Source organism: Coturnix japonica, chromosome 4, assembly GCF_054131305.1.
Source record: "Coturnix japonica strain WE chromosome 4, WE-NBRP24, whole genome shotgun sequence".
NCBI lineage: Eukaryota > Metazoa > Chordata > Aves > Galliformes > Phasianidae > Coturnix > Coturnix japonica.
Window position 1 is genome coordinate 70,093,995 of NC_140666.1, and position 138,506 is coordinate 70,232,500.

A 138,506-nucleotide genomic window follows, 5' to 3' on the forward strand; every position below is an offset into this window, starting at 1 on the left:
CCCGCCTGTTAGAGAGCCCATGTGCCTGTTCAGAGTTTTGAGGAAAGCTGTTTCCCAACAAGGGGCACCCCACAGGGCCCAGAGCTCAGTTTGGCTCAGCTGTGGGAGGCTTCACACCTTGTTACCCCCACACAGCCCACTCCCTTCATGTCCAAACAGCTCCAGCCCTCAATTGGAGTCAGTGGGGCTGCAGGCACCCTAACAAGAGGAAAGGACACACTGCCCCAGTTCTCTCCCTGCTGTAGGCCATGGAAGACAGAGTTGTTTCCTTCACTAGGAGACAGGGGCAGTGCCAAGTAACACTGAGCTACTGGAACTGCAGCTGATACCTGAGCAGTTAACTTGGGGCTGCTTATTTGAATTTACCTTTAACTAGATACTGAATCTATCAACTTTACACAACCCTATTGCCCTAGTCACCTGTGGGAGCTGCAGGATCAGGGTGGAATGTGGAGGCCACAGCACGGTCTCCCACAGCAGTGGCCAGTGCCAGGTAATGAAGCTTATCCCCTCAATGTCTCATTTCCAAGTAGAAGCACAGCTCCTCTCCTGCTTATTTCCATTCTCTCTTTTGCATTACAGTACAATATTTTCTTTAAAGCGCAGGCGATCAAGGAGTGGGCTGGAAAACAAAGACTTACCATTGATTTTCTTAAGTAAAACAGCAATTCCTATTACACTGGCCTTTATTTAGAGGCTTTTGGCTGCTACAAGAAATCGATTTACCCTACTTGTCAAAAAATCAGAACCTGGAGCCACCCTGCTCCCATGTGCCCCACATGGAACAGGGTACGGCCCAGGGGTCGGTCACACATAGATGGGGCTGCTGCCCTTCTCAGCAAGCCCAGCTCCACTAAACAAACACCATAGGAGCAGAGAGCGATGACCACAGCACGCAGCCGAACCCTGCGATGGCAGAAGGATGATTTCCCACCGCCGCGACTTAAATAGAACTAAGGTGTTCTGTAATTTTGCTTCCCAAAGCCAGAGGGCTTATTGTAATCCTGATAAATTACAGCAGCAAAAGCAGGGGAGAAGTGGGACAGGAGAAGGGAAATGTTAATGCAGAATATCAAATTGCCTCGCCGAAAAGAATGGGGAGAGCGAGCGGTTTGTTATCGTTTATTTTTCACCAACGTATCACTCAGCTTCAGCCGTCTCCATCTCCCCAGATCTCCTCCATTTCTCAGAGCCGTCTCTCGATGGCATCTCATTCTCAAGCTGTCTCTCAGCGGCATTTCATTATATCCCAACTGCCCTGGAAGGCTCCGGGCGGGCAGAGGGACGGGCGCAGCTCGGGGCAGCACTTTGCACCGAGAGAACGGGTTCGGGAGGGGGGTGGAAAAGGCACGCAGCAAATAACGCTAAACGCGATTAATCTCCCAGATTCATGGAAATCTGACACGCATGAATTACGGCAGAGCCGCTTTTTATTCCGCCACGAAGCGCTTTTTGCATAATGAGAAAGAAAATGTCCTCTGCTCCCTAATCAACTCTGACGGGTCCCGCACTCCCAACACTTTTATCCCCGCAGCGGGCACTCGGGCTCCCGGCCCGGGGGCCACAAAGTTTAGCGGCGGCTCCTCGGCTCCGCGCCGTGCCGGGCGGTCGCTCCGCTCCGCGCCTCCTCTCGGCTCCCGCCGCTCACCTGCCCCCGCCGGCGGCGAGCGGGGCGGCGGCGGCCCCGCCAGGACCCGCCTCCCCGCCCCGTTGCCATTAGCAGAGATTACCCCAAACACTCGGCGGTCGCCGCCCGTCTCCCTCCAGGCATTGGCGCGGCCGCCTGTCAATCAGGCCGGCGCCCCGCCGCGCCGGGGCTCCGCCGTGCCACAGAGACGGAGCCGCGGCGGCGGCGGCCACAGCCCCGGAGCGGGGCTACGCCGGGCCGGGGGAGGAGGAAGCGGGAGGATGGAGGAGGAGATGCAGCCGGCGGAGGAGGGGCCCAGCACCCCCAAAATCTACAAGCAGCGGGGTCCCTACAGCGTCCTCAAGACCTTCCCCGGCAAGCGGGCGGCGCTGGCCAAGCGCTACGAGAGAGCCGGCATGGTGGAGGTGCCCCGCGGGCGGGCGGCGGGGCAGCCCTTCCCTCCGGCCGCCGAGCCGCTGCCCTACGCGCACGGCCCGTTCCCCGCCCGCCCCGCCGCCGCCGCCGCCCAGGGCCACCCCCGCCCGCCGCCGCCGGCCCCCAGCTCCTCGGGCCGCTACGGCCCCTGCCCCGCGGGCGGCGGCGCGGAGCTGAGCGCAGGTACCGCAACTCCGCGCCTCCCCGCGCAACTTCGCGGGGCACTTGGCGGCGGGGCAGCGCGGGGTTGGGCCGCCCGACGCGTCCCGGCGCTCCCGGGAAAGTTGCGGGCGGAGCGGGGCCGGCAGCGCCGGGGATGGGGGCGGCCGCGGGGCGAGGGCTGAGGAGGGGGCGGCGCGGCTCTCGGCGCTTCCCGTCGGGGTTCTCCGGCTCGGCTCGGTGGGAGCCCCTGTCCGCCGCTTTGGGGTGGGGGTCCGGCTGGGATCGGGGCGGGGGGCGTAACGGGGGCGATAGATGGGCCGCTTCCCCGCGCCGCTTTCGCGGAGCGACGTTTGGAACGGAGCTGAAAATATATTTTTTTCTTGCGAGGTGTAAGATAGCGAGATGCTGAACGCGTATCTTTCTTCAGGCGATGGCTCGGAGTTAAAAACCACGTAGATCTTGATATGCAACCTAAATTTGGCATCAGGAAATGGGAAATTGCATCTTTAAGCAGAGTACAATCAAAAATGAATTACAATAAATCCTATATAATTGCATAGGTCATTCTCTTTAATGAGATTTTATTAACCTGACTGTCAAGCTTTTGAGTCAGGCAGATATTTTATCTTCTTCAACTGATAAAAGTGTCAGCTATAAACCACCATATAAATATTCATAAATCTACACATCTGTGGCAGCCTATCAGCATCATTCTTTTGGACATTAAAAGCATTCTAATTACTTTCTGTCTAGCAGAGCTGAAATGCTGCCTGTTATAGTATGTGCTTGGCAGGCATGATTGCTTTTGTTTGCCATCACAAATAGCAGCATCCTATTTTATATACTGATGGTCCAGAATACATTCAGGGTTTGACTGAGCAGGATGAATATTATGAAGCACCATCTGGTTTTGATAACGTCGGGTATATTAACTCATCTGTTAATTTTTGACACATCATTGATTTATTTATTTAGAAGAATTGGATCCTGTTTTGCTGTGTTGCTGTTTGCCTTTGTAACAAATGCGATGACATTTCTTTACCAAACAGAGAGATGTGCTGGTTAATAGAATATATGGCTGTGTGCTGAGGCCTGCGTTCACTCCAAAGCTGCCATGCGTGGGATGGATTTATCACCTCTTGTAACAAATAATTCATGTACTTTAACAAAAAAGTTTAATAGACGAGTGTGAAAATTCTCTGCTTTGACACACAGTCCTGTAATCCATAGCAGGAGGTCACACTGGATTTTTTTTTCTTGAAACTTCCCGTTATTTAGGTGCCCAAATGCTGTTATTTCAGCATATTTGTGGTCCTCAATCAAAACACTGCTGATAAATGTGACACCTGCATTTCTTCACAGAGGCAGATCATGCCACAGACATTTGGCTGCCTGGTAGGTGAGGCCATGTTTGTGGCTGAGCTCTCTAGGCTTTAGTGAGCAGAAGTTTGGACTTCCTCCTACCTCTGTGGCTGTGTGAACCAGAAGCCTGAGTGAGTTAGGAGTTTGTCACTGATCTGTGTCTGTGCAGAAGAGGATGACTGAGGAGTGGCTGCTTGTGCTCTGAGGGTCTTTGCAGACCTCGTCACCTTCACATCAGGCTCACTTTGGGTTCCCAATCATCCCCCGGCGTACCTTTCTAACAGCTGAGGCTGAACTATGAAGCATCAGAAAAAGCAGGAGAAAGCAAACCCCAGACTTGCTACAGTGTGCAGGAGGGGTGTTCCATATGGGTCGTCACCACAGTCTGAGCTGTGTGCTGTTGTTGTTCTACACAACAACTGTGGCTCTGTGGGAGCCATAGTGGCTAGGCTGGTCTCTTTTCAGTAGTGCGTGGGGACAGGACTAGGGGTAATGGGATGAAACTACAGCATTGGAAGTTCCGCACGAATGTGCAGAAGAACTTCTTTACGGTGAGGGTGACGGAGCACTGGAACAGGCTGCCCAGGGGAGGTGGTGAAATCTCCTTCTCTGGAGATACTCAAGACCCGCCTGGACGCCTACCTGTGTGACATGGTGTAGGGAGCCTGCTTTGGCAAGGGGGTTGTACTTGATCTCTAGAGGCCCCTTCCAACCCCCACAATTCTGTGATTCTGTGATACACAGGGCAGGCTGTCCCTACCCCTGCCTTACAGGGTTTTCCACCTTAGATTATCTGCAGCATTTTGCAGGTGCTTACTGGGATGAACTGGGAGAGGGCTGCAGTTCTACAGAAACACCCATTTCAGGGGTTTCCCACTTTCTGTTGGCATTTCACATGTGTGGATAACAGAACATAAACTGTTTGGTAAGGTGCCATTCCTGGTATTGTCTTACTCTGGTCTGGCAGCTTAAAACACTTGATACAGCTGGTTCTTAATCTTTAGGCATGGTGTTTCTGGCACTTAGAGACTCAGAGCACTGAGTCTAATTTTGAGAGTGGGCACCTATAACACAGCCAAAGGGGAAGAGTAAGGATACTTCCATGTTTTCAAGCATATCCCAGTGTTCAGAGCTCCTGCCAGGAGTAAACAGTGTCTAATTTGGACTAAGAGACTGCCCTGGCCCAGGCTCCAAAACAACAGCAGGCAGAGGGCTGTGGGAAGGATGAAGAGTGGGGATTCTCCATCCTGCCTCATCACGAGGGAAGGTCCAGCTTGAGAAATGTCATCTTACTGTGAGAGATGGGGAGCTGTGCTGCAAACACAACCCTCCCCTTTTCTCCAGTGAGCAGTGCTTGCTATGACTGCTGCAGTGTAAGCCACACAAGTACATTCCAAATGTGGGCGGACACCTGTTTTCTCCTTCTCTTTTTATTAGTTTAGTATCTTGAATATTTTCCTGGTATGGAAATGATGCATATCTTTTATTTTTGTTATTAAACAGTATGAAGGACTCCAAGCGAAACTCCTTTTCCATAGGAAAGCATGACATAGACCTCACAGTGTGCTTTGAAATTTAAGAAGGGTGTAAGTGAAAAGCCAGAAAGACAAGCAGAGCTGTCATAGAGGCAATAGAGTAGTTCAGTGCTAAGGATCTGGCATGTTTAACAAGACTATTTAAGCAGTTTCTATCGTGTCTAGAATATATGTGCATTTATATAGGTATATATTTGAATAGAGAAGGTGAAGAGCATCAATTTGGCCTTAAGCGAGAAGTTGGAAATACTTACGTGGAGTAGATAGATCGTTTCTGCTGGAGTTCCTCAGTGATCTTCATGCAGAATGCCCACAAAAGCATCTCTTAGTCAGGGTGTCATGTGCTCCTGGTTTTGACCCAGGCCTTTGCAGCGATGTTCTTATCTAAACGTGTAATGAAAAGATTTGTATACAAGGACAAACCCATTTGGGGATTCAGAGCTGCTACCCCAGGATCTTAAGTTAAATACAGTTATTCAACAGATCAAGAGAGAAAAGTCTGAAACACTGCAAAGTGATGAGTGAGATTATTGAGACTGGACCTTCAGATCAAATACAAATGGGTACATTCCCCACAGGTGAGAGGCATTCTGACCCCCTCAGTAGCTCAGTAAAGACATCCTTTTTACCACCCACCTGAGGTCACAAAGGAAACCATGGAAAAGCCAACACCTGAATGCAGATCTGTTGAGACCCAGCACAGTGTCCTGTTAATAGAGCTGTCTGGTCTAAGTATTGAAAAGATTCTCAGGCGTAGAAAAATCTGATGATGTACCCACCGACCTTTCTGGACAGCTTTTCTAATGCACTGCTGTAGGTCATCAGGTTGAGTTTCATGTGTTTGCTCAAAAAACAGCAACATTAAAGATCATCTGTATCAATGAGGAAAAAGAAGAAAAAGAAGTGAAAATGAAGAACTGTATCCAGGAGTTGGTCCCTCGTTTGCCACGTGATGTTATCTTCTGGTTGCTTGCATTCTCAAAGGAAATAGTCCATTTAGAACTGCTTACACTTCTGGTGAGTTAATCATCTCCTGTTAGCGCTTTATGGGCCTAATGTGGCAAGTCCACCTCCAGGCAGAAGTGGAGCTGAAGTCAATAGAAGTTCTGTAAGACTGAAGACTGCAGGCTCTGACACATTAGAATTACATGGTTGGTGAGCATCGTAATAAGGAAGAGGAGTGTCACAATGCAGTTTCAGTAAGTAGTTTACACTATTTCAGTCTGCTGCAGTCATTTCAGCAGAATCCTTCTTTCCTAGAAAACACATACATTACATTAAATCAGTTAAGAATCATAGATCTGTGATTATTCGGTAGTACTCGCATAAAAACAATTTTTGGTCATTTATTACTGATTAGACGCTGCATGCTGCTTGCGTTTCTAATTACAGTCACCCTGTAAAAACTGGAATACCAAGCTCTACAATAAATGCTAAATAGGCAGCATTTGTTTTTATTATTATTTTTCCCATCACAAGGAATAACTGTGGTTGCCATTCTCGCTCAGGGTTGTTCAGACTGTGGGTACGTGTAGTATTAGTGGTGTACTTTGCAGTGGTACATGCATGGAGCCAGGGATGTGTGCTGAGGGCATCCCTCACTGTCACTGCCCTGTGGTACTGGCAGGAAGCATTTGCAAAGCTTTGTGCTCACGTTTTGTAATAGCCTCGCCATGTCACAGCTTTCATTTTTACATCCTTGGGTATGGGTTAAAGCTAAGAAAAAAAGACAGTAATTGCTGTTATTGTGTCTTTGTAGTAGATCTGATACTGAACTGGAGATTAAATCAATGCTGTCATTTCTGTATAAAATTTCAGCTACGTTTTAAGCCATTATCACAGCGAATGCGTTAACGCATTCATTTTTACATCAGAACTAATCACTAATTTTATCTTTACTGATGGTAGTATTTATTAAAGTGTTCTTCAGATCTGGTGTTTGAAATGGCAGGTTACTCCTGGCCGTGTTTTAGCAGAAGCCATAATACTAGAATAGCATCTCCTATGCTAATCTAATCCCTTTTCAGTTGTTTCATACATTTTTTCGTCCCCTTGCAAGAAAGATATGCAAAAAAAAAAAACAACTGAGTAACTGTTTTGTCAACAGGGACCATAATGATTAAAATACAAACAGTAAATATGACTTCAGGTCTGGAATCGGATTATGGGATTAAAATGAATGAAAAACTGCTCTGTAGTAGGATTGCAAAGTTCCAATCAATATCCTTTCAGATTTTTAAAGGGAAAAATATGTGAAGTAAAGACATAAGGCAAAGAAAAGCACAAGTGGAGAGCGTCAGTGGTATTTTAGTTTCACAGTTTCCTTTCTTTTCTGTAGGTGCCAGTTAGAAAGCTGCAGTGTCACCAGGACACCTTGCTTTTGGAAGTGACAGTGGGTTTAGAGGCTGCTGAGCACCCAAGCATTTTTGATGACAGGAAGATGTGTCAGAGGGATCTGTCCTGCTTGATCCGAGCTCAGAGTGAGGGTGTGATGCGAGTTGCTGGCACAGATCGTGGGGCTGCTCAGTGCTGTCTCAGAGCCCCCAATACTTCACGTGCTGATGTGGTCTTGTCTTGTTCCCAGCCATCTCAGGGCACTGCTCGGCATGTTCCCTTCTGTCTTCCTCATGCCTCTCTCCTTACCTGTGAGTCTTTGGGAGATGACATCCTTGGGTTGTGTGCCAGTAAGGTCTACTCCATCTGTACTTAAGACTCACAGCATTTGTATGCTGCCTCAGTTCTTTCCTCCTTATTGACAGCTGGAGGATGGTAAAAATCCAAATTAGCGTCATTTCAGGTATTCTGCAGGACAGCTGTACTAACCTCAGGATGATGTAATCTTCCACCAGCAAACAAAACTGCAGGGTCATGGAAAAGTACTGTGAAAACCATCTCTTAAAGGACTGAATTCCCAAAGTTTCTGGTCTTTACGTGTTACCAGTGTGATGAGGCTGTGTTTTTCATCTCTAGTGACAAGGTTAAGCTAAATGAAGGTTTGGGGTGCTTAGTTCCATGCATCTGTAGCAGGTTGCCTTTTCAAAAGTGAATGCGTTTGTCACTTACTAAAAGTCAAGCCTGTCTGAGAAGAGCTCTCCAAACTTGGCAGCACTTAAATCTACCACTTCTTTTTTTTCTTTCCTGCAAAATGTTAGTTACATCTTTCAGATGCCTAAAGGAACTCAGCTATAAGCTATAAAGAATATTTTTAAAGACATTGTTATCAGGGAAATGTAGCAGGTCATACCATAAATCAGAGCCAGACACGTTGGCTATTTGCATGTAGTGCAGACACTGTTATAGCAGCTTGACTCTGCACACACACATCCTGCAGAGGTAACCCATCCCATAGTGGTGTTGTATTTTGCTTCTCCTATCGCTAGAGGCAGGTCCAGGCATTTGTGGCATGGCATGTTTCCTTGCTTCCAGAAACTGCTCAGCCCCTTTTATCTGCTGTGAGATAGCGGCATGACCACAACTTTGTGAGCAGTCACAACAGAAAGCATTGCTCCTCTGGCCAGAGCAGCTTTCTCTGATGCTTTTCCTTGGTTTAAAAGGTTTTTGTGTGTATTGCTCTCAAATAATTTCTGGACCTCTTTGGAAGCTAAAGCAAAAGGAGCCATTAAAGACCATGTAATTGGAGTGGGTCTCATGAAGTGGCCTAGGCCCAGTGTCTGGTAAGTGAGGCAAAAGCAAAAGGTAGAAAAACTGAAGCTTGGAAGCCTTGTTGGAGAGGAGCAGGGTGTAGGAGGAGGATGCAGCACAAAGTCCTTCAGACAGGTACAGGCAGTGCTCACCAATGGCTTGAAATCTGCCTCAAAAGAAAATACTCCTGTGAACTTTTGTTGTGGCAAATTGAATGGAATTAATATTTTTTTCCCCCATTTCCCTGTCTTAATCTCTCTGAAAGAACATGACACTAAGCGGTGACTATCATCGCAGTGCATTTCTGATTAACAGCAAGGGCACAAGAGCACTCTGAAAATAGAAGCAAAGTCAGGATTGTTTTAAATCACAGTGTTGCAGAAGTATTAAAGCAGAAGCCGTAATTTTAATATGTTCAGAAATAAAATGCATGCTACTGTGAATGGTTGCATACATTCATCTCACTGCTGCTGCCTGGCATAACTCTTTGCGTTAGGTTTCTGTGATTCATCTTTTCTTTTGTTTCAGAGAGTCGAATGATTCTGGATGCCTTTGCCCAACAGTGCAGCCGGGTTCTAAGTCTTTTAAATTGTGGTGGAAAACTACTGGACAACAATCACTCACAGTCCATGATTTCTTGTATAAAGCAGGAAAACCCAAATTATAGTGAAAGACAAGAGCAATGTCAGCTTGGGAAAATGGTCCATAGTCAGACGTCAGACATTTTAGACATAGAGATGCAGTATATGCAAAAGAAACAACAAACCTCAGCCTTTCTGAGAGTTTTTACTGATTCTCTTCAGAACTATTTGCTTTCTGGGAGCTTCCCTTCTCAGAACACCTCGTCAGTAAATGATTTTAGCCATTTGGCAGATGTGGATCCGCTTTCAACCTCTCCAGTACACACTTTAGGTGGATGGACATCTCCAGCAACTTCTGAATCTCATGGTCACCCATCGTCTTCTACGCTTCCGGAGGAAGAGGAGGAGGAGGAAGAAGAAGGTTACTGCCCTCGGTGTCAAGAGCTTGAACAGGAGGTAATTTCACTGCAACAAGAAAATGAGGAGCTCCGTAGAAAACTGGAGAGCATTCCAGGTAAACAATCCCCAGCTATATAATATTTTCAGTCAGTGATAGAAGTAGTTGAGGTGATAAATTGTTTTACGTTCTAGTTGGTTTTTTTCAAGTTTGCAGTCATCATTATAAAACACTGGCATTTGTCTCTATCCTAAATTTCTATAGCTGTGCCTACTGAAAAATTATCTGCTGTTACTTATCTGTGTGAATTGTGAATTCTAAACTGATGAGCAGCATTCAAGATGGGATATACTTGTAATTCCAAATGCAAAGCATCAGGTGGTTTATCATGATCATTTCAAATATATGCTTTTATACCTAATTGTCTGTGTTCCCTAAGTAATGCTGCAGCTTATAGATCTAATTCCCCCTGGGGGCTCCTGATTTGGTTACTTAAAGAAGCTGTTCAAAGTTTTATCCTTATTTTTAACAAAATGGGTTCAGCTTTTGTCTTGAATGGCATCTCTTAAGCTGCTCTTTGTTTTTCAAGAGGTGTAGATATGTCTCCTCCCATTCACCTTCCAATAAAACCCAGAGAATGAAAGACTTAGCAACTTGTCCATTACAACACTGGAGGAAAGAAAGCAGACAGAATAACCCTATCCAGTATAAGTCCTGTCTGTGAAAACCTTTTCGTTCCTTTTAAACTTAAGACTTCTCACTGTTAAGATGCACTGAGATACTTGAAGAGTGGGACCAGGTGAGAACAAAGTAAAGTATCTTAAACCAACATCCTCTAAACGTGAACCACAAACAGAAATGCACCTCGGGTAACACTTAAAGCAAATCAGGAGTTATCCAAGAAAATAAATGTACGACACACTTCTTTTCCAGCACGTCTCTAAATGCTACATTGGTACAGCTTTGCTTACTAAACTTTGCAGTGCTGGGAGTAGATGCATGCGAAGTTTGTTAAGCAAATCCCTAAGTAGCAGGTATGTACAGATAATTCAGCATGGTCTGCAAGAGAGAAAATACTCCAGAGCTGCTAACAGCGCAGAAAGGAAAAAGGCAACAACCAAATGCATCCTGAATACTTAGTTTCAAAATCTGAGCAAGAAAGCGATCAAGAAAGGTGCTTTTGTTTTCATCATTCTCCCCAGTTACTGGTGATATATTACTAATTATTTGCTTTCCTTTACGTATTGTCCCTCAGTGGTACCAGCAAATTGCATAATCAACATTGTTCAGAGCAGGGGAAACTCAATGTTTAGAATACTTCCTCATACCCCTCCCAAAACCTGGAGTCACTGTAACTGATTTGCTCTTGCTGGATTTAGTAGTGGTGGTTTGTACATCACATGGAAACACTGTGTGATGGAGATGCGTGAACTTTAGCTCCTGCTGAATTCTAGTTTTAGAAACATAAGGTCAGAAATGATAGTTAGAATCTATAATTTGACCTGTGGCTTTCAGTCAGTGACCTGTATTGAACCCACTTTTTTTTTACTTTAACTAAAGCATAACATAGATGCAATGGAAGTAACGTCCCAGAAAGCCACCAGTGCTGACTTGTAGACTACACAGGCTCTGCCTGTTTCCTCAATGACTGACGCCAGCAGTTACACACATGGGTGACAGTGTATGCCTCATTCCCTGCCTGGCTATCTGAGATCAGCTTCCATCCAGACTTGTATGCTTTGCTCCGCTAAATCAAATGCTGTGTACCACCAAGTGCTTTTTCCAGATGAAGGTGTTTAGAAATTGAAAGCTGGCTTAATTTCCATCTTTAGATAAACTAAGCAGACAGAGCTGTTTAAAGCTACCAGCATGTATTGGATCCTCCTTTGTACCTCTTTTCTCCCTTCTGCTCATTTCTTTAAAGTTTGAGCACTGGAAGTGTGTACAATATGCTCATATCTGCCTGACTGAAGGAGGAATAGTCTCTTTGTTCCCCTGAAACAGCTCCCAGAAGGTAGCTTCTCCTTCTGAGTGCATTTCTTCCTACACATACCCACTCTGTCTTTGGCTGCATTAATTTACTATGTGATCCAGGTTGCTTTGGATACGCTACTTTTCCCACTATTTGCTAGTTCACAATTTTTTGAGTTATCCATAGTATTTTTGATTGTTTTTAAATTAACTTCCTGATCCTGGTTAGAACTGATGAATGTTACTGAGACTGCTATCAGTCCCTGTAGAACCTTGCTAGAAACACATTTATTCAGGGTGATTCCCCCAGTGACAAACACTAGACATGTCAGCAGCAGTTTCTTAATGAAAGTGTGTTATAGTCTACTGATGTTGTATGTTGCTGCTTTTGCAGTCAGGTAGCACATGGTAGTTAAATGCCCTTCAGGAGCCTAGGTATATTATATCTGTTCAAACAAACTTTTTCAATCAAACCTTAGTAAAGAACAGCAGTCAGGTTAGTCTGATGGGATCCGCATTCCACAGGACCATTTTGACTGGCATTCATTTTATTCATGCTCTTTGGTTCTTTGTCAGTCAAATCCCATTGCATTTTCCTGTGCCAGGATTAATGCCAGGCCAAGCAAGCAGTGTTCACGTGGGTCATCACGGTTACCCTTCATCTCACTTCAAAAGTGAGGAATGTTATGGAGACAGTCTTTCTCACCCTCCATCAATACTGAAACACCTTGTTAGTGGTGTGTCAGAGGGAGCAGAAAAAACTAAAATAAATGTGCAAGGATGTATGACTTCACCAGCCAATATAATACAATCATCAAGTCACCTGATGTTGTCTGGGTGGCATATAAGTATAAGGCTTGAAGTGTTGGAGGGAACATCAAGAGCCACACAAAGTCCTGTGTGACTTTGCTGCATGCTAGGCCAAGGTCTGGGCTCCCTGACAGTCCCACAGCTGCCCCAGGTGACTTTAAGCAAGTCAAGATTGTGTCTGATTATTTCTGCCTCACATGCTGGTTGTGCTCCAGCCAGGTTCTGCTACCACAGCAGCTGACAGAAATTGCCCCATAACTTGAAGTGCCCATCTCTGTATGTAAGCAGGGACAGTGCCCAGAGCTGATCAAGGCATTTCTGGCTGTTTTCTGAGGCACACAGACCCTTCTGAAAGTGTGATGTCTCAGTGGTGCTGGTTCCACCTGCCACTTTAGCGCCATCTTGGAGCACAAGCCTCCTTCCTCGCTCCTTTGTGCACCTCACTCTGGTGTTCATCAGGCTAAGCAGGGCCATGCATGCAGAGAAAATCCTCTGTAAGGGCAACCAACATAGCATGGAGGCAGCTGGGTTAGTAAGGAAGTGACAGTACCATGCCACCCAGTTGCTGAAGGAGAGCCATGCTGGCTTTGTGTGGGCCCTGTCAGGAGCTCCTGCTGCTGTGCCTGGGGTGCAATGAGGGCTGCCCAGTGCCTGCAGCACAGGAGCTGAGGCTGATGCTAGCAGCAGTATAAACAAGATAAAAGCACTAGCCTGACCCTTCTGTTCTATAACTGTGAATGAATCACTTCATCCCTTTCCTGAAATACTTAACTTTTCTTTTTTTCACGTTCCATATGCAAAGGGCCTTTCAAAATCCCTGAGAGTTTGCATGCTAATAATACCTGCCCTGCACAACTGACTGGAGATCTGCAGAGCACTATTTGCATTGCATGCAGAAAGACAGCCAGGAAGTGTCTCTTCAGTGGAGGCAACCACTTCTGGTTTTTAACAAGTATTATAGAAAACAGTATCTTGGACACCGAATCACAGAATCACAGAATCACAGAATCACAGAATTACCCGGGTTGGAAGGGACCTCAAGGATCATGTAGTTCCAACCCCCCTGCCTAGCAGGGCCACCAAACATACACATTTACTAGATCAGGTTGCCCAGGGCCCCGTCCAACCTGGTCTTGAACACCTCCAAGGACGGGGCATCCACAACCTCACTGGGCAGCCTGTTCCAGGACCTAACCACCCTTCTAGTAAAGAACTTTCCCCTAACATCCAACCTAAATCTTCCCTCCTTCAACTTAAAACCATTTCCCCTAGTCCTGCTATTATCAGCCCTTTCGAAGAGTTTACTCCCCTCCTGGGAGTAAGTTCCCTTCAGGTATTGAAAGGCTGCAATGAGGTCACCTCGCAACCTTCTCTTCTCCAGGCTGAACAAACCCAACTCCCTCAGCCTGTCCTCATAGGGGAGGTGCTCCAGCCCCCTGATCATCTTTGTGGCCCTCCTCTGGACCCTTTCCAAAATCTCCATATCTTTTTTGTACTGAGGGCTCCACACCTGGACACAGTACTCCAGATGGGGCCTCACAAGAGCAGAGTAGAGAGGGACGATCACCTCCCTATCCCTGCTGACCACCCCTCTCCTGATGGAGCCCAGGATCCCATTTGCTTTCCGGGCTGCCAGAGCGCACTGCTGGCTCATGTTAAGTTTCTCATCTATCAGGACCCCTAGGTCTTTTTCAGCCGAGCTGCTCTCAAGGACAACTCCTCCCAGCCTGTACAGGTGCCTGGGGTTCTTCCGGCCCAAGTGCAAAACCTTGCACTTTGCCGTGTTGAACCTCATTAGGTTCACCCGAGCCCAGCTTTCCAGCCTGTCAAGAAATAAGATTTATCTCTTCCCAGCACTCTTCCCTGTAGCCCTGTTGCTATAGGTGCCCTCTGGTGTTCTCTTACCCATAACTTTGGAGAACAGAACAGTTTTAGAAGGATTATGTAATTCCTGGAGGAAGTTTGGCAAATTTGCCATTCAAGGTTCTGGGACCATAAAGAGCAGAGCAAGTCCATTAGTATGAGGGAGAAAATGTGGCCTAGTCTCCTTCCTCTGTATTAAAGTTATCAGGGCTGCGATCCATTCCCAGATGTAAAATCAAAGATTTATTTGTGAAACTGCATGTAAGACCTGGGCCTAGCCCATATGTTAGGTAAGATTATTATGCAGTTCTCTTTCACTGTTAGCAGGGTTTTCTCATGGCTTTCTGCCTAAAAGGGAGGAGAGAGATATTTCTGCGTGTTTGAGGCAAAGGCGTGGGGTCATGTGTGAGGGTTTGCCTCCTGGTGCTCTTGCTTTGCTGCACAGTTTCAGTCAAACCAGCCTGAAAGTAGCAGAAAGGCACAAGGAAGTAAGAGAAAGTGATGACTGTAGTAATTACTTCTACCTCATTGGCCCGGCAGCTGAAGGAGGAAGAACAGGGGTGAACAAAACCCTCAAATGTAGAGGTGATTAGATAAGGAGAAGATGCTGGTGCTAGCTGAAAGTAGCCAAAGCAAAGCAGGGTTTGCAGATAAAGTTAATGTCGGTGTAATTGAAAAAGTCAGACAAGTTTTCCTGAACATTTTGTGTGCCCAGGGCTTGACTCTTTTTCCCTAAGTCGAATGATCTAATAAAAGACACTACATTCCCCTGGAAATCCTGTCTCTTTTATACTTTCAGAACATCACATTTCCAAAGAGCCTACTGCAGCAATAGCAGAGATAAAGCAGCCATCAAGGGTTGTGATGAACGCTTTTTCATGTCTCTTTTTGTTGTTCTTTTTTCTTGATGTTCGTGCTTAACCAGTTCCATGGTTTCCCTTGATGCTTGGGATATTTTGGTCTGATCTCTGGCCTGTTCAGCTTCAAAGTGTTAGGTTCCCTAAGCCTACAAGCCTTGACTGCAGCTGTCACCAGCTTTAGTGGGACTCTTTTGTAAGAGGGCCTGCTTGAATCCTCCTGCAATATGGCTCTGCTTTCAGCTTCAGTGTGCAGCTAGCTCACCCTACCAATCTGAGCTTAAAAACCATTAAGTGTTGCACACCAGGGCTTTATTATGGCTTTTTGTCCTGTTCACTGTTAGGTTTGCCCTGTGAAAACCCATGAGAAGCTGTGTAGGCAGGCTTTCTTGCAGATTTGCAGAGAGATTCAGTTGACCTTTGGTTGAATCCTTAGAGTTGGAAGGGGCCTTTAATGGTCATCTAGTCCAGCTCCCCTGAAATGAACAGGCACATCCACAGCTCTAACAGGTTGCTCAGAGGTCCATCCAGCCGGGCCATGAAAGTCTTCAGCGACGGGTCTTCCACCACCTCTCTGGGCAACCTGTTCCAGTGCATCACTACAATCATTCTTCCCTTCTCCAGGCTCTCCAGGCTGAGCAGCCCACACTCTCTCAGCCTGTCCTCAGAGAGGACGTGTTCCATCCCTTGGATCATTTCTGGGGCTCTCCTCTGGATGCACTCCAACAGGTCAGTTTCTCTCCTGTATGGAGGACTCCACATGTGGATGCAGTATTCCAGGTGAGGCCTCACCAGCGCAGAGTAGAGGGGCAGGATCACCTCGCTCACCCTACTGTCTGTGCTTCTTTTGAAGCAGCCCAGAATAGGGTTGGCTTTCTGGGCTGTGAGGGCACACTGCTGGCTTATGTCTGGCTTGCCATTCACCAGTACCCCCACATCCCTCTTGGCAGAGCTGTGTTCAATAATTTCATCCCCCAGCTTGTCTGGGTTTGTGTTTTTATTGAGGTCAGACCTTAGTATTTGTGTGACACACTTTGCAGTTCCTGCTTCCTGGAAGTTCTTGATTTCACTGTTACTTTTTAGCAGCATTAATGCGTATGGTGTTTAATAGGAGAGGTCTCTGTCCTGCAGACCTTGCAACTGTGGCTGAGGCTTGAGGGGGAATAGGCAACTTCTATTAAGTCTGGAGAGGAAAGGAGCAGAGGCAGAAATAAAAGCCGTGGGAGGTTGGGAAGCAACACATTCTTCTTTCCTGAAAGAAATGTTTTTGCAAAAGAAAATTAAGAGAAATAAAATACCTTTTCAGATTCAGGTTTACAGAAGTAACATTGTTTTCCACTCCACCTGGAAAGCACAAGAGAGATTTTAGAAGAGGATATTTGCTGTTTCTTTTTCCTTCCTCCTCTGCCTTAAGCAGTGGTGATGGGCCTCTTCAGCCATCTTTAATGCTCTTGTGCACATGACGTTGATTCTTCAGCTCTCAGCTTTCTGCTGTCTGCTCTCACTAAAAAAGAGCTGCTTTTATTTTGTCACCCAAATACAAAAACCCAAATTTGCCAGGACTTGATTGCTGAGATCTGCAGCTCATTACTAACTCCCATCTCCCGTTGCCTCTCGCTCTTTCAAATTCAGCACACCCCAGTTTCTCTTCACAGGTTATCTACACAGCTTTCAGCTCACTATTGAAATAGATGTGCATATAGGCTGAAATGATACAAGCTGTGTTATGCTGCACACTTGTGCAAATCTCAGAGAGGGAAGGGTCTCAGTTAATGTTGTAAGAAATTCACCTTTTCAGCAGGTCCCATATCATATGTCACATCTTTTTGACAGTCAAGCGTCAATTTAGAAATGCGCTGAAATGAACTTCAAGTGAAGAATGGCTCAAGGTCAAGCAAAGAAGGACATGTTGCAGTGACGAGCAAGTCTTAATGAACAGCTGTCAGTCTGAGTGGGATGGATGTGCATGCACATGCTTCCCAATTCTGGGGTGCTGAAATCCATGCTCTGTTCTGTGAGGCACAGGGAGAGATGTTAGCTAGTATCAGCTTCAGACCACTACGTCTCATTAAGGAACAGAATAACCAGGTTTCTTGCCACCTGCTTACTTGGGGGATCAGAGCCCCACCTACATGTGTTGCAGTAGAGGCCGTGTTTTGGAGGAGCTAAATGAGAGCCCTTGTTTAGACAGGTCAGAGCACAGGTGATCATGAGTCGATGTTTATAATGAGAATGAGTGCAGACCAAACCAATGCTACCAATATTCTTGGCGCTTTATGAAAAGCTGGCTTCACAAAACCAAAGAATATTGTCGGAGCTGAGGGCAAAAAAGAAAGAGTGGGTGATAATTGGGAAATACTAAAAGCGTTTTATTGAAGGCCCCCAAGGTCTATATAGGAGGTGGAGATTCCTGTTAGTTACAGAAACAATAACCTTAGAGGGACAGCAAAGACACAGTTAGAAACGTAACAAATGGATTAAAGGAGAAGTAGTAAATAAAAGCCAGGGATGAGAAACAGTAGAAAATGAATAACTAAAAAAGGCATCTGGAGCCTTCTGTGAGGGAGTTGTTCTTTCCCTGGCAGATTAGGAAGGTTACTGTTTGGCTTAGCAAAGAGAATGATGAGAAGCAACATGGCTGCTGACTGTAAGTGCATAACAGGGAACAAGCAGTTGTCGTCCAGAAGTTTGAGGAAGCACAACAGGAGAAAAAGAACATTGCAGACCTGAAATAAGGTGTGCATTTTTAATGGAGAAGTAGTAGGGGCCAAAAAATAACCAGCCAAGGGTAGACCCTGCATAGCTGGGATACCTTGAATCTTTCTGCTTTTTACCAGCTCACACCTTCTGCAGGGATGGTGGGGCCTGAGAAACTTTTTGTAGCCAGTGTAGTTGGTGGCTGATACAGCCAACTGTTTATTAGAAAATAGGCTATTCCACAGAGAAAGCTTTGACAAGGGATGCCAAAGGAACATTTGTTACAGCATTCGGAAACAAAGTTTGCTGCATGGAATAACAATGAGGTCTGTAACTTTGATCAATTAACATTGAAGCTCTGCCACCTCTGAGCGTGTCCTGCTTAGTCTCTGCTCCGCATCTCAGCGTGGCCAGCTTTCCCAACATACTGAATTCTCCTACCACCTCCTCACCATTGAGCTTGCACAGAGATCTCATTCCTTCATCATTCCCTGCAGGCCCGGTTGCTGTGCTGCTGTCTTTCCTGAGTCACACAGAAAGTAAGGACCATGGAAACTTCTTCCTAAAGGGCAGGAAAATTATTGCCTCCCCTCAGGCTTTCCACTAAATCAGATCAAGCATTATTTCTACATTAGCATCTTTCACTTTGGTTACAGTAAGCACAGATCCCTGTTAGTAATGCCACTGACGTTACCTGATACATGCAGAAGCATGCAGAGAACTGGCTGTCCAGGTGACGATCCTGTTAACTCTCTAGAGACCACATCAAGGCAAAATAAACAGTGAATAAGTGAGCAGGTTTATATCTTTATTCATACTCGCAGGGAACCACAGGCCCAACTAAAGTTATGTTTACCGCGGAGTTCGGAGGAAAGAATTCCTCTTGTCTCTCAGCAAAGAGTATGTGTAAAGCTCAGAGAAGGGCATGGAACCAAAACTGAACCTTTGTCTCTGGGGCCTCGCGCTGTCCTCTTTGAGGCTTCCTTTTGGGTTTAGTGAAATGGCGACCTGAGAAGCCTGAATCACGAGCAGCATGTGATGTTTGAAAGGCGAGGGTTACTTGTGCCAACAGCAAGCTGTGTGACGCATGAGGATTTTATGGGTTAAAAGTGCTCAGAGTCCTTCAGTTACCAGAACAAGACAAAAATCATAGTTTTTATGCTTCAAAATTTATAATTTATCTACTTCAGCCAGCTTTTAGCACCTTTATGTTTCTCACCAGCAGTGTGAAAGCATTTTGTCAGCAGGGTGTGGTTAGAGCTGTACTTGTACCAAGGACACAACAGGTTGAATACTTGCCTGCTGTCTTCTTACTTGTGCCCCATTCATTTGGAAGAATGTGGAAGGATGCTTCGTGATGCCTGGAGATCACTGAAACTCTGGGGTAGAACCGATGCTTTGGTGACTGTGCTCAATGAAATTGCTAAGCAAAAAGGAGCACATCCAATGACAGGAGCAGGATTTTTCTCACATACTTCAGGTTTCCCAGCTATTACTCAGCTGTCCTCCAGGTATCTTTTCTTTCCAGCGATGGTGTGGTCACCCACAATATCCCTTTGCATGGTTCTTGTAACCTCCCAGAAGATCCCAGGTATCTGAGAGGGAGGTTTTGCTGACCCTATCACACAGGTTCTGAAGTTTCCTGGAACAAATCTTCATGATCCTTGTGCTTCATCCTTAGTCAGCTATTTAAACACACAGTAACCTGTGCATGGGCATCCCCAGTTCAAACTTAGACTAAATTTTGGACACATCAGACAGCAAACAGAGGCAAAAGCGATGTGTTTTAAGTAGGGCACAGTTTCCATTTGTCTACTAGAATACCTCCAGCCTCGTGGCAATCAGTCAAATCATTAAAAGGAGCTTTCTCCTCTACAGCAGCCTATGATGTCCTCAGTCAGCATTTAATTTTCTTCAGGGACTTGGACAGCACTGTTTTGTTGAGCTCTTTAGGCAAGCAGCAGTCACCTGGCACAGGACCGCGGGGACTTGGTTGTGCTGAACAAAATGTAAGGAAAGGATCTTCAAATACCATCTCATCCTTTAGCTTATCCACAGGGACAAAAAGACATATATAACTTCTTTCTCCATAACCTTTCCCGTATATAAAAATGAGGAAGAAAAGCCAAATCTTTTCTTTCTGTGCCCTCTGAAGAATATCCAGTGTACCACCTGTGGTTAGCACGTTTTTCTCCTTTTTTCCACCCAAGAACTTACTATACTGTTATTTTTTTATTGCTACGATAGGCTGAAACTCAGCTGTCATTACAAGGTTACCAAACAGGTTGGTGAGACTATTAAGCTTAACTGCCATTCTGACTTTTTCAGAATTGAAGCATTTTCCAAGGCCATCTGATGACTTACTTTAAAAGGCTCTTTTTTTTTTTTCCCCCTACAAAAAAGTACACACTCTCTTCCTCATACACTTACTTCAGCAGTGTCACTGCGTAGCACCTACATTGCTGCTCTAGAAATAAGCAGTGAGGTCACCAAAGATATTAAACAGTTCAAGTCACTGGAAGTGCTGACTTTTGTCCAATACATAAGTTCACAGCTTCGTGGCAAAGTACTTATCTGTTATATCAAATGATGTAGGAGAGTCTTTACAGATACGTCAGCATGAGGTGAAACGATCTGGTAGGAGTTTGTTATCCATGTAAGGGACTCTGCATGGCTTCTGTGTGCAGACCGCTGAGTATGACACTGCTTCTCACAGGGCCTTGGCAGGGGCTTGTTATTACCTACTGGAAGTGCCCAGGGAAGAGTGCAAAACACCGGAGGAAGGCTACTGTAAATCCTGCCTTCGTATAATGTTGGTGATTTGAGTTGCTTGCTTTCTGATTGCCTACAGCTTGAGACAAAGCCCCAGATGCCAGCTGTAAAGGCTGAGAACTAAGAAATAAATAAGGAGGAACACTGAGATTTCTTTTTCTGGATAAAAATCCAGCTGAAGCTAAGAACATCTCTGAATACTTTACTGAAACAAGCCACACAGAATGTGAGGCTGATACCTTTAAAATGATGCTTATTTAGTCTTGGAGGAGTCGGTTTTAATGTTGGGTTAATATCTGTTTAAGTCTCTTACGGTGTTTCAGGCTCAGGAGAAAAGCACTGTATCACAAAAATACTCCAGAGTTAATCAGGGATGTGGCAGCATCTGCTTAAGTGAGACCTGTAATTGAATCATCCCTAATTAACCTATCACCTCAGCAGAAGGGAATAGGATGTTGGTACAACTACTGCAATGGATGAGGGCAGTGGGGATGGGAAGGGGGAAGGACGAGGGAAAGACAAATGAAGCAATTTGCCTAACACCTAGTTTTATAACAAAAAAAATTGGAAGGAGGAAGGGAGAAGAAATTAAAGTATATGAATCATTAAATCTGTTTGGTGTAGTTAAGCATGCTGTGCTTTTAGAAACATTAGGGCATATTTATGTGTTAATCAATGCGTGATTTGGGTCCAAGGAATGTTTTCTTGTTTGTAAAGTTTGGGCTGTTTACCATGTTTACAGATATTTTTCCTATCATTACTGCTGACCTAATTTGCATTTCTAATAATTGTCATTTCAAACTAGAGAAAGCCTAGTTTACAAACTAGCAGGCGGAAAATAGAATGAGTGTCAGAGATCTCCACATAGGAAATAATAATACAGCGTCAGCTGTGTATTTATTGAATGAAACGACAACACAAATCAAAGTGAGCAATATTTCCTATTTGAAATAAATCTCACAGAAGCACACAAATCCTGAGGAACACTGCTTGATTTAATATTGTTTTCCTGTTTAGTGCTAGCTGACTAATATACAGTAATTGCCATTTGTTTCGTGCAGTGCCCTGCCAGACTGTTTTAGATTACTTGAAGACTGTACTTCAGCATCACAACCAACTTATGGTGCCACAGCCAACAGACCATCCGACTGAGGTAGTATACAGTGAAGACAAGCTACTTATTTTTGTGTTTGAAAATTCATTGAAAACCCGTAAGAAAATAAATTAGAAGCTGCTGGAAGAATACATGTCATAGTAAAATACATAAAATCTTATACTGAACTGTCATTCTCGGTACAGTAAACCCCAAAATGTAAGAGCATCATCACTAGTGCATCTGCATCCATCCCACTTGGGTAATTTTCTCTCCCCCTTCCCTTGGGAATGTGATTGCTGGACTTCAGGTGGACTTCAGGCTGGGGCTGGTCTGGTGAAAGCTGTAGCTGGAAGCAGGGAGCCTGGTGAATCCCCCCCTCCTTCTCCCAGCCAAGTGGGTGCTACTGGTTGGCCGAACACAGGAGGCACTGCCAGCCAGGAGAGAGAGATGGAGGAAGTGGAGAGTTTGTGGCCAACAAGTGCTTTGTAAAGAAAGAAAGTGGGGCTGCCTCCAGCTTCCCACAGTCTCCCATTGTCTAATGCAACCCTGAGCTGGTTTAAGCTAAACTACAAATGACTTCCTTCCCTTTGCCACCAGAGCCAGTGTCTGACTTCAGGAAGTGTTCAGAGCACCCTTTCTTTTCAGAAAGGATCCCAAACAAAATGTTACACATTGGCTATTTTGTGCTTAATGCAAAGTTTGGGGATTGTTGTACTTATATGCCTTTTGAAGGCGCTTCAGTGAGAAAGCAGAGAATTGACGTCCTCCCCTTAGACCCCCATAGACGTGGGTATCAGCTCTGGTGATCTCGTTAATCTTGTTCCAGTGTATTTCTATTCAGGCATGTAAAAAGTGTCTATGTTTCGGGATCTTTCTATGCATGCTTGTATTTATATAGCACATACATGTCACTACATGTCATTCACACGAGCAAAATCACAGTAGGGAAGACATAGGTCCAGTTTGATCCAGTCCTCCTATTGATCCTTATATAAATTATATGTCGTGCAAGTCTCACAGAGTCCAGTTGAGCACAGTTTTGCTGAAGATGCTTTGCAGCAGTTCAGACTTTACATTAGATTGCTTCTCTCTTCAGTTTTACCCTGTACAAATAACTATACATATATATTTGTATATCATTGGATGTTATCGCTTCAACATATTCCACTGTTTCATTTTTCCTTTTTAACTAAATTCTTCCAGCACTGTAAAAATGAGGCTGTTCTGTAGTGCCCACATGGAATCACTTGTCATGATGTGACAGAATTTTTTATTCAATTAAACACTTAGATGCTAATCTTTTATTCATAAGTTTAATCATGTACAAATAAAAGCATGAACACATTTGTACTTTAGTTCATCCTTCAGGATCTGCTTATTTCATTTCTGGAAGATTTTCTGTTTGTTTTAGTTTAATGACTGCCGGATGCATCAAACTGCGTCATATCATATATTTACCACGAATATTTTGCCCAGAAGTGCCTTACCCTGGTAGCAAGTAATGAAAGTGTATCTGTAGCAGAAACACAGTAATTGTTCAACAGAATATCATAACATTGTATCATGCCTTTGGTGAGGAACAAGGAAAAATATCCTAAATTTCAGTGGGAATAAGAGAGAAGTATAATAAAATTCGGGCTGAGGAAATTACGCCAAATTTATTACCTTCTCCACAGTTAATAGTAATGGGAACTCTCATGAAATTTAGATGCAAGGCCTTCCTGCGCTATATTTAAAAACCCACATTTCCATTAGAGCGATGCATTTAAACAGAAAGGTGGCTTTTAGGATAACTCGCTGCTTAGCAGTGCACCCCTGAGCATCCATCCCTAACACATGTGAGTGAGCCTGGAGCATAAGGCTGTGCAGGGACTGCCTTGCCTAAAAGCAGGGCAGTGCCCAGAGTCGGCTGCACTGGTATCAGTAAGAAAGGTTTTTGCTTCACTGTATTTTATCTTAATAGGAAAAAAAAAGGAAGTTTCAGGGATCTATAGTCTATAGAAAAGGAATGTGGAGCAAGCCCCTGGACAAAAAAGTGCCAACATTAGGGTTACGTGTGCATTACATCTGAGGGAACAAGCCAAGGAAATATTAGTGTCAGCTCCAACTGTGTTGGGATATTTGGCCATCAGAACAACAAGGCCCATCTCCTCCTTTATGTTTTGGCTTCCATTGCCGAGTTTTGGATTTGCCCATGGGTGCTTTTGCAGTGGTTTACACAAAGCCATTTAGGTGTGCAGTGAGGCAAATACATGGCATGCCATCATGTAGGTGATGCTCCTCAAGGTGTTTCATACACTGGGAGGTGACGAAGTCTTAAGATGTACCAACAGGCTCTTCAGTGACCCCTCCACAGTCTCCACTGCTTTCAGCCTTGTGCTTACTTATCAAACTATCAAATAATTAAAAGCAGATCTCAAGGAAAGACTTCAAAGATGCTCTCAAGCTGCCCTCAGCACGCTTTTATAGCCATATGAAAAGAGACAAGAGCAGTTCTTAAAAGAGTTTTCATATATCAAAGATGTGAAAGCAGGAAGGGTAACTTTGCAGCAGTTGACCACAAGTGTAGCACGCAGGTGTAAGAAACACTTTAATAAAGTGTTGTTATTGCAGGCATCACTGTACAAGTGTCTAGGAGGGCATGGTGTTATTTGCATGGTTTATTTCCTTATTGATTTTGTATATTAACAGTACCATCATACATTAATTGACGAATCCCAAAGTGTAGCGTTTTATAGGAGACAAGAATGAAAGCAACACAGTTGAGGTACATTTGACTAAAGAGGGTTTATAATGGGTGTGGATTACAGGAATCCCCATAATTAGTCCCTCGGCATTCATTTAATGTTGGAATATTAAAGCACACAAATTACGAAGGTTAAAAGCAAAATTTCTTTCCAGCTGACACGGTGGCATTCCTGTAAAGCTGTAATTTGAGTTAATATGGCATTCATTAATAGTAATGAAGCTTTTAGTTTTCATAGTTGCTTTCTTTATTTTCTTTATGTTTTTTTTCACAGCAACGTAACTGCTGTCAGGTTTCAGGTGTGCGCTACAGAAGTGATAAGTTTATTGTAAAAATAGACCAAAAGAGCCACCTCTGAAGAAAACCGTCGGCTGCTGTGAAGCGATCCATTTGATCATGCTCTTCAAAGCCCCTTTCTATGCATTTTAACAGATTAAGAAGAAAGGTTATATTTAAATAGTATATCCAGTGCTGGTTCTCAGCACTTTTTGACCTACTTGCTGAAGTGCGAATTATCAGTAGCCATCTCTTAGATGTGTTCCTTTCACCTTGCCAAGCTGCAGTTATAAAAAATGGAGATGTAATTGAACAGGTACTCAGTAAGAGCAATGATGTGTTCACCTCAGTGTGCGTTTCTCTGTCAGTATCCCAGCTGTTTAAGAAGCGTGTGTTTTTATTGCAGCTGACGCTATTTGCCTTGTAAAATAAACAGTGGAAATATTTCCTTTTTTCAGGGGAGCAAGCAGTTGCTGAACAACTATCCCGTCTACATCACTAGTAAACAGTGGGATGAGGCTGTAAATTCATCAAAGAAAGATGGACGGCGGCTCCTTCGATATCTCATCAGATTTGTTTTCACAACCGATGAGCTTAAGTACTCATGCGGCCTTGGGAAAAGGAAAAGGTCAGTGCAGTCAGGAGAGACAGGTCCTGAAAGACGTCCTCTGGATCCAGTAAAAGTAACATGTCTCAGAGGTACTGCATCCTTTCGCTCAGTGTCCACCATATGTGATCTCATTTCACCGCATTGGCTCTGGCTCAGTAGAAGCATTTGGCTGACAGTTGCGCATCTAGAAAGGGTTTCAAAGACAAGTGAGAAGCAGCCAGAAACCCTTGTTTTTTAATACATACATATGCGTATGTATGTATTAGATTTATGTGTATAGATATTTGAACGGGAAAAAAAGCAGAGCTGCTTACTTAAGTGAGGAGACAGATAAGTCAGTGAGTGCATGACACCATGTGAAACTGCAAAGGAATATCAGGCAGTCCTGTTTGCCCTCTTTTATAGTAAAACAGCTGCATTCTTTGATGCTGATACACAATAAAGTTTAACCAAAGGAATATTTTAAGCCAAACATGTGTTTAGCAAATGGCACTCAAAGTCAGTGAACGGCCTTTGAGTCAAAACCTTACTAAGATTCAAAATAGGTTTGGTCTTTCAGTAGGGCCAACAACATCTGCAGGTTAGATAGATAAATACAGGTATGCACAAATGCATTATCAAGGATTTAACTTCTTTGAAATACTGATGTAACATTTACTGTAAAAGTTAGGGAACCCCCACATTTGCCCTCAAAGACTTTTCCAAGCAGTTCACAACAGCAAACAGTGACGATATTGGACTATACAGAAAAAGGACCTAGATTTAGAAGAACATTATGTTGCGGCATTTCATACTTGGGTTTCCTGAAATGTTAAGACCTGTTGTTGTGCTTTGTAACGAAACATACAAAGCAGGGCCTTTTAATGTTCTGCCTTAAAAATATGTATTTTTGTAGTACTGGTGCCTGCATTTCTTAAGTGCATCTGCTTATCATTTATTTAATGAACTTTACGTATAGCGTTCTATGAGCACATGCCTTAAATTTAGACTGAGCTGACTTCAGGAATGTTTCACTCATCAATGTGGTGTAAACTGATACATTTTCAGCAGCCAACAGTAATATTTTTTAGTCACATGACAGCAACCCCAACTCGTTACACGTAAGATGGAGCCTCTTCCCATTTGGTTTAGAGGAATTCAGCAAGGCCAAGCAAATCATAAATTTAGTTGTAGCACATTGATGTAACCAGGTAAAGAACTCAGTTTTTATACACAGCCAAATTAGACAAAGATGTTCTGCTATGAAAGAACCTGTTAACCTGTTATATGATACTCTGTCAGTCCTTACATAAACTCCATGAGTGCTCAATAGAAGGGCAAGGCCATTGCACAGCATGCAACAATGGAGTTTGGAGCTGGATTCAGGGTCTTAGAACTTCTCCTGGAAACTGAGGGCAGAAGGGCTGAATACTATTTGCTAAATGGATTTACATTTCATCTAACGATTTGTGCACAAACTGAGAGCTAATGCCCTTTTCTTCTTCTTTCTCCCCCGCCTCTTCCCACTAGGACTAACAGTAATTCCACCTGTAGATGAATTTAAATGTATGGCTAATTGCCTCTTTGGGCACTAAGCAGACCAAATGTGGAAGCATTCTTTGGGAGAAAGAGAAAGGCCAATTGCCTTAATTTTCAGAAGACTGAACAGGAAGTGAAAATGTTCAGTGTAGTTAAGAAAACCAAATAGACAGTCATCCCTTTTGACTTCCAAGTGTGTGTGGGAACATTATGACTTTCCACATTGCCAAGAGTCAGCTACTGATTCCTACCTATTTGCAAGCTCAAATAACACGTGTCTGACTAATTTCCAGCATATCACACCATGGCCAGAAGAGGAAACTGCTATTCTCTGCACTCAGGGTAGATTAAACATCTGTAAACATTTTCAGTGTATTCCTACAACAGCCCATTGTCTGGAACCAGCTTTCCAGCAGCCCGGCATGCCTAAGTTATAAGACTAATCCTTTACATAGTGATCATTTCTTTGAGAAAAGAAGTATGTTTGTGAAGTCTCATGTGAACATAACTAGGAATTACCGTTGCCTGTGTGGATGTTCAGGGAAATGAACTTAAATCCTAGATAGCTATCACTTCTTCAGACACGCTGCTGGAAGAGCTATGCAAAAATCACATCCTAATTGTCCAACCAATGAGATATTCTGCAGGCACAGCAACTCATGTAGGAGCACAGCGTTACCTAGTCTCAAGACATTGTGGCAGTAATAAAGTTACCTTACTCCACTTACTGTGCGCTGTTGGCTTGTCAACAGAAGAAAATGGAATTTAAAAATATCCTAGGAAATGCAGCACTGCATGAGGGAATAACTAATGTTACAGAATAAATAAGAAGCTTGGTTTCCATAAAAGATACAATATATCCAATACATCTAATGAGGTTCCCTCACATTTAAAATTGGACTTAGATGTTTCATAGTCCAAATAACACCTATTGGAGATCTGTCTAGCAGCTCTAATTCCAGAATCGGTAAGGCACCTTCTGCAAGTGTAGTTATTGGACATCAAAGAATCTGGAAAGAAATGTTAAAAGCTAATCATCACACACCAACAGCTGTCTACAGAAGCAGTGGCAGCTTAAACAGCCAAATTAGATGCAGTACAGTTCACTTTCCCACACATTGATAACTATTGCATGGCTCCCTAATTTAGCCCCTTTTATCTCATTTAGCTATTTCTAAGGCTAGTTTAGTCTCTGGAAAAACAAGTGTCAGATACGAAAAGATGAAAAGAGCAGGACTTAAAAGGAAAGAAACTCCAAGTAGCACCAAACTGAAATGCCAGCAGTCACGTTTTAGAGCAGGTTGCAGCAGCCTGCTGGTGTTCCAGCGGCCAGCAGAGGGAGATGATGAAGGTCCTTGAAAGTAACCACACACACACAACAGTTTTCAAGTGAAACACATCCCAGTTTTAACTTCTTTTACATTTATTGCAGGCACTGAATCATAAATGTCACTTAGAATTAATGCTTTTTCTTTCTACAAGAGAGGATTTTATCTTCAGGTCTCATCAGGTAGAAGAGCAGACATACATGTAGAGAAGCACACTTGTAGAGAAGTACGGGAGGTCCAGCTGGCATTATCATGGCATTTCCCATAAGGCTTTACTTCTGCTTAAGTAGAACAGTGATGCCCCGTTTCTTATTTCCCATGGGCTTTTGATGTCTGGGTGATAGCAGGTGCTGCCAAGACAAGCTGTTTTTTGTATTCTTACTTGTTTTCCTGCAGAGTTCATTAGAATGCATTGTACTTCCAACCCTGACTGGTGGATGCCATCCGAAGAGCAGATCAACAAGGTCTTCAGTGACGCGGTAGGACACGCTCGTCAGGGGCGTGCAGTGGGGACTTTCCTTCACAATGGGAACTCATATTACGAAGGGACTGACCATCCAGGGTCACAGGATGAAGTCTTCAATAGAGGTATGCAAGATGGATCTGGTGATTGACAGCAGTGAGTGGAAACTCACACAACAGTAGCAAGCGGTTAATTTAGAAGAGACTATTTGTTAAGCATACTTACCCTGAAGTCATTTAAGAGTCCAAAGCATGTTTGAACACATACTGCATACATCTCAACTTCTCCATTCTATCATATCCTCATTTAAGAAAACAACAAAAGTCAGTTTCAGAATCTGCCCTATGGGATTTCTCAGTGCCTATTATTTGCAAGCCCTTTGTAGCACCCCAAGGGGAAACTGCAGTTTGCTTCATCTAGTTCTAGAGAAAAAATCTCTTCAATATTACAAAGATTTCTAAAGAAACAAAAGCTGCCATTTTGTTTGCGTATTTCTAACAGGCCCAGATCTGGACCTTCAGACATAACAACCAGATACTATTTGCTTTTCCTGTGCAGGAGATGTAAGAACACATCTCCATGCTTGTGACAGTAAAAGAAGTGGTCACTTATTTCATAATCAGAAAGTAGCACAATTACAAATGCTACCTTAAAATACCACATAAGATGGAAAATTCGGGGACCTCCTTTAGCCAACTATGCCAGGAAATTAAGCTTCTTGCATCAAACAGCACCAGTCGTCAACCACAGAGTCCTTCAATGGCCCAGAACAATAACAGGCACTTCTAATAGATAAAATTTTCTTTGTGTGTTGGATAGAGACTATTTTCATTTAGATTTCTAGGGAATTAGACTTGATTGTGACAGTTTTCATCAAAAAAAGAAAAGATGGCAAAAAACAAATTGCCTTTTCAGAAGACGGGTTTTGCTTTGTCTGTTGCTATTCTGAAGCTACGTTATGTAGCTTTAGAGGTTTTTAATTGTCTTTCCTTGTTTTTGCTTTAATTTGTGTTTCATATCCATTCCTCAAAATAGATGAGGCAAAGTGCTGGTCTCAACAGTCAGATGTTCAGTGGTGCATTCAGGGAGGAGCTGAGTTAGAAAATCCTAATTCAGCATTGCTTTGTAAGAGAAGTAAGCCTGGGATCCTGACTAAGAGCTGTAAAAAAGGATATGTTCTAGAGGAGAAGCCAATTCACAACAGAGTACAATATGGGAAGCAGATGCTGATATAAAGGAAAAACAATCTGTCCTTTTCAAGACATTTAATTTCAAAGGCTTGGGAGTCCCACGTCCCTCCAAATTGATGCACTCCAGAAATACGTAATGCCAAAGAAACAATCCCCTTCCCTTTCAGCTTCAGGGTGTTTCCATCTCCATACCCTGGTCAGTCGCCCAGGCTGCTGCTGGCGTTGGTCAGTGCCTGGCCCAGCCTCCTTGAGGTGATGTTTCCCAACAGACGGGGATGGGGAACTGGTTTTTGGAAAGAAAATCCAAATTTTGATCACCTTTAGTGCTACCTCATCAGTGTTATTTCTCCTGAACGTGTTTCTCATACTGCCCAGCTTTCCCACCCTCCTTGCTCAAACCATTGGAGAAGCTACTAATTCCTCCTTCCACCCTTTTCTCTTTCCCAACCTTCTCCCATGCGCCAGGGCAGGGCAGGGAACACACAGCCCATTCCCATAAGGGCCTTAAAGGGCTCTCTGCAGTGCAGTGCAGTGCAGTCATAACCCCAGCCTATCTGGAAACAAGGGCCTGGGGCAGTCCCACTAATAGCAGCTCACCCACACCACCATTTTGTCCTGGCATCAGCCTCCTCGTCACCCGCCGTTGTGAGCGGCCTGCAGGCTTCTGTGTGCACCCTGCTCAGCCAGGATATGCTTTAGGCCCTTAAATGTCCCAATACCTCTTGACTTATTTTAACATTGGTACTTCTGAAAAGGGGGCTGGTAGGCGCTCATCTGATGCAGACGATCCCATTTATTTTCTAACATGAACAGCAGTTCAGTCACGCTGCACCTTACCACAGGCTGAGGGGTTTGGGGGCAGCATCTCTCATGTCAGGCAGAGGTGACTTGCTTGGACCAGTCAATGAGGTGCTGTGGCTGAGGGGAGAGAAACTCAGTGTATAGAAACGTCACAGTACAGATATCCTATAGTAGCTTTTCTGTGTTGAACTTACACGTTTTTTAAGAGAACTATTATAGAAGATGTTACATTGCTCAGATGGTGTAAGTCTTGCTGGTGTATGTTCTATGTGGTGACACTTGCCAGATCTACTTGGTAAAACATGTCAGAGCGTGCGAGTCAGCATTATACTGTATATTTGTCCACGGCAATATGTACCATGCTGTATTTTTGTAAACATTGTGATGGCTCCTTTCAAATGTTTGAACATATGAGATTAACAATACAGACGCTTCATTTTTAACAGTCTCAGGACAGAATTACTGGACTGGACAGACCTCTCTCACTTAGTAGCCTGAAGATTCTCCTGGAATACCTTGTAAGTCTAGCTTTACTTTTAGTGTAAAAAGCATAGCCAGTGTCCTGGTACCACTCACAGTCCTGCGCTCTCATACTGTGCAAAACACCCAAATGTATAGTTTTGACCCAAAAGCCACGTAAGCACTGGAAACAGCTTTCATTTATGAGCAAAACCTTTCCCTCTGCTGCTTGCGTGCAGTTACCAGTGCATGACTAGCAGCCACAGACCACTGTCAGAAGATGGGAGCTTATCTTTTTTTGGGTTTAGTCTTGTTTTGCCATCTCCCTTGTTTTAACTGCTTTTGTGGCCACTCGACTCCTGACCCACCCATCTCATTTAAAAATCCACCACCTCTCACTCCAATGACCCAAGCCACGAGGCGTTATAAATTTACACACCTCAAAGCATCGATGTAGCCACAAGATGTTAGATATAACGCTCTGGAACCTGAAATAACAGATGGCTGTAAGCACTCGCACAGCGAGACACCAGGATTGACGCGCCGTGCTTTGCACACCAGCACATCCCTTCTGTGCTGGCTGCTGGCGGCAGGAGGCTGCTATTCGTCATGTCACTCCCGCACGTCCCAGGAGGATAGATCCTTGTCTTATCCCTCCGTGCTCTTTAATCTTACTGTCATTTATGTATCTGCCTTCTCTCAAACTTTGTGTAGCAGCACCGCACGCCCATCTGTGCCAACATGCCTTCGCTATATTTTCTATGACAAATATTTGTGGAGAAACTGTGATTAAAAAACCATCAATCCTGATATTTTTATTGTTATGGTGTAGTTAATTCTATGAATACTTTCTAACGATGATTGTACTGTGTAGAGTAAGTACAGGTTAGGGATAGGCCTTTACCAGATACTGTACAAAACAAAGTGCATAGTGTAATATAGACTAGTAAGGTTTTTGTGACAATTTCTATAGGATGTGTGAATTGTTTTCTATGTGGCAACACACATTTCTTTTGAAAAATATAAAAAACTTAGAGAATTTTTTAAACAGTCGATATTTTTTAATTATAAAGACATTTGTTACCTGCAGTTTACTATTTCAGGCGTTAATCCTAATTTGAATATTGGTTTTATTACTACATACCTCCAGCTCCATTTGTTCTGTTGCATAACAATGCACAATAAAAGTTGGTCTCTGGTTAACTTTCTTGTCTCGCTCTATACACACCACAGTGACGGTGGGCACCATTGGAGGGGTCTGGAGTGCAGCCTTATGAGGAGAAGCTGAGGGAGCTGGGATTGTTCAGCCTGGAGGAGACTCAGGAGAGACCTCATTGCTCTCTATAACTACCTGAAGGGAGGTTGCTGGGGGTTGGCCTCTTGGGTAACTGGTGATAGGACTAGAAGGAATGGCATCAAGCTGTGCCAGGGGAGGTTCAGGCTGGACGTTAGGAAATACTGCTTCTCTGAAAGAGTGGTCAGGCAATGGAACGGGCTGCCCTGGGAGGTGGTGGAGTCACCAACCCTGGAGGTGTTCAAGGAACGTTTGGATGTTGTGTTGAGGGCCATGGATTAGTGGGAACTATTGGTGATGGGTGGACGGTTGGACTGGATGATGTTGTAGGTCTTTTCCAACCTTGGTGATTCTGTGAAACATCCAAGGTAGCTTTGCTTTCCCATCCACAGCATCAGAAGACAGTTGCAGGAGACATTTAGGATTAATTTTTTCAAGTAATGAATCTGAGGAGCAGAATGGGTCAAGGTCCACAAGCATCACATAAGCATAGCTAAAAGAGGCAGCAATGTCCCTTGCAAAGTACTCAGTGAATTGCAGATTGCTTGTCAGCTCAAGAATCTAAGAGGAACTAATGCGGGAGAGGTAAGCGCCACTTCCCCTACTTTTCTCTCTGTTCCTCCTTATCCCTTACACAGCGAGTTAGATTCAGTACAAAACCATCAAAACTGATAGAGCAGTTGTTTAAATAACATGCTCACTTAACCATTGCTGAACATTTACTACCAAAGCGAACTAAGATATCAGCACAGCGGATGAAGGGGAGGCTTACTTTGTAAGATCTCTTACTGAAGTCCTCCATAAAATATTAGGAGTGATTCTTGAACAGAACTGTTAAGATAAAACCAGAGGGACCCACTTTGACTTGTAACCAACCACCTAACACAGTTATTTATAAACAGCCTTTCAACAAATGCCCCAAATGGCCAATAAAGGATTACTTCAGGATTACTGCCATTTCCCAGCTCAGACTTTGTGCCATTTGGTTCATTAAAAATAGAACAGAACAAAATAAACAAAGAAAACCAATCACACCCCACCCCACTGGCAGTGGAACCACCACTCAGAAATAATGTTGTCTAGCATGGGAAATGAGTTTGCAACACAGTCATTCACAATCTGAACACCACACATTAAGGTACAGCAGAACCTTGAGAGATCCAGCCAGTGAAGAAGAAAGTATTAACAAATACAGCTTGGCTACTCCAGGCAGGTTACTGGTATATGGAATGCATGCTCTTAGTATTGAAAGGCAGTTTGAATAACCAGTACAGATAGATGGATATAACTTTACTTTTGCATCCGTAACTGCACTTTTAATTCAGAAATGTGGCAAATCACCATCAACCGCCTTAAGCCAGTCACTGTTACTGACCACCTTCAAAACTATACATGAAATTGCTTCAATTAACGGAACACAACCTTTACCTGCTATGGAACATTTTACTGAATAACTACAGCTTCCAGACATTTTACAAGGTGTACCAAATTCAGTCATAATTACATGAGAAAACATATGCGGATAAATACTTCAATATCTACACCTCACAAATCAAACTGACTTCTCCCTACTAATACGAAGTAACCAAGAGAGAATGGAATAGCCAACACACCAGCAGGCATCAGAAGGGCGCAGAAGGGGGATAGAGAACAATTTTGATTAAGAGGCTGCATGGAAAAACATGTTTCAATTATGAGGCTGCCCTTTGAAAGTTCTACCACCAGTGAATATCCTCACTGTTGGTTTCCTCACTTTCTGGCAGTTCTGGCAATACCCAACACACCTCCCAAACGCTACAGGTATATTTCAGACACTTCATCTCGCGTCCTTTTTCAGTGTCTTTACTTGGAAGAGAAGCTTACAAAAGGCTTTGTATTTACATCATTTACACAACGTTGCATAATTTTGTTCTTCTGCCTTCAGATTTGAAGCAGCTGATCACAACCTCAAAATGCTTTAAATACAATCTAAGGTTAAGTCGCAAAAAATCAGGCTTAGCTTACATTAGTGTGGAGTTGTATTTCACTGTTCCAGCAGACACCTTGTCCCCATAACAGCGCTATGAACACTGATAATGCGGAAGTATGACCAGTCTTACCCTTCGTGTGACACCAAGTTTTCTATGACTATATGAGTTTTCACTACTGGGGGGCAGGTGAGGAGGGAGGGGGACTGAAATCAGCCACCTCTCTTCACATTGCTCATTAACTGAGAATTTAATTGTGGGATTAAAACTCTTTGCAGGTAGCCCATATCTCACTGTCGTACTGCCACGTTTGCTTCTTTTTCTAAGGAAAAGTCGGCTAAAATGATAACCAAATTCTCAAGGAAAACATGTATCAGCATCCAGCCAACTTCGACTTAAAATACATTACGATCACTGAGTATATTGGAATACTAAGACAGTCCTCCTCAAATAGCACAGATTTCACAGTCGTGAGACACACCACAACAAATGAGCAAACTCCAAAGCAGAGGGCAGCAGTGCTTTGAACGCAGCTTATAAAACTAAAACCTGTAAAGCCTGCCAACAAAAATAAATCACTTAGAAGACTAAACATTTATTGATCACAATACTACAATATAACTTCGTTGTTAGCTAAATCCTCGCTCCTTCAATACTGCTTAAAAGCCATCCAAAAGAGTCACCATGGAGTTGTATTTCTGACAAGGAGAAAAGTCTGCTCCTCCACACTTGACAAGTTTTCTTCAGTTCCATCATGTAAATGGATTAATGAACATTTCCCAGCCGAACACTAAGCTAAAAGGAAATGAAGCACCGGACTCACATCCCTCAAACTTTTACTTTTCTTCAAAGTAGTAAAAACAGCAAAACTTTTAAAAACAGACTGCAAATCATTATTATAAACACACATGAACATAACAACCTGGAATCATCTTACCTTTCCCATCTGACAAGCCCAATCGATCCATGTTTTCACCCAACAAGACACATAAGCTTATAAGAACTGCCAAAACTCCTCTGCTTTTTTGTGGTACACCACCATCCAGATCCGTTTTAGATAATGGAAACAGATCCTCAATCTATGCAACCACGATCTACCCAAACCATTCAAGCACTACTTTCTTAAATTTAACATACCGTACCCATATATTCAATAATACAACTGGGAGACAAAGACGTGTAGATTCTTCTTGCAATGCAAACACAAGATGTGGATGTGGGCATATTTCTGACTCAGATAAAGAAATCCAGTCTAAAGATGCCAGCAACAGAGATCATTTACATCACACTGACTGCCTCCTATAACCTCTCCACAGAAAGATTTTCCCAGTTTTAGTCCTCTTGAGGTTTTTAACATTTCTGGAATAACAATTTAAGTGTTTATTCAAATTCAAAATCCACAGAGAGATTCTAGTAAGTAGGAAAGAGGTGATGCATTTATCTGATTCCAGTGCTCTTCATGAATAAGACTAACACGAGCAGAGTGCATAATGAGTTGAGATGAAGTTCACGCCATAGAGTGAGGAGAAAGGTAAATGATTTATAATGTGCTAAAGTAAGTGGTATTTACTTGATATGGTACATCTGCAAAATTACCTTTAAAATCTTTCTCTAAACATGTTTCAAATCATCAGGCTTCTATATACTAACAGGTGCTACAGTGGGAGCAAACAGGTAAATGGTGCCTCCCGGATTAGCCATAAGAAGCTAATGAAGAAGCCACTGAGGAAGAGGAATTAAGGGACAGGGATACCTTTACCTACAGCTACTGTAGGTACATCTCCAGTACCTGTACTGATAGTACTGAAGATAGTACTGTACTGTACTATCCTCAGATAAGCTCTGGAATGTTCTCCTGCATAAAATGACCAGCAAGCAAAGCATTTCTCAGTTGCAAAAGGGTATGCCAGTATAAATTCTTCTAATTCACTGCTAAATGGTAATTAATATGAAAAAGAAATAAAAGCTTTTAGGCAAATCTGGACTTACTGACTTCCATGACTGCAATGCTTGTAGCTTAATATTAATAAATTGATTTTTGAGGACCTGCTTCCTATCAGCATCTCTCCTGTCAGGCAATCCATCGTTGCTCAGGAACAGAATCAGTAGGAAGCTCTTAATACCACCTCTCACCCATGAAGAATTCCTGTTTTGCTGAAATATTTTAAAGTGCATAAAGGATTTTCCTCAGCTATTTATACGTAGTCATTTCACTTACATTTCCATTTGCATGATCGCTGCCTCTATTAAACAGCTGCTTCTTGAAGAATCTGGTATGACTTGGGGGCCCACTGCAGAAAGCCTTTAAGCTGATTTTGTATAGTGCTAGAATCGTGGATTTCAAAGTTGTAAAGGCTAGGCACTTATTATCGCATTATCTCATGATTGTTGAGGACCACTGATACAATTCTTCCCCTTTCTCAGACAAGCATGGCCTTAAAAAACAAACCAACCAACCACAAAGTACGTAGTTTAGAATTCAGATAATGGAAAATACCTACAAGTAAATAAATAAAAAATACAATCTCTTCAAGTGTTTAATTATAAATATTTCTGATACATTTTTCAACTATTATTACTGCCAAATACATTTCTTACATCTTCTAAGCAATGACCACTTCTGGCAATACTGCTTATTAAAAGTATAAAAAGCCAAAAATGCCAGGTAACTTTCATTAAACACTACTGCGTCTCCCAGATTACATCTGAAGATATTTACAAAACAATAATAATAATAACTGAAGAAGGTGGGGGGGAAAAAGAAAAGAATGGAATTTAAACAGAGGAAATTCACTGAAACCTCTCAATTTTTTCTTCACGGTAACCCAGCATCCTCTGGCTGATCACATACAGCTGAATCCAACAAGGAGAAAAACCCGATTTTTTTTATCCCTGAAGTGCTGTTGGTAATCAAAACAGTGGCAAAAAGGTTTCCAGGTCACGGTAATTGAGAGAAGGTCAGCGCCTGTTTGAAGGAATTTATCTCATAGGAAAGAAAAACTGTGGAACAATCACACAGCTGAAAAATAACTATTAGTTTAAGGTCGGCAGGTTCCACTGGAACAAACTCATCGTAGCTAATCTTAATATCTCCCAAGAACCTTTAATGATATCTTGAAAGAAACTAAAGAAGTGCAAACTGACTGCAAAGGGACGCGAATGGAAAAACTAAGTGTGCTGTGTGTTTTCAGGCAGTTACGTTTGCCTATCTAAACTTCAACTCTGAAGTTCCGAATTGCAGTAAACAGACAGATTCTCCAGCAGAATTTAAGTCAAGTAGCTTTTCAAGTGGATTTGTCATGGAAATTTTTGACTGCGAGTCTAAAGCTCTTCCAGAAAAAGAAGCAGTCTAAGAAGCTAACAGTCTGGGAAGCCTGCAAGCTAAAGCGAGGTACACTGCTGAGGTCACTGTCATTTCAGAAGCTTTTCAGCCATTTCTATGGCTTCTTCCCAAATTGCTATCAACTTAAAGGTTTCTTCTGCTATGTCTATAGTATCTCCAAATCCACGTGACGAACATCGGGATTACGTTGCTGAAATTTAAAAAAAAAAAAAATGAAGAAAAATTACTTTTTTGTTGCAAATATTCAACACTTTCGCATCTAAATACAGATAATTGATTTCTAGTACAATGCTGGCAGCTGGATAACAAATTCCTTTTCCTGGGAACATCAATGATTTTAAAGCAAGGTTCAACCAATAGAGCCAATACCTTGAGCTGTTATGAAGACGAAGTCATCTTTTTATGAGACAAATATTTTTTAACTTCACAACTGAATTAGCTCATGCTTTACAATGTATGAAAGAGCTACTGCAATTTTTAAAAGGCATTTAGTTTTTACATTGAAAACTGCCCAAATAAAACATACTTAAAGTGATAGACTTGCACGTAACAAGTAATTTCCAGAACAATGGATAATTGCTGAAATAATTTCTCATGTGTCATCAAAGCTATTTATGAAGACTCAAAACACTGTTTCTATTAAGACATATGCACTTTCCAGTACTCTATTTTTCATTACATGGATTGTATAATCCACAATAGATATACTGAAAATCACCAGTTTCAAAGCCATGTGAATCTGAAATCCCCAACTATACCAAATCCCAGTATTCACGTTAATAAAATAATTAGTCATGAGCCTGCAGCTTAAACACCATGAAGAACTGGATCTGCTGATGCAATTACATCCCCAAAATACTATGATTTATAAACAGCACCACTCTAAGGGTATAAACTAAAACTAGAGTACTAATCAAAAATGATAGGCAAGCATAAATGTGCTCTTGAGAAGAACCTGCAGATCAAGGGAAAAGATGGTCATAACACTACTGAGTATGTCTGGCGATCAGTATACATACAGCTCTACATTTGTGTCACAAAAGGTAAAATTAACAACCACAAAATAAGTAGGAACTTAAAAATGGCAATGATTCTTTGTTGCATTAACCAAAATGCATTTAAATCTTAGATGATGAGACAGTTAAGACAGGCCTATGAAAGCAGTGAATACTGTTCAGTTTCAACATGAGCAGAATAAGTTGAGTGATTTGAGCTCTCACCAAACAGTGATATCAGCTTTGACAGAACGCTAAGCACCAGATTAAAAATAATGTGAAATTTCCTTCTTCACAACCAAAACAAAATTCACTGCCTGTAAATAACCTGACACTACAAGAATACTCCAGCATTTACAGGGGCACTGGCCTTATTTTATTGAAAGCTGTGTTCTATAAATAAAACTGACCCAAATGCAAAACAAAACAAGGTTTTGCTGCTGTTCAGAATTCAGGGAAACTACAGGAAGAGAGCTGGCATCAAAATCAACCACCTCTTCTCCTCTCTTGTATTTACATAAACAATCCCAAGAAGAGTAAGCAGTGATATATATATCAGAATATGTATTCTGCATTAAACAGCTAAATTTTACCTTTAGGTCCTTCTCAAGTCTGTCTACTTCAGCTCCCAGCGTGTCAATGATATTCTCTCCATGCTTAAGCATGAACGCTTCTAATTCTTCTAGGGTCTTCACTTGCTGAATTTCCTTGCAAGAAATCAGATTTAAGAGGTTAAGTAAAGGGTGGGGGGTGGTGACAGTGTTAGAAATAACCCGGCAGAGGGTTCTGACATGCTTAATAGGAATGGAAATGCAAAAAAGAAACAGAAAAAACCTATCTGCCTTTACCATTTCCTTTCAAAACATCTCCTACTGACATATCAAAGGCACAAAAGTATACCCATTTGATGCAAATAGCTGGCTCATCATTACACCTCCATTTGACATATAGTTTTCATTTCCTCCTTTATTTGCAAACTGAGCCTAGAGAATTTCATTCATTTTCTGGAAGCTTCTAGGGTATCACTTGCTGGCAAAGCAGGATACTGTATTTTTTCATCATTTTCATGCATTCCTGCTTATCCATACACTGCTTAGCCTGAGAATCACATTGCCTACTCGTCTTATATCCCACAACAATTACTGTGAAAGCTGCTGCAAATACTGCTACTCGATAATATGAAAAATACTCAAAGACAGTTTGATAAGAACTAAGACCAAGAGATCAAGTGCATAACAAAGTGAAACAATAAGGTTAAGGAAGACAGTATGTTATGCCCCTTGATTTCCTTAGAGCTCTTATACCCAAGAATTAAGCTGACCAGAAGCCATTTGTCCTCAGTATCTCAGCCATAGAGTAGATAATACAGGTACATTATAGGACAGATAGGTGATTGGTAAGACTCGGTAAAATAGCTAATTCATCACATATATACAACAACAAAACAACAGCTTTGTTTTCAGTTGTAGACTAATGGGACAGAAGAGACTAATAATGTACTGGAATTGGCTTAAAAATATCCCCCAATCCCACTGATGTTGGACTATGACAAGGGCAAGTCTAACAAGCAAAAGAAGTGAGATTAATCTGAACGACAGCACTTCAACTGATAAATTTTACCACTTCAGAATGAGCAGTGTTGATAGCATTACAGGATAAGCTAGTAATTCAAAGGAACACAGACAAAAAGGCAAGCATTATGTCTGCCCTTGACTATGGATGACCATGTCCTGCTGGAAGTGGCTATCCTTTAAAGATGGTTTCATAGCTGGCACAAGGATACTACTGAACAGCTGCAAGAGCAAAACAAACTAACTCAGACTTGGCAATATAAAAATCAAGCAAACCTGCGTTCCCTGTAGCACAAATCTGATAGCAATCTTCCTTCCAAAAAACATATTAAACTGAAATCCAATACATGAACATATCACCTATTGCTTTCTCTCTAAATGTACACACACATACATATATACTTCTACTGTTACTAAAGGGTGGTATGTTTTAAAAATTGAAACATGGACTTACGGCTTAAAGACTTGCAGTAATTACACGTAAACTCATGTAACTGCTAAGTCATCTTCAATGGACACACATAAAACACAGACATCAAATTTTCATTTTGAAAGGACAGCAGAGACAAATCTGATAGCTACACAAGCAAATGCATATAATAAGTAGTCACTTGTGAAAATAGATGTGTAAGCAAAAGATTTTGCCTACTTAAAATTCCCCCTGTAGTTTAGATAGATTATTCTTCAGACTTCATAGCTTTACCATGTAAAATTCAACTCAGAGGGGTTTTGCATTTCAGTACTGAAGGGAGGGATTTTAAAAAAGCTTCTGTGAACTACACTAGAATCAGAGACATCGAGGTTGGTTAACTGATGAATGCGAATGCTGTCAAAATGCTGAATCACACCATGCAAATAATCCATATTCAAGTCTAGCCTGAAAGGCAAGATACGTGAACTGCCACTGCAACTTTAGCACCCAAGGCAAATAACCATGCCAAAGAACATGCTTATTCTTAGGTGACAGGCTTCTAGCTTTGTCTCAAGTTCTTGTAATTTAAAAAAACATTTATGTGATGAACTGTATTCTCACCAGAATGATTTTAGACAGACCTGCATTTTTCTAAATTGACTTAAAAATCTGCCCTCCTTCTTACTCAAGCCCCGCTAAGCCCAGAAATGGGTCTATTTCAGTAGCACATCATTACAATTCTGCATACAGATTCATTAACACAAAGTAAAGACATCTGCAAACCTCCAAAATGAAGAAGTCATTTTAACGTCTCATCTACTTGAAAAATGTTTAAGTATACTTGAAGCTGCAAAGCAAAATCAAATGCTGGAAGTTACAAAATCACTTTGTTTAAACATACTTGTAGCAGCTGTTCAATGTCTTGTTTTTCCAGGTAAGAACGTGTAACAACCCGTCCATCGAAGTCTACTTCTGCCTTGAATCTCACTTTGCTCATTCCCATGTCTGTGGCTTTAACATCGTGAATTGCTCTGAAACAGTCATTTTTGAATTTGAAATTAGTAAAATCATTTTGTCATCACACATTTCCATTAAATACTGATTTATATTTAACACTCCCACAGGCACCTGCTACGCCAACGCAAGTATCCCCATCTATTAAAGGGATGGCTACAATGAAAGGCAGACTACGAGAAGCATGGTAGAATTAGAACTGGATATGTAGTATTTGAAAAAGAATTTAAAAATAAGCTTTCAGCTTTTAAGTTCAACTTATCTGATACCACGCGGAAGGTTTTGTGCTTTCCTCCACTCTAAAACATAATGTATTCTGGAACTAAAAACACGTAAATGCAGCTATTTAAAAATCTTTCAGTATCCTCAGTTCTGAGGTAAGGAACAACGAGCTGATTTGTGGCAGTTACTGGAAGGACTCGTTGCAGTTACAGAAATGTCCTTTCCAAGCTAAATGCACAATTTGTACGGGTGTGGTTGGGAGAATTTTCTATTCCAAGCTACACTTAACACGTGAAAAAGTTCTGGATGTTGTGTTTGGAACTCATTTTTGATCATACTAAATAACCGATCATGACTAATCACAGTACCGCTGTTTGTAACTGGTTACAACATTTATTTACTTAAAGGTCCTTAGCAGATGAATGTTGCAATATTTTGGACAACTGAATCCTTCTGGTTTTTTTATTGTACAGCTTCACTCACGTTTGTTACTTAAGTTCCATGATGCACAAATAGAGGTAATAAACAAAAAGCCCTATATTTTTCAGGGACAAGATACAAATAAACTTTAGATCTGGATATGCTGTGGTTCATTTCAACAGTGCAATGCTTTGAAACAACAATAATGAAACTCTTCTGCCTTTACTTCCCTAGTTAGACTAACAAAAACTTACTTTATCCTTAACACAAATAGAATTGTCACTGCATGATAAATTTCCAGATTTTTCCATCCAGGCCAGAAAAAAGCAGAATCTAAAATATGGGACGTGAATTGCAGAAAACTTCTGAAATTTGTTCAGACATTTCTGAAGCATTCCTGACAATGCAGGACTTTAACACAGGAATAGCTGAAAAGGTCTTTGTTTGTTTTCCTTCAGACCTCAGCACTGACTACAGATAAACAAATAAATACCCTAAAATATTGTAGCCGATTTACTCAGAAACATACTCACAACTAAAGATCGATATGAAAACCAGAAGTGTTTTGCTTCTAAATTAAGGCTAATAGGGTTGAAGTAATCCAAAACAGCTCCTTAAAAAGCATTTATGCAAGATTTTGGAATTACAATGAGCTGTAAGTTTGTTATTTCCAATTGCAAATCTCCAAAGAAAGAGACATTAGCATTGCGTTTATTCTGTAAGCATCTAACATGCAGAATCTATTCCACCATAACATTACTGCAGCACGTCAGTGGCAGATGCTACTGAACATACTGAATATTAGCAGTAACACACAATTAAAACATTTAAGTCTTATAAGCTACAAAAGCAACACTGCAGAATCATTTCTGTGCTAGTATTTCATGTATTTGAAGTTACTTCTACATTTGTCGCAGCCTTCTCAATCAAGTCATGTGACAGCTCTGGGAATTAGTGTAACTGCTGTTACACACACACTGTCTCCTTTCAGCTGTAGAGCATCTGAGGTAGGAGCGTTCACTTATTAAAATCTTTAGCACAGAAGTTAGTAACAATTAACATTCTATAATCTCAATACGGAAGATTCCACCTTAAAACAAGAAGACTTCTCTTAAGTGCGCCAATGATTTTTCCCCAATGTTGTTTTCCTGCTATTGCTGTTCAGTAGAATTTCTGAGTTGCAAAGATTTTCACCTTACTACAGGATCACTTTCCAGGAACTCAGTAAGTCGCTGCAGTTGTTCAGGTTGAATAGATCGTCCCAGCAGGGCTTCAGTGTTAGTGTAGATCAGAAATGCTGACACAGTTCCTAGCAAAGTTCCAACACCAAGAGACCCCACGCTGTCATAGTATGGGTTTCCTAAACGAGACATCTCAAATTAGCTTACAGTGCATTTCTAAAACATAGCAGGTAATTCAGATTTCCCACTGAAAGGAGCACACAGTTTGTTCAGGCGTGGTTTTCTGTTTAATTTTGGGCATTAGCAATTCTTTAATACCAATCAATGAGAGGAATTTAGAAGAAAAAAGTTTTCGTAAAATAAAGCCTCAAGTTCCTCTTCCCCCTCAGACAGAAAATATCGTATATTCCTTTCTACTGCAATACAGAGTATGCAGTTCAGTTATTTGGGTTTCTGGGTGCAGATTTAAGTTTATACATTTAAACATAGGTAACAGCCCAACCAAACATCTTTGTTCTTTTATCAGTGAAGCAGCATTGTTTTATGAAGTTAATTATATAGCTATCATTTTGATAGAAAACAAAACAGATTTCCTACATGATTTTTCCTATCAACTCAAAGCCCTTAAAGTATTAACCATTTCAGGAACACAGTATTTATATAACAGACATTAAACAGCAGATTTTGAAGCAGCTGCTATACAGATGATGCATGATTTGGGTTTGCCACATTGCTCGAGAACGCTTATTAAAATCAAAATATAATACTAACACCATTACATATCAAAAGGAAGAAAAGAACTGCTTCCTTAAATACCACCCAACATGCACATGCAGCTGAATACCACTGATTACAGAAGCTCTAATTACGTAGAATATGCAATTTAAATACGTGACTATAAGAAGTCTATTTTTAAACTATCTTAGCTTGTCCACAAAAACAGCTCAAAAGAAAGTTAGATCCATTCATGGACAAGCACTTTTGTATGCCTAATCCTTTTAATAACAAACATAAGGAAAAACAGACAAGTTTTTATTTTTTTTAAATACTTTTAACTCAAATTACTGGAAACCAGATCAGAGAACAGCATAAATCTCTAAAAACCCACATAAGTTTAAGTTCAGGCATCAGAGCAGAGCTATATTTAAGTCAATCAATGCCAGCCAAATACTCTGTGTTTTATATAATTAACAGGAAGAAATTCATACTCAGCTTGCCTCAATTTGAGGCAGAACTTTACCTGTTAAAGAAGTCAGACCCATACAGGTAGCAGCTACAGCCACACTCAGAACTGCAGCAGCATCTTCCAGCAACACTACATTGGTACTGGGATCACGACTCTGCACGACTGCATACACAAAAAAAAATTAGACCACTTTGGAAATCTTAGTCTTACTACATTCTGCATAGCACTCTATGAACGACATTAACACTATCAAATTAGACAAAAAGATTCCATAACTATATAGTTGTAAACTGTGAATTCTATACGCTTTCACAAAGCGTTCAAGAATAAAGAGAACAAACCCAGTGTATATCATGGAAGCATTTGAAAAGGGTAAAGCAGTATTTTTTTTTTAAATACAAGTAATTCAGTAAGAGTAATTAAGTACTGCTACTTAAATCAACAGGTTATCATCTAATTTGTAAGATGCCTTTCTTTCTAGAATAAAAAACAAACCAATAAAGCAAGGGCAAATTGGAAGTGAAGGGACAAAAATATTTCTAAATATAACTATGCAAATGCAAGCAAATAGATTCTGTTTTAAATAATCACATTATCTTACTGCTCTAAGGACACATACCATATTGATAAAATGACAGACCCTTGGCTCGAGCACTCCGGCGGATTTCATTTATAGCAACGAGAAGAGTAGCTGAAACAAGACCAAAGTAGCTGGTGAAAAAAGTTAGAGGTGTTCATTTTGAAAAGGGGGGAGACTTCTTTGTATCATCACAACAGATCATCAAGAAAGCTCTGATTATTTAACAATTCTTTGACAAAGCAGAAAGCATCCTTTTCTACACACACCTCCCCACACAAATCATCAGTTAATCTACACGGATAGTTAAATACCTAAAATGCTACTTATGCTTTCAAATGCTTTACAAATAGATAAGCAAAGTTTTCCAATTCTTCTGTTTAGCACAACTGTCACCAAAAGAGTTCAGAACTTTACTGCTGTGTAAGTAATGACTGAGTATAGGCAAATACAGCACAGTCTCAGACATTAAGAATATTTCAGTAGATATATTGCTTGGAGCTACATACCTCCTTCAGATACCAACGACCCCGCCAAAATGCAGTATGCCTGTATGGGGTGGGGTGGGGATGGAAAAAGAAGTCTCAGTTATTGTCATATTGACCTCTTCACCACAGACTACCCTAATGCTGCATTCCAGAATGACATTAGACACCCTGCCTGTTCATAAACAGAAAAACAAAAGTGATCATGCAACCAACAATACTTGAAACATGCAATATATTGTAAAAGAGAAAAGGATCTTGGGAGGCAAGAAGGGCAGAGGCAGGGTTTAAAGAATAGCTGTCTTTCTGTAACATCTGCTACAGTTTAACAAGACTCTTTTCCCCTCAAAACATGGTCATGGTTTCAGTTAACAGTGCTGGGATTCAAAATGACTCCAGAAGTGAATTTCAGAGGGTGCCACTACTTTCTATTGAGTCAGCAGTACCATGTACAGATATAATAACAAAACAAGATTAGCTTACCCAGAGAAGAGATTCTATAGGATGAGGGTGGATTAAGCCCATGATCCCATGATACCAAGAAAGTCCTGCGCCCATCATAAAAATGCCCACCCCACTAATCAGGGAGGCAATATAGCGCATGTTTGTGAAACCATACCTGGAGATAAATAAAGAAAGTGATTTAGGAAAATAAGATCCCACATCTCTGCAAACATGTCTACAAGCTTTCTCCACGACCACTCAAAAAAAGTTATCAAGTACGTAATAAGACATCAAGCATATATATTTGCCTAACTCCTATTTAAACAAACTACACTAGCTGTACTAGCTCTTAGATAAAGACTGAAGGGGCGTGGGCTTTTTTGTAACTACCATTAAAAAAAAATCATGTCACTTTTACATGATACTGAAATGCTACTTCAAAAACTCTCACCTTATAGGCAGCTAGTCAATACATTTTTTATTGCTAATGAAAAGGGAAGAAGAAAATTGGACATCTTCATTTCAGCTAACTGCAAACCTTTAATGCATGCAGTTGTTATGAGCAGAGGAAAGAGGTAAAGCAACATCAAAGTGTACCTTCCTGTACTGATATTAACTGCTACTAGAACAGTACATCTCTCAGAAATATTCAAATAGTAGTATGTAATACCAGCACAGAAGAATCATGGAGATGGTAGCTTCTAATGCTCACAGAGCTGTAAGAACTATTACTAAAACCTGTTACTTAGCTAAGAGCAAACAGTAGTTTGAGTCAAACACCTCTTCTTGCAGCACAAATAGTTTGCTTGAAAAAAACAACAACAAAACCCACTTTGTTGGGGCTGTTGTTGTTTGTATTTTAAATGTTAATAGTCATGTGAGTAATACATAAAAATGACATAAATCTAACCACTGGAAGAGGCAGATGAGCACAAAATAGCTTAAAAGGAATAAAGCCAATTAAAACAGTGCACATCAAAACACATAACAAAAAGCATTAAATATAACACATATCAAGCCATTGAAGCTAGAAGTCCTGCAGTTTGGCAGAAATCCATTTGCTTTTCTTTTTTTTTCCCCCCATGTTAAAAATAACAAGCATTTCAGAAATGATATAAAAATGGCACATAGAACAAGAATAAGAACTGCACAAAGCTGATCTTACTCCTACATATGATTACTGAAACCATTATTTACTCCAAAAGCTTACGGATGACTGGGGTCAGGCGTCCTTGCAGACTGACTGATGCCCAAAGCTAGCAATGCCTATTTAGGACAAAATACAAAAAAAATCAATCGAAAAAAATATTAGTAATATTCTGTTTCATCTGAACTTGAAAGAGAAATAAAAGCAAATGCAATGTGCTGATTTGCATACATGCTTTTTTTCTTCATGTTTTATCAGAGCTGGAGCATAACCCTCCATAACTGTTAACCAGATGTCATCCTTTTCCTTCCCACAAAACAATTGTTAATTATAACTGCAAGAGATTTTAGAGTTGTAACCTGAAGTGAACATCACATGTAATCACAGGTGTTGTCACTCTCCTTCAGCGTTAAGAAACACAATTTTTCAGGAAACAAAACCACTTAAATAGATCCCTTTTGAAGAGGGATTATACAAAAGCTATGGCAATGAAATATAATTTTAAAGCAATAATTTAATAATTCTCAGCATTCTTTTACCAAGAGATGACTAAGCAAACTCTATCATTCTATTGCCATATTTGACAGGAGAAGTCTTTCTACTTAACATTCAGATAAAACAATAAAGAAGGTATACTTTGTACATCAACTTTGTTTCAAGTCTGACGATGCATGCACTAGATGAATACAGTTCTAATTATTACTACTCCTCCTTTAACTTACTTCTAAAATAAACTTTCAGAATTCACATTCTGATTTGTCTTATTCTTACATTAAAAGAAATTAACATTTAATTGCTGAAGTATGAGGACAAGCACGCAATAACACTAAGATGACCAATATATCATTCTTGTCCAGGACAGGCAAGGATCAAGGCAGAGAGGGGTGATCACATCAACTAAAATTCAGGTAAACTTAATTAGAAGTGCTAACTGAGGCAGCATTAGAAAAACTCACCTGGTTGCATGTGTCTGCTAAAGAATGTATAGCTTCTGAAAACATACTTGCAGAACCCGTGTAAACCCAAGCAAGCAGCTTAAAGAAAAAATTCAACCCATTTCTGAAAATAAAGAGAAGAAATAAGCTTAAAAACCTCTGAATATTCAGTCTTTAATGTTTTCAGCATAACTAGAAGCAGTGTACAATCATGCATTCCCGCTTACTACAGGAACACCCAGTAAGGACAGAGGTAAGTTTTCCATCAAGTGAAATTTGTGTTTTTTCCCCTAGGCAACAAGCATGTTGTTTCAAAAGAAAACTAGAATAGCTAAAAAAGTATTTTTCCGTAAGTTTCTGCTTTGCTCATTTTGTATTAATGTCTTAGTAAAGAAATATTTCATTTTAAATATATATATTTTACAAATGCACCAGTCTTATGAGAAATAAGTGGCAGCCATCATTAAGACATGCTTAGGAAAACTTCACATATTTTCATGAATGATGCCAGATACTCTCTACATTCATTTCTTTTAAAACAGGATTATTAGTTTCATTTTCTTTCACTCAAACTTGTAATACACAGTACTGAATAACAGCAGAAACAGAAAATTTGCTGCTGTCGTAAGAAAGATTGTTCAAAACATATTGATTAAAAGCTTCCTTTCCCAGAGAGCAAGAGTGAACAACTTCAAACATCTGCCTCTGCATGTCCGTCATAATGGTGGTTTTAGCCCTAATAAATCACTTAATCATCTCCAAAAAAAAAAATGTTCTTCTCTGATCAGAGAGATACTTTCATCTCCATGTATTAATGAATGTATTTACTGAACATCTTTCCCACCAACAAGAAATAAACACGTCTATTAACTCCAGTTACAGAGACACAAGTATCTTCATCTTCAGTACACAGAATGTTCCCCTTTCCAGGATAATAAAAATCAATATTTTTCATCTTTGCACAACCAAAACTTTTCCCTTTTAAACTTACATGCAAATAGCTACCATTACCACCTTCCCTGGTCCCTTGAAAAACATAGCTGCTGCACTGGAGCGTGGCTGTAAAAATAAGTGAATGTTAAAACAAGTTACTGAAACAAAGTAGACAAACCTTTAAGATCTCCTAAAGCATCTACTGAACAAATTACTCAATAACATCTTTGTACTGAAAAAGCGAAGCCGCATTCCTTGAAGACTATTAATTTACTACTGAGTGTTCACTGAACTGCAGTGAGGTCGTACACATTACTACAAATGAAGGGCTATAAAAAAAGATAAACAGCCAACAGAGCCTCCAGCCTCCACCAGGGGCCACTGCAACCATAACAGCAGGAGCCAGCTGTTCAGCAGGAAAACGAAGAAATCAGTCTACCATGATGGAACACCTGAATCTAGGGAATACATCCACCAAAGCAAAGAGGAAAGGCCAAGAGTAATGCAGAGCACATAACTAAGAACTGGTATGAAGGTTTTTTCCTTAAGAAACCCACTCCACTTTCTCAAATTAGCAGCGTATATACTACGTGTTTATAGACTGTAGGTCAGGCACGTCCAACTCACAGTCCACTTTTTAACGATACATGCGTTTGTGAACCATTATTGTTAAGGATGGTCATATTTCAGCAAAAATCTCTGACGAACACCCCAAGAACTCACTAAGGACTGCAATCACCTCCATCGCAGAAGGCTTCAGTTTCACAAAAACAGAGTCAAATACCCCACTAGTTTTATGCTTCTGTTGCTCTCTTCTTTTTAAGTTTCAAGAAAAATACACAAAAAATAAGTTTTATTACTTATACATTAACCATAGTACATTTTATATATGAGGCCCAAGACACTCATGTTTGCTCAATGAGGCCCAAGCAAGCCAAAAGGTTGGATACCCAATTATATAAGTAGAATCCAAACAAAGACACAATTTTGTTACCAAGAAGGCAACTGACAAAGAAACGAAAAACTTACACGTAATGTTCTTATAGTTATGTTTATGAAGCTGGTTCACAACTTCTTTTCCTTTATTAACTGTCATAGTACTTCTCATGATATTTTTCTAGTTAAAAACATTAAAACAAAACTTACATACCTTAGTATTTCCAAAGAACTCTCTGTATTCCTTCAGTAGCCTTTGGTTTCTAAATAAATCTGCAGCACAAAACCATTACCATGAATACTTTGTAGTTACAAGTAGCTTCGGGAATTTAAGGTTTTGTCACTTTGTTCCCCCTCCTCCATACAGCAGCTGAGTTCAAGTAAAAGCTAGATAGTCTTATCCAAATAAAATCTCCTAAAGGGATTTTTGTTTGTAAAAAAGTCCCACCCAATATTGTTAATCAGAAATAAATACTATACGCTTACACAAAATGCCCAATAAAATCTGCTATGATCCCACATATTGCCACTGTTTCAACCAACAAAGGATCTCATACAGAGAGAAAATTGCAAAATACAGTTTCTGTCCCACAAAAGGGGAGAAGAGAGGACGTTTCACTGCGTGACTCAACTTCTGTATTTTTTCCACTCACTAAATCTGTTTGTTAACTTCAAAGTAAACACTTATCGCCCTCTTCCAGGACCTTAAAGATGCTTACAGTGAGAGTGGGGCAAGTCTCTTCTCACTGGTGACAAGTGACAGGACGAGGGGAAATGGCCTCAAGCTGCACCACGGCAAGTTTAGGTTGGATATTAGGAAGCACTTCTTTACAGAAAGGGTAGTTAGGTACTGGAATAGGCTCCCCAGGGAGGTGGTTGAATCACCATCCCTGGTTGTGTTTAAGAGCCGTTTGGATGTGGTGCTCAGGGATATGATTTAGTGGAGGGTTGTTAGAGTTAGGGTACTGTGGTTAGGCTGCAGTTGGACTTGATAATCTTCAAGGTCTTTTCCAACCTGGGTAATTCTATGATTCTATGAATAGCATATTCTGGTGGCAAAATTGTTTCAACAATATGTTGGTTTTTTTTAAGAAAAAACTATAATTTTAAAGTGTATGCCTGGAGTATTACCTCTCATGAGATTTTAAGTGAATTTTAACAAATCCATTACAAGCTGTACTGATTTAACTGTAGCTGCAATTGATAATACCAGGATTACAACAATAATTTTAAGCAAAAAGATTATTTTTGTATGTTTTTACCCCTTCTGAAGCAAAAGGGCTCTGAACTCATTTCAGAAGAAAAATAAGTGGCTAAAAATACAATATATAGATGAGTTTTACATCTTTGGAATGCTCTCAGTAAGAAAAATCCCAAACCTTTTTTATCATCCAGAAATGAAAAGTCCCCCCTAGAAGCAAAGTATGACAACAGATTTCAACTCAATGTACGTTCTTGGTATATCACATGATTAATAAACAATGAGATAGTAACAGAATATCACCGTATAGATGGTAATGAGTTGCACTAACAATATGCTATAAAATCTAATTCAGTAATTGGTAAGTCCAAGTTTGTACATTCTCAACAAAATAACAAATATGTTCACAATGTAGTGGATTTTCAATCATACTTTGTTGTTTACTTGAATTAATTTGAAAACTCTATACTTACTTTCTCTGTACTTGATCTCTGCCTCTTTGCGTCGTTTTCTCTCTCTAGCAAGAGCCTCTGGACTACCCCAAACTTCAAGAGACCTGTGAAGAGCAGAAGTATCTAAACAACAGTTCTATTGATGCAATGAAACAGCAGACCTGTAACCGCTTTTTAGTTTAACTATGTTACAAATGACTTTCCTAAAAACAGAATATCACATCACTCCTTCTGACAAGAAGTCCTGTATTACTTTGCAGAACAAAACACTGGGAGATAGGCAGGAGCGAAGTGTTTCACCACTGAACACACGAAACACAGCCTCCTCAAACTCAATTACAGTTACAAAAATTAAGAAATAAAATGTATTCAATAAGAAAATGGAAAACATTGTTGTCCTTTTAAACTTTACTTTTAAAAGCTCTCTCTCACACACAATCCATTTTAAATGAGCCAAACATTTCCTTTACAAAAATTCTCTTACTTTGCCTCTACATCCGATCTCAGGTACACTGTGAAAGTCTCAGTGTCATCATGGGGGCTTCGTCGTTTAATTTTCCGCAGTTGATCCAAATCACTAAGGAAAGTGGACAAACAGTTTAGCAAAGGTTGTATTATTCTAATCCTAAATTTTAATCTGAGTGTATTTTCCCACAGTCAGAAGTCCAGATTGTGTACTCACACTATGAAAATACTATACATCGAAGACAAAGCAATAAAACATTTCCAGTGAATGATCTGCATGTAATTGACTGTATACAAGTGCTGTCTAAGAGGGTTCACAGCTTAGACAGCACCATTTAGAAATATTATACTGAAAAAAAAATAGTATTTTGTAGCTGAGTATTTCCTCTACCAAATAACGTTATTCTGTTCTTTATATCTGTTGCAGTTTCCTTGGAAATGAATAGGAGACATTACTTTTGGAGTTAGGTCACATTGAAGTGGATTATATTTCACTTTAAATTACAGACCTCACATAAAATGAAGTTTTCAGCAATTAACTGCTCTACAGGTGGACACTCCTCAACCAAGATTATGCTCATATAAATATAAGTAAATTAATTAAGAAGCCACTGAAGAGACATACAAACTAATTTAGATTCCTAATGTCCTGCAACACTAAGTAAACGAACTAACTTTAGCCACTTAGCACTATATACTCTGCAGAAGTGCTCAGAAAAAAGTTGCAGAATCACTTTAGAATAATTCGTTATTACTTTTGATGCAAAAGTATTCATTAGTTAAATTTCAACCTGAACCCATCATACCTGGATTTGAGACAAAACTCATTAATTGCTCTGACTCCAGTAATGAAGTTGTTCTTCGTGTATTTTGGTCCATACTCTCTTTTTTTGAGGACTGCTTTCACTTAAAAACAGAAAGAGAGAAGACTGAAGCAGAAATTGCAAAATGCAATTCAAGGTGATATCAATCTGTGATACCTCTACGTGGAGATCCAAGAACTACTACTTGTGAGAGAGGCATAAAACGTGTAAGAAAAGACAGAAACATTCACACTTGTGGAAACAAAGATATCCAAAGATAGGATCATTCTATCTCCAAAAATGTTACATGGGTAGTTCAATGATCTCAAACATCCTAACAATTAACTGTCACTGTCAGCTACGTATCCAACAAGTTCAATGTCAGAAATGCTGTCTGGCTGCTAATACAGCATTCAAGTATGGCGGTTCAGAAAGCCTTGTTCTGACAAATGAGATGGCAGTAAAGAACTCTGTTTCTTTTTTTCCCCAACAACAAATTCTGTAGGTAAGGTTTGTAACCTTTGCAGACTGCACAGGACCTCACCTTGCTAGTGAGGAGCTCTATGATCTGATGAGCTTGTTTATTTTTAAAGAACATGAGAAAGTCGGGAAAGAACGTGCATCGAATTTACTGTGTTCTCAGTCAGCTTCTATACATAGATACTTAATTTAAAGGAGTTTAAAGAGAAATTTCTGTTTTGATCAAGTTCTCTCCCAAGAGTTCATAGCATAACTCACAACAACATAATAAAATCTTAAAATACAGATAGAGCAAAATCAAGCATGACAAATTAAAATGATGAAAGAAAGACATGCCTTTATTTTATCCAGTTATGTTTTTACACAACGTAAAGACAAAAGAGTATTTATTACAAGTACAAATAAGAACACTACGGCACTCAGATTAGGCAGTTCATGTGGTCAAAATATATTTAGAAACCACACTGATTAGATTAACTCAGCAATAAGAAGGAATGGAGGAAGATTTAGAATAAGGACTTGGGGAAGATCAAGTATTTCAAGTACTCAGCTTAGCTGCGCTATATCTGAAATGGTGGACGGACACACCTTAAAAGATACAGGGAGGACAGACTGTCATAACAGGTGAGAAAACTCTTATACTCTACTTTTTCAGGAGCCATATTGATTGACAATTGGGTAGCAAACAAATCTGATACACAAGTATTTTTAAGATGTTATTCACACAACTTTTTATGCAACTGAAGAGAAGCCAGCTACTCTACACACTTCATTTTTTGACCACTAGTTGACAGCAGTAAAGTTACAATACATGAAGTATTTCATTACCTTTCACTTGGATAGGCTCTTTAAGGAAAGTCTGCTTTTGATCTGCATTGCCAGTATCTCGTCCTGTAAAAGAAAAATACAGATCACAGCAAATGTAGAAACACCTAGGGTCATTTGATTTTGAATAATAAAGAGTTTGATCAATGTATGATTATAGCTTAATATTGCCTTCTCTTATGGCAATTTGTAAAAAATCCTGGACTTTCAACATTTAGAAGTCTCAAAACATGAAGCACGGAGGCAATTTAAATGAAAAGCTTTATACTAATAAACACAACTTCTGTACTGTGCTTTCTCCTCACTACAAGAAAGACATGGAAGCCTTGGAACATGTCCAAAGAAGGGCAACGAAACTGGTGAGGGGTCTGGAGCACAAGTCTTATGAGGAGTGGCTCAGAGAGCTGGGATTGTTTAGCCTGGAGAAGAGGAGGCTCAGGGGAGACCTCATTGCACTCTACAACTTCCTGAAGGGAGGTTGTGATGAGGAGGGGCTTGGCCTCTTCTCCCAGGCAACAAACAGGACCTGAGGAAATGGCCACAAGTTGTATCAGAGGAGGTTTAGACTGGACATAAGAAGGAACTTTTTCTTTCAGAGAGTGGCCAGGCTGCCCAGGGAGGTGGTGGAGTCGCCATCCCTGGCAGTGTTCAAGAGGCTAAGGAGCTATAAGATATGGTTTAGTGGTTTTCTGTAGGTATCGTAAAGGGAGGATGGTTGTACTACATGATCTTGTAGGTCCTGTCCAACCTCGTGATTCTATGATTCTATGAACTGCTGATCAACACGTGGTCCAATTTTAAGGGACTTCTAACTTACAAAAAAAGCTTGCTATTTAAAATAAATAATATTAAACTAAAAGCGGCAATTGGAGTTATATTACCACAAAGGATTTTAGCTCTTTTAGAAGTTTGAAGAGATGACTCTAGAAGAAGGCAACAAGATATAATTTACAATACTGTGAAGTGAATCTTATTATACCAAAAATTAATAAATTCCTGTAATTTAAGTGAAATTTTTAAGTAGAAATTTGAAGTACTACACTAAAATTTACAAAAATACTGAAATATTACAAAAATACTGCATCTTCATCTCATACATCTCGACATAGTTTTCAGAACAATAATCTGACGATTCCAATACCGCAATGTACACCCTTTCATGTACTAACACTCGTAACCCAGGAAGTCTGCCGCACATCCAGAGTCATTAACAAAATTAAAACTGATCTTAATGAAGGGTATTTTTTTTAAAAAAAAGAAAAATAAAATAAAATAAAATAAAATAAAATAAAATAAAATAAAATAAAATAAAATAAAATAAAATAAAATAAAATAAAATAAAATAAAATAAAATAAAATAAAATAAGGTTTTTCAAGAAGGTTGAATTAATTAGTGAGATGCCCCAAGCTTGATGTGATACTCAAATTACGCAGAGGTCAGATATTCTTAAAGCTTGGACTACAAAAGCATCTTTTCATCAGACAGTAACTTATTACCAACTAACAAGTAATGTTATTATACTTTGTAAAGTATGAGTAAGAAAAACAGACATTTATGAAACCAGTCTTTAATAAGAGACCGGAAAAAACATCATAGTACATCAGTTAAGAAAAAATATACATCAAATACTTCAATTCACTAAGAGTGTTTTGCAGGCAAGCAGAGCCTGATGATGATTAATACATTTTCTCTCTATTTTTTCTTTTTTTTTTAATATATCCTATGAACAGAAAAAGTGTTTCCCAGCTTTACTGATTAAGAAATTGAGGTCGATGAAAGGTTCATTATTTGGCAAACATTTAAGTTACTAGAAAATTATGGCAACTATTATATACAGTACACTATCTTTGGAGAATTGTATCAAAAAATATTGCTATTTTTAAAGCAAACAGTAACAAAGCCATAATGCAGAATGAAGCTGCATCCACTAGGCCCCAGAAAACACTCCCTATATGAAGTGTGAAAGTAACAACATGCATTCCAAAGTGAACTTCAAAACAAAACACACACACATAACATCTGTATGGGGCAGAATCACAGAATGACCCGGGTTGGAAGGGACCTCAAGGATCATGTAGTTCCAACCCCCCTGCCTGGCAGGGCCACCAAACATACACCTTTACTAGATCAGGTTGCCCAGGGCCCCGTCCAACCTGGTCTTGAACACCTCCAAGGACGGGGCATCCACAACCTCCCTGGGCAGCCTGTTCCAGGGCCTAACCACTCTCCTAGGGGCAGTTTCACGTACACTCACCCTGAGCAACAGATGAGTCTTACAGTGACCATATGGCGAAGCTACCCTCAAGGCTCAGTGGGATTTAAGGCTGTGCTACCACCAAGGGCAATGTCTCCTCGAGATCATGAAGACAGTGAGCAGGATCAGCTCACTGGTCTACCCGAACCTCCACAGAAGAAGAGAGCAACTAATTGTACACAAAACAAGCCCGAACATCATTAATGTCAGCACAGTCAGAGAGGGACTGGACACTCCTTTGGACAACAGGCACCAATTACATAAGTTTACAGCAATCACAAAAGCAATTAGTGCTGGACTAAATTCCACATGTCTGACTTCCAAGAACAACAGTAGCTGCATATGAAGAACCAGAAGACACCAACAACTACCATTGACTCTACAACATTTTGCTGTATTTGAGCAGATGTTTTTGCAAGATTTTCATCCTTTAGCAACCACCTTCAGATCAAGATTTTCCACGAAGCATAAGTGGGAGAAGTATTATTCTATTCTAAAACTTGATTACAAACTTTGGAAACAATACCTAATTATTGTTACACTTAGAGCAACATCTAAGATCTAATTCTGTAGTTCCAAGCATTAGAAAAATAATACTCTTAGCAGACTATGCTTACTAGCTTTTCAAGACCACTGCAAAGCCTCAGGAATTTACAAGTTACTAAAATAAGAACTAATACCTGCTAACATGACATAAATGATGCTATGACAGAGGAAGCACAAGACGGTGCTGAATTTCCCAAGTACATAGCTAGCACAAGACTGAAAAGTAAGCAGAGTCTTGACTGTATGTCTGTTATATCAAGTGTTTAATGTGAACACTGCAGGTGTCACAACTGCAAGACCAGAGAACTCTAACATATGAAACAGCTCAACCTTCTTTCACCAATCACCTATGCCCTGATCAGGAGAAGTCCCAGTGTACAGTATCTACACTCATCCAATCTTCATTACTAGACCATTTCATACAGCAAGCCTGAAATAGCACAGAAACAATTCAAACAAGCAAAGCAGCCAAATAAAATTCATGTATTCTATTTGTTCTCCAATCCCTGCTGATATCCACATTTTAATTTTGATTACTCTTAAACATAAATCTTTTAAATACTACAAAAATAAAGGAGTAAATTTCAGCATTCCTTACCATTTACATATTTGAAACTTTATATATAGAATCATAGGATTACCCAGGTTGGAAAAGACCTTGAAGATCATCAAGTCCAACCGCAGCCTAACCAGAACCCTAACTCTAAAAACCCTACACTAAATCATATCCCTGAGCACCACATCCAAACGGCTCTTAAACACAACCAGGGATGGCGATTCAATCACCTCCCTGGGGAGCCTATTCCAGTACCTAACTACCCTTTCTGTAAAAAAGTTCTTCCTAATATCCAACCTAAACTTGCCCTGGTGCAATGATGCCCAGAAGAAACAAATACTAGAATTCTGCACCTCTAGTATTGCAGTGAAATAAGAGCATCAGCTGCTACACACACTTCTTTTTTCCCATTTATATAAATGTTTTTTACTTCAGCCCAGTGGTACCTGTTCCAACTTTGCGCGCAGCCTCTTCAGGGGTAGATACATTTTTATCTTCTGATCCGAGATCTTTTTTCTGACCATTGGAGGTATAAACTCTCACTTGACTCATCAGCTGCACAGGCAGACGATTGCATGGCAAAAAGCAAAACAGGCTCCCACTTTTCATTGAAGTTTGCCATCCTGACAGAGGGAAAACAAAATGATGTTTCAGACAACAGTTTTTAAAAGAAAATGGTCCAAAAATACCAACATACGTTATGGAAAATTAACTTCAAAGTACTGATTGGTGCTTATTTTACCAATGCTTAGGATCCATAACACAGAAGACAACACAACTTCCTCGCTGCTCTGCAAACACCCCTTTTACATTCCAGTCAAGTGGTTGTTTGTTTTTCCCTATACACTCTGGCAAGTACCTCTAGGTGAAGTTGGGACAGAGATACTTAGTTATTAGATAAGACCGGCTTACTGATACATTAACTCCTGGTTCCAGTCATACTGCTTCAAAGCCTTAACAAACAAATGAACACAAACCCCACCACTATTAGTAAATGAACAAACCCAGAGCACTACAAAACTATTCGTCAGTGCTGTCACTTCCCTTCACTGTGTACACGCTCTGTACAAACTGTATGTTACCAATTAACAAAATGGTCACTCTTACTGTTACCCTCCATAGCACACACAACACCATGTGTGTGTGCACTGACTTGAACATTACAGAGAAAAATAGTAGTCATCAAATAAGCTCTAGCAACTAACTACGCTAGGTGTTGCAAGTGTACAAAATCCCAGGAAACAATACTCAGTGACCTCAGTGATTAAGGCTTGTACAAGATTGCAGTGAATACGTGACATAACACAGGCAGTGCTGCTCCCTACACTCCAGTGAGACAGGATTGCTTGGAAACTGGTTGGTACGTTTATAGGATCATAGAATCACCCAGGTTGGAAAACACCTTGAAGATCATCGAGTCCAACAGCAGCCTAACCAGTACTCTAACTCTAACAACCCTACACTAAATCATATCCCTAAATTAGATGATAGTTTAGATGATAGACTTCTTACTGTATGCCTGCACCACTCCTTAAAGGTTCGCTAACAGCCACAACAGAAGAAGGCCTGTGCTGCAATTCAGCCCTAAGTAACAGCATGAAAGCTGCACCTGCAGCCCAAAGGGAAGGCCTGGCCTTGGTTTACAGACTTATATCGCCTTGTTAGAGCGCACTGTAGTTTATAGAATGACGGTAAACGGACCACGCACCATGTTTTTGCGGGGAAGGCTGCAGGTGGCAGCGCCGGAGGCCGAGGCAGCGCTGTGAGAAGCACGTTTGTCACGTTACGTCCCAACTACCACAGCAGCCAGCCCAGGGACGCTTTCCTTTACAGCACTCGGGGCCGGCCGCAGCCCCGGCTGCCTCAGCGGCACCTGCCCCGGCTCTTTTTTGCCCCCCATCCCCACGCGGGGTGACGCCGAGGCCGAGCACTCACCGTGGCAGGCGCGGCGCAGCGGGGCCGCCTGGCACCGCACGTACAGCCGGTACAGGCTGCTGCAGCCCCGCCGCGGGACGGACAGGGCCGGCATCATGGCAGCGAGCTCGGACGGAGCGCGGCCGCTCCCCGCCGCACGCCAGCGGCCGCTAAACGGGCGGCGATGAGCATCGGAAAAGCCCGGCCCGGAGGCCCGGCGGAGCGGCACCCCCCGACCCGACCGCGGGCGGCAGCCGGCGGTGGGCGGAGCCGCGACACCCGGATGTGCGACCGGCGGCAGCCGCTGACTCACGGGCCGCTCCCTCACAACCGCCGCGCAGGCGCCAAGGAGAGGCAGATGGGAGCGAAATGCTGTGTGATAAGGTGAAATGAACGACCTCTCCATGTGGTCCTGTCTCTTCCACGCCAGGTGAATGAGGGAGCACTGCAGCAGATGCCGTGTCATTAACCAACAGATGGACGGCACTGCAGTTAAATGCCAAATTACTGCAAGTTGTGGAGTCATAAAGGTAAATAAATCCCTTTCTTTCCCCACAAGAGATACCTGGAAAAAATATAGGCAGAAATGACTTGAAATGTGCAAATCCTGAAGGATCCACACTATGCTCAATAGAAATGATGCCAACTGTTGCACTGGGCAGTCGCTAATATATCACCATGTCTCCTGCTGTGTGCCTGCAGCATCCCAAGTCAGAATCCTGAGTCCTTAGACATAACATCACTATTGTTGGCTGTCAATCACTAGCAGAAAGTTCGCCTGTGACAAAAGAGAGTGTATAGCCACAGTGAGCCAGTGAGATACTGCTTCTCCCTGAGTAACAATATTGCAATGGTTTGAGCCGCACCCTAAAGTTCCGCAATGAATTATGGCTATTCCTTAGCTAATTTAGGCTCTTATTAAATCAGCCCAGTTATAAGAAAAAATACATGTGTGAAAATCTAATTCACATTCAAGTTGCTACACGCACTTCTAAGGCTTTTAAGATAGTAATTCCACCTAAGTCTATTCAACTCCAAGTCGCGCTATTCCAGGTCTGTAACAATCTCTTGGCCACCGAATCAAAGTTCAAAATAAACCAGAAGTTAGGATCTTTAGTTTTCAGCATGTTGGCAAGAGTTTAATTATTCACATGCAGTTCATTCACCTGAATACCCGCTGAGTCATTTCCGGCTTCTTGAATAGAATGCGACTGCAGTCCTGTCCTTTGGCACCCAGCAGCAATCAGGAGGTTCCTGTCCTATTGCTAAGGAAGCACAGAGCCCTCACAGCACACAGTGATAACCTCATCAGTTCCTTGGGACTTCAGCTGAGATACGTCTGATTTCCTGGCAAGCTGAGTAGGCAGCAGTACTGCAGAGCTGGTTGAAATGGGGGCACAAGGGTGGGGTGGGAGTAGAAGTGGGTTCCAGGAGAGAAAGTTTAACAACTGAAGATTTGGCAGGTAAAGAAAGAAGACAGCTTAATGTTTGAGGGCTAGAGATTGACAGCAAACATGGAGGCAGGTGTATTATTTGGCCCTTCAAGATGCTACTGGCATCTCCACAGTTTGGGAGCCTGCTATGATATGCCAGAGAACACAGCAGCAGTGCAGCACCACTGATCCCATCAGATGAGCCTGGGGCAAACCCTGCCAGGGTGGTTTCATGGGAAATGAGCACAGGTGGATTTGCATCAAAACCTTTGATTGGCTCTGATTTAGCACACCAGTGCAGGCACATCTTTTAACTTCAATGCTTTTTAAATACTGTTTTCCTAAAGGAAGATTTTACACTTCTGAAGAATTTCCTTTTCCCCCGGAGGAATGACTTGCATGTCTGAACAAAAATCAGTGCGAATTATACCGAGATGCATGAAGCTGCCATCAAATTAGGGAAAAAGGAAAGATTCATGCAGCTGCACACCTATCATGATACAAGTACATCCAAAAGAGTGCACTTAATGGTTATGTGGGAAAAAGGGGGATGGAAAGATCATTCCTCTGTATCAATAATCCCACACCTACACATGTAGGAAGTGACTTCAATTCAAAGCTCACCTGGATGCAATCCTGTGCAGCACGTTCTGGGGTGCCCTCCTAGAGCAGGGCTTGGACCAGATCATCTCCAGCAGTTCTTTCCAACTTCAGCCATTCCATACATCTGTATGAATCTGCACTCCTGCTACTGTAATTATTATGACTGTAAGGATTCGACAAAGGTTTTACAATCTTTACTATTAGATGCTCTCAGATCACAGGGTCTTTTAGCTTCTCAACAGTTGCTTCCTTTCTAATGCATAGGACAGGTAGATGCTTGTAAAACCAAAGTACAATAACTCACGAAAAGACGTTATTCTCAAATTTAGGAGGAAAAAGGTTACAGTGTAGACAACACACATCTAACTGTACATCAGATTCAAGTGTGTTGCTTCACAGATGCAAGTCATCCACTAGAGGTCATTGGTTTGGAACAGAACTAGCACACAAAAGAAAAAATCCATTTAGATTTAGCTGATCAAATCATAGGTAGTTTCCAGCTTAGACAGAAAAATAACCTGCAAGGGTAACATCAGTCACCTCATCCTAAATCAGAAAGCTAGCTAAAATTCTTAACAAACAGTGCTACATACATACTCTACAGAAGCTTTCAGCCTTAACAGCAATATGCAGACATGTATAGAAACATGAGGCTGGAGGAAGCCTCTGGTACCATTAGATCAAGTCTGCTGCTCTATCTGTCATATGGTGTTACTGGAACAAACTAAGCCCCAGCTTAAAAGCAGCTTGGCTCTTCTGCCCCCAGAAACTTTAAAAGTTTTTAATTATTTAAAGGAATGTAAAGTCAGCTTCCCTCCTGCTTTTGAAGCGTACAACAGCAAGAGATTAAAAGCACCTATTCAGTGCAAGGATCTTTTTTAAAGTATTCTTTCCTTACAAGCGTGTGATGTTTGGCAAACAGAGAAGGCTGGCAGAAGGCAGGGAGAGGCTATTAAAAAAGAATCAAACACTTTCAAATGGGAAACAAAAAATAAAATGTGATATTTTGATCTCTAAGCCATTTATCTGCTGCTGTAAGTATACGTACAACATCAATCCGTAGCACACATACACTGGGGTGGAGGTAAGCAGGCCATTTGGTTACATCAAAGCAATGTTAAAGTTGAAACAATTAGTGCTGGGAATAGGAGCACTGGGTAATTAAGGAATGCATACTAAACTGCTATGTGCTGCTCTAGCTATACTAAGGTCTCAACATTCCTTTGTATCAAACACACTCAGAAATGTGTTTTGCAACAACTTCATATTTCCATATGTTATTATAAAAATAAATTGTTAATAATAGCTTTGATTAAAACTTTCTGCTCTTTTCACAACAGTTTTATTATGCTTTAGTCAGACCCCAACTGAAGCTGCTATAACAGAAAGCACGTTGAAAGGAATTGCAATAGGCAAAGGTTACTTCAAAACACTGGTCAGAAATCTAAATGATGCTGATCCCCAAATGCAAGAACACATGCACATACACATTCTCAGTCTGTCTTTTCATACATTAACACATACCAGGACAAAACCATGCAGGTGCACATATGGTACCTTCCCCTCTATTTCTAACATAAAACAATATGAAAAGGGGGGGGAAAAAAAGCTTAAACATACCAAAAAACCCAGTAGCAATACAGGTCATAGTAAAGCTTTATTTCTTTACTTTTCCACTACAGAAGTCTCAAACATTATGTACAAAACCACATAATCCCACAGCTCCTTTATTTTTCCCTCCAGGTAGACCGAGACCAGCCTGTCTGCTCTCATACAGCATAGCAGCATCTAAAGATTCCAATGTTGTTTTTATACAGAATAAAGTAGACATAACTTAGGAGCTAGAAAATTTAAATGCTGTCCAGAGGATACTGTCATCGCAAAATCATGGATGGTAAATTGGGGTTTGTGGAAGCTATAATGTGCCATAGGATTTCCATACCTCAATTACCTAGGAGCTGAATTCTTTCCCATTTTCTTTTTTCTCCCCAGTCTTTTCTGTTTCTCCCTTTATGAAAAGCGCAGCTGACATTAACCCTTGCTGATAATCTAGCCCTGCACCCTCACATCTGATTTTTCAACTTAATTTTCCTGTCAAATATCTTGACTGGCTGATGCACCATCTCCATGCAACAAACTCTTCACGTTGCCAAAGTGCATATGTGAACATTCACAAGGGCACACAATGCAAATTAAAATACCACAATCCTTCCTCCTTCTCAAGAAAACTGCTTTCTTCTCTCTAGGCAGGATTCCAGACTGCTCAAGATGAGTCAAACATGCCAAACTCCAGGTAAAGGGAAATTAATTCCCGTTAACCATTTTCTTTAAAGAGTAAGATCTTTTGTGACTCCTTAGAATATCATTCATACTACTGCTTCTCCAGAAGCAACGTAGGACTGCAACTCTGTGGTAGCAGCCAACAGTGACAGAATAAATCCCATGTGATTTGAGCTGGAGTTGAACAGAAGCACTTAAATATGCCATCACTAAACAGCTGAGCCCACGAGAGGAGGATAACACAGGGTCACATTTTTAAACCATACTGGTTCATGATTTTGCTTACTTCTTACAAAAGAAAATATTACACAGATATAAATTCCAAGCAGCAAGTGCTGGCTAAGACCATTCTATCAGATCAGCAGTTGCTCTTATGTAGCTATGTGACTATGATTACATCACACAAAGTAACCTATGTGAAGATTCACAGGACAAGACTACTGCCAAAACAGGTAGTTAACCTTCTCTACTAAAGATGTGCATGGAAATCCAGCAGTAAACTGAGCACATAGTTAGATTTTCACAGAAGATATTATTACAAACAATACGTGTAAAGCAGAATGGTTCCAATGACTGAAAAAACAAGGATCAGCTTTTTGTTCTAATATGCAGCTTAATAGTTTTATCTGGAAAAGCAAACAGCAAGCTGCAGTAGCTCAGCATTCCCTGCACTATCCTAAACAGAACAAACAAAAACCAAAACAACACACACTTAAGACATTGAGCACATAAAGATTTTGGTCAGGAATGCAATCTCTGAAACCTAAACAAGCGCCATTTTGCAATGTAACACTGATAGTATCTTACATCCAGAAAAAAATATATATATACAATTCGATTTCAAGAACATCAACCAAACCGTAGCTGTATCAATACAGAAAACAATTAAATTTGTTTTGAAATAAATATTTGACATACAAAGCGCATACAGTGAGAAGGGTCACAGTAAATTACTAAGGGAGTTACTTGCTCATTCACTGAGAAAAGCCCCTGGTATTTCCAATTTTATACCATCAAATTTATCATTCCTGCTGATTTAAGCACAGCACTAAACAAATATGGATCCCAATGCTTTCCTTCACAGGTACTGGCATGGATAATTTACTGCAGTGATCCAATTTGAAAATCAGTAGGGACCGGTAAATTGCTGCATAAAAGAAAGAGCGAATGAGGTGCTTTTTCCTTAGTGTCAGCAGCCTGTGATTATTATGTTTATTAGATTTTCTTGAAAGGGCTTCACATTTTCTCAAATATGCAGGAGAACTATATTTCCCCTCTGAGCCTTACATTAGCATTTTGTGCCTCAGTCCTTCAATGCAAGTAAAAGATGAATTTCTCAATTCATTTGAGAAATTTGTACCATCTGGATGGCACAGAGCTAAGCTATGAAACTCCCTTACCTGGGCAATATCTGCCATTATCACAGAGCTGGCTTTTGCAAAAAGTTTAATAAGTAATGCTGACAGTTCATTAAAAAGGTATTGTTGAATCCACGTTTAAGATTAAATTCAATCACATGATCCACACTGATAACGTATCTTTGATATAAAGGATAGAGATACACTATTTCAGTATACTCTAACCACAAATATAAGCAGCAATTATAGACAATTGCAACAGATCGGCATAGCCTATTAAAATCTAGCACAGAAAGTGCTCATGATCTCACAGCCACATATTTCTTCCCTCAACAGAAAGACACCAGAGCCATACCGAGCTCTTGCAAGTACGAAGCAGTCTGTGACATTTTAAAGGAACATGCTCTTCTAGCTCTATGGTCTTTCCCAGCTTTAATCTGAGCACTGCAAGATACGGTACTTTTTGGAAACAGGACCAAATCATACATGGTATAGCAACAAATCACCAGCCCCTCCAATGCCCAATTTTTGTTTTTCCCTCCCATTGTTTGCTCTGCTAGAGTTCTTATATCACTTCAGGAGATGAACCTTTCCTCGCACACTTCAATTCCTATCTGTAAAATGGACAAGAACTATACTTGCTTAATTAGAGATCTGCACAGCAAACATGACAATATGGGAGCCTAATGATAAAAAGGAAAAGATGGATACGCATTAGTGGGTTACTTTGTGTGTAAGAAATCCCAGCTGGCAGTAGCTGCTCCCAACAGACCCAACTGGTCCTGATGTTTTATTTATCTACAGGTGAGAACAGAACAGGTTAAGTATTATGCTAGAATATCACACCTACAACAGACCTGTGCACAGCAAGGATTGCACCTACCCAAAAATGTATCCAACATCACTTTTAACTTATGGAAGTTGAGACAATAAAAACAATTACCAGTGTGATTCCTATCAGTGGGAACAATAGCGCTATCTAGTAGGCAACCATTCACCATGACAAAAGCTCTTCTGCTTCATATTTGGGGTTCACCACTTTCTGCTATTACAGATTTCTGTTATAGCGAGCTGTTGACAGCAAAGTAATATGAATAGTAACAGTTATTAAGGAAGTAGGCACATGAGCAGAATGTTTTTTGTTAGCATTGAGAAAGCTTGGTTTTACCAGGAAGGCAACATAAGGCTACAATAAATAAAAACAAAGTTGATGCGGAGTGCAGGTGAGCTGCCTGGTTTATTTTGCTTGGAAATTATTCTTATCCCTTTATTCAATACTTCTGAGGCACTCCTCTAAGTTTCACCAGGCCACAAGCAAAATCCAGGCCTCAGTTTTGTCAAGCAGCTTTTGACAAAGCCAAGAGAATAGCACTAGCCAAACCAAGCTCCTTCTATGACAAAACATTTCTCTGCAACCCATTTTAATACCACTTATCAAAAAAGTGCTTGTTTCACATCCACGTTTAGATTTGCACTGTAATCTCATTCACTTATTCCTTTTAATCACCTTTCCCCATTCACAGAGCTGCATCTCAGACTTAGCAACCTTCCGTTACAGCAGCAATATATTAATTCCAATTCACACTCAAATTTAATGACAGCATATAGTTAAAGAACAGTAGACCACACTCACAGCAGCTGTCTTTGATCAGAAGAACTTGCTCAAAAGAAACATGTTGTTATGCTTACATTAACTACCAAAGCATTTATTTGCTTTCTCTTTCCAGGATGGGGGGGTGAACTTAAGATGCCCAATTCAGAAGCGAAGAGTTGAACAGAGCCTGATGTCACCAGTCAAAAACATATAGTTTATGAAAAGGTCTAGAACAGTGCTTGAAGAGGTGAAATGGCAAAGAAGCAGGTCTAGATTTCTCCTCTGAGATCATTGCTGTAGTGCCTACTTTTGGGTTAAGCTTTGAAGGAAAGAGCAATAAATTTTTGCACTGTAGAAGGCAAAAATTTCTGTAATATGACTTAGAGATGCACAAGACACTGAGTTGTCCCATTTCAAGAGCTGCAGTGGCAAGTGTGCACGCATATAAGCACAAGACTGCATTCTGCTCAACTTCAAGGTTCAAGTATCAGCACATTCTGTTAAAACGAAAATAAGCTTGAAGAGCCTAGCAAATTACATTTAACACTCCTTTTATTGCAGTAAAAATTTTAGGTTTTATAAAATCCTCAAGTTACAGGATATACACATAGTGAATCTTGTTGCAAGTCTTAGCAGCTGTAGAGCAGTACTGCATGCAGTTGTTTATGCAGTATGCGAGTGTTCTATAAATAAGTAATCATGTTCAGAAAGCAAGATGCGAAGTCAAAGAGTATCATATATTCAGTTACCAAAAACAGGTCCTTATTAGTACCAAGAGGTTGAGCAAAAAATTATGTGTAAATACACGGTTCTAAAATTGCAAGCTAAAACATCTGAAAAGGCCAAATTACATCCACACTGCAAACAAGATAACTCAGTAGTTACATTCTTTGCTCTGAGAATGTTTTCAGAAGTGTTTCACATTTCTCTGACCACAGAAGAAGAACGCAGTACCTTAGGATTTTTACAAAAGGCCAATTATCCCATTTAATTTTATGTAATTAGAATATTAACATTAGCTCCAGTTAAGATTAGGCAAATACTTTGCCTTGAACTTATGGAAAGACATTGTATTCGGGCAGATAATACTCTTTTTCCATGACCTACCTTTCAGCTGCCGGGTGAATACATAATCGGCACTCAACTTAATATTCACTTCTGTAGTCATGATGCTGCCTTCACATCAGTCATAAGATGGATTTATGCCAAAAAATCCTACAGCAATTTGTTTCAATAGCTGCCTGAACAGGTGCAATCCTTTATGCAAATTTCCCATTACAATAAGAGTCTCAGAAACTGGAATAACAATTTATACAGAGCTAGCTACAGATTAATCTTCTAAAAAGCAGACATGCTTGAATTACTGCAGTCTCACATTTGTGTAGACACAAGAACACATCCGCAATGATTCTCCAAAAGTTACAACATTTACATTGATTAGTTCACTTAAGAGATGGTTAAAAGTTTAAGCATTGCATCTTTGTCTGAAAAGCCTCCAGGTCAGCAATTTGGCTTGGTAAAACATCTTGTTTTGACAAGACAGCTGAATCCTCCATGGTCAGAGCCTTGAGATTTCCCCCAGCAACCTAACAGAAGGCTACATCATAACACTTCTGAGCTTTTACCTTATCTTTAAATGACATGAGAATAGGCTCTCCCTCTGAAAAGGCGTCAACTATACCAGCTTGACAACCTTTAAATGTTGTTTAATTAAATGTGGGCAATATTTTTCACTGAATATAATAATTTGGACAATAATTCTATATATTTTTAGTAAGCAGAAGAATACTGTCCAACATGTACTGCCTAGGTCTATGTACCAGTGCTACCTGCTAGAGAAATCCTACCATAGCAATGGTTCCAGCTAGTATAAACCTATTATGCACAGGCTTCTTAAAGAGTTTTAATCAGCATCCAACAACTAATGATTTCTAAGAAACAATTCTGCAAGACTGGGCACGTTTAGGATAGAATGCAGCTACTTTTTTTTCCCACCAATTACCATATAGCACAGTAATTTTAAAGTTCCCATGACTTACATTTGATATGCTAAATTTTATATTATCTCCAAGAAAAGCAAAGACACATTTTTATACAGCCTGGAGTGAGATCAGTGTAAAACCAGAAATTTAATCATCAGCAGAAGTGCCAGCTGCTCATAATGTTCACAATAGACGCGTGTCTGAAATTTGGCTATGCAGCAGTTGGTGCCAATCTGCTTATAAAGGAAATGCTGCTGAGACATAGTCTTCTTACAAAAACAGGGCATGAGGGCTTCATTATTAAATGTTCAACAACAATTCTCAACTCAGTGAAGAGAGTCCTGCAGGGAAAGAAAAAAAAAAAAAGAAAAAATTTAAATGCAGAATAAAAATCATGTAACATTCACCAGAAGAAACTAATATCTAAATCACCTTTTTAATTCACTTACTTTGTAAATAAAATAATTACAGGCTAATTCTAGTTAGCAAGTTCTTTAGATCAACTCAGCGTTGCAGCATCCTGCAAGAATTTCAGAATTCCTGCCCTTTAAATGCTAATATTTATTAATCACCTTTAACTTAGCAAAAAACAGACATAGAGACAGCAGAAAAATTCCACATTCAAGCAGAAAAAAAAAAAACAACAACAAAAACCCACACACCAAAAAAAACCCAAAAAAAGCCACTGCAGGTAGGCTGGGAAGAAGAACGCTAATTTCTTCTAAGTAGCATTAAGATTCAGGAGGCAATGAAAAGTGGTGTGTTTGAGTTGTTTCTCATTAGAATGCAAACAACCCTGCACTCTAGATTTAACTTTTTAAAAGAAACACTTAAGAAATAAAACCTGAAACCCTAGAAGCACTTCAAATTATATAAAGTTTGCTTTCATGCACAACATTTATTTACATAAAAGAAAGTATCTTCACAATTTTTTTAATACATGTAATAAGACTGACTTCTTTTTCCTCCAGCTGACATTACACAAGTTTGTACGTGTCTGTTCGTGTACATGTTTAGCCTTAGAGAGACCAAGAATCTATAAATATCTTCCTGATAAATGTTTGCAGAATGATTAAAAGACTCTTCTCATAAAGCATAGATTTTAATTATGCAAACATGTTCTGCAAGTTCCCATTCAAGGATGGCAAAGCACTTCAGATAAGATCAGTTATATGAAATAAATGTTACTCTAAAGCAATTCCGGTAATTCTTTTTTTTATTTAAAGCAAACATATATACATGTCCAGCTGTTTGTTACACCCTATAATTATCACTTGCACAGGTTGTGGATTCGCCTCCTCTGGAGATACTTAAGACCCACCTGGACACCTACCTGTGCAGCCTGCTGTAGAGGGCCTGCTTTGCAGAGGGTTTGGACTCAATGATCTCTAGAGGTCCCTTCCAACCCCAATAATTCAGTGATTCTTTGATTTAGTATCATGTGTCATGCGTCCATTATGGAACGAAAAACTTCTGTATGTCTAAATGCTACACTGTTAAACACAAGCTTCCAAAATCAATGTGGTGCTTTACCTGCAGTAAGGGTTCCTCCGAGAAGAGTAGCGTAACGTTAGAAACCTGTAGTAAATGAATGGCTGGAGCAGACTCCCTTGACCACTGAAAGAGAACAGAGAAATAGAGGTTAATGTTGATTTAAATAAATGAATGAATGAAATAGAGTCAGGACTTTCTCTAACAAAACCTAGGAAACTATCCCAGCTCAAAAAAGCCAGACTGGGGCTGCACTTGCTCAGACAATCTAGATCTGACAGCAGAAAACATTTATATCCATGCCTTTAACAACGGCAGAAACTTTGAGAAATGTGGCATCACTGCATTTCTGGTGATGCATAAAGAATTAGAAGTGACAGTGCAGGATAGTTCAATATTAAGGAAAAGCTTGCTGGACAAGCACTAAAACTGCCTGATGTCAGTAGTCCAAGTACACTGAGCTTTTCCAGCTCACAGCATAGTTCAGGTTATAGAAGCACCATGTTTATAGTAACTTTTGGAAAAAAAATCTTAGAACACAACGGAGACTATTATTTATGTATTCATATTTTAAAGTTAAATTAACTGTTTCAGTTACTCTGAAATAAGATCTTTGTACTTCATGAAGTGGCTGCTCCACATGACAGAGCTGCAAGTCAATACACAGCAAAACAGAGAAATACCTTGAGCTTATTTGACTGAAGCTTCTTTAAAGAATGTAATATTAAAAATCTGTGTCACCACATCGTAGTTCCAGAGTGGGGAAAAAAGCAAAGTCTTGTATTTGTATGGTATTTACAAGCAATTTCACAGGCTTCAACAATTTGTTCTCTAAACTCCCACTACAGTTGCATTTAACCTTTTTACTGTTTTCCCATTTGGTATATCATCTGTTACAAGTTCCTAATACATGACTTATCAACTAGCTCCATTCCACACACTGAATTCCATATAGAGAGGAAAAAAAGCAAGATCTTCACCCCAAAATTTGAGAGCACTCAAATGTTTCAGATATCAGATATAGATAGCATCCATCAGTTGGTAAGTGGCCTTAGAAGGAAATAAAATCCATCGGGGCTGAAGCATTTAAGTGTTCAGCTACCCAAATGTAAGACAAATAATGCATTCCATCATCTTACGAGAAAATAAACTCCCCTTCTACTGCCTTTGAGACCACTCAGGACAAATGCTCTCACTGTGATATGACATGATACATATATCATAATACAAATATTCCCTCTCTGAGTATTAAAAAGAAGCAACTTAAACTTCAGTGATTGGCATACCACTACATCTATGTGACGTCAGTAGGATTCCAACACATACTTTCTTAAGATCCCCAGAAAGAATTCAACAGGCTGCACACAAACAAAGCAGGCAAACCCAAACAGAATAAATAAGGCTTTATGGTCAGAAGTAACATGGAAGAGGACATAACCTGCTCCTGCTTGCACTCTTCCAGTACCATGAAATTCCACGCTACTTCTGGGATGTAAAACCAGAAGTAAGAGTGAACAGACACTTTTCAACAGGGGTAAAGATCAGTATTCTGTTACACTGTCAAAAATTTAACAAACTGAACAAACACAAGTTAGAGACCTGAAAAAAACTTTGTTTGACTCAACAAAGTCACTCATGCTATGGCCAGGGAGGTGGTGGAGTCTCCATCTCTGGCAGTGTTCAAGAGGCGTCTGGATAGGGAGCTAGGAGATATGGTTTAGCGGTTTTCTGTAGGTATGGTAAAGGGAGGATGGTTGGACTAGATGATCTTGTAGGTCCTTTCCAACCTTGTAATTCTATGATTTTATGAAAGGGAGAGCTGCTTTTTTGTTAAATGCCCAACTATACCAGAATGTTCGATTTCATGATGCACCACCTTGAGAAATCTAGGAACCAAACTAAACTTAAGCTTGATCAGACAACTACACACATGCAGATCCCTGCAACCCAGAGAATTACCTGCAAAACGCAATCTCATGCACAAGGTTCCTAATTCTGAAAATATTAATGATAATTCTTACCTGAAGAGCATAAAAACTGTGGCTGGCATCAGAAAAATTTCATTGCAAGCAATGAATTTTAGAATATTCTGTTGATTAGCACTCAGTTTCTCTAGAAGATTTCTCAGAAAGGGCAGGCTATTATAGCCTCGTGCCTTAAAGAAAAACATAAAATATACAAGTCATATCAATCTTCTTCAGCATAAAGTAGCATTAACATCTACCATTTATGAATCATTTTAGCAAGTGATTCAAATTAATACTGCAAAGAACACTTTTAAGAAGCACAGAGCCCCCATTAGAATAACCACTAACAATCTCAGGAACCATAGGCACAAAAAGCTTAATTAAAAATAAAGCGTGCTGTAAATTCCCCTTGCACACATTCTGTGTTTAAGTGCACAGGGCTGGCCAGCAGCCTTATTCTGTCCACTAGGATGAAGTGCCTATGGTAGAAGACAGCCCAAGTAGGAATACTGGATGCTGGAGATACATTAAGCTGTAGGAAACCATATATTAAGCAGGTGTTTCACCTGACAAATTATTTTTGCTTCTTAGCCTCACCCTGAGGTTTGTTAATCTACAACTGAAATAGAACATTTGACTTCATAGCTTATGGTTGAGCCTGAAAAGATGGAAGTTTGGACCTCACTGTTACACACGAGTGGCCTCCTTCAAAGGGAACCATTTCAAGACAAATAACTGGTGTCAGCTTCAGCATATTACTGAGTTATAACAGAAGGAAAAAAACAAACCAGCCAACCTCTCAGATTGCGTGCTGAGATTCCATACTATAGATTCACTCTAACTCCTCTAACGTAGCTGAAGCCACAGCTGCAACTCCCAAACTTGCTTATGAATCCCATGTGCACAAACAATATTAATCATATTGTATACCATGCCATACTTACATCAAGAACCTTCTTTGTGTACGTGGCAGCGTGAAGCAAAGAGAACAGCAGAACTGGGAAAATACTCACTGAAGCAAGAATAAGGAAAATTAAAGACTGAAGAAGTGTATCATTTCCCCACGATATTATGCAAGAGGTTGGCTGGAATGAGCAATACTCTAAGTAAGATACATCTATGTTTAACATCTATATTTATAGCTGTTCCATTTTCTCTTTATATCTTTGCTATGCATTTTTCTTTGGTTTAAAATCAGTGTATACATATGTATGCAAAAGTAGAACGTACACTATTATTATATACCAGCGTGCTTCTAATGACATGCATTCTTTCTACATGAAAGACATGTAGGTTACTACTTAAAATCCACCATATACACGTACTCACCACATTTTCATAAACAGATGCTACAAAATGCACTTTATCACCAAAGAACATGCAATTGCCAGCAGTTTGGAGAACAAAGACATAGATGTTCCTCTGCCAGAGACATTCTAAGAGTAGGACATTAAGCATACACACAAAGCAGCATGAGGAAGCGCTACTTCAATATCAGCTTTGACGAGCCACAGGAATAAGCCCTTTTTGCAGAATGCTTAGTTACTGATCTGAAACAGTTACTGCAGAATAATTGCATCTCTACACAATATATGTCTTTTAGAGAAGTTAAATATAAACCCTGTATTGGTCATAAATGAAAGTTATCAGTTTCTCTTAAAGGATCATATGAGGTTGGTCATAAATTCAGAGAGTTCTAAGTTTCAGGAAAAGAAAATGAGGATCAGAGACTGCAGCGCACTATGCACAGAGTTGATTAATCTGAACATGGATCAATCCTACTCTACATAGAGTACATACTCTAAATTTTTTTTTAAGTCACAGAATCACAGAGTGGCCCAGGTTGGAAGGGACCTCAGGGATCATGAATCTCCAACCCCCCCCCCCCACTGCAGGCAGGGCCACCAACCTCCACATTTAATACTAGACCAGGCTGCCTAGGGCCCCATCCAACCTGGCCTTGAACTCATCCAGAGACTGGGGATCCACAACCTCTCTGGGCAGGCTGTTCCAGCATTTTACCACTCTCATGGCAACAAACTTCCCCCTGACATCCAACCTAAATCTTCCTTCCCTCAACTTAAAACCATTTCCCCTTGCCCTGCAACGGATGCAGCATGGATGATGAAAAGAATCAAGTTGTTAAGATATTTAAAAACATCACCAGGACAACCCAAGCAAAGGATACTTGTGACAGGGTAGGAATTCACAAAGATAAGAGAGTAGAGCAGGTAGTGGCAGCTGTCCTCCAGCAAAGCCTGGGCCAGAAAGGCCCTGCTAAGCTGGAAGTGCGGCAGCCTTTGGTGTAGTCGGAGTGCACTAGTGAGAGCATTTGCCAGCAAGGCACGCTGATAGAAGCTTGCTGCTTCATGCAACCTGCAAATCATCAGAGGAGACGTTACCATATGAACCAAGCCCCTGTTCAGAAGAAGCCTTTCACCCCTGAGAATTGCATCACAACTGCACAGTACTTTTCATATTTCTGTTATTGTACATAAGCCCTGTTACCAAAGGACACTTAAAAACCAGTAACAGTGACTTACTGCAGATGTTGAAGGTAAAAATAACACATTATTCCATTACTACATCAAGACATGAATATTTGCCAGTACTTGACAATTGCTGAGCATTTTCTAAACATATCAACAAATGTTTAAAGCCAACCTTAACTATGTAAACTAGTAAAATCTTTCTCACAAACCATCCCCACAAACTAACTAATAAAGTTACCCTTGGGTGGAGAACTACTCTATGAAAACAGGACATAGTCACGTGTAAACTTTTAACGTTTCACAATGTTAAAATACATACCCTAGAAGAGGCAGGACAAATAAAGCAGAGCAGTAAACTGTGAACAAGCGGGAAATCCACATTGCTGTATCCAACTTGTTAGCCATCAGAAATTGCTACGTTGAAAGATAACAACAGAAACACAACCCCAAATAAGTTGGCATCTTAATATTTACATACACTGAACGTTCTTCCTTCAGTATTGAATAGCAGCCTTGACTAGGATCAAATTATTGCCTGAAGCAAAGGGAGTATTTTCATCCTGCACGATACTAGAATCATACAACGTTATGATGTACTGACCAGACTGCAAATAGTTAGGCTGCCTCAGAATCAAAAGGCTCCTTTGTATCCTATATGAAAACACAGCACTGAGATCCCCTGTAGAGGTAGTGAGCATCTCCACACAGACCAACCTCATCGGGCAACTTCAAGAACTTCTCATACAGCATCTTCAGACCAAACTAATTGCTGTATCTATCACTCCATGGCTCATTAAAATCAAATTTCAAGCAGCTGGGCCTAGGAACACCACACATCTTATGGAAGAGAAGAAATAGCAAACTGAAACTAGCATGCCTGCCTTCAAGGGAAAAGGGCAAGGCTTTAAATAAAGAAATCAATGGAATTCCCAACACTCCAGCACTTCTCCTGTTTTTAAACACTGCTGAGCTACAGTCCCCTTCTCTCATTTACACATTCCCAACACGAGGAAGGCTGCAGCAAACCATGGCACCCTTTCAGTTACACACACCAGGATGCCGCCCTCCTTCCAGCTGCACTCCTGGCAGGTTACCCGTCCCTCCTTCCACATCTGTGTGCTTCATTTTGTGTTTGACTTCACACACTGATACACTTGGCAGAACGGCGGCACACACCACCACAGAATCACAGAATGACCCGGGTTGGAAGGGACCTCAAGGATCATGTAGTTCCAACCCCCCTGCCTGGCAGGGCCACCAAACATACACCTTTACTAGATCAGGTTGCCCAGGGCCCCGTCCAACCTGGTCTTGAACACCTCCAAGGACGGGGCATCCACAACCTCCCTGGGCGAAAAGGAAAGCACCAGAAAGCAAAGCTACCAAAGCTGCTCCTCCCGGCCCGAGGAACATCCCCCGGCACCGGGACCGCAGCCACCCCGCGGGCAGCACCAGGACCAGGGGGTCACTCAGCAGAGCCACCCCGCTCCGTGCCCCCACTCGCCCCGCACAGCCGGGCCTACTCCGCCCGGCCCAGCGCTGCTCACCACGGCTCCGCCGCCGGCTCCGCCTTGCATGGGCCCGTTCTGCGTAGAGTCCGCCATGACCGCACCTGCGGAGAGAGAAGCGCCTCAGCTGGGTATGGGATCGGGACGGCCTCCGCTTTCCACTTCCACTTTCACTCCCGGCCCTGCTCGGCCGTGCGGGACCCACCGCGAGCACCGCCGGACCGACCCCACGCGCCGCCGGGCCCTGCCCCGGATGCGATACAGCCTGATGTCACTTCCAGCGCCCCGTGCGGCCTGCCGGGCAATGGAGGCTCGCTGACATCACGTTACCCCAGTCGTGACTTCACAAGGCCTTGCCGGGGGCTGTGGAGCACTGAGCTGCTTTGCCCGTGTAATGACATCATTACACGCAGTATATCAGCATGCATTCATCATCATACGGCACCTCCGGCTCTGCTGACCCCTCTAGGCCTAGCACTCATTTGGTCTGTGTGCTCCCCACAGAGCTCAAGCTGTGTGAACCAGATCAGCGACACCGTTGTGGAGTCAGAGCTGGACGGCACAAGGCATATCTGTCCTGCTTGCTCTGTAATATGTAGCATATGCCTATACAACCCCTCTATAACTTCCTGAAGGGGGGTTGTAGTGAGCTGGGGGTTGGCCTCTTCTCTCATGTAATCAGTGATAGAACTAGAGGGAACGGTTTTATGCTGTGTCAGGGGAGATTCAGGCTGGACATTAGGAAGTATTACTTCTCGGAAAGAGTAGTCAGGCATTGGAATGCACTGCCCAGGGAGGTGGTGGAGTCACCGACCATGGGAGTGTTCAAGAAACGCTTGGATGTGGTGCTGAGGAATATGATTTAGCCTGGAAGTACTGGTAATGGTTGGACTAGATGATCTTCTAGGTCTTTTCCAACCTTGATAATTCTGTGATTCTGTCTGTAAAAGGCCTCAGAAATAACTAACATTCCTTTCATTGATATGTTCCTTGTCTTAATATTATATCACACACCTATGTGATTTTATTCTTGGTTAGAAGTCCCATGGGTGGAGTACAACTCCACTGAAGCAACTACATAGCAAAAGAAGATAAATAAAGAACCTTGAGAAGGAAGCCTTCATTTTTTTGGCTCAGTCTGAGCTCTGGAGTTTCACTCAGGGATGTGCTCCAGGTTCCCCCTCCTGGTGACACAGATTCAAGAAATACAAACCACCTGCTCAAGTTTCTAATCGTTCCCAGATGCTTTTAATTACCCCTCAGCAGGGAAAAGAAAAAATAAATAAAATGAAAGACATCTTTTTGGGGAAAGAGGCTGTTGGAATGAACAGCCACAATCAGCCTTATTTCTGACTTGTGATGATTAAACTTAAAGACTGATTGGAACAGACTCAGGTGCCAGGAGAATGCGTAATGAAATATGTTCATAGCAAAATAAGTCAGCTGATAGGGTCTCAAATGTCACAACCATTACAAGCAAGTTAAGGCTTTGTGCTAATTAACACATTTCAAAGTGAAGATGCAGAATGTGATTTTACATTTCTTTTCCAAACCACTCATTTCTTGTTAAAGTGGCTGCAAAGCAGTCACAAGAACTGCCTGCTATTTTGGGGTTACTCTGCAGGTGGGGGAGATCCTGGGGGTAAACAGCGCTTGAGAATTGGAGAACATGCAGTAGACACATGGAATGCTCAAATGTGCAGTTAGAAGGCTGATAAACACTTATGTTAAACTGAAATTAAGGCTTTGAACACAGCCCGTGTAAATTAAGTTTAACCGTTACCAGATTGTTTTCCTTCTTATGAAATATTAACCTACCTAGATTTACATCTTTAAATAAAAGTGCAGCATGGAAATACACCTCAGAAAACCCCAGAGATTTAATTATGCCAAATGTAAATGTCACAAGGGGAATAAAAATAAACATAGTAAAAGAAGAAAAAGCCTTCTGCTGAGTCCTCAGTATTAGATATTTCACAAATAGCCCTGGGATGACAAATGCATGTTGCTGTCAGGAGTGCTTATTTAGTCTTTAGCATTTGTAATCTACAAACAATTGCATGCATACACATGCAGAACATTCACTTCTAGAGTCTAGTTTGTTGTCTGTCAGTCATAACATTGGATTTTAACATTTTACATTACTGGATGTGGCCCTGTGCAGACTGGTCTAGTAGCTGGCAACCCTGCCCACAGCAGGAGGCTTGAAACTAGATTATCTTATCTTGGAGGTCCTTTTCAACCTAAGCCATTCTATGATATCGCACTTACTTCTTGTAAAAGTTATCTTTCACAGATTGGCCTTAATTTCACTTAAACAGAATGCTAGCCTACTGTTTATTCCTAAAATTTAACTTGGAAAACTTAACTAGGAAATTAGGAAAACTGTATCAGGAAGATCAGACTTGGGTCTTTACTGCTGAAAAGTTGTCATTTTTTATATATCGATTTTCTCTTCCTGACATCCCTTTCATTCTCCATCTATTGTTACTTCTTGTTCGATATAGTCTCTCCCGTTGAGCAATTTGGACCTCAGTACTGTTCACTTCAACTTGAGAAGAAAACATTAAGTTGTATCTTCAGAAATTAAGTTTCAGCTATTGGCTTCTCCCATTCCCAATTCTTCTCTGCTATAATATTGCTGATTGAGCAGAGAGGAGAAGCAGAAATTGATTCCTATGTTATTAATGATTTGGTTTTGACAGCTGTAAGGGGGTTCTTTTGTACCATCAAGGCACCAGTTTGCTTACTTCTGCTACCACTGATGATTAATTGTTCGGAGATGTAGAAGAGTATTGTTGTAATTTACTCATCTATCTCATTAGCAATCCAGTCCCATTTCTCCTCCGTGGCAGTCCATATCTGAAATCATAACACATCTCTCTGTTTATACCCCAGTATGTTTATAAGCCCATAGATAATTATTGGCACTTAAGGTACTTAGGATCAGCATTCTTAATTTAAAAAAAAATGGATACTAGGAGGTACATTTAGACATTTCAGACATCTACTTCCACTAAACCACTTTGAAGCCTCAAGGAAAAGAGAAAACATGAGTATTTTCTGTAAAATATTTCACATGTTTAAAATATTTTACAGACAATAGATATGTCTGTAAAATACAGACAGTATGGAACTTTATAGACTATAATTATTAAATGAATTTGGAAAACGATAATAAAATGTGCACTGAACTTTACTTGTTGCATTCAAATTGGACATTTTATTCTTTTCCTAATGGTGTCACAACCAGTATAATACAGTTGTTACAGTCTTCAGCACCCTCAGTTCCCAAATACTTTAAAAGAAGCTGGTGTATCATTGTTTAAATGGTTTTCTGCACCTTGCAGCAAAGAGCATTTGAGGTTCAGATAATGATTCTTCTGTTTTGCACTTCTCAACTTGTTGCTTACATCTATATACAGATTTTAATTTATTTCTGACAAAAGAGAGACCATTCTTATAAAACCCAATAGCACTGCAATTCTTCATGGCCAAAGCAGCCCCATTGGCTCCATTATTTGTATCCATAGTGTATAACGCAAAGCTAAAGTAAGTTTTTATGCAAAGTTGTGATGAACAATTTGGTTCTTGTTTGTGGTTATCTCAAGCTGGCTCTCCAAATTTCAAGAAACAATAAAGGACATCGGGTCAATCAATGTCTGCTACATTTTTTAGAAGCAGAAACAGAAGTCTTCTGTCTCTCTCTACGAGATTGCTTTGTGTTTTCTTGCTTGATGGTCTGTACCAATATCAAATGTGGTTTTCTTTCTTTACCCTCACAGCTGGAGTTTCCACTCACCCTTCCAGGAAGGATTAGCCTTTGAATTAGTTAGTGCCTGCCAAAGCAGTTCAAGAGAGAAGCCACAACCTTGTAGAAGATGTGGAAAATAAGAAGATAGTCCTCCCTTTTCCTTTCTATATTTTTGTAATTTACAGTATTTCAGTATATTCCTACATTATTAGGATAGATGACACAGAAGCTACAAGTGTAAGATCAAATTGTTACAAAGAAGCATGATAAAATTGAAATATATTTTGTTAAAAGCAGAGATATGTGCTTGGCACGTAGCTGAATCAGAGAGCATTGTTACCTGTATATTTCATTTGCAACATACATGAAAAATATTGGAAACTTGAGAATGGAAAGATGGGCAAGTGTCTTTTTAATAAATACAAAGATTTTAGAATTCTGCAGCAAGATTTCAACAAATGGAAGAATACATTGAATTACAGATGCAAGCTTTCAACTACCTGTTCTGATTAGAAATACTGCTGTGGGAAAAACTGATAAGCATCCTCTAGTGTGCCCAGGGAAATACCTGGAGGTGTAGTGATTAGTGCTAACTGCTGAACTGAACATTGGGTTCATCGATACATAAAAAAAAGTTGCCCTTCCCCTGCTAGCCATGGAGTACAACAAACCAATGTAAAGACAGGGCAAGAACAAATCCCACGTCGTGAACTTTTCCAATGAAAACTTCCACTTGTGGTTACAAGAAGTGTTAGCTGTACATAGGCACAACAATATACAAAGGAATATCCCCTTTCTAAAATATCACCCTGACTAAACCTAAGCCAAAAACCTGCACATTTTGGCAACAGTAGCATTTGATATTGTACTACAACAATGAACTGAAGACCATTATTACAATTTGCTATCTAGTCATTTTCAGCAGTTACATTCGTGAACAGGGTTACATTTCTACCATTCACTCAGCATAAACAGATTTTTGCAAATGACTAACTGTAAGGTGAGAATAATACAAGGATGGTGGTTGTAAGGTAGAAATAATACAAGGACGGTAATAATACAAGAAGGATGGTGACATATATCCGAAAGGTTATCTAAAGGAGAAACTCACAAATATGGATGCCTTCAGTCTACCTGGAAAATACTGAGACTAGTTACCCAATCTCCACAAAGGACCAGTCTCAAAAAGATGCTACCTTAGTGGTGGCCAGCCCTTAAATGAAGTCTAGGAGAGGTGGAGTCAAGTTCCACCCCTTCCAAGAGCACGGCTGAATTACCCTCACCTGTGCTCCCACAGCTGACCCGACACTTGCCTCAGCTGATGAATCAGAGGTTCAGGCTGTGATTACCAGTTTCCCATATACAAACTAGTATTGCAAGCCACATAAACTGGCTGAAAGTGAACCACCAAGAAGTTTTCTTCTTTTACCTGAAGTTAATGCAAGCCAAAACCTAAATATTTTCTCTCAACACAACTATGCCAGCAAGAATACAGGAAATCCCACTCCATTCAGATATAAAGCCTTTCTTACAACTACAGCAAATGTAGGGACTGCAGAGTTTTTTTCTCTGACTTCATCCACAAGCATCTTTAGATTTTTAATTCCACGTCCGTCAGTATAATCTGCATTCTTAAGATTGCTACAAAAGTACCTAGGAAGTAGATGTTCTATCAAAATGCCTAATAAGACTGGAGAAGGTTTCAAAGAGAAGCTTTTGATTTTTGACAGTTACTCAATCCTATATGGTTTCCTAACTAGTGTAGGTTAGTGTAATGAGTCATTTCATTTATTCTATTTTTGTAGTCCTCTTGATCTTTTATCACCTACTCCAATGCTGAGCTTTCAAAAGAATATTGAGGTGAAAATAAACTACACAATCAGTAACTTTCTGCATTCTTTGTGAGATCCAAGTCAGAAATACATAGTCAAAGAAAACTGGAGGAGTAGTTAAGTGACAGTAACACTATGAAATGTTTTTATCATGTTATATTAAATTGTTTAAGCTCACTGGAATGACATGTCTCCTTTAGTTAAGTGGTTGCTATTTTTCAGTTGTGGACAGGAGTGATATTTTTACTCATCTGGATTTGTTCATTTAACAAACATGAAGCAAATGCTTCAAGGCTACCAGTTTATATAATTAATCTCTCTTTTTTTTTTATTTTATTCCATATAATTTAATTAGATTAATCAAGGTTTATAAGCATTACCAAAAAGGTATGTGCGTATTTTATCCAACAGGTTTTTTTTTTTTTTTTTTTTGTAGCCTCCAGTAATCAATAAGAGCTCAGAACTTAGGAAAGATAAAGAATACATGGAAAGACAATCAGGTTAATTAGATTTCTCCTTCCAAACAGTCATAGGTAAAGTCCATCCATTTAAATCTGATCTAATCGTGTGCTGAAGTGACCTGAAATTGAATGAAATCAAGCTGTCCATATCCTAGAAATGTTCTTACTGAGATATAAAAATCCTCAAGGATGCCAATTAGTCAGATACTCTACTGATAAGTCAAGAATAAGCTTCTCACTCTGTTGTAATGCTTCTGATTTATATATAGACCATGGTGACTAGTAATGGAAGCTTATTCTTTGAGGCCCATAATTTCTTATCCAGTTCAGTGTTCCATGTTATGTATTTCACAGTAATGAACTTCTCTTTCTTATTTGGCAATCCTGAGTTGCTTATATATAGTCACCGGTAATTACCTTATTGCAAAGGTATGATACAGGGGAATTGAGGGACAAGATATCTGGCATTATAAAAAGAAATACTTAAGCTGTAAAAAGAGGCAGGTGTACAAAATGAAGAGCTTAACACAAAGAAAGTTGAAAAATATTATGGTTTCTGAAATGCAACAGCTAACGGTCTATCAGTCAGTGGCATGTGGAATAGGCAGGAAGAAAAGCACAGGGAATCCAGGGACTGGCTGTAGAAAACTGTCTAAACTCACTGTTGGCTTCTTCACAAAGGCTTAATGAGGATTCTGATGAATTTCTGAAAATCAAGCAAATGCCCTTAATCTAATTTTCCTATCAAAAATAGGAAAGAGGTTTTTTTTTGTCATAGATAATACTGTCCTACATTAAAGTTTGTCCAAGATTACCATGAGTAATTATTTGGTAAGATAACATATCCTCTACTTTTGTTTTAATATTCACTAAGGTGAGGGTCTTCATTAAAAGCCTTGAAATTTGAAAAACGTGACATGCTTCTCATGTGATTCCTTCAGAATCATCTGTTTGCTGGGAGGAGCTGCATGTAGAGGTTAAAAGAATTCTGATAGGAACAAAGAGATCCAGTTCACATGACATGCAAAAAATCACATCACTACAACTGCACGGTTAATTCATATCCTGGGAGAGGTGCTTGAAGAAGAAGGAGCCCAAGCAATGCTCATCATAATTCCTCTGATGTCTTATTAGGGAAACAGCAGCTGAGAGAAGATGTCTTCAATGTATGATTTCCCAGTGGGTGAGGTGGGAAAGATTCAATGATGTTTGACCATTTAGAGTCATTTACACTAAGGATTTTTAAGTGGCACTCTAGATTTAAGACTGACAGACTGGATAAAAAGATGAATGGGTGAAGATTTAAAGGGAGAAATGTGATGTGATGTGCACACTAATTTTAGCACAAATAGGAAAAAAAGAAACCTTAAAAATAGATGTATTCTAAGATAAAGGACCGTCAGTCAGAAGGAAGTTGTAGCATTAAGAAGAAAGCTGTAGTAGGCGGTGTCCTTAATGAAAGGAACGTTCTTGAGGAATTGGAGATTAGCAATGAGAAATGAGGGAGTAATTAACATGCAGCAGGATTTTGCTCAGGGAGGAATCTGTATCCTTGGATAATTTCATGGCTCAGCTAGAAAAATCCACAGGTGACTTGATCTAACATTGGACACGGTCCTACTTTAAGAGGAAGGAGGGACCAGCTGGCCCCTGGGGTCTGTTCCAAACAACATTTATACCATTTTGTGAAAAGTGAGGGATTGAAGCAGCAAAGCTAAAGGAACTGGAACAACCAGTAATGGGCGTGACATCCACCATTGTAAGGGTAACAAATACATGATGGAAGAGCAGTCATGGTTGTTACATGAATACTGAAGGATAAGGACTCTTAAGGAGTCATAGAAATTAAAGAGAAGGGAAGAGTAACAAAGCGAGTTAATGACAGGATAAATATTCTCAGGAACTGCATCATTATGAAAAAAAAAAAAATGTTGATTTCTAAGATACAGATAAAAGAATACAGGTTATTAGTAACCATACAGTGCAGGTATTCTTAGATGTTACAGCTCTCAGGCTTTCTCATCAATGATGTATCAACAGCCTGAGATGTTACCTCCAAAAAGAAAAGTGAAAAGAACCCCGGAGTGAGGAATTACAAGTTCTTGTGGTTTAAAATAAATTGAACAATTAAAAAATACATTTATCATTTACAAAGTGGTACAGCAAAAAATAAAGTAAGCAGTTAATGAGTCCACCTATACAGAAGATATGCTCCTAATCGAACACCCAGAAACACTAATGGCCTCCCAGATGCTATTGGATCTTCCCTTCAAGATTCTCTTTGGTTTAACTTTGGATTTGTTTCGGACACCATCTAAACCAAGAAAGCCAGAACACTGTTCATCAGTTGTAATTCCAAGATAAGCTTTCCCACAGTACCATCCAATTCCTTGAACTAAGACAGAGCTACCATCTGAAATATGAGCAGAAAACAGATCAGGGTGCTTGCCCTCTTTAAATCCACTACAAAAATAACATGAATTGGTTTGGTTTGGTTTGGTTTTGGGTTTGGGTTGTTGTTTTTTTCCAGAACAGAGTATTATCCACCCAACAAAGATGGTACCAACTCCATAGCTGTTGATGGCCAAGATGAGGATGCTGACTGCCGAAATTAACTACTAGCCCACTACCAACTACTAACCCACTGTTTCAAGAAAGATTTCCTTTGCAAATGCTTTCTTAAAGATCTTGGTTTAAAATAAGCAAATAAAACATGTTTAACTGGTTTATCTATGTGTTTGTCTGTCTGATAACTGTTTGTTTTCCCAGAACAAAGATGAATAATGATAACAGTTTCAAGCCTAATGGCATTGTTATTCCGTCATGCCAATGTACACTTCTAAAGATTACACATGATCAGGTTTTTTTACAGCAGTTTTAAACCAGAGGCATCAGTGATAACGGTTAATTAATTCTGCCTGTGGTCATGCAATACAACAAGAGTTCTGTCAGCCTAGCATTTGTTTGTCTTAGCTCTTCATAGTGCTTATCAGAGGATTTATCAGCTAGCAGTAAAACTGGAAAACTGTCATTCAGTAGTCAAATGGGGATGAGATAAAAAAGAAGATAATGCGTAGCTTTCTCTCCTGGCTGTAATTTCAGATAAATGTTAAATTCACAACACTGAATCATCAAGCAGATGTATTTCTATTCCTGAAGTCTTTTTACTTCTGACATGAATATAATTTAGCACACTTGATGCATGAAAAAAATATTTAGCTTAGGAAAACAAATGTTTTTTGTGCTCTTGACTTGGTGTCCATCATGAGTACGCAAATGTATTTTATATTAATCCTCTTATCAGGTTAATATAATATTTTCCATTGTACAGCCCACAGAAGGGATTAAACATTGCAAGCCTGAAAAATAAGGAGAGCAGTTGACCAAATAATAGCTAAGGGAAAGGCATAATTAGTGCTTAGATATTTGACATTATGCCTAAAGAAAAAAATGGCTTCTCATCTCTTCTGAAGATACCTTGTTCCTCAGGAGAGCTGGGTTGCAGGACAGATCTGTTATCGTGATCTCCCTTTTCCCACTAGAAATAAATAATTAAATAATAGATTAAATTGAGAAGAACATCATATCAGATGCAATTCATACCTTCCTCTCACTAAATCCCAGTGAATTAACAAAGCCTGAGCAAAAAGTCAGTGACAATGTGGAAATTCACTATAAACTTATTTCTGAAGTACCTTTAGAAATTCTGCAGTTACAAAGAATTTCCTGTTACCTGGCAAATGGGTGAAAAAATATGAGTGAATTCACATTATCTGCAGTTTTCTCAAGGTTTTATTTAAGGATGATTTAATGCATTGTGATCTGCTAATTTGTATTCCATTTATACTGGTATAATAACTTCCCACATTGCCCTTCAGGTCAGTTTGTTCACAGTAGTCCAGTTTTCTAGATATCCAGAAACTGGATTGTGTCTACTCCTTGTTCTTGGGAACTAAATTAGGCACTGAGTTTGTTTGTTTGTTTGATTGTTTTCCAGTGAGCATTTACAGGTATGTGTTACATTGTTAATATGACCCCACTTATTCCAGCTAGAGCCTCAGTTTGCAAAAGCCCAGGAAATATGTATATATATATATATTTATTTGAGCAATTATAGAGTTCAGCAAAGTCTCCATAGTCTCCTCATTAGAAGCCTTTAGAGGTAATGATGACAAAAGCAGTAATGCACAAATGATAATGATTATAAAATAGAAGTGATAAGTTTTGTTCATAATTTACTGCATAGTTTTCTTGTGAGATTTCATTGGTGACCCTCATTAAGACTCTCCTTGTTCAGTGTGTAATCCCATGTAGCATCTAACACTGAAAAAAAGGCCAGTAGAAATGAATAGTGAATGATCTCAGGGACAAGAAGGGTAGTTAGAAGTATTTAATACATTGAAGGACTTTTTCAGTGGTGTAGGCACCACAGTGTTTCTGGCATCTGCAGATGTATAGTTGCATGATATCTTGAAGGAATGGTATTTCTCAAAGAACAGCAAAGTTTGCTAGAAACCAGAAATAGTGTGGGGGGATTCCTTCTTAAACTCTTAAGGAGACTTTCATGCTATTTATCTATTCTTTTGAAAATGGAACACTCATGCCATCTAATCACGACTTCCTTGGATTCTGAAAGTCCAGTAAAAGGGACACATTGATACCCAGTGAATAGAAAGACAGTATTGCATTTTGGATTTGATCTGTTCTGTGTGTTCTTTATATTCAACCCATACTGTTCAAAAGTTGTTTTCATGAACCTAGCTTATTCAGTTGCTAGTCATCTGATTTCATTCTGCTCTGTGGATCTGTGTGAATAATATGTCTTTCCTATTGGAGCACCGAGCATCAGGCTATTAAGCTTGAGAAATTCTTTAAATGATATCTGCCATATGTATTTGCCATGCAAATAGAGAAGCACTTCAGTTTCCATTGGTTGCCCTGTGTGTCAGTATCACAGCTGTTGCTGAGGCTGATGAAACGACTCCTTACAAAATGCTTTCGTGGCCTTAGTGCAAAGTTTCTGCCATAAAGGGATGTCATGAGCTCCTGACTTCTCTCCAAGTCCTTCTTGCAGTCTGACATGTACATACGCAGACAAGGTGTGTTAGAGGGAACATCCTTGGCAACATGACGTGTGCCTTGGACAGTCACAGAATATAAATATAAATGGTGAAGAGTCCACGCCTCCATGGCTCTGGGTGCACTCAGTTCTTGCTCATTGCTGAAACAGAAGCTGCAGAGATACTGCAGACACTGCGTTCTGGCTTTATCCATGGGACATTTTATCCAGAGGAATAAACTCTGTGCAATTCCTGCTGGTTGTGGTAAAAATTTTTCATCTTAAGGGAAATGTTCTCCCCGAGATCCTATCTGTCGTTCTTGATATCTTAATTATTACTGTATTAAATATGGTTCTACTGCAAGAGTTATTCATAGATGCTTTAACAGAAGGAAATCTCGTGCACACACTGCACTCCAGTTCCATCAGAGCAGAATTTGCTCCTCCTGGAGGTTTGACTGCATTGCAGGAAAAAGCTTACCCCAAGGCTTTTGCACAGTAAGCTTTCAAGTTCCACTCAAAATGAGACAACCAGCATAGGAAGAACTCACTCCTTATTACAGGTGTTTATAAAAGACTACACAAGAAAATAAAGATAGATAAATAAGTACCAACAAAAATGGGTAATTAAAATGGGACAGGGTAGATGGGTAAATGAATTGGGTCTGTTCTCTCAGTTTACAAATAAAAAACTGCAGCTGCTCTCATTACATTCAACACTGTGTGCTGGGAACTGTCCCCACCAGGAACACTTTCCTCACAAACTCATCCTGGTCCTGGGAAAAGGCCCCAGTGTTGCCAACAAACACAGCATCAGACAGGTATGGGCAAGTACAGGCCACTCAGACATGAGAATGATTCTGAATGTTACTCAAACCCAACTAAAATCACAGGCAATTACAGTGTTTGGTCTTTAATCCTTACCATCAGTCTGGCTATCGCCGCACAGAGGGCCCAGCCATATCCTGCCATCAAGCTGTCCGCAAGCTCCTTTTACCAGAGGAAAAAAGATGTATGAGCAGATCTATTTCCCTGGGAGACTGCACAGTACGCAGCCATATAATTGCATTATAGCACAGCTCCCGACTGTAAGCACTGAGCCTGGCAAGGCAGGGCTCTGGGCTAACCATCCTAATGGGCCATTGCAGCTGTTTGTTTTCAATAATAACCTCCTGCATTACATGCAGAGATTTAGAGTCCTTAGAGAAAGTTGTTAGACCGGATGTGTCTGTTCCAGCAGCAGCAGGCCTACGTGGCGTGGCACGTTTTGAACTAAAGGTGGGGTATGTCAGTCTCACATCTCAGATATTTGCATACCTCCATTAAAAACATCCATCTGTAATGTGCTACAGAACATGGCTGAGATAAATGCTGTGTGGGGGAGGAGGAGAGACCCATGTTTTTATAAGAAAAAGTGCAGAATTTGCCTTTTCCATGTGTTGTTGATACATCAGTAATGTGTGGAATGATTTGTTTCTTACCTGGATAGCAAAGAAAACATTGGCCTGCAAACTGGGCATATTCAGTCCACTGAGTACCATCTCCCTCCATACAGAGGACCAATGAGTGGGTTGTCAGTCTTCACCCCGAGCCTGAACTCCATGAAAACTGAGCTGAGGTTCAGAAGGAAACCAGCTGCCTGCAGACAGGATCATACAAAATAAAAGCTTTGAAGCTTTCTCAGAAGGGTGGCTTACCTGGGCTGTCTCCATGCAGCACTGCCCTGTTTATTGCAGTGATCCAGCTCTCTGCTTTAGTGCAGAGCCATCAAGTGAAGAGCAGCAAAACACTGCAGAGCATCCCTGCTGAAAGAACACAGCTGCAGGAGCACAGAGTCAGTCCTATGGGCATAGTATGGAGCCTGAGTGGTGGCAGTGGGGATGGGATGGCCATCGGTCAAAGCCTTGGAGGAGGGCAGACACCCTTGTGCCTACACAGGAGCCTTAGCCACGGAACATGATGATGATGATACGATGCTCTGAGCGTTGTATGCTAAACGTCAAACAAAGCTTTATCTAACTATTATACCTTCACACAGTAGGGGCTAAAAGGGAAGGAGAGGGGAGAAAGAGGAAGCAAAGAAGAGAAAGGAAAGGAGAAAAGAAGGAAAGAAGAAAGGAGGGAGGGGAAAATCTCTTTGTCACGAATGTATCCGTTTGTGTAGAATTCACAGCTTTCACAATGAATCTCCACGTATTTGCCTCATCTATTTCCTTGGGAAGCGTTCAGGCTCAGGTACCCGGTAATCCCATATTTGTGCCACATGTGCTGCCCACTTTAACGGGACATCGTCCCAACAACGAACCTCGCCGATCGGGCGAAGGGAACGCGGAGCTGCAGCGGAGCGACTCTGCGGCTGCACTGCGGGATGCGGCCGCCAGAGAGCGCGGTACGCCTCGCTCCGCAGTAATTGATGGAGGCAGCAGCGAGAGATAATTAGTTTTATGTATATAATATTTGATCATGAAAATATTCTTTGCCTTATCCTAGTGTAGGAGACCTATAATATATGTTAAAATAGTTAATTTTTTATTATGGCTTCGAATTGTTTTACCCGTCCTACCCCCCAAATTATTGTAGCATCAACTGAAAATGTAGGCAATGTAAGCAACGTTAAATCTAATTTTTCTGTGCAAAACCTAATTAGCCATTTTAAAAAAGGTTAACGCCAGCGCCTCAGACGGTTTTTGTTTAATAATCCTATTACTGATGGCTCATCATGTATAAAATGGTGCGGGTGGGTTGCAAAATTTCCAGTTCTTTATAAGTGTATCGGGGAGAAATGTATAAAATCCCGCACGGCGGCGGCGGGGCTGTGCGGCGCGGCGGGGAAGCGCTCGCCCGGACCGTAGGTAAGGATCACCCGCTCCCTTCCTCGCGCTCTTCGCCCTGCGGGACCGAAATGCTTTCTCCGGCTGCGGGTTTGTTTCCAAATACGCGCAACCTTTTCTCACGCATTTGTATTCTGGAGAAAACCCCGCAGGATTTCCCTACCCCCCCCCTTCCCTCCCGCTTCAGTGCGGGCTTTTTGCTCCTTGGATAATAGAGAAGGTGGGGAGCGGGGTTCGCTGCTGCTGCCGGGGGGCACAAGGCGCAGTGCGGGGCGCTCCCCGGGGGACAGCGGTGCTTTCGGGTCGGCCAACAGAAAGCAGTGTGGGGCCCCGTGCCGAGCCGTGCGGCGCACCTGCGGGGCTGCCCCGGCCGCGGCCCTCAGCCCCGACTCCTCGCTCCGTCGGCTGGGAGCCGGGGGCTCTAAATCTACGTCCGACCCTCTGATATTTGTGTTGGCACCGCGTTACCGTCAGCGAGCCGAGATGTGCCGGTGTGACAGGACGGGGTTGGGGTAAAAGAAAAAGAAAGAATGGGGGAGAACAAAAAATGAAGATAGTTGGGAAATGGTTTTGCAGCGGTGTAGCCCCGGCCGACGGGAACGCAGTGCTCGAAGGGCAGCGCTCCGTTCGCACCCCGGGGTCTCGATGCGAGCGGTCCCGCACGCTGCCGAGCGCCTTTTGCGGGGGTATTTAAAGCACGGGGAGATGTTCTGCGGTTAAGGCTGAAAAATCGGAACGCGTTTGGGCAATGCCCGTGAGTTCGGCTCTCAGTCAGTACCCGCAGCTCGGGCGGGCTGCGGTGCCGTGAGAGGGCCGAGCCCCGACAGCGCTCCCGGAGCAGATTTCTTTCACGGCCGTTTCTGCGCTGCCGTTTGGGCTGCACAAACCCCGCTCAGAGTCGGCACTATCGCAGCCTTCGGACGACACTCATCAGGCCGACCATCCCCGTGTGCACCAATACCCGCGCACACGCGGAGGCGCGCTATGCGGGAGCTCCGTTCCCGGCCCCGCGGCCGCCGATCTTTGTGTGAAACCCCCGCTGGTTCTCCTGCCCGCGGTGCTCCCACATCAGACAAAACTTCCCCGCATTTTCACCCAAACGCCGGCAATTACTAAGGAAACGGGCCTCTCGCTCCGCGCATTTTCCTTCTGGTCCATTTGAAAACGGATCCATCAGCGGGTACCGGGCGTTGGGAGGGAATCCTAAAGGGCGTGCGGGGCGGCAACAAAGGGCCGCCATTCACCGCGGGAGTCAAAGGAGCTAAATGGGACATCAAAAGGAATTCGGATCCAATCGAAAAATAAAAGAATCTGATTTCTTTTCTTATCCGAAACACGCGGATGAAAAGCCCCTAAAGCAAACAGGCGAAGAAAGCGATGTTTTTAAAACGGCGAGAAAGGGGGAGAAAGGAAACAAAAAATAAAGAAACGATCTCATGAATGCGTTTCTTCGGACTTTAAATGAGATGAATGACAACATAATATCAACGGCTTCTGCGCGACAAACCCATCAGGCCGATGCCTTTCACTGCACCGGCGTTACGCCTCGCACCGCTCCTGGGCACAGAGCGGCTCCGCAGCAGCGGACAGACCGGGGCGAACCCCGATGGCGGAGGGCAGCGAGAGGGAGCTGCGGGCACGCACTGCACCGGTGCCCCGTCGGCTCCGATTGGGGTTTGGTTTAGAGGTGTGAAGGAGGGAATCCCACTGCTGAAAGAGGCAAAGAAGTAAATACCCAGGGGAAATACCCAGAGAAAGAGAGAGAGAGAGAGAGAGAGGAAGAAAGAAAGAAAGAAAGAAAGAAAGAAAGAAAGAAAGAAAGAAAGAAAGAAAGAAAGAAAGAAAGAAAGAAAGAAAGAAAGAAAGAAAGAAAGAAAGAAAGAAAGAAAGAAAGAAAGAAAGAAAGAAAGAAAGAAAAGATTTTTTAAAAATAGAAAATATTAAAAAAATAGAAAGAAAAGAAGAAAAAAAGGAGAAATAGGAAAAAGTAAAGAGGGGAAAAAACAAGCAAACAAACAAAAGGAAATACATATGTGTCCTAGTGAAAAACCCGTGAAAAGAGCTGTATTTGCTGTTGGAGGAGCACGCTGAATCCCGGCTTATGTCTCCCCACGTCTGCCCACACCGTGCCCGGAAAGCCGGGAATTTCAGCCCTGTTTTGGCCCCGACAGCGGGCAGGGCGCGGGGCCGGGTTCTTCCGCAGGAACCCCCCTCCCCACTGCCCGCAGAAAGCCCTTCTGACCGGGGAGGGACGGGGCAGGCTGCGGGGCAGGGGCTGCCTTTGGTCTCGGTGTGTGTTCTGAAGAGCTGTGACAGACTATTAGTACAGGGAGGGCTTTCACAGTTTGATGAAGATATAACACACTGCGCTGCCCATCCTTCGGGCTCCGCTCCTCTTCCCCGGAGCAACCCCGGCCCGGGGCACACCCAGGGCTGCGGAGGGACAGAGGGACGCGGCCGGGCCGAAGGAACCTCGGCTCAGCCTTTTGTTGGGAGCGGCGATGCGCATTGTTTGTCAGCGCGGGGAAGAGGGGAAATTAATTGCAAGCAATTAATAATTAATCCCGTTTAAACAGCTTTATTATCACCCCCGAACGAGAGGGAATTGGGCTGATAACCCCCCGAAGACCGAATGTCAAGTTTAACCAAATCGTTATTGCTTTATCAAGCAGAGTCTGCAAATAAATTAATCAAAAGCAAATATGTTCTTTGTGCGGCTCGTTTGCCGGTAATGGATGGATATGAAGATTTGCCGATATTATTGTCTGTCATTCAATCTAACAAAGTGAACATTTATTGCATATATATTAAAAATTATCCCTTAATCGAGCGGGGCCGGGGCCGCGGTTATTGGAGTCCTCCCAGAGGTGAGGGCCCCTCGGATAGGAGCGGGGAGGGCCGCCCGCAGCCCCCCGTGCCATTCCCTTCGGAGCGGGGTTCAGCGTTGCCTTCACCCCTCACCCCATCGAGCTGCGGGCGGCGCGGTACGAAACTCGGGGGTGCGCGGTGAGGTTGGGGCGATCGCTTCGGAGGGGACCCGGCTCTGGGCACAAACCCCCTTTGTCCCCTCCCTGCTTACATCATTCTCAAATTAGGCATAAAATTGCCTTCATACACTGGTATCGCTGGCTTCATAAACATAACCATTATGGTTCATAAGGACCCCATTGTGGGGAGAGCTTCCCAAAATAGAAAAGGATCTGGAGAGACCCAGGGCAAAACCATCCCCTTTGTTTTCTCTTTTGAGAAGACGGATGGGCAATGTCACGCAGATGATTACTTTGGACTATTAAATTGTCAGAAAGGAAGAATTTCCCTATTAATAAAGGGATTATAGGGGAGCGATAGAGCCGGAGTCGGTGCCGGCCGCCGGTAAGGCATGGGTTGATCGGGGCGGCTCGGCTCGGCCCGGCTCTGCTCGGCTCGGCACAACCTGGCACGGCATAACCCAACCAGGCCCGTCCCGTGGCGGCCGATGGGAGCCGTGGGGTGCGCGGGTCCGGCGCCGTGGCTAACTGGATGGAGATGGATGGAGCCGCCTATGGCCCCCGACGCGGTGTCAGCCCCCGGACAATGACTGTCTCCGGAGGGACGGACGGACTGACTGACACTGACCTCTGCCCACGAGCCCACTGGCGGCCCCGAGGAGCTTATGTGCAATTTGCTGGATTTCGTTTACAATAACCCGACTTGACATAAATAACTCTCCATGCTGTGCCTACGCCCGAATGACCTCCTGAACCAGTGCGGAAACACTGCCGTATTGATCAGGGCGCGGGGTTCTTCCTTTCCCCTTTATTTTTTAATTGTCTCCTCCCCCCGGTCCGTGCTCTCCCCATAGTGGCCCGGCCAGGCTCCTCGCACCCCGCGGGCCGGCAGCGGAGTCGGCTCCCTCGGACTCTTTGTTTTTTCCCCCCTCTCTTCCCTGAGGAAGAAAGTGGAAAGGGTTCATTTTCATGTCGCGACAGCCCGCAGAGAGTCGCGATAGCGGCCCCGTGGACTCTTGCGTCACAGCGATCCGGAGCCCAGGGACTGTCATCGTCCCCATCCGCGTGATTCTGGGGTTGAGTATGGGGACGTTCACGCACGAGGAAAAAATTCTGGGCCCTCGGGGAGTTCTGCGGGGCAGGGAAGCAGAAAGGAGCGGGCTGCGGGCATCGGGGTCGGGAGGACAGGAGCCGCCCATAGGGGCCGGCGTAGCGCCCAGAGCCGCGCTGCCCATTTCTCCCGACGGACGGAGATTCCCCGGAGGAGCAGCCCGGTGGGTCCCGCCCGCTGCTCCCCACCAACTTTCGCTCTGGATATCAGCAGCCCGCCGCTGCCACCGAGAGAATGCCGCCCCCGGCACCGCCTCCCTTTCTCTATTCTGAAGCTGCCTTCCGCGCAGATTTATCTGTTTTTGATATTAAATTCCCTCTGTCATTAAGCCTGCTCTCTTGTTGACTTTCATTGACCCCCGCCCCCGTCCCCATACTTTTCCATATTTAATACCGGAACGTTTTTCTGCCCCTTTTGTTCCCCCCCGGCTGACTGCCGTCCCCACGGCATGCGCTGTTTGCTCTGCTGTTGAACTTGGAGGGGTCACATAGCCCCGCGCTGCGATATGCCCGCGGCCCGGCCCCGCGCCTCCTCTCGCCTAGTTACGGCCGCTAATGACTTGGCCAAACACCGCCGCTCCCGCGCCCCGACTCCGCGCTCCCCTCGGGTTTTGTTCCGCGGAGCCCCGGGGCTGCTCCCGGCCCTGACCCGCGTTGGTCGGGGCCGCCCCGTCCCCGCCCGGGCCAAAGGGCAGCGGCGCGGAGCTCTGCGCCCTGCAGCTGCGGGAGGGACGGCGCCGCACAAAGAGGCAGCGCCGATGGGAAGCCGAGCTCGAGCGGGGAAATGAATGCGGCCCTTTATCCTCCGCGCTCCGCGCAGGGCTCGGCCGGGAAGATGCGCTCCGAGGACAGGAGAGCGGACCGGCCGCTCGCGGTCTGCTCAGTGTCACGACGCTTCCAGACCCGGCGTGCCGGTCCTCCCCTGCCTGCGCGTTGTGCCCCGGAGGTCCCTTGGAAATGGATGCTAATTGCCGGGGCCGCGCTGCCGCAATGCCCCAGAGCCGCCTGCCCCGCTCCTCAGAGCCTTAATTGACAGCGACGGGGCCGTCGTTAGGAGCAGCTGGTGCGGGGCGCTGGCACATCGGCGCAATCTGAGCTCAGCAGCCCTAGCCCGGAGGAGGGTGAGGGTAAACGTGGTTAAAATGAAGGAAGATTTATGGTCGGCCCCCTCGGGTAATGCGACAGAAGACAGCCACCAAGATTTTCCCTGGTAGGGGTTTCATTCATCAGCTCCCCGGCCTTGGTAACGTGGCTGGGAGCCACGTTCCAGCTATTATTAATAATAGGAGGTGGCCATTTAGAACAATTAGGCAGGTGACAGTGTTCCGCAATAATGCGCGGCCCCGGCAGAGAGCAAAGAGACGGATCAGAGAAAACAGCGGCCGGACAGGGCCGGGCATCGCGCTCAGCACCCGCGCAGGGGATGCGGGAGGTTCGGACCGAACCGAACCCCTCCGACAGCGGGGTTTGGTCCTCGCAAGAATTAAATAGCGACGACCTCCATTGCAGCTCCGTGTTCTAAATTAAGGCTGACTTGTCTTCGAGCGCACGGAATAGATTTCATATATATATATACGTGTATGTGTACGCATGTATATATGTATACACATACACATGCACACCCGCTTACGTCCTCCATCTCTCCAAGCACTCGGTCCGTGCGCTCCCCGTTCCCCCGCTCCGCACTCCGCGCATCTCCGAGGGCAGCGCCCGGGTTTGTTTCCGCAGAGGGTTAATTCAGCGTCGTACAAAGAAGGTTTATTGCACGGCTTAAAGCGGAGGGGTTTTTGTTGTTGTTTTGCAGCGTGTGGGAAATACTTTTATGGTCACACAGTTCGCCCCATGAATAGGGATAATGGGTTGGGGATGCTCATTGAAATTTGAAGTTTTTTAACAGGAATTCCCTAACTTTTGCTCGTTTTCTCGACTTTTTTCGTAGGAACAATGCCAACATTGAAGGCCGCGGTTGGAGTCTGCACAGTTGGAGATCTTTGGTGCCATTTTAGACATCTTTGGATTTCATCAATCAAACTGACTGCAATTTTCCATAAAAACCCTGAATTTGGGTCAGAAAGTGGGCAAAGCAGATAAAGATCGCTCGAGCTGTCTTATAAGATGATAAATAGATATCCTTTCAGTCCAACAATGCGAGAAGTGCAGTTTTGTAATTCACTTCCATTGGTTTTGAATGCAGTGAGTCGAAACAATTTATACATGTTTTCCCATGGTTGGGAGATGTCTTTACATACTTGTCAATGGCAACGTGACCTTTTTCCCCACCGAGCTACGAAGTGCTTTTTTCCCCCCTCTTTCCAGAGTACAGAAAAGGCGTTGTTTTGTTTTAGTTTCGTTCCTTTATTATTTTTTTTTCGCCTCCCTTTCTGTCTTTCAGAGCTTGAAGCTGTGGGTTATTTCTGCTGTCTCAAGGTTCAGCAGTCAGTAGGGGCTCACTGAGCTCCCCGCTCTGCTGATGGGATGCTCCTGGTGAGAAGGAGCTCTGACGGGTGTGCTCAGTGTGGGCTTGGGCTCGGAGATTCGGCCTTATGCCTAGGTGGGGAGACAGCCTAAAACTCTCGGGGAGGCCTCAGTGGCTTTTGCCCACCTGGTATAGAGTTGACACGAACACACCTTCAGCATCATGGGCAGATAGAGACAGGACAAGGGGGAATAGCTTTAAACTAGAAGAGGGAGAATTGGTTGGATGTTAAGAGAGAGTTTTTTCCTCAGAAGGCAGCGAGGCTCCGGCACAGAGAAGCTGTGGGTGCCCCATCCCTGGAGACGTTCAAGGCCAGGTCGGATGGAGCCCTGGGCAGTGTGACCTGGCAGGTGGTAGCCCTGCCCACGGCAGGGAGTTGGAACTTAAAGGTCTCTTCCAAACCAGGCCGTTCTCTGACCCTGAACACCGTCCCTAAGCTCTGGGCGCACAGGTTGGGAAGGCACAGAGCCGCTTCTCACCGCTGCTGCGCATCGACCCGGTCCGGGTCCCCGAAGCGAGGAGGAGGGAGGTGAGGAAGAGCTTTGCTCCCCTCCGTCCTCGAAAGCCGCAGCCCGCTGAGATCATGCTGATGGATCATGGTGCTCATGGATCGTGGCCCGTGAGGCGCAGGTGCTTCCCGTCGTAGGATAAAGGCCGCTGCTGTGAGCAATCGCGTTTGTGAACTTAGTCGGCTTACATCGAACCAACCCACAACCCAACGCCGAGCACTGCAGCGCCGAGCCCCGTGCGGGCATCTGCGGGTCTGAGGGTAACGGGACTGGAACGGCCCCCACACACACATCGGGCATCAGAGCGCATTTCTTCTGTGCCTCCTCACCCGTGGCCAAAAGTGAAACCCTGGAGTCCCCTCTTTTCCCTTTTTCGCTTTCATTTCCCCCCCCCCATCCCCCCCCCCCTATTTTTATTATTACTCTGTGATAATTTTCTCTCTTCTTTCAATCTCTCGGGCAAACGCTTAAAGGCCCGTTCCCAGCTCCAGCACCCTGTGGACACACTCATCCCTTTCCTGTGCCAGCGGCTCTCCCATCACTGCCACCCACGAGCGGGGCCCCCGGCAGCTCAGGTTCCCCCGAGGGCCGCTCGGGTGCCCACACGGCCGCCCACCCGTGGGACGTGTCTCCGAGGGGAGCTCCGTGACCTCTGAGCGCTGCTCCCCAGCCTCAGCCGCTGACCACACACCGGCACCCCCATTAAAACAAGGGGTCGCTCCCTCTCCCCCGGCACGGCAAAATACACTCGTGTGTCTTTCCCAGCCGACGGGAGCGCATCGCTCAGCTCTCCTCGGGGTGCTCCCGAGGCGGGCGGTGCCCGGGCGGGGCCGTGCTTGGGGGCCGGGGGCGGCGCGGGGCGGGCGGTGCCACCGGGGCCGGCGGGGGGCTCGCAGCTCTCCCCGGGCTCTCAAAGCCCCTTTCAGGCGCTCTGCGGGCCGCTCACCGGAGGGGGCGGCAGCGACATAAAAGCGCATTATGAAAATTATAATCTCGGGAGCGGAGCATGTCCGCGACGGCAGCTCGGCAGCTTTCAGGCATTGAGCGCCCGTTCAGCTGGGTCGAGCTGGAAAATATCCATTTGAATTCGGTGCCTGAATGGAGAAGAGGCGAGGACAACAAGGAGCGGGGCAACAGAGCTCCCTTTATCCCTCCGTCACTTCCCCCTGCTCGGTCACTCCTTCCCTGGTGCACCTCTCTCGCTGATGGGTAGTTTCGAGGATTTTTCTTTTCCTCCCTTCTTTGCTCCGAGAGGGAGAGGGGGAGTGAAATGCAGGAAGGGCCCCGCACCGGGAGCCGAGCGGGGGTAGGGAGCAGCCCCGAGCTCAGCTCTGAACGGGGGAGGAACCGTCGGGGCTCCGCCGAGGAGTTGTGGTTCCCCCGGCCCCAAGGAGCGGCGGGGAGGGCTTTGGCAGATATGATCTATGACGGCAGATGAGCCGCCCCGCTATTCAAAATATTGCCCATTGTGTTGGTAATTGCCCGGTTATGACTGACTGCCGTCGCCCTTTTCATATTCATGCAGCCTCCATCCGCGGGCGGCGTTTCCTGGGCGCTGCGCAGGTGCGGGCACCCTGCGCGGGTGCGGGGCAGCAGGTGCTCGGGGCGCGCACCTCCGCCCGCAACAAAGGCCCCGCGGCAGCGTGAGGGATGGCTGCGGCCCGGGAGCGAGAGCTGCTGCTGCCGGGACGTGACATTTCCTGTGGTGAAGCCTGCATTGGCTGCTAATAGAGATCTAATTGATGGGTGAAGTCCCATTTCCGCGCTTTCTCCTTTATTGCTCCATCCAGTCTGTTGCAAAATATAACCTTAATCTGATTTAGCAATTCCTCCAGGATTCGGTGCAAGCTTACAGCACAGGAAAAATCATTATTAAAAAAGTTAAAATACAGACTTGGGTTCGGTGCGTTGCCTTTTTTTTTCTCTTTCCCCTTTATTTATTTATTTATTTATTCCTCCTTTTCCTTTCTGTCTTTTCCTTTTAAGCCCAGCCCTACCCGGGCTCCTGACCCCTTAACTCGTTTCTCTATGTTCTTTTCGCGGCTCTATGATCATTAAAACCGAAAGGGTCTGGCAGCGGTGCTGCCGGCTCGCTCCGTGCCTGCGGGCAGCCCGGCACCGCCGCTGGGAGCAGAGCCTCGACGGGGCGGCAGCAGCATTGAATAGGGGAACAGGCAGGGCCTGGGCAGTGGTTGGCACCTGTGGAATTAAATTAACGCTGGGAATATCATTCGCCACCTTAACGGAGCCGCAAGTTTTCTCTTCCCCAGGGTATACAGTAACGGGGTCATTTCTAGAGGCAGGCTCTGGACCCAGGGGGAGCACGCTGATGTGCGGGGCTGTGCCCGGCTGTCTTTCGGGCTGAGGAGTGCGTTCACAGTTCGGGTCGCTCCATCCTACTGCAGGGGCTGCGGGTGCCCCCAGCTCCCGCCGCCTCCCGAGGGCCTCATCCCGTCCCGTCTGTGAGCTCCCTTTGCAACTCAGCCCCGATTTCATGTCCCGGAGACCCAACTCCGCCGCTGAGGCTGAAGCCCGGGGCCGGGCCGCAGGGGAAGGCCGAGGCAGCGAAATTCCTCTTAATTGATTCTCTGCCTTTTTCTCTCTTTTATTCCGTCCGCGCTCTCCGAGCTAGCGAGGAGGAGTGTACAGGCATTCTGGACCTATACAAACTCTCTTCAGTCCCCCTTGATAGGTTTAATGAGGCGGAACGCGATGAAGGGGATTTGAACCGGTCTAAATGATTGATGAAGCTTGGGGCAAGGCTGAGCTTTTTCCGGATAAAGCCCCATACATCCCCTCATAATGGCCGGATAGTGGCGGGGCTGGGCTCCTTCAAAAGCCGTGGCCCGAGCGCATTGAGGGAGGGCAGGCGGGGAAGGTGCTCTGTTGTTACCTAATCAGCGCCAGCACTGAGCCACCAGCCGCCGGGCCGCGGAGCGCTCGGAGGGAGCGGGGAGGGTGACGGGGGCACCGCTGCCACCCCCCGCCCGCCCCCCCGAGCGCCGGCACTGCGCTGTGCAGCTGCCGTCGGTGCGGCTCCGGCTGCTGTGCTCTGCCACGGCTCGGCCCGGTCCGACCCGGTTCTGCCAGGCACTCACTGCGGGGGACGGCCTCGGTGCTGGAGCAAAGCTTCTGGGCATTACTCTGGGGTAGGCAGCTCTATTGTAACACCTGGGGCACGCGTGTGACAGGAGAAACGCGAGTAAAAGTAATCTAACAGTCTACAAGTAAGCAAAGGAACAAACAAGTACTAATGAAGCAATAAAACAAACATATTTGAATAATGGTCTGTAGCTTTCCATGTTCTAACAGTGAAACATGGCCTGTAAATTTGCTGTCGTACTCCCTGGTGGTGTAAGCTCCTCCAGCCAGCTGCACTGCTTATGGCTGGAAAAGATACAAGCCAAAGTCAGGTGCTTGGGAGAGGGACATCTGTGGCAGGCTTCTCTGGTGGCCATGCTGGAATGGGCGATGATGGTGGAAAGGGTGTGAAGCTGAGTCCTGTCTTCTCTCTTGCCAGGAGAGAGGAGCAGCCCACTTCCCCTTCCTGTCCCCTCTTAAAATCAATGCCACATAACCAGTGGATGGAAGAGCTAATGTTTGTAAAACCCAACTTGGTTCCATTGAAGTTGGTACTCTACAGTGATGAACTCATTCAAGTCTCACAGAAGTAAGCCAAACACCGGCTAAATGGGCATGCTGCTGCCTCAGATGATATGGGATCAGATCTTCTATGTACCTGAATATCATGTAAAATTAGTGGCAAGGAAAAAAGTCCTATGTACAAATGTCTGCTCATAAGACATGATGCTCTAAACCTTGTCTACATCTTAACAATAGCACACAGTTGGAAACAAGGACAAGAATGCTGTGTACCCCTGCTGTTAGGGCTCCTGGGATAAATTAGAAGTTCTCTACATTTGTATTTGTCATCACAGCACAGTACCAGAAACAACCTTTCTCCCCTTTATACTACTTGGAAGCACATTATGAAAAGAGACTGTTTGAATTATTTGTACAGAGACAGAATTCAATAAAGCAATTAGAACAGGTTGGAGGGGAAGAAGGATAGCTATTCATGTTTTCACTTCATCTCTATCACTTTGGCTTTGATCATTCACCTTTGGGACCAATACCTCAATCTCGAATCAGATAAAGTTCTCACTGCAGTCAGCAAGGTGAAAATCTCATTCACCTTCCTCATGTGATCCCATGATATTCCAGGGATGCATTTCATCATCAGAGTGAGCAGGTTTTAGGGAGACCAAAGACATGACTCTCACAGACATGGAGGGCCATGGAGGGCCTCCTCCTCCTCACCAGCTGCCTTGTGTTGGAGCTTCTGCACCGGAGTAGTGTGCATGTCTTAAGTGGAATAATTCCACTGATCTACCCCATGCAAAAGTTCCTGTGTGCAAAGAAATTGGGAAAGAATACCAGAGCAACTTTATTAAGAAATGAGGATGAAGGGTGAGTCATGATTGTTGCCTTGAAAAAGCAACAGGAAAATGCTTCAAAAAAAAAAAGGGGGGAGTGGGGGGGTGGGGAGGAATGAGGAAAATAATGAGTGAAATGAAATTATTAGTACATTGTGATTTGTCTCTGAAAAGAATACAGAGACATTTGGGACAATGGGAAGAGAAACTGATGGTCGTCTCCTAGACAAGAACTCTATTACATCTATCAATCTCCTTTTATCTCTAATTGATCTTTATTTTATTATTAACAGTAACATTACAGCATAGTTTATCTTACACTACATCCAAAGATCTCATGGCATTTTGCCATTATTAACAAATGAGTAGGGCATAAACCAAACCTGGTGTTTTGTATTTAGGTACCAGCTTCTTCCCAGAGGTAGCATAGCACACAAAGTTTCATGGTTTGACAACAGCCTCAGGACAAACACTATTCACCACCTACATTTTATATGGAAGAAAAAGATGTGCTGTAAGAAAGTAGTTTGACTTGGAGACTAGAGCTCTTTTGTATTAAACCAAGATGAGAATCCTGCTGATTCCTGGTTCGATTTCTTAACAGTAAAAACCCTCGCTCTCCTTTACCACTGCTGATGCTGGGTGTTCTCCTGGTGGGGAAGGCCACAGTTGGGTAGGCTCACTTGGTCCTTTAATTAAGGTGTTTTTTCTGTCATCAACAATAACACCACACCAAGATCAGGATTTTTTTCAGCCTATGTCAACAGGGACTGCCACACACCTCCACTACATGTGGATGTAGCTGGGATATTGCCCCAATGAAGGGTGGGACCAAGTGACAATCTGCACTGAGCACACAGTTTCCTGTTTAACCAGTAGCACTCATCTGTAAGCAAATGTTAGCTTAGAAAGGTCTGTTGAAAATATCTAATTCCCTTGAAATGTAGAATTTCCTCCATCAAAACTCAGCAGGTCCTATGCTGGCACAAGTATGTCCCATGAGGAATATGCTTATAACCAGCGTGGTATGATCCCAGGCAGAAGTGGTTTCCCCTAAGGAAGTCTGCCATGTGTCTAGCTTTAGTCAAATAGACAATTCCTTCTAACTTATTTATTGATCTATTTTAAGCAGGGGTTTATGACTGCAGATTTTCCAGACTCTTTTTCTGACTAATATCACAGAATCATAGAATCCTTTGAGTTGGAATGGACCCTTAAGGACCATCTAGTTCAACTCCCCTGCAAGGAACAGGGACACCTACTTCCCTTTTATTTCATGCCAAAACTGCAAATGTTCAGAGAATGGAGCTGCATATACCCAGGCAGTCAGACAGAACTCTCTTAAAGGTTTCCTAAATATTTTTGATGATAAATATATGGAACATCTAATTAAACACCAGGTATCTCTTCATGGCCTTATTTTAGAGTTTCCTCCCGAGAATCTCTCCCCGTGGAGCAAAGACAGAGTCACTATTTAGAACTCACACTTATATTTCAAATATTTCCTTTGTGTCCACAGACTCCTCTCCCTACCAGCACTCCACAGGCTGTGTTTGTAAGCTCCCCAGCCCCGTGACCACAGGGGCAAAGCAGGGAAGGGAGCAACAAAGCTCAGAGCTGTGCATCCCACTGGCCTCGCAGAGCTCTGTTGCTGTGGGGAGAACAAAGTGCCGAGGCCCCTGCCGCTCCATTCAGCTGCGGTTGCCCAGGCAGGCAGGCCAGCAGCCAGCAGCCGCCAGGCAAAACCTAACAGCCACGCTTCAAGTGCCACTAACAGCCATCAATGGATCCATAACTCCAGCTCTGCAGATATGGGGTCATCTTTCAATACTACCCCACTGTCATATACAACATTTGTCTTGTCCCGCTTTCAACTACTGGTGTCAATCTGTGGGGTGACTCTATAATACACATATACAATAGCACAATGAAAGCAATAATCTCCTACCCAGTTTCTTTATTTATTTAAGTGCTATTACAAAGTTTCCTGCAGCAAAGAGAAGCTGGGAGGCTACAGCTCACTCCAGCCACGCTACAGCTATCCAGATGAAAGGAAGAATGCGGTGACTGAAACAAATTATGTGTTTCTGTGACTTCTTTTTTCATCCTGAAACTACCACCAAGCGGTCTGGAGCGGGGGCGGGGAGGTGACCTCCCAGATATTTCCAAGTGCATAACACAAAAAGAAGCAGAAATACTAATAAACACAATCCTTGATTCCAAAGTAATTATTTTTCCTTCTGACATTTTTAAAATGGAATTTTCTCAATTTATATTTATTATGAGTAAAATGCAAATACAACTCATACAAAATCGCTTGGAGCTTTCTCAGTTTAATGATTTTGTGGCTCTAGTTTTTGAAGTCCTAATATCATTACGTATCTTTAACATAAATAACTTCCGTAGTAGCAAAATGACCCCTTCTTAGTTCAAAATTCTGTTCAGAGGATTACCATAAAGTACTAGATATTGCTGTTCTCAGCATCATTGCATTAATTGCACAAATGACTGCAGTTGGCTAATGTTCACATGATTCATAATCAATCAGGGTTCATTCTTGCTCTACTATCACCCTGACATACTGCCAATTACCCTGTACAAACACTCACACCTCTTGAGCCTACTCATACACAGACAACACTGCCACAGGCTGCCTGGCGAAGATGTGGATGCCCCATCCCTGGAGGTGCTCAAAGCCAGGCTGGATGAGGCCTTGGGCAGCCTGCTCTGGTGGGTGGTAGCTCTGCTTGAAGCATGGGATTGAAACTGAGTGGGCTGTAAGGTCTCTTCTAGCCCAAACCATTCTGTGATTCAATGATAACTCAAGGGTTCCTGCAATGAAAGCATTTCTTCCACTACCTGAATTGACCATGAACTTTGAAGTCTCTTTGCTGGAACCAAGGTGTCCACCTGACCCCTGCAAGTTGGTCTCTGCAGGTCACTGAGCACTACTCACTGTGCAAACAACCTATGATCAAACAACCCATGCCATCATGCCTTACTCTTACACGCTTATTACAGTAAGCAGTGGTTCTCCTAATGAGGATAGAGCCCTTCCCCAAGGCAGACAACTGTTCTGAGATCGTTGAACTGCCTGTATTTCTCACGGAGTCCCAAACACTGTGTTCCCTTCAGACAATCCCACCATACCTGACTTGTACTGACTGAAGAGCCAGATGGAGATGAGTCTCCTCATCCAGGCATATGAGTAGATTAGCAGCAAGGTAAAAGTATCAGCTGGGAAGTATGGTACATACTTTGCTTCCTAAAAAAGCATTAAAAAAAAGTGGGAATGGATAAAAAGATAACAAAAGCACACCTTCAGTAATTCATCACCATGACAGTCTACAGTACTGAGGGCAAGAAGCATCAGCGTGTTAGTGCCTGCCGCTGTCCACATCTTACAGCCAGCTCAAAGCAATAAGGGATTGCTCCTCCAAAGCAGCTCAGGCCGGTGGTGCTGAAGGACAGCTGAAGGCCAACTGAGAGGGCCTGGAGACGGGAGCTCACAGCCCATTCACATCTCAGAAAACGAAGGCCAAAGTCCAAAATGCACACCTATACGGGACTGTCTATGGGAGATCTGTGCCTTTTCTCAGTGCTCAACAGCCTGAGTAAACAGGGAAAAGGAGCTTATGTGATCATGAAGCAGCTCTGCCCTCTGTTCTCCTGCAGCACTTGGTCGGTAAAGGTTTGCAACAAAGCTTTCCATGGGGAGTTCATAGGCCATAAATAACGATGGCACTGGGGTTCTGTTACTAAAATAGATCAGAAATTAGCTAACGGCTGCCTGTGTAATGGGACACAAAAGTCAGTTTAGAAAGTTTAATGTGATCCTACTTTCATATGGAGACCTGAGAGTGTTTGCAATTTAATGTCATTTAAACTAAGGTGACAACTCCAAACTTTCTTCCAGATTGGACAGATACTCTCAGAAGGACCAAAGCCAGGGTTTTTAGCTTCTTAACACTGATCATGACCAAAGAAGAAAAATGATCTCAGAGCTTTGGCCTGATTTGCTACAGCTAATTCTATCTGAAGAAATGTTCCTATCTAGGAGTCCAGTCACCCTGCTGAGGTAAACCAAGGGGTCAGCCTCCTACCGCATCTATCACTTGTGAAGTTTTTATTCCAGAGAATATTTCTAATGTTAAACAACTATGAAGCTGCAATATCAGTATCCTTGTAGATGGGTTAAATAGCTAGAAAACATCAGTTAGCACATCATTTAGCTCACAGTCATATTTTAGGCAAAATACATCTGGGAGCAACAAAGGGAGGACTTCAGTTCCATTGCTGGCCCTTCTGTTTTCTTGCAGACCAACACTTCCCTCCCTTCTCGACACATGGAAGTGGGAGGCATGCTAGATATAAGTGCGCTGGTAATGGAGACAGCATGCTTGTTACAGCATGTAATTCAAAGTAAATAACAACTGGAGATGTCTCACATGGGGCCAGACCATACACAAATTACATACGCACAGACAGAAGTCCTAATTGTGATAACTACAAAGAGCAGACTCTGAGTCACTGGGAAGTGAGCAGTTTTCTGTAGATGACTCCTTTCGGACAACAAACGCACTGCATAAAAGAGTGACTACAGGAAATAGCCTGTCTATAGATACATGGCAACTCTCTATATAAATGTGGTTGTTTGAAATACTAAGGGTTTTCAGCAATGCTATAATATTTTTATATCTACACAGTCACTATCTATTCCATATGCACAAACATCCGCCTACCCAGAAAATAATTGTGGATAATTCAATGTTCAGATTCGATAATGGATGCTCAAATAAATATGAGAATTCCAAGCAAATTTGTGCAAATGAAAAAAGATTTCCTCTGACATAATGGCATGGTGCAAGGCTGTCTGTAATGAGCTGTAATTTGTCTGGAAGAGCATTTTAAAGGGGTTGATCCATCCACTGGAAGACCAGCAACTGCTCTGAGACTAGAAGCAATGAGCCAGCCTGCCTCGTCTCAGAGGAAATTACACCACAAGCAGGCCAAATTTCTGACAACTTCCATAAATTATTTCAGATTTTCATATTTCAAATTTCATCTGCATTCATCATGTGAGTTTGACTGGGGAAAAATGTCTAGGAGGAGCTCTGCTAGCATTCAGTGCAGCAGTCCCAGGAGCCTGCCCTGGGACTAGATAATTTAATTTAGTTTTGATTAGATTATTCTTGCTGCAGTCTACTGCCAATCTGAAGTATTGTGCCTTCTCTTCTACTTAACCTTCCTGCCCCATGCCTGCTCCAGCCTGCATGCAGCTCTCTGTATTGCAGAATATATTTGAACAATCAAACTTAGGAGTTATTATTTTGCTTTCCATTGTCCATCCTTATAAAAGCACACATCTTTCACTGGGTTCCCTCTTCCCTGAAATCAGATTACTTCTTTTTTTTAAGTTTGTAATATTGTTTACCATTTTCAGTGGAAAGTGCCCTGTAATTTAGGTGGAAAATCTAAAATCATTACTACTTCTCTGGATGATGCAACATACCATAAATGAGGATCATTTCTAAAACAGCTATAATCATCATTGGGCAATACACACGAGGATAAGAACAGGTAAATAATGAATTCATCCATCCATTTAACTAAAAATCTATTGTTAGCCAAAGTTATTAATCAAATCTTTAGCCAGTGGTCAATAGAAAAACAAACAAAACGCCCCCTGAACCGGCTCCACAGTGTTGCTCTGAATGTAAGCCATTAGAATTGCAGAACATAAACCCTTACCAAAAAAACTCAACCGCCCAAACAAAGTGCATTTACGGAGGAAGTGTGGCAGAACAAGGACAAAAACCCCCTTCATGTGAAATGCATCTGAATGTATATAGCATTCTCACTAGCTGTAACAATATGCGATAAATTTTTCTTAACGTATGGGCGTTATTTTTCCCCATTTACAAGAGATGACTGAATTTATACATGTTTCAGGAGCAAAATATTTGTAACTCCTCAAGTTGTAGCCTGGATTATTAGAAACACAGATAGGGTAAACAAAGCTAATGCTGTTCTTTAAGTAATATCTATCACTTCCCTGTTATTGAGTTATTTCTTTTAACAATATAGGGGTTTTTGATGCTATGTGTCTGAACTGAAGACTTTAGATTCTTTATTGTTCTCCATTTTGATGAAAAAAATTGAATCGGGGACTGCTATATTGAGTTTTGTTCCGTAAATATACTGAAATCATATTTTTGTTAGAAACTATCAATAAATCCAGTATAAGAAAAGTAATAAGATACAAATATGAGCAGGACCTTTGCAAAGGAAATATTACAAAGAGAGTGTGCCCATAAAACATATTAGGGAATGTGCTTTCTCCCCTGTGTTTGAGGAAAATACAGGAGGAATTACAGGGAACTCTGTTATTTTTAATACAGATATAACACATGAAATCTGATGACTTTAACTCCTGGGTTGTAACACTCAAGAAAATGACCAGACACAAATAGCCAATATGTGGGTTGTCTTAGGAGGACATTATTTAACAGCCTGAAGACGTATTTCTCATTAACCCAATTTGCCAACACAAGGCATCTCTCTTCAAAAAATAACCGTGTGGGTACAAATCCATGATGTGCACATAGAAATACTAATGTTCACACACATGTTATTATTTTCTGTGTATATGCATACGTAAATCACAGATTAATCTGTACATTTACATGGGTGCTTTTTTTTTTTGTTGTTGCTAATCAGAGGAAGAACTCACCACCAACAGGATCTAGGGAAAAGAAATGCTGATGAGAGTAAGCGGAAAATTAAAGACAGCAAATTAAGTGTGGAACATCCCCCAAGTCACAGATAAAGGCAAAAACAGACCAGCCCTGTGTGAGCTGCCTCTGAGCCGCAGCCCTGCTGCCTTGCATTGCCACAGCTGCAGCCCCGCTGCAAACAACAAGTCGGGTGTGCAAGAATGGGCCTCCAGGATCAGGTCACATATACAGATGCAATGGGCATGGCAAACACAGAAACGTTCCCCAAAATGTATGCACTTCCAGAGGTTTGTTGAACAATCTCCAGGGTGGCACAAGGGAGGAATTCTTCTGACATCATCTGGTTTTGTCTACATTTTATTAAAAAACAATTTACATTCAGCAAGGAAAGCTGTCTTAAAGACCCATTGTTTTCCCTTGTTTCGAGCAGCATCAATGGCTCATTCCTGCTCTTCCTGAACTTAACACCCTCGGCTCCGTCATTGTATAAGTGGCTGGGGCTGCTAAGGCTGTGTGAGGCAGCCCTCAGCTATCTGCACCTGAGGCACGGCCGCAAGAGGCAGCAGCAGGCCTTATTCCAGCCTCTGTCTCAGGCTCTCTCTGCAACTTTTGGCATTTTGTCATTATTTGTTGCTCCCCTCCACCCTGCACGCATCATACATGTGAGCCTTATGGTACTGGCTCTGCCATGGATGGAGGTCTCTGGCTTTCTTGATGCATGCAGTCAGAAGTAACATTGCCTTCAAAGACTGTAAAGCACAGCAAATAGCAGATGAGCAGGTTTGCAGTGCACTTTGCGTTTCATTTGAAATACTGATGGGAAATAAGTTGTTATTTAAAATCAGATTAAATTAAACCATTTCTATAATGCAAAACAGTGTTATCGTAAGCACATTTAACTAAGAGCAGTCATGACTACACTCAGTTAATTACAATATAATTATAGATATTAAAAGGAAAAGTCTGTTCATAGCCCTGAAGTTGTGCACCACACTGGTCACCACTGAGCAGTACAGGTTCCATCAATTCCATCCCACTGTTGGTAAGAGCCGTGACTGTGCTTGTCTCTTATCCTTGCACTCTCATCCCCTTTCCCACTGCTCAGTCTCCAGCTGCTTGATAACAGAGATAGGAACATAAAGTTCCCTTTCCTGTTTTCCAAAGAAAAGTATTCTTGCCTCTTTTTCAGAAGAGCTCCAGCTTCTTGAATGAAACTGCCTTCAATTTCTTAACTAATGGTAAAACAAAACAAAAAGAAGAAGGGAAAAAAGATGGGTAGCAGATGGTGCTCAATTTGCAGGTAGAGCTGATTTCAACCTGGCTTTCAGAAATACCTGAAAGCAATTTGCTGGTTCCCAGCACCAGGTGCTCTGAGAAAGGGAGATACCTCAGGGCATGAACCCTGCAGGGAAAATAAAGAGCCAGGCACCCACGGAGACCCCCATGAGGAAGAGCAGTACCAGCATAAGAGCTCACTGTAGGCATTTTTTTAGAGCTTCTTTGGGAAAGGTTGTGACTGTAAGAGGCATTTTCTTTGGATGGAACTGACTCCACTGCAGCACAGGTCTGCACCGTAGCCTCTATTTCCAAAAGGTCTGATTAGGACAGTGTGGCTAAAAATACACTTTCCAAAGATGGCAACTAGAAGGACACATTCATACAAGTTCTGAACTATTGTTGTAGTTGAAAGAGAGGGAGAAAGACTTTTCATCTGAAGGCCCTGTCCTTTACAATACAAGTAACAAGTAAGTAATTCAGTTAACAGGGGGAAAACTGCTGTATTTACATAAAACCAGGACTCTGAGAATGACACATGTAATGCTTGGGTAACAGAGCTCACTTTGTAAGGTAAAGTCAGAACTCTGAAACGAGTAATATTGCTTGGGATTTCAAAAGTTGTTCTTTTGTTTGTTTTTCAACTTAGAGAGATTTGTTTCAAAATACAGAGAAAAAGATGGGTGTTCTGATTGAAGATATTCCTCTTTTCCTAAACAATGAATAACCCACCCACAGCGATACATTGCCACTCACCTGGCTGCCTCCTTACTGCATCACTTCAGGAGACTGAGGATTGCAGATAAAATGGCTGGACAAACCTTCCTCTTCCTTCAGGAGTAAATATGTATGTATACAAAGGGGGCAAGAGCCAGCTCATTTAGGAAGCTCAGACTTTCCCCATACTGGGCTGGTTCCTCTCACTGGTGACAAAGGAGCCCTAAACCAGACAGGGCTCTGGGCAGAGGACACCTCTCTGCAGCACGGCTGGCTAAAACCACCCTGCCATCTCCCTCTGCCTTTTGCAGCTTAATATTTGTAAGCAAGTTCTTTATGTTTGCTTGTTTGTTTGTTTTTGTATCATCTGTGCAGCTGATTCTCCTCTTTCTGAAATTAAAAGGTCCCAGATCACACAGGAATCAAACCACCGGCCATTTCAGTCACCTGTGATTTTGGAACAGCGACGTTTGAACAGCTTTTGTACCTTTCTTGAATCAAAGTTAAGGTAAAAGTTTATTAGAAGTTTTGAATTATTGAGTGGCTATTTTGTTGTTGTTGTTCCTTTTTGCGTGTAGACTTCTGGGTTTTCTCAACTACTGGCAGTGAAGCAGACATATCCCCATAGAAAGGCTTGTGGCTGAGTACCTGCAGCCTTAGTGGGAATTGAAATAGGCAAAACTCATGACAAAAATACAGAAAAATTAAATAATAGAATCTTTACTAATTAAATTTCTGGCTAAATTTTGCTCACTGAAGGGGAACTGATTTTCCAGACATAAACCTAAACTTTGTGGTTCTTGGTCTCCCTTCCTCTCCGTAATGTCAGCATATGTCTCCGGACGAGCACATTGTTCACAGCTCTGAGGCAGTGCCTTCCCCTCTCATTCTCCCAGCAGAAGCTGAAGTAGCAGTGACCAGGAGTGCCTCACAGCAGTACAGGGCAGTGGCTCTTCCAGCCCCAGCACCTCAGCCCCAGCCTCTTGCCACAGGGTGGGCCTCTGCAATTACCACCAGCCCAGGCTGCAGCCACCCCTCACAGTGTGTCTGACAGCTGTCAGGCATTGAATCCAATCCTCAGCGCTTAACGCAGACGTTAGCACACCCTATCACTGGGCTATGAAGTCTGAAAGCCGTCCGACTCATATGACGTAGGTAATAAAGGCAATAATGGCACATAATGTGAGCAGCTCTCATTTTTTCTCACACAGAGCAGCAGTGCCGGGGCTGACTCAAGGCTTCCCAGTAAGCACAAGCAGAATTCAATTTCCCGTTTGCAGCAGAGCAGCTCCTTGGCTCCAGCCCTGCAGGATGACTCAGAACACCAGGCTGGGTGTGCTCCCACGACCCCACATACCATGTGCTCACCCCTGCACCAGCACCCAGCTGCAGGAGGTCCTCCTGGCCATGGGTCTCAGAGAGATTTCTGCTGTATGTACAATGTATTCTCATTGCTAGTCATCCAGCTAAAGTTAAGGGCAGGCACCAAATTCTAATTTAGGGCACCCAAGGGGAAGTTGTCTTGTCCTCAACACATGCCCCTTTCTTGCTCTCGCTGCTGGGGAGGGAGCAGTGAGGGATGCCCACCCCCAGACAGCAGCTGGAGAAGATTCTTGTGCAGGTGGCAGCAGTGGGGTGGGAGGAGCACCCTGTAGTGACACACCATGATCACTCAGCCCTATTTCCTGCAGAACCCATCCCTTCCAGCAGACACCAAGCTAAGGTTTGTTCCCAAGCAGCTTAGCTAAATGGGGGTTATTTTAAGCCTGCAACAGTATTTCCAGATTTGATTCAGTGAAATGTAGTACAAAATATGAGAGGTTAAATGGCTGCTTATATTTCCTCTCCTCAGACCAAAAAAAAAAAGTGGAGGTACTATGCTCACCCTCCCTTCCCAAGCCCTGTATGCTTTCTGAGGACTGCAAGAAATGCTGCCAGACATCGGTCCCTGTCGGAAGGGACAGCAGGACTATGTCACCAGCTCTCTTTTCCTTCCCTCCCCCTTCCTTCCCTGCTCCTGTATGCCATCCGTCATGGCCTGAGCTGGATGGGATGGGGCCAGTGGGTGGGTGGCCCCGCACAGCTCTGTGGGTGCTCCCACTGCACCCCAGCACTTTGAGGTACCCAGGGAGGGCAGCAGGGGGGCGGAGGGCTGAGGGTCTCCTGAGCTCCCTGCTTGCCTCCCCAGGAGATCTTTGTTTCTGACCAGCTGAATTTTTTCCTCTGAGTTTGGGAATGTAGGTCTCATTAATGAGATTAATGGGAGTTGACTGTATGTACAAAGGGGACAATAGGTCCCTAAGACAAGCCGTGTCTCCTTTGGGGAATCTGTCAGTACAAATGGGGAAGACACGTAGATTTGTTGTGGTCTCTTTAGATGCCAGAATGCTACAAGAACAACAGCATGCCATGGAGGCTGTGGCAGCCCTTGTCATGGGGGTAATTAGTGAGGGCCCGTGATGTGCACAAATGTCTGAGGGAGAGGGCTGCTCCCCTGGCTACCCAGCTCACAGCACAGGTAAGGAAGATGATCTATAAATGTTGTGTTAAAACACAGAAGGGTTGTTTTTGTGGGTAGCTGGAGTAGGCAGGGCAGGTTCATGCCTCTTCCCATGTTTCAGTCTCTTTCTGGTCAGAGGAAGAAGAGATCCAGCTTGCACTGCCCTCAGATTCTTGCAACCAATAAGGCTGTGCCCTGTGGCACTACAAGAAAACAAAACCCTAAAAGACAAAACTCCGTGTGTCTTCACAAGTCCTGAATTGTCTCCCAGGGTTTGCAATCTGCTCTCCCCTGCGGCCCTCCACTTACCTGCAGCAGGACTCCATCCCCAGCAGCCCTGCATGTCACAAAACTAACCCACGCAGAATATATCCCCTGAAGTCTGTCCCTAGCCCAACACCAAACCCATCATTTACTTTGGCTTTTATGGCATTAAAATACACCTGTCCTAACTGGAATATTAAATAAAACCTGCCTTTGATCAGACATGTTTAAAGAAATGCCATTTTCTACTCAAGATTAAGTGAAATTTTATCATTTTGGGCTTACACTGAAGCACTTTTATTACAAAATGAAGTCAAAGTTTGAATGAGAACCTATTACTTCTATTACTCCCTTCTGAGCCATTGCAAGTAAATATTATATAGATTATTAGAAGAGATGAGGAGATCGGGCAGATTGGCTTCTTGATCAAGGTTACGCTGTTCTCATTATGCAGCTGCACATCTGGAATGGTCCACTGGTACCCTGAGAATTCCTAATACATTAATAAGACTTACACCTCCTATAATTGCATTTGGCTGATTAACTTTCACCCAGCTGGTCTTAGCTGCATAAAAAGGTATTTCATAAGCTTGTTATACAGAAGGAAATTCTGAACATCTTTGGCATATATCTTGCCAACTTTTATTCAGACCTGAATAACTCACTTTCTGGCAGCATTCAGCGCAGATGAATTTAAAATACCCATCACAAACATTAGCCCCCTTGAGCCTGAAACTTCCAGATGTATAGTCAGGACCATATGCCATGGAGAGCGATTATGTATCGTTTTGTTACTGGCCATTTTAACATTCAGCCTTAGCTGTCCTTCCTCCCTCCTAATGGAAGTTTAGCCCTTAAAAGCTTATAAAAGTAGCCAGGCGAGGATTTTGGCTTTCTAAAGGCCATAGCTTTAGACCTCTGGTGTAGATGCTTTTGTTCCTGCAGCTGAATGCTTTCCAGATCACAGCAGAGTCTGTTTGCTCTTTGAGGAGAGAGGAAAGAATCCATACATTCCCCACTAGATAAAAATGCAGAAACCCCTTTGTTCCACAGCAAACAAGGCGGCTGGAGATCCATTCTTCTTCTCCTACCATTAGGTGTCACTGCAGTAAATGGAAATTACAGACAAATGGTTTGAAAAGAGAAACCATTACCAAAGATTGTTCTGTGAGAAAATAAATACATATGCTGAAAAAGTAAATGGTGTGTGTATTCTAAGAGCACCTTGTATACACGTCAGCTCTTCTAAACAACAAGCAATTGTTTTTTAAACTTCCCAGGGTCCTGAATGGTTTAAGAAGGCTGTTGCTCTAAACACGTCCAGAAAGTATTTAGGGATCTCATAGTGAAGGAGTAGCTGAAATAGGCTTAAAAAGTGCAACCAGTATTTCTTTATTACTGGCTTCACAAAACTTTGTTACTGTATTGCAGGTTTGTGTATTCATGATGCGGTAGACTGGAAAAGAAAGAGCAGACTGAGCAGTTAAAGTACTTCAGCATAGTCCAGCCATACAATTTCAACCCTAATAAAGCCATTTCATTTCTCTCTGCTATACACGGATTCACAGTTATCGTAGTCAAAGTACCAAAGAAAACTGTAGGATTCAAATGGTTCTTACTATTATTTTTAATTTTCCAAGATGTTGCCACCACATCACCATAATATTTCTTTTCATGTCTCCAAAACTACGTTTGCTGCTGAATACCTGGTGTAGCTGTTATGGGCAAATATTTGTGCTTTTAACATCTGTACCTCTGCGGTACTTCTGGTTTCCCCTAACATGAGCTGATTTTACCCCATGAATTCTTGGACAACAAGTCCCCCCAGCAGCCTTATTTTGCTCCCTCCAGCCCTTCTTTGCAAAGTCCAGCCAGTGAAGCCCTCCAGCCTACAGCTGGCTGCCGGAGGCCATGGCTCCGCTGTCTCTGCTTGATGAAGCTCCTGCTCCTGGAGGACAGCACCAACTTTCTCCATTAAACTGTCCAGATTCATTCTAATTACTGCAGTCATTTGCAACTCTATGTACAGTAACTTAATTTGGTTGATTGCTGCAAGGTTAATATATATACTTAAATCACAGTTTTACTTACATGGGATGAAGCCGAAAAGTCTATGGCTTGTTCTCTTTCTGTTCCTGCCACTGGAACAGGACTGATCTTTGTCACCTGCCTGATCCATGTGACCTAATTCAGTGTCTGGAAAGTTTCACTGAGATCTGAAATGATTTTCTTATTGCAAAGAGTTCTTGAAGCAAATTTATATATATGTATATATATATAAATTAAGAATATTCATTAAAATTATAATAATAAACATATGCTGCAGCATAGGACTATGCATATTATATACATATTTTAATATGCACATCTACATATATATGCCATTTATATGCTATATATTTATATATAAAACACAGACATATATACACATTCATATATATATGTGTGTGTTTTCCGCCTAAAATCAAACAGATCTCTGCATTAAAAACGTAGCTACTCTCCCATTTTAGTGGCTTGTATTTTGGTAGATGAAGACAAAGTGCTTAGACCTTGAAAAACACATGGGCTACTCAGATAGATGGCATCTGGGAGGACTCCGAACTCCCTCAACATTCTATAGGGAAAAACAGAGCCAGGTGCATTTCTGCCTAAATCAAATTAGCTGGAAGATGCCACATCCAATTGTAGTAAATTGATGTGAGAGTTTGTGATGTCTATAGCAGATCTTACAACAAAGGTCAGTGTGTGGAGACGTAGACAACAGGCTGGTATACAGCAACTTGCAGTGGAGCTGCTCTAACAAAAGCAACGAAGATGTAAAATGCAATCGATTTTTTAATATAGGAAAATACACTCTTAATGATATATTTCAATTAATTCAGCCCAGTTGTTTATATCTCATAAAACGTGAATATAAAATGGTTTTTGATGGAGGCATTTCAGGACAGGATTAGAAGATATTTTTAACATAAAAAAAATAAGAATGGGTTTATTATAATCGAGTTCCAGAATAAAATTGGTCTGGATTATATGGACAGGGAAGGTTGGAAAAGCTTACGGAAACTTATGGAATATCTACTGACATATGTCAAATTTACCTGTCATTGTCACTGCTTTTAAACATCCCCCTTGACATCAGCAAGTTTCTATCATGTTTTATGACACTTAATTATCCCTAATTTTATCCAATTAACTTCATAAGACATCTAAAGCAATTCAAATATTTTCTTAAATAAATGGTGGGAAAGCAGCAGTTAAAGGGAGGCACAAATGTGATTCATTCAGGAAACTACAGTTGTCAGAATGCTGAGGGGAAAAAGCCATAAACCTCAATTTTGGATGAAGTCTGCCCATGTAACTGTAAATGTTAAACCTGTATGTAGAGGAATCTTTTATTACTTAATTATGCAGTGTTTTCTGTCCATAATTTTTTGCATTATTCACTGGGAAAAAAAAAATGTATTGCAAATTATATATATATATATACATTCACATCTTAATCTTCAAATGCCATCTACTATTCATCACTTAAAATCAGAAGGAAAGGCATTCATTTCTCTGTAGGTATTCTAGCATTGCTTTCATCCCAGCACCTCAGTGCTGTAGGAAATATCTGTGAATATATGAGAAAAAAAAAAGGATGAAAGAAAATAGATGACAGAATTAGTTCAATTTTTAGGATGGAAATTGAGAATCACAGGCCAAGACTATTAGTGCTATATGCACAACCTGCAGAGCTTCAGACCTGTTTACTTAGGAATTTGTAACATTTTCAGTGCATTCTGTCCCAGTCCGGCCAATGGCCATTGTATTTGTGACTGACCCACAGCTTTCACACTACTGGTGTCACAGTCCCCATCAAATTAAGAGGCAAATAGCAGCTGGGGATGGGCTGCAGCACAGGAAGTGACTTCCCTCCACAACAGGGAGACCTGGGGAGGGATGGAGTGAGGGCAGCAGCTCCTTGCAGGGCTCTTTCCCATCACTTTTGAAGGACCCAGCATGATCGGAGGAGCTTCTTCAAGGAAACATCCAGCTCTTAACCTCCAGCAGCTGTATGGATGAACCCGTTGCTTCTTGGAAACTCCAGTAAGTAAAAGAAGACTCAAATAAAAGCTTTAAATAGTGCTGCTATAGCAAATAAAAAAGCACTTTGCATTTCAAAATACCCTTCAGGGGATAGGGCAGCTTAGAGGACTGGAACCAGAATCCATGCCACTCACCTCTCCCCTGCCAGTTCTGGTTTGGGCAGGCCAGCAGCAGACAGCAGGGCCCTGTGGAAGCTCCCCAGGCAAGGTGTAGAGCTGCAGAGACACTGTTCTCTCTCCCAGTGGTGTCACCTGCACCCACCTCCATTATCTTCAGAGCAGCAGCACAGAGGCCAAAAGGTGAACAAGCCCAGGAGTTAAATTACCGCTCAGCTGCAGAGAGTAATTCTGCTAGACAAGGAGTGCACTGATGTCATAACAGCACTGCAAGCTCTCCTCAGTCCTGGTTATCTTCCTGGAGGCAGATGCACCCTTGTTTTTCAGTTTGCTGCAGATGTGCTGTTTTTCTACTGGGGGACAGCAGTGACAGCACAGCACATGTTGCTGGTAAGGACTACTGAGGCATGATACTACTTAAGGGAGTAGTATGTGTTTGCCAAGGAAATAAAACCAGAAAAATAACAATACTTTTGTGATGGATACAGTATTAGAGGTGCTCATGGCCCAGGCAGACGGAGGGATTTGTGGACATGGCAGGACAGCCCTGCAGGCAGCTTCTGCATGCCTATGGCACAGTGCTGCTGCTCAGCCATGAACTGAACATCTGGGAACCATGCCTGGTCATAGGTGCTCCAAATCAAATTTGCTCGTAAGTGAACCAGAGGACTCTGCAGTAGCTGGGAAGCAGTGCCTGCCTGACATGGAACAACAACACATCCTATCGTGTGCAACCCTCACAGAGCTGTGGGTGCTATCCAGAACAGAATGCCTGCAGAGGATACGCAACTTGGCTTCTGGCAGCCAGTTCTGTCATCACCACATTTACACCATCACAGATTAATTCAGGAATGCAAGTCGAGTATTTTTAGATCATTTGATGGGTTTTGTTTGTTTGTTTGTTTGTTTTTTGTTTTTTGTTTTTGTTTTTTTGTGGTTGTTTTTGTTTGTCAAAACATTTCAGTAGAATTGCTGCAGATAACTTAATTCAGCAGGACTGGCTGGTTATTGAAGCTGAACTGCAGGAAGGCTAGGATGAAGATAACTGTGGTCAAAGTGAGCCCTGCAGTTCTATGGGATGCTAGGACCTTTGGCTGGCATTACAGCATCTTCATGGTGCAGGAAGATCACCTACACACAGGGCAGGATCTTTGTTGGTTTGCTAGAGCAGTGTTAGGAACAGATTGCAGCAGCTGTGGTAGACAAACTGGTTGCATTGCAGCAGCTGTTTTGCCCTGACAGCTCCTGCACACACTAATAACACCATCTTTCTGCATGCTGAGGAGGAGGGACAACTCATCTGGAACAGCATGCTGGATTTTTTTCTGTCTATCAGCAGAGCCTCTATGTTAGTTGTAATTTTTATGCATTAGTGTTCTGGTATCTCTGTGCATGCAAAATTGGACCCTGTGGAGGAGTAATTTTTTGCCTGGCTTCCTAAGGAAATGAACTTTGTTGCAATCAAGCTGTTTGTGTGTCTGTCTGGGTCCCTTTTTATCCTCCTTATAATAACTTCTAAGCTCCTTCAGCTGAGTTTGATTGGCGACAGGCTCAAAAAGAAATGTTTCCACACACGACACAGGACTCTCAGAACAAGAAGTCCAAATGGTGCCTCCCATTGACAGAAGGTGAGATCCAGCATGTTCTTGAGGCAAGGTATATGAAAAGCAGCTGAGGTCCCTTGATTTGTTTAGCCCATAGTAGAGGGGGCTGAGGGGAGGGCTTGTGGTAGCCTACAGCTCCTCACAGGGACCGGAGCAGGGCACAAGGGAATGGCATGGAGCTGTGTCAGGGTTGTATGTTAGGGAAAGGTTCTTCATCAGAGGATGGTGGGCATGGAACAGGCTGCCCAGCACAGTGGTCATGGTCCCAAGTGCCAGAGTTCAAGGAGCATTTGGGCAGTGCTCTCAGACACGGAGTTTGAGTTTTGGGTGATCCTGTGTGAAACCAGGAATCGGTCTCAATGATCCCTTCCAACTGAGGATATTCTGTTATTCTCCAACTCTGTGATTTTACCCTGTCAGAGCAAGCAAGTTGTTAGGTATGTTCAGAATAAAAGTATCGACAGCCATAACTGCGTGTACGATGCTAATTACAGAAACACAAAATAACCAGCTGTGAATGGGACCATTCCATGCTGACTCCTGTGCATTTATTAGATTACTCACGGAAATTAGCAAAAAGTCAGTTTTAACAGCGTGAGGATCCAAGCCACGACATAATGGGACAAGAAGAGATGCTGAGGTGACTTCTTGAAGGTGATACCCTCTGAAGTGGTGACATTCAGGTGCTACAGGAGACTGTATGATTTCTCAGGTGCCTTTCTGGGACTTCCACTTAAACTGAATTATCCTGTCTACATCTCCAAGTTATGCCAGCTGAAGTATATCCCCCGATGGTTAAACCAGCAGCCTTCCATACTTAGGGAAAACACAGCTACCTGTAAAGGACCTGGAGAGCTGACATATAGAGTTGGTGAGAACAAAACTAAGATGCAAGAACGCTTCTTGTGCTGACACATCTAATATCCCACAGTCCCCACACAAACCTGGGTTTGCTGCCCTTTTACAGTCACTGAATATGCATGAATGTCCCAAAATGTTTATGCTAGGACATGCACTTACTGCTGAATCCTCGGAACTTATCACCTGCTAAATAAAATCAGAGCAGTCTTTCAGGGAGGTTTCAAGTTAATAGAAAGCACTTTTATTCTGTGGGCATTTTGCAATAAAGCAAACCACTGTCATTAAAAAGAGGCTTTTCAATCAAAACACTCACCTGGCCACCCATGACTTCTCCATGTCTTTGTATATTTTTTTTAATGAAAAATGTCAGCTTTCAGAAACCAAAACTACTCACTCTGCCATTTTTATTAAAAAAATGAAGAATGGAAATAATAAGGAAGACTGGTCAGTGTACAGAAAGGACAATTGTTTATCCAGAACTTTTCTTTAAACAAAAATGATTATTTCTAGCGATTAATTTTAAGAACACTCATGCATAAGCTTAATCTTGGCACCACCTGTGGCTCCTCAGCTTATACCTCTGGCCCTTGTATCTCCAGTTACCAGACTCAGTGCTGCTCAGTAGAATCATGGCCCGACCCACTTATTGGCTGACACACCAAGAGGCTCAGGCAGGACGGGGATGCTAAGCAGCCCAGCTGAGATCTGACAAGAGGGTTAGATGCTGACTTAACCTCCAAGTGACTGCAGCCTCCACAGGAGACAATGGTGTTAGGGTAGAACTGGAGTGGTTTGACAACAAGGTCATAGAGTAGAAAGGAAAATCAGAAAGGAAATTAATCTGGGTATTCATAGTAACAGAGAATATTGCTTAGATTAACTGAATAGGAACCTTACTTGATCTGGCGTACACTAAAGGGATATTTAAAAATGCAAGTGTGACTATTAGTAGTCCTTGTAGATCCTACTAGTTAATTTGGGGAAATGAAAGAGAAGCTAAAGAAAACAACAATGCAATCACACACACAAAGGAAAATAAAAGAGGGAAAGGAAAGGAAAGGAAAGGAAAGGAAAGGAAAGGAAAGGAAAGGAAAGGAAAGGAAAGGAAAGGAAAGGAAAGGAAAGGAAAGGAAAGGAAAGGAAAGGAAAGGAAAGGAAAGGAAAGGAAAGGAAAGGAAAGGAAAGGAAAGGAAAGGAAAGAGAAAGGAAAGAGAAAGGAAGGGAAGGGAAGAGAAAGAGGAAAAGAAAGGGGAAAGAGAAAAGAGAAGAAAAAGGGAATTCCCAGTAATTGCATCTTTCTACTTCTATTTTCTTTCAGAATGAGAAGTCAAATAAGGCTGTTCCCTCCTCTGTAGAAATACTGAGTGCTCTTTGTTGAGGTTAAATTCTCCTATTTTTTTTCTGGATTTAGACAGAATCTGTTCCAGCAGAGGGCTGAAGATCTGTTCCCACTGAGATGAGAGGCAAAACCTCAGTCACAAAGCAGGAGCTGGACCTGAATCGATATAGGAAATATGGCCCATTTTCAGGTTATTGAAGGAACTGCATAATTTTACAGCACACCAATTTTCTGTAGGAATTTTTCTGCATTTTTTAAAAGTTCTGATCAATTCCTGCCCCTCTGGAAGATTCAGATGCATTGAGTGAAGTGCAGTGCTGAAACAAGGCATATTTATTGACAATGAAACGAGAGCAGTACACTTCCAAGCAATTTAAAAATAACTCCATTCGATTAGTTTCAATGTAAGGATGATAGCACAGAGGATTATTTTTCTGTTGTAGTAAATTATTTATGTGAAGGTCGTTTTCCCTTTAACAAGTAAATCTTCCTTGACACAATCGCATTAAGACTCCTGGATTTCATAATGGGGTTATCAATGGATGCACACAGATTTCGAGGTAAGCTAAGCTTGGGCCTTATAGAAAATCAACCACTGTACTTCCATCGTCACAAATGCTCTTCTGTGGCACTTCACATCAGGGTGTGAAAATAACGGACTGCTGCTCAGGGTTTTCTCCTATTACTTGCTGTGTGGGAAGTCATGTTTGCTGGGGTGATTGCAAGGAGCCCCATCTTGATGGTGGGGACGGCACCCATGGTGGCACTGCAGGCCTGCATTGAGATGAAAGCTGCCCTGCATGGCTCAGTGTCATATAAACCCAGCAGACTGGCATGGGGAGGCATATGTGCAAAGAGGGGGAGGAACAGCCAAACCTCCACCTACAGGCATGCCTGTCTCTCTATAGATGCGTATCATCCGCTGCACCATGGTATCAGCGTCATCCCTCTTTCAGCACTATTTTTTCTCCGCACAGCAGCAATTCTAATATTCTTCTTTTATTACCACAGGAAAAAAAAAATAGCCTCATCTTCCTCCTGCTGTTCTTTTCACCCTGCGGTGAACAAATGAATGGTACAGCAGTGACTGCCCCCCAGTAGATTTTGGCTTGGGTCCTCTAGGTTTTTACATATCAGAATATGAGACTGGAAGTAGCAGGATCCTCTGAGGAGTAATTTTTCAGAAGACTATGCAGAATCAGGCACAGACTGGTTTTGTGTCATCCTTGGGTATAGTTATTAAAGGCACATGTACCCTCCTTGTAGTGCCCAGGAATAACTGGAACCCATCTGTTTTATATGGCATTTCTGTAACTCCTGCTTCTTGCTACATACAAAAGCACGGCATCACAAACATATAGACACAGCAAGGAATAATCTTGTCTGAAGCTGGATACAGACAGTACATTAAAGGGGATGAGTAATGGGCAAGCCAAGAACAGACCAGGGAGAGAATGAGATGTAAAGATTAGCTTAATCAGGCTTCCTGATTGAAATGGGGTAGAAAATTTCAGTAGGAAGAGATTTTCGAAGATCATCCAGTCCAACTGCCCGACCACTTCAGGGCTAACCAGAAGGTACAGCACATTCATGAGAGCATTGTCCACATGTCTATTGGACACTGACAGGCTTGAGGCAAAAATTAGGGACTGAACTTCTTTAATTAGGAAGAGCACTTTCCAGGTCACGGAACTGGCACTATTCAGAGGTGAGAACTGGGGGAAGAAAATTCCTTTTTTCCAATAGACCACAAGAGTCTGCTGTGATGGACATAGCCATGCAAGTAACCGCACCTAAGAGCCCTATAGCTTATGGCTTCAAATGCTACAGGTTCAATACATGCCAAATAGCTGTTTCCTGTGTGGAAAATACTTCGCCTGCTTGTCCTAAGTTTGCCTTGAAACTTGTCTTTCTATGAACTCCCACTCAACAAAGAGCAGCCGCACTCCTAAAACTGAGTTCAATCTTCAAAAGCTATGCTTAGGACAGTGCATGAGTCTGTACCAGTAACATCAGGCCTTCTGGCTGTTCTCCCATTTGGCATTTCAGGGAAATAAGAAAGTTGCAGAAAGTATTTGGAAAGGTGACAGCTCCTGCTTCCCCTCCCCATTCTCAGCAGGCTTCTGCTCACCTTGATGCTGACACTGCTGCCTGGCAATGCTCAGGATGTGGAACCCCAGCTGGGGAGGAGAGCTGGGAGCATCCCCTTGCCCCTCTAACCTCACCACCACAAACACTGGGATTCTAAACAAATTTCCAAGTCTGAGTTTTCCTCCAAAACTGGGTGTTTGCTGAACTCTCTAAACTGCCAACACAAGATGTGTGTCTATCAAAAATATTGGCTTGATAAAAGTAGACGGTGACACACACCTCCCACAAGTGTTTCTCCTACTTCGCCCTTGAGAATTTAATCCTTCAGACAGTAGCTCTTGGGAGCACAATGCTTCTGAGGGCAACTTGTGTTTGAATATTTTACCTTTGAATTGAGTATTTTAAGATCATCTTCTTTCTTTGTGTTGTTGTTCAAATGCAACCCAGAAAATATTTTTCTAACCATGTTCTGTGCATCTGTTTAGGCTGATTTAATCCCCTGTGTAAACATCTGTACCTTCTATTTTCTGGCCCTCTGCAAGCATACCTTCATTTTCTGCTTTGACTTAAAGCTAACTCCAGAAGAATTCTAAAAAATTAAACAGGTGAAAAATAAAATAGAATTAAGGAAAAATAAATGGCAGAAAACAAATTAATGTATTATACAGAGTTCTGTTGTGGATCTATATTAAAAATGCAATGCAATTAAACAAATTGCTTTCTGTCACTCACGGCGGTTTGTGCAATGGGATGATGTGTTAAGACAAGAGAAGGAGTCCTGCTGTTTGGTTCCCCTAAGCACAGTGTTGAGGAGCTAGAGAGGAGCAGTTGGGAGCTGTGTTGGTTCCAGATCAGGCATGACTCAGAGAAAATTCCTCCTTTCCTTCCTGAAGGAAATCCCTGAACAAGTATTAATAAATCACTGTGCTCCAAGAATTAGTGAAACACATTGCAAAAACAGACACCAGTCTTCCTATATTATTTCTTCCAACAACCTCCTGCACTTCAGCTGGAGCTGATCTACATTATAGCTGGGTCAGATTTTGCCTGATTTTAAATGGGTTCTTATTGATTGAAAGTGGATCTGAGCTCAGGCAGAGGCAGGAGAGGCCCTGCCATCAGCAGGTCCCATTATGCCACAGAGGGGCTGCAGCTGGAGCTCAGCACAGCCCCCACACCTCCAGCAAACGCTTTAGTGCTCTGCAGGACCTGTGCCAGAGTTCTCTGCCCGTTACAAGATGGAGTTACCAGGCAGATGGAAGAGCTCCAAAGCAGGGCTCTGCAGCAGAAAAAGCAGCTGATTACAGTCCTCAGCTGAAGGCTGTTTGTCTTCTCCCTAGCTGAGAGCAGAAGGTGCTCTCAAAGCACCCACGGTGAAGAGGAAGGGCAGTGCAGCTCTGCCATTCAGCACAGCTGCACGTAGCACAGCTTTTCTAACCTAAGAGGAAAGAGATCTAAAAATGCCAGTAAACCTTACTAATAGGCACAGGCTGAAATTAGAACGTTGCAGAGAAAAAGGTTCAGTTACAAGAACCATGGCTTCTGCCCCTCACAAGCTGACAGTCTGTGAAGGCAGCCAAATCTTTCTGAGAAGAAAAAAAAATTGGATGCAAACAAGCAAGCAACCATAGATTGCTTATAAAAAAAGAGTGCTGCACACGCAAGAGCTCGGGGGTGATGAAGAGGACACAGCAAACAATGCCAGCTCAGTCTCAGCAATCCTTGCAGCACATCCCGATGCGTTCATCTCCCCGCTTTCATTTCTCTCCTGTCCCGAGTGAAGGGTTTGTGTTTAATAACATCGTTTGCATCAGTGTGTCCCAACTGACCAAGGTACTGGGGCTGGGAGAGATTAGCATGGTAATCTCATTCTGATGGATAAAATTAGCAGAGATATTCCCCTGAATGGATAGCTGCCATTGGCGAGCTGCCGTGCTTAGAATCAATTACTAAATTACTTTGAGCTCTAAGTCGACAGTAACAGAAAAAAATTGGCATTGACCGAAGTGAAATAAGATAAAAAATATGCGATCATTAAATCTCTCACTACTATTCGCGAATGTGGCTCACAAGAACTGCACAAAAAATAAGGCAGAATTTAATTTTTAACAGTGGTCCCTGTCATCATTTCAACCAGCGCTGCGTGGTGCGCCAGGCGGAGCCCAGCCCTCCTGCTCAGCTTCCTGGAGGTCAGGGCAATGCATGGGGACCAGGGCCAGCAGTGTGCAAGCAGAGGGGTTGGACAGGGCTGTGCTAGCACAAACCCTTCCTTTGTGCTGCAGTTCTCGCTCCTGTATGTGCTTAGTGCTTCGTAAAGCATTAAGAAAAGGCAGGTTCCTCTGCCAGCGAACACGCGGGTTGGGGCTGTTCATTGCACATGTGCAGTGTACAGAATTCACAGCTGTGGCTAACACCCCGTGTTACCCGCTCTAACATAGGGAAAAAACAGAATTAGTATGATTACACGAAAAGGGATCTCTAGAGCAGCATCATGCTGTTCATAGCACAGTCAGGGCTATCCCCAAAATTTAGGCTTAAACGAGGTCAGAATCTCTCATCTTCACAAAAAGACACAAAATCCATTTTACCACCACTGCTGAGCACTCAATTTTACTAATTTTACTAAGCTCCTGGAAGTGAACATAGACTTCAGAGTTCTGGCTTTTGGGTGGCCCAGCCACAGACCAGACTCTTGGACAACACCAGGATTTGGATGCTTGTCCATCCGAGTGCGTGCACCTGGAGACTTCTCCCATTGCTGGCTGCTTGGCAGCCCTTACAGACTCTAGCCACATAGTGTAAACAAACACTCAGTCCATCTTTACTGGATTAGAAGTGCAAGAGAGAAAAAAGTACCATGTTACTCAGAATACAGAACCTGGCTCATTTAACCTTCAGCTCTTTCTCATTACCTTAGCTATAGTTATGGAGCTTCAAAACAAAAAGTAAACTAAAAGAAATCCAAGTGAAACACATCCAGTTAGATAACAGGGATGTAGTAATAAGGAATGTGAAAGAACCTTTTATCAGCTTTAAACAGTGGGAATCACAGTTGCATAAGTAATTGATAATATTATTAGCACAGTATACATATCAGCTGTCGGGATATTATGAGGACTGAATCCAATCTCTGTTGAGGGAGTCAGGGTCAACATCATTAACTATAGATCCTGTCCTGGTTTACATATAGAGCCCTCGGGCCAAGTGTCTGCCAGATACATCTCTATAGATGTGCATAGCTATAGGACATACAGGGGGCTAATCACACACATCAGTAATAGACAACAAGCTTTTGTTTATCTGAAGGTTTACTGGAATTAACTGATTAGTGTCAAGTTGACACAATAACTTTTGTCTACAATGTAGTAGATCATTTTGATGGTTTTATTGATGGAGTGTTGTCTAATGTAAATTGTAAGGGTAGCTGAATGAAGTAGGAAAGATTTTAGTTAAACAGAAATTCAAAAAGCCTCTAGGAAGCCTATGTTTAAAATGTCACGTTCTGTAGCCCTACGGATGCCATAATAATGCTAACAGTGATGGCAACAACAGTAACTAAGGGGATTTAAAATGGAAATAAATGCTGTCTGCTCATAATTTACCTCTAACTTAAACCTTCTGATAAGAAAACTAATCTACATTAAATCTGCCATCTCTCCTTCACAAAAATAGAGTCAACCTAATGAAACAAAAGGGGAAATGAAGTAACATATTTGTCTAAATCCCAGAATGGCCCCATTTAGAACAAAAGCATGAAAAAATATTTAACAGAAGATATCTGTTGTGTTAAGCAAATTAATTCTTTGTGTGGATTCATAATATTCTGTTCCTTGCTTGGTGTAATTACTTTCTTCGAGAGATATTAAGAAAAACACTACTTTACACTGATGCGTCAAATTGCTTCTATGGACGGGTCTCAGCTTTCTACTCTCATGGTTTCACAACGTGGCTTGGAGCTCATGCTTTGCAACTGCACATAAACATATTCATCTTCCAACATAAATAACAAAAGGCTTTTCTGACCCAGCTATTAGATTATCTGGTGCAAGTGCTGGACAATCTCCTTGCAAGTAAGCTCAGGGAATACAATGATTATGTCGTGAGCACTTCAAATATCAGAAAGATGCTGTATGGTCTGAAATACTTATATTCTGCTATAAATAATGGAAAACTAATTCACATTCTTTTATAACTTCAAGATCACCTACTTTTTCTTTCCAGGCACAAACTGTTCTCCCCACAATAGCAAGTCAAAACAATTAGGCTAAGACAAGGGGGATACTGTGCGTCACAAAATGAAGTAATTAAATTTAGGCAGTATTATCAATGATGCCCAGTTCCAACCATTGAAGCTGCAGTTAGTAACCCCATTCTGTCCCTCTATCAAAAAGCTATTTATTCTTCATTACTGGCTATTCCTGGCTTATAGGGATCTATTGTCATTAGAGCAACTTATAGGAGGAACAGTTAGTGCAGTGGTATTATGGAAATAGCCATTTCACAGCTCATGGGCAAAGTAGCATTGACTCAGAGCCTTCCAGCCATTGTCAGACATGGTGAAATTTCATCTGTATCATTTATCACCATTGAGGATTCATTACATTTGCTTGCCTTATAGGAATGTAATAGAGAGTGAAATCGCATCACCAGAGAAGACCTTCAGCTTGGAGAATGCATCTAAGCAATTCCTGAAGAAATCTATACACAAAATCTACATTTTAGATATGTATTACAGCTTCCTTGCTTCTCTCCCATACCACACTTATTAGCATTTGCTTATTATCAATGCACTACAGAGACTGCTACTATCTGAGAGATCATAACACCCAGAACTAAGCTTTCCAAAGGCGTTTTCTCAGGTGCCTTTGAATCTGAGGATGGAGAAGATTACAAGAGCTTCTTACATGGAAAGCAAGGAAAATAAACGGATGCTTAGATAGGTTATGTCACCCTTGAAGAAGCACAAATCAAGTTAAGTAATTTATTTTGTGTGCTTCCCTACCTGAGAGCACGTTAACACATCCAAGAACTCACAGCTCATCTTCAGCAGTGTGTGACTTGCAGTTTTCTGAAGAACTCTGCCTCTCTGTTTAGAAGTGCGCAGTATTATTAAAACCTAATAATTGGTCAGAGCCTGGCATTCTGGTCTGTTTATTAGACACATTAAATCTACATTTTTTTTTTATACTGGCCATATCTCCCATCAGTCCAGATTTCTGCCTAGTTATTGTACAAATGAACTTGAGTTTAATTTCAGGTTAGGAAAAAAGTCTCAGTTTGAGGCAACACAAAGTTTCAGCTGGTTAGCTCTCCAATAGTCAACCCAAACACGCAGACACTTGGCTTTCATACAGAACAAGCTGATTTTAGCCTGCTTTAAAAAGTCGCTCCTTGGCAGTGTTATAAACTTTCTGAAATAATGTTTATTTTAAACAAGATGTTAAAATATCTAGCAATTGATTTTCTATGGGCCTTCCACATTGCAATTTGCATCATAAAAGTCCCATTATTACAACCTCAAGTCAGAAGTGGCTGATAAGATGCAAGTACAGTACATCGCCACTTATTCTTACAGAGAATCATCTTTCATATGAAGCAGAAAAGAACCTTTGACATGTAGCCATATATGTCAAGGGTTCTCAGCTGTGCCAGACAACACAGAGTTACACAGGCATGAGAAGAAAAACCCTTTGTGGTCTGCACAAAAGCCACGTACAACAACAACCACAGAACTCAGGAGCTTGGCAGAGAGTGACAGCCATCTTCTGCGTGGTTCCTCAGAAGTAGGGGTGGTCTATGTCAACTTTTTCTTGGGTGTGCATGGGGCTGTGAAAGAGAAATCAGTTCAGAGCTCCAACCATGGAAGAATGGACATGGTCACCATGAAATCCATCCCAGCATCTCATTTCCTACAGGCAATATCCCAACCGCTTTAGCATCTACAAGGAGAAGGGAGCATTTGGATTTTAAGCTCTTGTATGAGAGGGAGTTGGATTTTCCAAACATATTTCCTCCTCAGTCATCATAAATACCAAAGGTGTGGTGGGCAAAGTGGTGAGGCCAGACTCTTTTCAGCAGTGTGTAGAGACAGGACAAGGGGAAACTGGAGCATAGGAAGTTATGCACTTTATGGTGAGGGTGATGGAGCACTGGAACAGGCTGCCCAGGGGGGCTGTGGAGTCTCCTTCTCTGGAGATATTGAAAGCCACCCGGATGCCTACCTATGTGACCTGGTGTAGGGAACCTGCTTTGGCAGGGGTATTGGACTCGATCTCTGGAGGTCCCTTCCAACCCCTAGGATTCTGTGATCACAGCTTGTCTCTTGTTCCATCCTCTGCTGTCTCCTTGCTTCCTTCTTCCTGCACACATACTTTCCAGGAAACATTTGAGCACATTGCTGTCTCCTGCTTACCTTTCTTCCATTTTCACTTGTACCTAACCCTCCAGAACAACTTTGGCCATGTCTTTTCCCATTTCACCAACAGCATAGCAAAAAACCATAGCAATTGCCAACAGGCAATTAAAAGGTGAAAATTTTTACTCCCAAATCCTTTGGCTCTGAACACCTCCTAGGAGCCTGTTCTCTCTTGCATTTTCTTTTGCCATCCCACTAGCATTGAAAAAGATGATATGTAGTAACAGAAGATGCCACTATTTGTCACTAGGCTCACTGTGTAGGAGCAATACAAGGTCTCTTTGTGCCCAGTAAAAACATCTCTAGTTCACAAGTTCATCAAACTAAATAATGTGAAATTCATAGGTAAAATTCCATTTATGTAATTAATTTATATGAAGATGTTATCTTGATGGCAAAAAAAAATTGTATGTAATCAATCAGACCAAAAGGAAAAAGCTGGGACAGAAGACTTTATAGCACTGTACATCACAATAATGTATTTGATAGCGATCTTACATTAGCATAACAAATCAGAAGGAAAGTGTCAAAATTATGACTAGTAAGGAGCTTAAAAGAATATTTTTTCATTAAGATTAAATAATTTTGAGGATTGGTATAAAAAAAAATGAAATAATCCTTAGAGAGAGGTTTTCTATCTCCATGTAACATAAAGGCTGTGCATTATATAAAATGAGGGGGAGCAAAAAATTTTGCTTATCCCAGGATTCTAATTGCTTTATCTTGCCAAAATTTTTCATAGGGTCAAAAACAAAGACCCTCATTCAGTAGTTACCAAGGCTTTCTCCAGGAAAATTCCCCTTGGCCTCATCATTTTCTCTGCAATTTTCACAGTGTTACAGACAACTCACAGCTGCCCCATGGTATAATGCCTTGGTCATGATATCCTGTTAGATGTGTTATACGCATGCGAGTCTGTTTGTATGATTTAGCAATGTGCAAAACACGGAATAGTTATAATTTAAAGTGTAAGAGGAAAATGCTATTTCAATCACCGCTAATTTGCATTCCATATTCCCCAAACATCATAATAATATTATAAGGTATTGATCCAAGCATGACCATTTGATTTCACATCAATACTAATATGACTTTTCTGTGGTCTGTTGACAAGTGGGATTTTTCTGAGTGAAATATATACATACCAACACCTAACTACTTTCACTGGTACAACTGGATTCAGCTGTTCTACATGAAAAATCTCCACCCTTCTTTGACATAACAGTGTCTTCCTTGTACCGTCTGCTGCCTAGAAACATATTCATCATCTTAAACACAAAGTCTGGGCAGAAAAAGTGGTTATGCCATTCAGGAGCGAGAGTCCCTCAAAATCTCATTCCCATTCTCAGTGGGGTTGTTCAAGACCTGACAAAGACTGCTGGAATAATGACCTTCCAGTGAGTTTCTCTAGAGTATGTAAATAATAAACTTCTTTTGAACAGTTCTTGCTTTAGCAGTTTCCATGTGAAGACACCAAAAATCACATGGATCCCACAGCCATGGTCCCTCTCTCTCACTGAACAGTCATACAAGACGACACTCAAACAGCCTTTCACTTTTTCAGCAATGCTGCTATAGTTCTTCCTACTAAAACTACTTCTAGCAACGTTACCCAAAAGTTTTAGCCTATACCATTTCTTTTCCCCCCTCCATTTCTCCTGGCGGTTACCAACTTGAAATCTGCTCAGTGCTCAGAGATAATGATCCATCTTTGCTGCAGATACCCACAAAGAAATCCCCTTTCCCATCTATACATGCATTCCCTCAGAACCAACACTGTTTCAGATTAAGACAGTACTTTTAGCAAGAGCAGACCTGAATCTTACTGATACAGAAAGCTTGAAGAATGCAGTCTGTCTGGGGAATGCACTAAGAAGTGCTGTTATTGGGTTCATCTCAGATTTGTCCCTGAACCAGCCATCCCAGTTTCCTCACAGAAGTAACAGGACCCAAGGAATAGACAGATTTCCACTTTTCTCAGGAGAGATACATGTTCCATTGCCTGCCAAGACCTGAAAGTCATTCACAGTTTCAAAATCCAGATAGAACCATAACTGTTCTTGGGGCATGGTGCTACCACAGGATGCTCCCATGTCTTTCTTTGACATGGCAGATCTGTGACCCTCCTTTCCTAAGTGAAGTTACAGTTAATGCTGAAGACTACCAATAAGCTTAAGTAAGGTGGACAGATCCAGTCACTATGTAGGACAGGTCAAAATTGTCTCAACCCTTACCTTCAATCTCAAATGCCGCTTTCCTGTGCACTTTTGAATGGAGCCCACATACGGGAAAATGAAGCCCTGAGAGCTTCAGGTTCATCTAACTTTGTCAGATTCTTCCTGTAAGCAGCAGTTTCCTAAAACACCTTAATGATGGAAGGAAAAGGCAAGGATAACTGCGATGGGTATATGTTATTTAGAAAATGCATCTCCTCACTACTCCACACACACATCTGCAACCCAATGACTGAGTAAAAACTTCACTGGGACAGGTGACAAACTCCAATAGGTGATCCAAAGCAATTTAAATTACACTGTGAACTTGCCAGGGCTCTGCCATCTCCTGCCTGGTTCTCCTGATAGGCTGTGTGTGAATGCAGTGTGTATTACTCTATGCCCTACCATCTACCCAGCTTTGCACATCACTTTCTTTACTTTTGAAGATATCAGCATATTGCAGCATACAACTACAGAATCTGAAAACTCAATTAATGTGCTATTTACATGAGTATTAACTAGAACAATGCCTATAAATGCATTAAGAAAAAGAAATGTCTTCCTACAGATAGCAAATAAACTTTTAAGAACTGACCCAGTGCCAGTCCTTTCAGCGCCTGTCGGAATATAGGCAATTATTCTACTTAATGGCACAACACAAGGTCCCAGAGTACACACATAAACCCACATTTTCCAAGAGAGGCTTAACCATGGATTACATAAAAGGTTTCAGTGAAATCTGCAGTCTTGTTTTCATTTAAAGGTAATACCCATTCACATTCTCTATTAATGCAAAAAGATAATTTACCCTTAATTTAAGGGCCCTTCACATCAAGCATAATCAGCTTAAAGAAGACTTGTGGTCAGCATAAGAAAAGATGTTTCACCTCTTACATCTACTGCTTTTCATTCAGGTTCAACAGTGAATTGTGTTGCTTCTCTGCTGCTGTTTCTCCTCAGACAGCACTCATCAAGCACTATCCCTTATTATCTGAAGCACTGGCAGAGGGCTCAGCCATCAAGGCTCAAGAGTCCCACAAGCACCCTTCTCACATGTCCTTAGCAAAAACAGACCGTATAGAAGCCAAATTGAGCCTGTAATTTCATTTTGATTGCAATGAAATCAAGAGACTGTCATATGTGATTAGCAGGAAGGCATTGTTGTACTTCCCAAGTTAGCACATGGGGCCGAATAGTAGTAATTCAATTGATTGATTGGAATATTTTTTACTGGGAAGCTAAAAATGAGCAGCTGCCAGCGTTATATTGCTTTTGCATAGGAGCTTGGGACCATCCATCACAAACTACTTGCAAATGAGAGTGCTACTTAAGTAACAGGATAGTAAGTACAGCCAGATGCTGGCAGGCTGCCTTATGGAAATAACAGGAGTGTTGCAGACAAAGCAAGGAGCCACAGGGCAAGGCCAACCCATTCAGAAGCAGCTACCACACCACTCAGGTTATCACCTACCTGTAGCACTAACATCAATACTAGAAAGTACCATGGGTTGGCAGGAGGTACACAGCTCCTCCTTTAACCATGAGCTGAGTGCCCACACCTGAGTCTCCAAGAAGGTCCAAGCCCATTGACCAGGTGCTTCTTGCTCACCATTAAAGACTGGCTAATTTCCCTCAGTCTTTCAAGTATGTGGTGCTGCTTTGACTTCTTGCTCTTGTGAGTAGAGGAGAGTAGGTAAGGATGCAGCATTGTGCAGGAATCATAGAAAATCCCAGGTTGGAAGGGACCCATAAGGATGATTGAGTCCAACTCCTGGTTCCACACAGGACACACCAAAAATCAAACCTTGTATTTGTGGGCATTGTCTCCTTGAACTCCAGCAGCTTGAGGTCATGACCACTTTCGTGGTGATTCTGTTCCACACCCACTACCCTCTAGTGAAGAACGTTTCCCTAACACTCAACCTGACCCTTACCTGATACAGCAACATGCTGTTTCATCAGGCACTGTCAGCAGAGAGCAAACAATGGCACTTCCCCTCTGCTCCCTGTGAGGAGCTTTTGGTTACCATGAGGCCTCTCCTCAGCTCTGGGCTGAAAAAATCAAGGGACCATAGCTGCTCCCATATGCCCTACAGATGCTTGAAGACCCCTCTAGACCCCCCAGGAAGCAGCTGTGTGCCTCAGAAGAGCTGTGGAAGGGCTGTGGTTAACCAGTGGAGCAGCACTGCCTGCCACCAGCCCCTTCTTCAAGCAGGGCTTGGAGTACCTTGCCTGGAGGCAGCATGTCTTTGCAGGAAGGAATTCAGGACTGCACCCTGTGCCTCCTTGTCACTGGCCGCCTATTCCGAGAAAAGAGGCCTCTTTAACTTTCCTATGACCTCTTGACTTGAAATAGTTATCTTGCTGTGGGAAGAACATACCTTTCCATGTTTCTTACTGCCTCATTCAACCTCACTGGAGTCATTGACACAAACAGGCATAGAAACATAAAATTGCCATAATTGGGTCAGGCCATAGGTCTGGTGGTGTCCAGAGATGATTGCTTAGAGAAAGAACAGAAGAAGCACGCAGAGAAAGGCCCTTCCTCTGGTGGATCTGCCCAGCTGCCTGCAGGTTAAAGGCCAGCGTGGAGCTGGAGCCAGCATCCATCACCTTAGGATGTGAATACCAGAATACTAAATACCAGAGAATGCCAAAACCTTGAGTTTTTTAAACTCATACACAAGCTTTTTGTATGAAACAAGACAAAAATATATCTGCAATTGTATATGGTATAGACCCTTATATGTGAGTTACTAATGTCAACATGCTTCTGTACCTATAAGGAAAAACAAGGATTGGAACTTTCTGACCATATTAAAGTCAGAAAGTATTTTTTTTCCTACCAGTAGGATTTCTTCAATTCTTTTCTAAGATGTTTTCACTTCACTCTCTCCCTCTTCACTGTACTCTGTGCATGTTATTGAGGGGCTTCACAACCACTGTGATCCACCCTTCTTGTTACCAGCGCCATTACTGACAACGTCAACATGTCACACTCCATACCTTAGGGACTGATTTGCACAAGCAGGCTTGCAGGCCAGCAGGCTCTTCAACACCAAGAGTTCAAGCCAAACTCATTTGAAACCACTGTCTTTCAAAGGTCCTGGAGGTTTTAACCAACTTCATTGGGCTCTGAAGCCTGTAGTAGATGTTGCTTACAGTGCACAGCACATTACACTCTATCTTTGCAATGCTGTACATTATTCCTACAGCTTGAAATGGAATGTAGTCCTCCTTCTTTTAGTTGCTCTGTAAGGGGCAGGAAGTATCCCCTGGCTGTAAGTGATAGGGTTTCAAAAAGATGTGACATTAAATATCAGTATATATATAAGTGGGAAAAGCATTGCTTCTAGAACAGGAGGAAAATGCTGCATCATCTACAACACTTGGGGCAATGTTCCTGCCTGGCTGTTCTTGTGGTGCTTCGAGGGGGATGCAGAGCCTTCTCCGACGGCTCTCCCAGGACCTGTGCTGCCCCGGCTGTCCCAGCAGCTGCCCGATGAGCACTTCTGCCTTTCACATCCTCTTCCCCTGCTTGCACAGCTTACAGCCAGCATTTCGCTTTTTTTTTTCTTTTCTTTTTTTTCTTTCTTTTTTTCTTTTCTTTTTTTTTTTTTTTTTTTTTCCCTTAATGGCAGAAAGGCCTCCCCGCCTAATCTAATTCCTGCTCCTTTGTCACAAGCAGATGTCACTTCTACATCTGTGCGTCTGCTCGAGCTCCCGGCTCCTGCTCCCAGCAGATGTTGCTGCCGTGGCAGCAGCGAGGGGGGAAAAAAAAGCAAAGCGCAGATCCCTCTGCTGGCGGCCGCCTGAACGCCACGACCAGGCCTGCAAGAGGAAAAGAAAGAAAAATATCACAGTTTCGGCTCTGAAAATAACGTCGCATCTCCTCCATCCCGCACAGCCGCTGGGGATGAGCCGCGCAGTGTCCCCGCGCTGCTCGGGGATGCGGCCGCACCCTTGTGATCTTCACAGGGGACATCACTGTGGGTGCCCCTGGGTCCCGTCCCCTCGAGGCTCGGCTGTACCCACGGTGCCGCTGCGGGACGCTCGGTTGGGGCACGGAAAGCCCAGGGTCGGGCTCGGGTCTCCCCGCAGCTGCGGGTGGCAGCGCAAACCCCACAGAAACACGGGAGGCGGGGGGCCCGGAGCCGCTTTCCCATGGCCGGCGGCGGCCGCACAAAGACGTGCTGTTCCCCGTTTGCCTCCGAGCATTCCTCCGGCTCTCCCCGGCCCTCTCTGAATGGGGAAGAAGGGAAGAAAAGCGGCTCTCGCACAGCGGCGCGTCCCTGTCCGGCTCCCGCTGGCAGGCGCCCACCCCGCGCACCCCTGTGCGTCCGCGCAGCCCTGAGCGCCCCGCGGGAGCCGGTGGCCAGACAAAGGGGCTCTTTGGGAAGGGGGAAAAAAAGAAAGCAACGAGAAGAGAAGGGGGAATCGGGAGGGGGGAGAGAGAAAGCAACCGGGAGGCTCTAATTCTATTTGTGTCGCCTGGAAATCAGGAGGGGTTTTTCCACACTTCGCCTTGATTTGATTATTCCTTGGAGATGGTTTCTCTGCCCCCAGCCAGACGCGTGGGGGAAGGCCGCTGAGGCAGTTGGCCTATAGTGGCCGTAATCAAATTACCCATTTGCTACAAGTTTTTCGGCAGAGCCGCTCGCGTGTAGAAAGAACAACTGGAGCGAGGGCCCCCGGCGGGGGGGCAAAGCCAACAGCCTCGGGCCGGGGGCGCGGAGACAGCTCCGGGGGCAACGGGGGGCAGCTGCCCGGGACGAGCGCTGGGCGCCGATGGCAGCGCCCCGCAGCCCCGACGGCGCGTCCGGGACAGGGAGGCGGTGGGCAGCGAGGGGAAGAAACCTCGGGACAAAGGGTTCCCTCCGCAGGAAACGCACTTGGAAATGTTTGAAAGTGCCCCGCGTTGTTGGAGAGGGGGCGAGGCACCTCACTGCCCCAGCGGAGTATTCATATTCATGAGAGCGAGGGTAAATAAAGACAAATCTCTGCTGTAGAAACACTTGGATTCGCATCATTCTTTGGTGCCCTTTAGATTTGGGGGACGGAAGACAGATGTTGGCAGAGCCTTTCTCCTCTTGTCTGCCGGCCATAAAGGGAGGACCATTTAGAGTCCGCAATTTGTTTCCGCCCTCGCACTAAAACCGTGTTCACATTTATTTTCATTTCGCCGCTGCACAAAAAGTGTCCACGGGCCACCAAAGGCCGTTCTTTATCAAATACACATTGTACAACATGCAGCCGCAATAAAGCCGTCAGCTCTCGCCATAAAGCCCTCACCCGGCCCCTCAGCGGCTCGAGAATCTTTCGCGTCGTTTTATTGCCCCCCGGTAACTCACAGCACCATGCCCCGAAATACTGGCTGCCATCGAGTACCGCCTGATGTGGGGTGAAGAGGCGCGATGGGCAGCCTCGGATTGAACACTGAGCTCGGCAAAAGCCGCTCGTGCTTATAAGCCCCTATAAAGACTTTATGACTTTGTTACTTTAATTGCCGACTTGTTACGGAGCACATAAAGGGGGTAATGAATGTAATAAAACTAATTATCCGCACACTTAAATCATATAAAATATCCCCTATTTGTTTATGCGGCGGCGAAGTTCAGCCGAGCGTTCTACGCTGCCCACCGAGAGAAAGGATTTAATGACATCCAGATCAACCACCCGGCAATCGCAGCGCTGCTGGCACCGTCCGCTGCGCGCTTCCTGCGCGGTGCCTGCGCGGTGTCTGGGCGGTGCCTACGGGTGTTGGTCCCTCGCGGGTGTGCGTGTGTCTCTCGGGCTCGGAGCCCCGTCCGCTGAGCACTGCTTTGCTTTGTGGCTCTTCTTCTCTTCTCTCCCGCAGGAAGGAAAAATGGGTGCAAACCGGGATGAGTTGCGACGCGCACACAGACCCTGCGCGGATCGCTGTTGCCATCCCAATATAAACGCTAATAACGATCAATATCAATAACGACAATTTAATAAAGCCTTCCGTAAGGGCGAAAAAACCGAAAGCCGCGGCTCCGAGCCCAACGTAGGCACCTATGTGCGGTCCGGTGAGTGGCTCTATTCATCGCCCTGCGCTAAAAACCCCGCAGCCACAATGCGGTGCACAGAACCCAACGGGAGGGCGCACGGCAACGAGGCAGCGCGCAGCCCCGGGGCAGAAGCTCAGTTCCCTCCAGACAGGTGGGTGTAAGGAAGCAGCTCCGAACTGCATTAAGAAAAAGGAGGAAAAAAAAAAGAGAGGAAAAAAAAAAAAAGCAAAAGCAGAAAAAAAAGCATCCCACTGCCCACTTGCTCTATTTTACAGGGTGCCCGCGCCTGTTAATGTCCCGCTCCTTTATAGCATTTCATGCACTTCGGGG

General features: G+C 42.7%; 3 protein-coding genes across 9 annotated transcripts; 1 reads left to right on the forward strand and 2 right to left on the reverse strand.

Annotated features, from left to right (window-relative positions):
- Positions 1-1,787: 1,787 nt before the first annotated feature.
- BEND4 (BEN domain containing 4) lies at positions 1,788-32,401 on the forward strand. Of its 5 annotated transcripts, none has more exons than XM_015862454.3 (5): positions 1,788-2,245; positions 9,292-9,858; positions 21,773-21,864; positions 25,288-25,528; positions 28,682-32,401. In XM_015862454.3, the coding sequence occupies exons 1-5, from the start codon at positions 1,909-1,911 to the stop codon at positions 28,897-28,899; spliced, it is 1,455 nt and encodes a 484-aa protein (XP_015717940.2). In that variant the 5' UTR covers positions 1,788-1,908; the 3' UTR covers positions 28,900-32,401. The 5 variants fall into 5 exon arrangements, with proteins under 5 accessions (XP_015717940.2, XP_015717941.2, XP_085401614.1 ...); XM_015862455.3 differs by having other exon boundaries at positions 1,807-2,245; positions 25,288-25,457; XM_085545488.1 differs by lacking the exon at positions 1,788-2,245 and adding an exon at positions 6,181-6,320.
- A 1,514-nt stretch (positions 32,402-33,915) lies between these two features.
- SLC30A9 (solute carrier family 30 member 9) lies at positions 33,916-60,038 on the reverse strand. Of its 3 annotated transcripts, none has more exons than XM_015862390.3 (18): positions 59,779-60,038; positions 58,290-58,466; positions 54,490-54,552; positions 53,185-53,284; positions 52,398-52,490; positions 51,935-52,017; positions 50,475-50,533; positions 49,383-49,450; positions 48,413-48,515; positions 47,520-47,575; positions 46,349-46,484; positions 45,890-45,929; positions 45,423-45,494; positions 44,858-44,965; positions 43,631-43,796; positions 41,682-41,811; positions 39,391-39,504; positions 33,916-37,992 (listed from the first exon to the last, which is right to left on the reverse strand). In XM_015862390.3, the coding sequence occupies exons 1-18, from the start codon at positions 59,873-59,875 to the stop codon at positions 37,948-37,950; spliced, it is 1,710 nt and encodes a 569-aa protein (XP_015717876.3). In that variant the 5' UTR covers positions 59,876-60,038; the 3' UTR covers positions 33,916-37,947. The 3 variants fall into 3 exon arrangements, 2 of the variants coding, with proteins under 2 accessions (XP_015717876.3, XP_085401612.1); XM_085545486.1 differs by lacking the exon at positions 59,779-60,038 and adding an exon at positions 59,552-59,756; XR_014945459.1 differs by having other exon boundaries at positions 36,979-37,992; positions 47,475-47,575.
- A 3,393-nt stretch (positions 60,039-63,431) lies between these two features.
- On the reverse strand, positions 63,432-76,716 carry TMEM33 (transmembrane protein 33). Its single transcript, XM_015862391.3, has 8 exons — positions 76,671-76,716; positions 76,505-76,569; positions 75,277-75,371; positions 74,654-74,841; positions 73,410-73,477; positions 72,520-72,653; positions 70,541-70,624; positions 63,432-69,348 (listed from the first exon to the last, which is right to left on the reverse strand). The coding sequence occupies exons 2-8, from the start codon at positions 76,559-76,561 to the stop codon at positions 69,219-69,221; spliced, it is 756 nt and encodes a 251-aa protein (XP_015717877.1). The 5' UTR covers positions 76,562-76,569; positions 76,671-76,716; the 3' UTR covers positions 63,432-69,218.
- Between the last annotated feature and the right edge of the window lie 61,790 nt (positions 76,717-138,506).

Bases quoted from the DNA above. Each gene is read 5' to 3' on its own strand.
- BEND4 (XM_015862454.3), top strand. From the start codon at position 1,909: ATGGAGGAGGAGATGCAGCCGGCGGAGGAGGGGCCCAGCACCCCCAAA. The intron at 9,859-21,772 runs GTAAACAATCCC...TGTTTCGTGCAG, and splicing joins AAAACTGGAGAGCATTCCAG to TGCCCTGCCAGACTGTTTTA. The intron at 25,529-28,681 runs GTACTGCATCCT...GTTTTCCTGCAG, and splicing joins AAAAGTAACATGTCTCAGAG to AGTTCATTAGAATGCATTGT.
- SLC30A9 (XM_015862390.3), bottom strand. From the start codon at position 59,875: ATGATGCCGGCCCTGTCCGTCCCGCGGCGGGGCTGCAGCAGCCTGTAC. The intron at 52,018-52,397 runs GTAAGAGAATTT...TGCTCTTCACAG, and splicing joins AGATCGGATGTAGAGGCAAA to GTCTCTTGAAGTTTGGGGTA. The intron at 43,797-44,857 runs GTAAAGTTCTGC...TGTCTCGTTTAG, and splicing joins GGGTCTGACTTCTTTAACAG to GAAACCCATACTATGACAGC.
- TMEM33 (XM_015862391.3), bottom strand. From the start codon at position 76,561: ATGGCGGACTCTACGCAGAACGGGCCCATGCAAGGCGGAGCCGGCGGC. The intron at 74,842-75,276 runs GTATGTATTTTA...GATGATTTGCAG, and splicing joins TTTGTCCTGCCTCTTCTAGG to GTTGCATGAAGCAGCAAGCT. The intron at 72,654-73,409 runs GTAAGTATGGCA...TTTTTCTTTAAG, and splicing joins ACACAAAGAAGGTTCTTGAT to GCACGAGGCTATAATAGCCT.